Raw genomic sequence first — 144,179 nt, 5'->3', positions numbered from 1 at the left:
AAGGTGAAATTAATGGAACTTATTCTCAAGCAAATGAGGTTAGAATTCAAGTGCATCGGTGAATTTGCTTTCTCTGGAAGTATGGGAGTATATTTATTCAATTCACACCCCAATTTGGATAAGCATGGACATGTCAAATCAAATCAGGCAACCATGTAAAACAGTAGAAAACACTGGATTTCCAAAGCTATGATTAAAAAACTATAATACTATTAAAAGAGTCTCATTTGACAAAAAGAATCATAAAAACAGAAGACCACAAAATATTACATTCCTGTTTAAATAGGTAGGCGTAGATTTTCATCAGAGGAGCGGGGAGCCAATAGACCTTATTGCAAAGGACATCCTGGAGTTCTGATGCCACAGGCCAATGGGCTTCTTTCATTTTTTCCAGTCCTCCCAGTGGAGGTTGGTCCATTAGGGCATATAGGGCAGCACCCTGCCAAGTGCAGTCTGCCCTCAGCTGTATGTTTTCTAACTTACACCCAGTCCAAGGGGAAACACTGAAAGTCAGCTTTCCTTCTCCTTAGTTTCTGTGTAGTAGGGATGCGGGTGGTGCTGTGGTCTAAACCACTGAACCTCTTGGGCTTGACAATCAGAAGGTTGGTGGTTTGAATCCCCATGATGGGGTGAGCTCCCATTGTGCTATCCCAGCTCCTGCCAACCTAGCAGTTTGAAAGCATGCCAATGCAAGTAAATAAATGGGTACTGCTGCAGCGGGAAAGTAAATGGCGTTTCCGTGTGCTCTGGTTTCTGTCATGGTGTCCCAGTGCACCAGAAGCTGTTTAGTCATGCTGGCCACATGACCCAGAAAGCTGTCTGTGGACAAACATTGGCTTCCTCAGCCTGAAAGTGAGATGAGCACCACAACCCCAAAGTTGTCTTTGATGGGACTTAACCATCCAGGGGTCCCTTACCCTTTTTTACCTAGTTTCTGTGTTGTATTTGTAGAACTCAATGGGGGGGGGGGAGGATGAAGGTCAAAACTAGAATTAGTTGGCTGTGTCTGCCATTGACTCTGGCTCCATCTGCTGTTGGTGTTTCTGCCAATCTCAATGGGCATCAGCCCCTGGTGAGTCCATTGTACTTCCAGTGGTGATTGGCTAGAAAGTAGACTATCTGATGCCAATCTTAAGGCTCAGCTGGGTTCATACGGGCAAAGTAATCCTCATGGTAACCTGGTCCTGGAATGCTGAGGGCTTTAAAAGTAAAGATCACTACTTTTAATTAAGCCTGAAAACAAACTGGTGACCAGCACATTTGATAAAGGATCGCTATTATATATGTCCAATTAGCAGGAACCAATCAACATCCCAGCAGCAGTGTTTTAGACCAACTAAGAAGTCCAAACTCTCTATAGAGACAGCCCCAGGTATAGAGAATCACTGTAATGGTGTTTACAAAGGGCCACCTTTAAAAGATTATGTTTCAGTTTCCTTCGATCCACTCCTGAGCTGACAAACCTCTACCAGCTTTCTGGGATCAGAAGTTGGAAAATGATGAATGGGAATGGAGGAGTTGGAGCTGTGTATCGCTAGCGTATTGATGACATCTCAAGATCTTCAAATGACTTCATTCAGTGGTTTTAAGTAGATGTAAAAGGGCCTGGGAGAGATGGTAGATACTTGGGGAATTACTGAGAAATGGGTCCTAACCTGTCAACCTTTGCCATGTAATTCATAGAATCATAGAATTGTATAGTTGGAAGGGACCCTGAGGGCCATCTACTTCAACCCCTTGCAGTACAGGAATCCTGACCTGGGTGGTCTCGAACCACGAACCTTCTGCTTAACAGCCAGACACACTGACCCATTGCACCATCTGCTATTCGGTAGGTCTCAAATTTCACCCAATGGGAAATCAACTTTTTTTTGTGTGCCACCTCAGTGCTATGGTGCTACCTGGGCACTCTCCACTAATAAATAGCTGAGGCATTTCTAGATAAACCTCACTGGCATGCAGACAGCAATTGTAAAGAGCGGAGTAATTTGGCACCAGATCAAGACAATCTAATATCTAAAATTACTGTTTTATCCCATTTGATTTCAAATGCAGTTTTCATATTGCTCACGCCACACTACAGCACAGCATGTAGTCCCCACACTTCAGTTGTTCAGAATGTGATACAGAGATAAAAACAATTATTTATAGGTAATGTGAGACCAAATGTATCTAGGCAACTTGTATTGTGTCAGAATCATAATATCTAGACCTGAGGGCAGGGGAGGGACTTTTTACATATTTTATAGAGAACTTCAACTTGTATCATAAACCAATATGCTAAAATCCCAATAATTATTTTGTCCCTAAATAGGCATGTTGTGCTTTTCCGACTAATGAAATAAGGGGAAAGCCTTGCTAGCTTGAAGCAAAGGGAACCTCACTAATTCAGCTCACTTGGGTAAAACCTTACTGTATATCTTTGCTATGGGGTTTATCTCAAACAAGGACTGATCTTACCATACCCTCCAATTGCCCCTATTTTCCAGGGACAGTCTGTCCTGGATTTACAGGAACCATCCCAGTTTTTTATTTGATCCCAGAATGTCACACTTTTCTTTAGGATGTCCCTATTTTCATCAGAGAAATGTTGAAGGGTATGGAGTCGCCCCCCCCCCCAGGCATCTGAAGGCAGCCCTGTAATACGGAAGGTAAAACATTAAACACATTAATGTTTTTATTTATGTTGGAAGCTGCCCAGAGTGGCTGGGGCAACCCAGTCAGATGAGTGTGGTAATAATAATAATAATAATAATAATAATAATAATAATAATAATAATAGAATAGGGTGTCCCTATTTTCATCAGAGGAATGTTGGAGGGTATGCATCACCAAAGCAATTTTTAAAATCACACATCTAATCAGCAGCTATTTTCATGGATTGGCTATTTTCACTTCATGTTAAGAAGTGTATGGAAGGTAGTTGTGGCATTTGCCCATTCTTTGGGGATATGTTTGTACTGGGGGAGAGAAAGGGTTAATAGGCTGACCAATAAGAAAGCCCAGAGGCAGAGCCTACCTGATTTTGAGGCTCAGCCCAGAGGTTTTGACAGTTAGTTTGGTTGGTTCTTTTGGGGCAGGGGAAGATAGAGGAAGGGTGAGTTAGAGATGGACAAGACTGAGAGGGAATAGAGTGACAGCATTTCGAATATATTTTATAACTTGTTTGTGTTTGAAATAAACTTTAATCTTCAATGTCAGCTCTATCTGACTGAGACTCAATACTTCACCGGGGAAACCTGGGTCTTTTCCACAAAATTGGTGGCAGCGGAAGAATAAAGTAGTGGTGTACAGGTCAATAGTCTGTGAAACGACCGGGGGCTCTGTACAAACGGCACAGTAGTGTATTCAGTCTACCTCTCCACATTCTCTGTCTTCACCATAGCTCTTCTCCTGAATCTGGGGTGGTAAGTGAGCCAGGAGAGTAGCTAGGTCAGATTTGGCTCTTCAATGGCTGATCTGCATCACACAATACAGTCATACCTCGGGTTGAATACGCTTCGAGTTGAGCGCGTTTGAGTTCGCTCCTTGGCAATCCGGAAGTAACGGAGCATGTTACTCAAAATGACGTCACGCGCATGCGCAGAAGCGGTGAAAAGCGACGTGCGCGTGCGCAGACATGCCATCGCTACTTACATTTACTTCTAAATGCGAACGGGGCTCCGGAACGGATCCCGTTCGTATCTAGAGGTACCACTGTATAACTAAAACATGTAACTTTCTTCATTTCTGTCTCCCATGGACTTTCTGGCAACAGCTAATTTTGCCCAACTAATAACAGTCCTGCAATGGTCCTCGCATTTCAAATTCTGCATCCTCGTAAATTCTTGGATGTGCTTCTCGCATTAATGACTCACAACTGACAAGTTACTGTGTTCTTCGACCAAGAGATGCCATATGGTGATGCTGAGAAAATAAGAGTTTTGTTGCAGTTCCCTCACTGGAAGCCAGATGGTGATAAATGAGATAATGTCCCCACCTTCTATGGTGCCTCCAACTTTCCATCCCATTACCCTGACCCTTCATTCATTCATTCATTTGCTGTCCTGGTAGAAAACCCTGGATGTGGAAACAAAGTGAACCAAGAGAGAATTTCTGATCATTCCCGTTCCACCCATGATTCCTTTACAAGAAAGCTACGTTGGACTTAGAGCTGGAATGTGCAGGGACTGCTGAGAATAGACTCTGTGTTGAGTTTAAGCTTGGCGGTATCCCATTTCCCATCACTGTTTTTCGGTTATGATGTGGGCAACACATGGTCCTCCAGATGTTGTTGAACTACTAATCCCACCAGCTGCAACCAGCTTGGTCAATGGTCAAGGATGATGGGAGTTGTAGTTCACCATGGAACCAGCCAACACAACATTCTGGTGCATGGCATGGAGAAATTCTAAATGCGCATAACCTTGTCTTGATCATGTGCTCATTATTTTTACTATTACTGTTACAGTATTAACAGTATTATTTAATTTCTGCACCACTCAGTGGTGAAGTTATTGAAGTTCAGGAAACTAAAACCAAACCAAACACAACCTTATAAATATAGATAGTGCTGACATTTTCCCCAGTTTCAATCAGCCAAAAGCTGAAAGCAGTGGATTTTGTTAGATAAGTGTGGCATTTTTAAAAAAGGTTTATTTATGTGGTCCCTTTCCACATCTGTTTCCCAACCCCAAATCATTTAGAACATGATTCCTTCTGATTTTCTACCAGTTGGTACCACCTCCGTTTCCACCCTTGATCTGCACACTTTGAAAATTGTCCTGTCCTTGTGAGTCCAAGCATTCATTCTGATTTGATTAATTTGATTTCCATTTCCACTCCTGCTGCCTTTTTCTCAATTGCCAGCAGCTGGAACGTACAGGAGAGCAAACCTATTAACTGCCTTATAGATCTGACTTTTCATTCTGCTGGGCACTCTTATCAAAGATCACTCTACTCAAATTGAATTTCCTAATCTGTTTGTAAATGCATCACTACTGACCCAATCCACAAACTTGTTATGCCAGAATTTCAGATTCATCTCCTCAGACTTCAGTGAGACAAAAGGAGCTTAAATTTGATCATTCCAAGTTTAAATGGCTTTCAAACCAGACCTCTAGCTCCCATACGGGGATCAAACCTGAAACCTTGGCATTATCAGAACCATGTCCTAACCAACTGAGCTATCCAGGCTGAATGAGAAACAATGGGGGAATATTCCATTGTAAAAGCTGTAATATGTGAATAAGCCTCAAAGCTTAATGTGGATAGTAAACTTAAGACATAGTTTCAACTATCTTTTGCCAACAATGTGTTTGACAAGCATCACATAGCACATGCTGTTGCTTCTAAAATGGTTCTTAAAAAAACAACATTGTTGCTTGCTACATAGGCCAATTACTGCTATGAGCCAGGTGGAGTAATCTTTTTAAGGTAGGGGTAAAATACGGTACTTGTGTTCACCCTACAAAGAGTCACTTGTAAGTCGCAAATGATTAATGTTAGTGACATTGACTAATGTTGTCTAATGAGTCTGATACTGATAAACTCATGGGAAGATAATGAGGCTCCCTTACCCGCAAACCATATGATAGTCAGCATGAATGCCTGTGTGGCGTCTGATTCATGTTTGACACTATTGGCACTTGTAGCACTGACACACACAGAGAGAAACACAGACACAATCTCCAGTATAAAGTTCCATTGTGAATGGGATGCATAGTCAAGCGAGACATCATTTCATTCAGTTTATGTATCTGATGCACTTTTTGTGTGAAAGACATTGCAGTCCTATTGCTGTCTCAAGCCTTAGGGTCTTGCTATCACTCAACAAGTTTTAAGGGAATAATAATAATAATAATAATAATAATAATAATAATAATAATAATTTATTTATACCCCACCCATCTGGCTGGGTTTCCCCAGCCACTCTGGGCAGCTCCCAACAGAATATTAAAAACACGATAAAACATCAAACATTAAAAACTTCCTTAAACAGGGCTGCCTTCAGATGTCTTCTAAAAGTCAGATAGTTGTTTATTTCCTTGACATCTGATGGGAGGGCGTTGACTGATTGGAAGCCAAACGGTCCCAAATTTAGCATGGCATTGTGGGTTGCGGTAGACTGGGTTGCAAGATTCCCAGTCACCATCAAAAGGGGTTTGGAGGACTGGGGAATAGAAGTAGCAAGGGAGAGGGATTCTGGATAGACCTGCCTTTGGGAACAGAATTAGATCAGAGCATTTGTTCCTTCCAACCCTACAACTACAATCTACCTCAAAATTCTCATACACGAGCCTCACCCCCTCCAAAAAAATATGCACAGGATCCAAACAAAAGAGCAGAACAATGTTTTTGTTCTAGATTTTAGTGCTAGGAATCCTACTGGGCTTTTATGTTTACATAAATTTGGTCATTCATATGCCAGCTTTCCCTCTTCTCCAAATAGCAGTTTCATATTATTTAGATACTTGGGGGGGGGGGGATACTGTTTGTCAAGTACATATGGAATCATTTGGACATGATAATTCAACACTCCCCTCCATATGAATTATAGCCTCTTTCCTCCGTGATCTAATTATCATGCAACAATGCAACGAAGCACTAAAAATTAAAACTCAAAAAATGTGCACCTCTGATGAATCACTTCCCATTAATCTTATGTAGAACAGGTGATAATAGACAAGAAGGGAAGATGTGCATTTAGTGAGCATGTAGAACTAATGGGAGGAAATGTTATCAATTGGAGAAAAAGAAACGCTTCATTATGCACATTCACTCCCCAGATTAAATCCTGTTAGGAAAAGTGACTGGAAATCCATTTGACTGTGTGTGGAATGAGCTAAGAATGGATAGGTAGCTTTCCATTTACTTCATATCAGATTTATAAGACAACTTTTTAAAAACTTCAGATTTGAAACATGCATTGCATTGTTTACATAATGAAACATGCTCTGAACCACGACCATTTCTTCTAACATGTTTAAGTTCCTTTAATTGCACTTTGAGGTTTCTGCTTTCTCTCTTTCACATTCAAATATTAGGATATATATTTTTAATCCACTGTCGGAGATAATCTTGTAGCATGGTGTCACCTTAAATGCCTATCAGACAAAAAACAGAAGGAAGACCAGCACAAGGGGTGGGGGAATGGCTGCCATTATTATAATCTGTTACGTTAATGCTGATCAGGAACTATGTGTGAAAAATAATGCAAATAAACAAATACAGTTACCCAGAGACTCAATATACAAGCTTGAGTGGCTAGGAGTTTGTCTCCTCCTAATAATATACTTGCATTTCCCAGTTAAATATAATCTGTGGGTCATCCAGATGGAGGATAGCTACTTATCTGGGTGATCTGGAGAAAAGTATTTTCCAAGACACCCATAAAATTAAAATTTAGACTGAGAAAAGAGACAGACCAATCACACTGACATGTCCTTACAAACTGATTTTTGTAGGTGAGAGAACAACACCAGACTCCAGATGTCTTACCTTTGCCCAGAGTTCAAATGATCGCTGAGTTCAGATGTCTCACCTCCTTTTCTATAACTTTCTAGTTGTCAAGGCGCTGCCAGGCAAGTACAAATCATCAACAAGGCAGGAAAGAACACGAGGCATGAAATGCAATTAGTTTTTATTCACAGAAAGTAACAACACAACAGAGTTCCTCTGGTTAGATGTTGCTGAAACTGACCAGTGTCCCCACCTTTCCCCTCTAGCCTCTTACTCTGGATTCCTCCCAAGCAGATCAAGGGGGTGGGCTCCTCCTCTGGGCCTGTCTGGCCCATTGCTCAGCAACATGCAGGACTCTCTTCAATTGGGGTGTCGGGGGGGCGGGAGAGTCAGTAGAACTGGGACTGTCCTGCTGTTGGGTAGCAAATCCTTGTCTTAAGTTCTTTCATCTGATACCTGCATACAGCAACTATATTTTGCAAAGGCATATGTGGAATATGACAAAGAACAAGTTAATTTTCTGCAAGTACTGCTTCTTAAAGTTGTCGCGTCTGACACTTGCATTCGTAAAGACATACGTGGAACACAAAAAAGCTTCTATTTGGACATTACTTATATAAGAACTGATCTATTTGCATTTCCTGCTCAAAATGTTGGTCTTTTATTGCTTCTACTTAACTTGATAACGTGAAAAGAGGTATGTTTATGTGATGTATAAAGAATTCATATACAGTCGTATCTCTGGTTGCGAAAGGGATCCGTTCCGGGGGCCCGTTTGCAACCTGAAAAGAACGCAACCCGCGTCTGTGCATGTGCAGGTTGCGATTCACCACATCTGCACATGCGCATGATGTCATTTTGCACGTCTGCGCATGCGTGAGCAGCGAAACACGGAAGTAACCCTTTTCGGTACTTCCAGCTCGCTGCGGGACGCAACCTGAAAACGCGCAACCTGAAGCAAACGTAACATGAGGTATGACTGTAGTTAAACACAGTCAGTTATGTTGTGGGTGTTATTGTTAGTTGGATTTATGTAACTATAGGTTTGATAGTGTTGTGTAAGTTGGGTAGCAAGGGCAACCTCTGCATCCTTGCTGTCTGAGTCTGTGCTCACAATGCTACTCTCAGCCTCTAGCCCAGTCCTTGAAGGACCTTCTTCTTCTGACCTCCTTTGATTGCTCAAAACCTCCTGCTTCAAGCACCTCCCAACTCATCCCTTTCCCAGAATGCTCCCCAGTATCCCACCACCATGATCTGGGGTCTAAGTCTTCTTCTTCCATATGCTCCCTGCGGGGGCTCTTAGACAGTCGGCGCCCACCACTTTCCCCCATCCAGCCAGTCCCTGACACTAGTTATACAAACATAGCTATAATGAAAATCATATGATCGATTGGTTTAGGGATAATCAAGTATTATGCTATGAAGAAACCTTTAGATTTTGACTCTTCAGCAAAAATTCCTATTGACGCAAATCTAAAAAGTACCTGTGTAATCACAGAACCGACCCAATATATCATTTGATATGAACAAATATGCTAAGGAAACCCAGAAGAGATTTTGGGAGACAGCCAATCTTTGGCTTGAAGTACGCGGCTGAAAGAAAGTCATTTAAATACTTTATTCAAATGGTAATTTAGTCAATGAAACTTTGGGAATACAAGCTGAAAAGCAGAACATACATTCCACAAATAAATAAAAAGAAGCAATATAATTCACACATGAGCTAGAGAGACTGGGCGTTTAACGTGGAACCGCAACAGACTATTTTTAGAACAGGAATCAACAGCACAAAATGTATCATTGCCTTATTAAGCAGTTTATGTGCATATCATAGTAAAGTTGCAGCTTGGCAAATGGTTATCTGGATTCACCTTCTACCTGTTGAAGAAGGCAATGCCCAATTTAGGGTGGTACAGCTGTACTCCCACAAAGGGTGCCAAACTGAGGGGGTGCAAAATTGAGAAGATTAATAACTGAGAAGATCCTTTTGGGGATGCCAAATTTTGGCTTCTCACGGGGCACCATATTACAAAAGATTACCAAAACCAACCACAGAAGAAAGGGTTTGGAGTCAAGTATATAGAAGATTTATAACAGGGATGAGGAACTCCTGGTCTTCAGGGCTCCTCAGGCAGCATACCGTCCTCAGCCACACCCCTCCCCACCTTTTGTGAGTGTTTTTGTTTAACTGGTGACCACAGCATTTGCTGAACGCTGTATAGTGAATAAGACAGGCAGACCTCTGTAGGGAGGAAATTCCATGACTTGGAATCCCCCTCTCCTAGGCCGCTGCCACCCCAAACTTCTGAGGGATGTGGGACGCCAGAACCTGTCCCCCTGTCAGGGACTGGACCATAGCTGTCAACCTTTCCCTTTTTTAAAAAGGGAAATTCCCTTATTCTGAATAGGATTCCTCACAAGAAAAGGGAAAAGTTGATAGCTATGGACTGGACTGAGGAGGATTGGTGGGAACCGCCCCCCCCTTCCTGCATCTTCCCGAGAAGCGGCAGACAGTATAGATTTAGAACAGTGGTTTGCAGAAGGCCACAGTTCAGAGGCTGCAGAGGGGAGAAGCTGGGAAATATTGGGAGAGCAGCAGGAAGAAGAAGCACCAGGGGAGAGACAGCATCTCTGACTCTCCCTCTCCTAGGACTGGGCATGCATTGAGAGTAGCAGAACAGGCGACATCTGTCACCCCATTGAGTGACATCTGTCACCCCACTGATCGCCAGGGTTGATTCGGCTGATCTGGCTGTCTAGGCGGGTGTCCACTTCCTCCCTCACTGCTCCATGTGCATCCCTCCCGAAGCTGCGTGCTTGGTGGAAGAGGACGACCATCCCAGACAGAAGGAGTGTACCGTTCTTCGGTCAAGGGTATACGATAGCTGCGCTCCCCTGCTAGAACCTCCAAACAAGCTCGAGAGTAGCAGAACAGAATGCTCAGAGGCAGAAAGCACAGATCAGCTGGCACAGGGGTGATGTAGTATAGGAGAGACTGAGGGGGATGGGACTTTACATGAAGCAACGTCATTACCTAGAGAGAGACCTTATTCCTTTGTCTCTTGCTGTGGTTATTGAATAAACTAATTGGTAGTTTCTTCTTCTTTTCTTTTTTCTTCCCTCCCCACTATGGGAGGGAAAGGATTTCTTGAAGTCTGGCAACACCTGGGGACATAGCTGTCAACTTTTCCCTTTTCTTGCGAGGAATCCTATTCGGAATAAGGGAATTTCCCTTTAAAAAAGGGAAACGTTGACAGCTATGCCTGGGGAAGGGTCTATAGGGTATGAGGCAGTCTTTCAGATATTTGGGGCTTAGTCCACTTGCCTATGGCCCCACCCACATGGCATGTGGCCCCTGGAAAGGTCCCCAGGCAAGTAATATGACCCTCAGCCTGATAAAGATCTCCCATCCCTACTTTACAGTGATGAAGGCAGTCCTGCTGGCACCCTTGGCCTAACTGTAAATCTCTTCTAACTAGAGTCAGCTTTCGCATCAGTAGCCTATAGCAGCATCAAGAACATCACAAAGTTTCATAGCTTACAAACATATATATGGGTGCCTCTCCACAATATGCGCCGGGAGTAGATGTTACATATTGCTATTGAGCTTGTTAAGTCTGCCGTGTCTTACAGCCATAGGAAATAGCAAACTCAGATATTTATGAACATTACTCATTCTAGACAGTTTGAATTGCAGCTGCTTGAGGCATAACACATTAAGTTTTCCTCCCTGCTTCCCCCTGATTATTGCCAATGTGTGGATAATTAAAGGCAATTGTACTCCCCCCCCTTATCCCGACGATTCCAAAAGCCTTTCCTACTTCGTAAACCTTTGTAGATTTGACAACAGTCCAGAAACAAAATCTGCCAGATTAAAGCTGATTGATGTCATTTGCTCTATTTGTTGTCGCTTTTTCTTCTTCCTCATGCACAGTTTTGAACACCCTAGCTCTGTGAAAGGTACAACTCTAATTATAAACTCATGGCAAACTTAACATTTAAAATCCATGTCGGGATCATGCGGCCGTTTCAGTCCATTTGCCCAGTGCTTTATTTACTTATGCCAAGCATGCCTCTCTGGCAATGTTGGTTGGGATTCTCATGAAAATATGTTGCCCAAAAAAGGAGCCCTGTTTGCCGTTAGTCCCAAACAGTTATGCCAGGGGCGGCAAAGCCATTAGGTGTCATCAGCACTGGTTTCAGGTAAGATCTCATCAATTTCCAGCAAGATCTCACTGAAATTGCATGAGATTTTGCATGTTATGTGAGAACTCATGTCGGAGGCAAGGTGAAACAGAATGTACCACCCCTGAGTTATGAACTAAGGTTCTGGGGAATTCATTTTTGTGAGAAATGTTGGCTTCCGATGGAAGGACAACAAGGAGGGAGCCAGTCTAGCTTCTCTAGGAAGTGAATTCCAAAATCAGGGAGCAGCTACTGAGAAAGTCCTCTCCTGCGTCCTCACCAAATGTACCTGTGAGAGCAACAGGACTGAGAGAAGGGCCTCCTTCAAAGATCTGCTCAGATAGGTTTGTATGGGACAATATGATCCCTTAGATAGCCTGGGCTATACAGAGGGCTCATACCCTCCAACATTTCTCCAATGAAAATAGGGACATCCTATTCAATAATAATGTGTTCCCCAGCAACTGGTGTTCAGAGGCAAACCACCTCCAATGCTGGAGATAGCACACTGCCACCATGACTGGTAGCCACTCACATTTCATAGATGATGCATCAATTCTAGGGAACATTATTTCACCCCCTCCCCAATACTGTACAATGTGAGAAGAAGTATGTTGAAAGGCAACCGGGAACAAGAAAATGTATTATCTTCCGTGACTTTACAGGAAAGGCAAGCATGTTTAGGATAGCTGAGTAGACATATGTATGGAAAAAGCCTACCGTTCTTTCATGAACACCAAAACCACACAATTAACCTTAAAAAATAAATAAATCACATACACACAATTCAGCATGAGGATAATATTATATCATCTACAATATCACTCACACAAAATCACCAGGTTGGAGGAAAGAAGTACTGTCAAGTAGTTCAATACTTAATGATTGAAAATGATGGTGAATAACAGGACAGTCTATTATAGCTCATTCAGAATGGAGACTTGTACATCTGTGAAATGAAAACAGTTTAATGACATAAAAGACCTCACTAGCCCACCCAGAAATCACTCCATCCAATTTTCTCATTGTGCGCCTCTTAAAAAAGGTACCATCACGGGGCTGTAGGAAAAAAACTTTCTTTGCCCTGAGCGAGGGCAAGAAGACACAGAAAGAGCTTGGAAAGCTGCCAGTATTCATCTTCTGATAGTCCAGTAAGGTGGTCAATGAGGCCCTCCCTTAACTACCACTACAGTAAGAAACAAGAAACTGGTTTAAGGATACAGCATGAAAGAATCCAGCTTTCAAAAGGGCAAGCAGGTGGGGAAGGTTGGTGTGGTGCAAACACATTGGTGGATCCAATCCAGCTCTACTGCTCACGTGTTTGTATCATGCTGACCTCCCCACTGCCTTTCTGAGAACTTCACGAGCTTTTCAGGAAGTATGGACATTATAGCTACAGAGTGTGCATCACCAGAGATACGATTTGCATCTTGAGGCCCCAAGTCAGCCCCCCATGAAATAACTACACACGGACATAGAATCAAGGTTGATGAGTAACATTAAGGCCACAACTTTACTGACTGCAAATAAAATGTGAGTGGTATTGGCATAGGCATTGGCTGAAGACTATACCAGACCACTGCCCCATCAGGGCAGCAACATCGGGGTTTTGCCCAACAGAAGCTTACCGCGAGGTTCCTGTGATCCCAGCATGGCCCTAGCACATCAAGCGGACTTTGGACAAGATCTGGGGGCCCCAGATTCTTTTAACGGAATACCTTTTGATCATTGAGGAACAGGTGATAGCCACACCTCCCTTCCACACACAAAATTAAGCCAATGCCTAACCGCCCAACCTGGAAAGTTATGACTATTGCTCAGGGGGTAGGCAAAAAACCAAGTGGCCAGTGCCAATTTGCCAAATGGATAAAGATTCCTACTCAGCCCCTGTCCCAAGACAGGTGACTCACACAAAATCCAAAGCAAGGCCAAGAACCTACACTAAGGGTGGGAGTTCATCAGTGCCAATCAAGTGCCTAGGGCACTCTTACGCTGATGCTTATATAATTCCTTAACCACGCCCACCCCTTTCCTGATTGGCTGTGACCCGTGATGCCTATTTAGAGAAATGAAACTTAGACCTAGAAATGAAACCTACTTAGTCAGGGGTGTGTCCACAGGCCCAGTCACAAGAAGGACCGTCTTCTGAGGATGATCCCATTTATAGAAAGAAAAAATATCCCTCAGCTACATAGAAACTAAGTTAGGCATCATAAAAGACTTCCTATACAATAAAATTCAGGTTCAGAGAGTTGGAGGGGCCTCTGAAGCCTTTAACTATCACCTAACATTCTTAAAGTTGCCCATTATGCGAGTATAACCAGCGGCCAGCTCATTCTTGAAGCCAGCAAATGTTAACATTGGGCTCTGTTGTTTTTGACCTCCTAAATCCATCACCTTGCCACTAAAATGGAGGGCGCATGAAAGGTACAATATATATTACCAAATATCCAAATAATAGCATTTGCACAGCGTGACGCCAATTTGGATAACTGTGTGGCTGTTATTAAGCTTCAGCAAATACCAGCATGATAATCACCTTGCAAAGTGAACAATTTCTTTCCGTAGCAGTTCCAAAGTAGCATTCCCCTCCATGTCTCAAAAATGGCCTCCAATGCCTCTCACCCAGCTCTGACATTCAATAAGTTGTCAACATTCAATAACTACTTGCTCTATCCTTAATTATCCTTTAAGCGGTAGAAGAGAAATAGCAACTACAGTGTGAAGGTTAGTCTATAAATGACAAGGAGATGGCCTCTTTAGTGCTGAATTCTCCCTCTTTTTTCTTTTTCTTTTTTTGACAAAGTGCAAGTTTGCAGTTATCCTGTCTTTTGACCTTTCGATAGAGGTTTTTTCACCTCAATAGAGAAATGTTATAATTTATGTATGGTCACAATGTTCACTATGCACTTAGCATATATTGTGAAGTGGGAATTCCATGTAGAAGATGCAGCACCTGTTTTCTCTTGCTTCACCTGATCAGAGAATCTGTGCTATTTTCTCCCTTTGCCTTTGGAGTCCCGCATCACGAGGAGATCAGTCTTCCCACACCCCTCATTTCCAGATCATCTCACTTTTGCACAGGGCTCCAAAGTAAGGCTTGAAGGAATAGAGTGAATCTGTCGATTTCAGTTTCTCAGTTTTCCAAGTTCCCTTCTCCATATTTCCACATCAGTTTGCAATTAAAAGAAAAAGATATAATGAAAATTGATTAGCATTTTAGTGTGGAATTCTCCAGATATACACATTTTTCTATGTGGTCTTTCCTAATTACACATTTTTGCAAATATTTATCCATACACCGTATTTTTCGCTCCATAAAACGCACCAGACCATAAGACGCACCTAGTTTTTGGAGAAAGAAAACAAGAAAAAAAATATTTTGAATCCCAGAAGCCAGAACAGCAAGAGGAATCGCTGCACAGCGATCCCTCTTGCTGTTATGGCTTCTGGGATAGCCGCGCAAAGCCTCTTCAGGGCAGGGGGAGCGTTCTTCCCACTGCTCTGAAGAGGCTCTGCATTGCTATCCCAGAAGCCAAAACAGCAAGAGGGATCACTGTGCAGCAAAAGCAGCAATCCCTCTTGCTGTTGTGGCTTCTGGGATAGCTGCACAGCCTGCATTCGCTTCATAAGACGCACACACATTTCCCCTTACTTTTTAGGAGGGAAAAAGTGCGAAAAATACGGGGTGTGTATGTATACACACACACACACACACACACAATCACTTTTGTAAGTTATTTTCACTAATTTAGCACACTTTATCTCAGTATATAGGGACACGGGTGGCACTGTGGGTTAAACCACAGAGCCTAGGACTTGCCGATCATTAGGTTGGCGGTTCGAATCCCTGCGACGGAGTGAGCTCACGTTGCCCGGTCCCTGCTCCTGCCAACCTAGCAGTTCGAAAGCCCATCAAAGTGCAAGTAGATAAATAGGTACCGCTCCGGCGGGAAGGTAAACGGCGTTTCCGTGCACTGCTCTGGTTTGCCAGAAGTGGCTTAGTCATGCTGGCCACATAACCTGGAAGCTGTATGCCAGCTCCCTCGGCCAATAAAGCGAGATGAGCTCCGCAACCCCAGAGTCGGCCACGACTGGACCTAATGTTCAGGGGTCCCTTTACCTTTACCTTATCTCAGTATATGCATTTTAGCACAAATTGCTTGGGAGAAGAATTACATTGCAAAATTCAGAGTACACATTTCAAACAATGGCTGTGTTCTGGAAAGGGCAAATGTGACTGAATTCCCTTTAAATACGAACTGAACCAACTTTCTCCCACCCACCCCTACTGCAGCTTCTTTTCATCTCAGTCACTCAGCTGTAGGGCACTTTTTATTAAATTTCCCAAGGAGGAGGTGGCAGCAATGGCAGCAGGTGAGTAGGTGCAGGGAGGCAAGACTGATGGCCCAACCAGCATCCAATTCACTTGTCGGCACAGCTGTCTTTTCAATTGGAAAGCTGGGAGGAATCCAGGCTCACACAGTGTGGCTAAAGAATGCAATGTCCTATTTTTTAATACTATACCTATCATCTCCCCAAGTGGCTACGAATTCTGTGCTATTTGAAATTGCGTTTCAGGTGGCTATGCAACTGTTAACTCTATGCTGCAATGCTTCTAAAAGCTGGTTTCTCCTTTTTGCTGCTGTTTCAACTAATGTTGGTGAAAATCTAAATCGGAAAGAGGTGGCTAAGAGATTTATGCTCATTACTGGGAATCTAACTGTTCTCTGAGTGTACAGGACTAGCTGAAAAAAATAAATAAATGAGGGCTTTAGCTGCTTGTACAATAGTGCTTAAAGTGAAATATTTCAGAAAGCATTCCTTTTTGTGTGTTTGGAGGGTATGTTTTACCTTGTAGATTACCTGTTCCTCCTCTGTTGATTGAACCTGAACTGAATTGTGTGATTACTGTTCCTAGATCAATTCCTTATCTGTGGTGGAGAGTAGAAGCTTGCCTTGCCAACTTTATCCCTGGCCCACTTTTCCCATCTCCAATGCCCCCAGACACTCATCCTGATGTATAACATTTGAAGTAGGGCATACATGTATAAAACCCAAGATCTGTAGGCCCAGATTGTGTAATCACTATTTGAAGAAAAGAAAAAATAAATTCAGGATTTTTTTTAAAAATAAAAATAATCATTATTGAAGGTAGTCAAATCAATACAAAAAAGTATATATACTAAAGAAAAAGAAAAGCAGCACAGTTTATTTGGAAGAGACTTAAATCAGGCAAGCAGAGACTGGACAAACATTACTGCCTTGTATGGGCATCTAGTGACAATGGAAAAGAGGCAGGTTTTCTGGGTTACATGTCCCTTATCTTTTACATGAGATACATCTTGGGACAGGTCACTATCCAATTTGTCCCTCTCTTCCTAAGGTACGTGGGCGGCGCTGTGGTCTAAACTACTGAGCCTCCTGGGCTTGCCAGTCAGAAGGTCGGCAGTTCGAATCCCCGTGACAGAGTGAGCTCCTTTTGCTCTGTCCCAGCTCCTGCCAACCTAGCAGTTTGAAAGCATGCCAGTGCAAGTAGATAAATAGGTACCGCTGTGACGGGAAGGTAAATGGGGTTTTGTGCGCACTGGTTTCTGTCACAGTGTCCCATTGCACCAGAAGTAGTTTAGAGTCATGCTTGCCACATGACCCGGAAAGCTGTCTGTGGACATACGCTGGCTCCCTCAGCCTGAAAGCGAGATGAGCGCCGCAACCCCATAGTTGCTTTTGACTGGACTTAACCATCCAGGGGTCCTTGACCTTACTTTTACTTTTCTCTTCCTAAATGTTGGGGGGGGGGATTTTGGCTGGCTGACTGGCTAGATATAGATATATAAAACTGAAGAACATTTAAATTAGAATTAATTTAGTTAAGTTAGCTGTGAGGAGTCAGGTTACCATCCAATTTGTTCCTTTCTTCCTAAATGTTATATTTCTTTTTTTAAAAAAAAATATTGAAGAAAGTTAGATAAAATAGGGCAAGACCTATATAAAAACTGAGTTGGCTGTGAGCATTATTTGCTAATGGTGTTAAAGTTTAGCTTTATGTCACACTATTGTATAATGCAATATTGCATGAATGGGAGCAGGTGGCAGCCATCCTCTGAATTCAATACATCTGAGCCGCCGCTATGTCAGTGCAAAAGGACACAGTGAGGGAAAGACGCAGCTAGCGAGGAGATCAAGAAACCTGCTAAATGTCATAAGCAGAGACGCTGTTTCACTTTGTGTATCATGTTGCTCAATGAGATTAATCCAACTGTTACTTGATTTGAAACCCTCCAAATGTCAGAAATAATAATAATAAGAAGAACCACCTCATAGGTTCGTGCTAATACTGGCTTAACAGATGGAATTAGAACAAAATCTTAGCTAATGCTTTAATTGGCCTGAGATGCTTTGTCTGTTGAAAAAAGGAAGCAATCCACACACTTGATTGCTTATTTTGAGGCATATGTCAACGTCAGGTTCCTATGCAATGTTTGTTCCACTAAAGGAAAAAGATAAAATATAAAAATATATTTATGTATTAAAAAATACTGTGTAAAAATAAATAAATCCTGCAGTGGCTTCCAACACTGCAAAATGAATTATTTCACCTTATTTGCACATGACAAATAACATGTTCTCCTTCCTTCTCCCCTATTTTTTAAGTGATGTGTCTTCAAGGTCTAACTCAGGGATGACTGAATCTGCCTCTGTTGGCTCTCAGCCCCTTTCCCCCATTTTAACTTCAGTAGGACACATTTCCACATACATTTGTGATGATGATGATGATGATGATTTAAACAATGAAAATGATTAAAATGAAAATGCACTAGCATTTTGGTACACATTTCTCTCAATATACACATGGTTGTGAGCAATTTCGCCTAATTTTTGTATTTTCAGTAAGGTATGCATTTTCATGTACCCTACATGTACCCATGCATTTACCCTAGCGCATGCATTTTTTGTGCATCATTCAATGGCAAATTCAGTGACACCTAACCCTATTTTTAATAACCAATTGAGTACCTAGACAGAACTTTTAAGGGGCTTGATCCAGTTCTCCCCTCCCCTCTGATTTAGCAGAAGGATACAAATTTAACCCAATAGTACTGCTGTTCCATCTATCCACAGTCAAGTAAAATAGAATGTCCAGGGATGTATTCTGCAACACACACCCTCTAAGATATAGTTGCACTGAAGCTGTAAATATAACCTTCAGGATGTATTGGAATGGTATAGTGCATTGTAAATCGTTTCCACAAATTACAGCCATAAATATGCTAAAGGGCCATTTTTCTTTCTTTTACTGGCAGAACAATCTTATTTCTTTCTGTGCAAAGGTAGTTCTTTAGATGTGCTTCAGTTGGTTATTTTGAGCACTTGCCCCTGTCTCTGATGCAATGCTAGTGCTTTAATATTGCCAAAAAGACTTAAAATAACATTTGAATAGGACATTCACTCTAGTAACAGTCAGGTAGCAAGTTCTCTCTGTGATGTCAAAGAGAAGTGATGGGTGAACTCCCCTTGATTCACCTTGATTTCCATTCACTTTTTGCAGTCTCTTCTTGCCCAAGTGAGTGTTTTTCACTAGAGTATTTTCCAGAAACTCCAAAGAACTTAAAGGCAGGAGGATGGCATCATGGTAGCAGGCTCAGCATTAGGCAGGAGAAGTAAAAAGAGGACAGGGCTTTTGTACCTTTAATACTTGTACCTTTAATACTTGAAGAGGAAATTCACTCTACAAAGCTATTAAAGGAATAGAAGCCCTGCCCTTGACTCTATTTAGCTCTAAACTATTCATGCAAGTTATAATGTACACAAAGGCTGACCATGTTTACAACTGTAACTGTGGAATTATCTAAATATATTTTAAAAGGATTGCTGGTCAGGTCAGAGCCGCTAACCATAATGCTATCCCTTATCTACTTATGGTTTCCTACACAGAAAGTTCATTTAGAAAGGGCTAAAGGCAAATAACAAAAAGTAAAGGGATCCATTCTGGTTTTGTACCATTTTTCTTCCAGAACTCATGGACTGTGTGACATAGGAAGGGAGAGAAATTCAATTCAGTTCACGTTAAGAGGTGAACCAACCAAATTTGCTCTTTCCCAAACACAATGATCCTTGGAAATTCACACTTCTCTGAACTTTGCAACCCAGTTCTCCAGTCAAGTAATATGCGCAGATGTATATACACATAAAATGCCTGTACTGGGGAAAAGAAAATGCAAAATGCATTACATCAGGGGGAATTGCTTTGCAAAAATATGTGCATTAGACAAAATTGCATACAAAGCTGTGTACATTCCCTAAAAGCTGCAACAACAACATGGGAATACTTGAACCTATGCAGGCTGTAAGCCTCCTTATTTCAAAGCAACAAACTTTCCCCTAATCTTTCTCTCATCCTTGTTCATAGGTCTGGGATTTTTTGAGAGATAATGTCTTAGGCTTTGATGGCTGTAAACCTCCTTCCATTTACCCAGTTGCTCCTCACAGCAGTAACGATCAACTTGCCTGCCCCATTTTCCGCATCCTCTGTGACCAATCTAGAGAGAGCCTTCCAAACAAAGGAGGAGATGAGTGGCTCTCAGACAAAGGGGTGGGGTGAGGGAACGATTCAGATGATTTGCTGCTATGTGGATGCACAGGCTCATTCAAAACCCTTTAGCTGTGCTTGATTGAAAATTGCCAAAAATGGGGAAAACCCATCATTGAAAAATATTTGCCGCCACTAAAGCTACATAATAGCCATAATTTGTTTTAAAGTGCTCCCTTGCACACCTGCCAAGTCACTTGGAAAACTTCACAGGGTAGTAAAATATAAAAAATAAACAGAACAGCACTTGGACTTATCTTGGGAGACTTACAGCTTTTGCAAGTCTCCCCTGCACTTCTACCAGCATGAGTTGTGAATTGTGTCCTATAGATAAACTCAATTAACTTAATGCTATCAATGCAGTGTTGTCAACTAGACTTATTAAAGGTGAGACCTCTGCCTCTCTGTCAACTGAGTAATGGGGCCAACTGGCTCCAGTGCTTTTATCAATCCTGTAGCTGTATATTTAAGTTTGCCACCAAATAGTAGGCTGTGTGTGTGTGTGTGTTTGTGTGTTTATATGAATCCCTTCTTGCCCCGGTAGTTGAATGGCTGCTTTGCACATGAGCTGGCTGTTATGTACTGAAGTTCTCACCCCGGGCCAGCAGGAGGACACTGTAGATATTTTTCACTCAGGTCCACATATGCAAATAAGGAATTGAAAGTGACGTTCAGTGATTGGATAGTTACAGAAAGTTGTTACAGTTGCGTTGTAGTGGAGCTCTATATAAGCAGGCTGGCTGAACCCTTCAGTTCTGTTCTGGCCTTTGAATAAACAAGAGCTGTTTGAAGAATTGCTGTGTCGTCTGATATGTTCACCCACAACTTAACGCTGACCTCCATGAAACGGACAGGAGAGTCTTTGGAACATAAGCTGGGTTTAAGGCATGATGAGCTGATGTGAAGACATAGTTTGTGTTAATTGTGCTTCTTTGTGGATAATGCCTATCACTGGATTCTCCATGCACAGCGCACTGCAAGTCCCAGTGATCAGCTGATCATTAGGATTTGTGGAGCACAGCACAAGGCAGTTTCCAGGCCTTGATCACTGGGCTTCTGTGCAGTGCTACACAAGTCTTGATCAGATACTGTTGGGGCTTACAGACAACTACGCAAAAATGAGTCACCAGACATTATTGTGGCATATAGTGATTGACAGGTGGATGGCTCCGCCCATCTGTCAAACTTAGCCCATCAGGGTGAGAAATTCAGTTTCCCATACCACCTTATGGTAAGGGCTGCTCTGTTCTTCCCTCATATGCTGGAATAAATGCCTCTGCTCAAATGGTGCCTGCTGTAAGATGTGCATCTATCATTCAAAATTATTATGATTATAATTATTATTTATTAAATTTCTATATCGCCCTTCATTTGGGGACCACAGGGCAGTTTACAAAATAAAAACAAATACTGCAAATTTGATTAGCCACTTTAAACTCATCAATCAACTAGTCATTCTCCAATCAAGTGACAGCTGTAGTATGTTTCTATTTTCAAATGTCTATCATTCCCCATTTGAAAGATGCATGGTATGCTTGCTATTTTTACATTAATGGAAAGGAATAATCCTATCAGATACAATACTTACTTACATAAGTTCCAGGGGGCCTTTCTGCTTGCTTATCTGCAACAACTGCTCACTTTTTGGGGGAAAAGGAACAATTTCAAGGGCCGTTTGTGACACAAAATGTGGGAGGGGCCATCTATGGTTCAACAGCAACTAAGAATCAAAATCCACAATCATCTGTGCTATCTTGAGCATCCCTATAAGCTCTTTGAATTTCTGCATCCACACCCAGGGGCATAGTGTGTGTGTGGGGGGGGGGGGGTGCCAGGCGGACTGTGGCCCCGGGTGCACAATTTTTGAGTGGGCTTGAGTCAGGTGCCCCCAAGCTAGTACCTCCAGCTTGGTGCTCCTCTCTGCTCTCCAAGGGCTATGTTGACCAGCCGGGCTCCCCCCTGTACAGGCAGGCATGTGGCTTAGCATGGGCCTCCTTTGTTCTGGTGGGGGTGGGGTTAGATACATTAGTGATTTTGGAGGTCAGATAAAAGACTTCCCCCCAAAGGCATGGAACACAATACACTTCTACCAAAAGCTGAAAATAGGAACCTCCACAGCCTTTGCAACATAATGGTGGTGTCATGAATGAGCCAGCCCCCAGGGAAGGTTTCAGCCAGCTGAAGGAAGCAGCCAGGGACAGAGAGAGTTAACTGCCAGGCAGGATGAGCATTTGTTGTTGTTGTTTAGTCGTTTAGTCATGTCCGACTCTTCATGACCCCATGGACCAGAGCACGCCAGGCACTCCTGTCTTCCACTGCCTCCCGCAGTTTGGTCAGGCTCATGTTTGTAGCTTCGAGAACACGGTCCAACCATCTCGTCCTCTGTCGTCCCCTTCTCCTTGTGCCCTCCATCTTTCCCAACATCAGGGTCTTTTCCAGGGAGTCTTCTCTTCTCATGAGGTGGCCAAAGTATTGGAGCCTCAGCTTCAGGATCTGTCCTTCCAGTGAGCACTCAGGGCTGATTTCCTGAAGAATGGATAGGTTTGATCTTCTTGCAGTCCATGGGACTCTCAAGAGTCTCCTCCAGCACCATAATTCAAAAGCATCAATTCTTCGGCGATCAGCCTTCTTGATGGTCCAGCTCTCACTTCCATACATCACTACTGGGAAAACCATGGCTTTAACTATACGGACCAACTAGTTGGTCCAACTAGTGCCAACTCCCCCGTCCCTAGGAATGCTGGTTGATAAGGGCTTGAATGAGAGCGAGTCAGAACCCTGCCAATGCTCTCCAGATGTGCAAAATGGCGCAAACAGAGAAGGAAGCAGTTTAGCAGGCGGGAAAGAGCTAAGAGACAGCCTCTCAGAGAATGGGGAAGAGGCAGGAGCTGACCTTCTTTCCCCAAAGTCACAGAAAATGGGAGGGCTACAAGACAAGAAGCAAAACAAGAGGTGTCAGAAGAGAAAGTTGTTGCTTCTGGTCTCGCGGGAAGTACTCTTCTGAAGGGTCATCTTGATTGCTGAAGCCGGAGGCTAGGTTACAGCTGTCCGGAGCTATCTGTTTGTTTTGCAATAAAACCTCTTTTTAATTAACGACGCTTGCTGTGTTATCAATACAGGAACTGGGACGCATGACAGGTGAGCTTGTAGTATCTATTTTTGCAAGGCATCCATTGCCACCAAAAGATAATTGTCAGGCATCAGAGGATCTAACCCTTCCCCCGATAGGCTGCCAGGAACGGATAAGACAAGGAAAGTTCTTACCAATGCTTTTTATTCAATATTCACAGAGAGAGGCATAGAAATGCAGCCGCTTGGAGTAATGGCATTGCTCCGGGTGAGGCTCCACCCTCCTTCCTCTCTCCCTTCATGCTTCATCACTATGGGTGCTGAGGTGTGCCCTCTGTCTCTGAGTCCTCTGCTCTCCTACTTTCAAGGCCCACTGTGTTCTGGGAAGGGGGGTCTGGAATGCTTTCTAAAGATACTGAGTCCATCAACTGTCACTCCCCTGGTGCTTCCTCCTCCTCTTCCATTATTTCCCAGCTTTCCCCCTCATCTGCTTCTGAGCTGTGACCTCCCTCAAACTCCTGTTGTGATTCTGAACTGTCTCCTTCTTCTCTATAAGGGTAATGTTGGGGAGACAGTCTCCACCCTTCCTCCTCTGCCCAATCTCTGACACTAATTTTAAGGGAAATTTCCTGGAGGCAAGCTGAAATTGTTTTTAAAGATGGATTGCACCATATAGATTATTATGCCTTTTTACTTATCAAAATCCTTATGTCAGTTTCCCACCTCATTTGAATATATTCTGTGTTGCCCACAAAGCTGTCTAATATCATACCATATATCTTTGAGGCGGCCCCTTTTGCGTCATGGCTAGGTCTGCTACTTGGTGATTCAAAAGGTGTCAATTGTCTCAAGCCCTCTCCCATGCGTTCCAGATACTTTGCAAAAGTGCATAGTTGATACAGTTGCAAGCGGGAACATTTTGTACCTTTCGTCTTTGCCACCAGGTAAGCTTTTGAGATTGCTTTACCTCCTACAAGCAGATATCTAATTATATAGAAACCATTTGTTTCGAAATCTATGAATTGGTTGTATTTATCTGCATGTTTAAATAAGGAGTGATCTAGCAGAGGCATCAGTGATGAAGGCCTAGGAGTCAATACTGAGTTCCAAATCCACCATGCCATCAATGTTAAAGGTAAAGGTAAAGGACCCCGGACAGTTAAATCCAGTCGCGAACGACTCTGGGGTTGTGGCGTTCATCTCGCTTTACTGGCTGAGGGAGCCGACGTTTGTCTGCAGACAGTTTTTCCAGGTCATGTGGCCAGCATGACTAAGCCGTTTCTGGCGAAACCAGAGCAGCGCACAGAAATGCCGTTTACCTTCCCACCGGAGTGGTACCTATTTAACTACTTGCACTTTGACATACTTTCAACCTGCTAGGTTGGCAGAAGCTGGGAATGAGAAACGGGAGCTCATCCCATTGCAGGGATTCGAACCGCCGACCTTTCGATCGGCAAGCTCTAGGCTCAGTGGTTTAGACCACAGCGCCATCCACGTCCATGCCATCAATGTAGAACTGCCATCAATGTTACTTTCCATTAATACCAGTTCTAGATGATGGGATTCTCATTTGCACCTAATAACATCCTCCAGTGAGAAAGTGCTTGAACGAAAGTCAAGAAGAATGGGAAATGTAAAGTACTGTAATTTTGCTCTTCCTTATGCAATGCAACATATATGCAAAGAGACTTCCTGCAGTCAACACCCCCACTCTGAAAATGGGGGCTCTGACCATAAGTGCTCACTGTCTGATTGTGTATGCATGGAATACAGTCTTGTCCATGTTGGATCTCCTATATGAAGTGAAGCTTTTAAAAACTTTTAAGAAGCTATTCCCAGCTGCCCTTTGGTCTGCTTTGCTGGAATGATATGTCCTACAGTGTATGTTAAGGCAATTTGTAATAAACCCCCGCAAGCAAATACCCATCTATAGATTTAGAAGTGTTATTCCAGTGGGATTGTGAAAGTCATTTTCGTTTTGGGAACCTGGCAATATATATCCCAGGTAATGCATTTTAGCAGGTGGGGTGTATGTGTGTGTGTTGCTGTTACTGACATGTGATCTTCAGAAGTTTTAGTAGTTTGCTTCAGTTCACAGAAACATCTAAAAGTTCAGCAGGTAATCAGAACCTCTTGAGTCTGCAAAATTGGAATAGCAATCCCATGAAAATAGCTTCCTTCATGAGATTTTTGTTAGCTAGGCTGGAAATAAAGTTCAACCCAGGTTATCCTTTGCTGGAGAGAAAAATTGTCTGAAATTGTGTTGCAAGGGCATCAGAACATACTACATTTGAAACTGGCGCAGAAAAGATAAAGGAGGCTGCAGAGACAAACCCAGTTCGATGAATGCAGAGCCAGGGGGGAATCTCTGACACTGAGATTCCTTTCATTGATCCCTCATGCTGAGTTACAGCTGATCAGTGCCCTCGCCATTAAAGGCACTCAGCTTGGATTCTTGACTAGTGCTCAACAGCTTTTAGAGGCATTTAGCACTTAAGAAATATTCAAAGAATGATGAAACTACAGAGGAATCTGTCCTAGACCATTGCTCCACCTAGCTCAGTAGCATCTGCACTGCTTGGCACCAGCTCTCCTGGGTTTCAGACAGAGGTCTCTCCCACCCCTTTCTGGAGACACCAGGGATTGGAACTGGGAGCTTTTGCTCGCAAAGCAGATGCCATCCTACTAAGTTGTTGCACCTCTCCTGCATATATTTCTATGCTATTTTTAGGGCTCACCCACACGTCTTCTTTCCCCTGGGTAAAAATTGCTATTTAGCACACAATAGGAGCATATAACAATTTGGGTATTATCCAGGTTGACAGTTACTCGGATTTAGCATGTTTTTTTGCTTTGAGAAGGGACATGGGTGACGCTGTGGGTTAAACCACAGAGCCTAGGACTTGCCAATCAGAAGGTCGGCGGTTCGAATCCCTGCGACAGGGTGAGCTCCCGTTGTTCAGTCCCTGCTCCTGCCAACCTAGCAGTTCGAAAGCACGTCAAAGTGCAAGTAGATAAATAGGTACCGCTCCAGTGGGAAGGTAAACGGCATTTCCGTGCGCTGCTCTGGTTCGTCAGAAGTGGCTTAGTCATGCTGGCCACATGACCTGGAAGCTGTACTCCGGCTCCCTCAGCCAATAAAGCGAGATGAGCGCCGCAACCCCAGAGTCGGTCACGACTGGACCTTTACCTTTACCTTTACTTTTCTTCAAGAAAGGAGTGGGGCAAGGGGGAAACTGCTTGGACTTATACCTAGAAAGGGTGGGGGTCAAGCCAAAGACAACCCATAGCCATGCTTTCTAGGCCTGGGACAAGTGAGACCCCTTAGATTGGCAAAGATATTGTGTTCTAGCTCTGGGTCACTAGCGCCTATGTTATAAACCACCCTGTGATCTTTAGATGAAGGGTAGTACAGAAAGTTACTTAATAAATAATAATAATACTTCATTTGCAGATTGCCTGTGTGTGGAGCATACATTCACAAGCTTGTATTTTCAGACACTCCCCCCCAAACCCCCCCTGTAATAATGGCCAGTGCCCCTTAAAAGTTTGTTTTATATATATATATATATATATGAATTCTTAATGTACAATACAGAAGCATAGACAAGCAGAGTTGGAAGGGACCCTGAGGGTCCTCTAGTCCAACCCCCTGCAATGGAGGAATCTCAGCTAAAGCATCCATGACAGATGGCCACCCAAACTCTGCTTAAAAACCTTCAGTGAAGCAGAGCTTAGTTTTTATATTTATTTTAGATGTTTATCCCTCCCTTCAAACCTTTAACAAGGCTGCCAGAACAGCTTCCATATAAGTGATTAAAATCAGGAAATGCAGCATTCAGGCAAGAAAACCAAGCCAATAACCAGCATCAACAAGCCAGCATGGAAACCAAGATCTAGGAGGCTATTAGGTTTTTAAAGGGTCTTTAGGCTTTTACTAAAAAGGTTGGTGCAAGGCAAACTTGTTCCAAAGTTAGGGGGCCACAGCAAACAAACAAACAAACAAACAAAAAAACCTTAGCTCCAATCACTCACAGTGCAGGAAGATGGAAAAGGGGCATTTTAGAAAGATTGCACTATCCAGGCATATAACAACAACAGCAACAGCAACAACAACATTCATTTGCTCATAGAAGGGAGGAAAATGCATTTTGCCAATTCCTCCTTTTCTCTTGTATTTCCTTGCACCATTAAGGAGACTGCTCCAGAAAGTTCGAGGACCCTTTGGAACAATGTAGGAGGTGACACAGACAGACAAAAGTAGAATCAGCAAAAGTCTATTTGCTTCCCTCTGTTCCACCAGCAGGATCCCTGCACTGGATCAAAAGCATTCCATGGGCTATGGGGAGATGAAGTCTGGAAATCAAAATAATCTTGATTTGGACCATTTAGTTATATCATTCTTAAATATGGTTTGGTGGTTTCTTTGTTTTCTGCTGTGTGTGTGTGTGTGTGAAATCTTTCTCTCTCTTCTGTAAAAGATCTCATTTCCCCTCACCCTTCCTTACTACACGTTTCAGCTGGCGGATGGCTTTTGGCTTAATGCCTCAAAATTCGGAAGACTCTCAAGGCATAATCCAGCAGAAATGCATTGCCTTCTGTGTTGTGGTGCTTAATTCACTGCCTCGTACCTGACTCAGAGCCATTGATTTCCTAAATTTCCAGCCTTGCATCTGCCAATGGATACTATGGAAAAGAAAGGAAATCGCTTCCGTATTGGCCTCAGAATCAATCGGCTTTAAGCCCAAGCAATTAACTTCCTGAAACACTGTTGCATCTGCTTGGGGTCTCACCATGTGAGATGAAGAGAATTCTACCACCTCGGTATGAAATGGATGACACTGATTTGAAATTCATTGAGAGAGGATGTGAAGGGGCAAGTCTGGGAGTGACAGGAGGAGAAGGTCTGTCAAGTGCTTTTAGCGTTTGGTGTCCTCATTATATGCAATCACAAAGCCATCATGGTCTGCTCTCCTTGGTGACAAAATCGGCAGTGCAGAAAGTATGGGTATACTTCTTGGAATTCCTGTCCTACAAAGTCTCATGTTTAGACTCTTCTGCTTTTCAGTGCCCACTTGTCTCCATTTTTAGCCACAGCTCCTTCAGGCAGGATCACATCAATCTATATTATACCATGTGGCCAGTGGTAATGAACTGGCATCATGAAGGGTCTACATAGCCAAACAGATACAATGTTGGCACCTCCCCATTGAGGAGCATTAGCAGTGGAATCTTGTCCACCCAGACTGTAAACACAGCCTATGTGCAAAGATGCTGTATGTGTGATTGACGACCCTGAATATTGCAGAGTACAGTGGACACTCGGGTTGCGAACGTGATCCATGCGGGATGCACGTTTGCAACCCGCAGTGTTCGCAACCTGCAGCGGTGCGTCTGCGCATGCATGGGTTGCGATTTGGCACTTCTGTGCATGCGCGACCGCCGAAACCCAGAAGTAACCTGTTCCGGTACTTCTGGGTTTCGGCGGATCCATAACCCAAAAAACACAACCTGAAGCATTTGTAACCCAAGGTATGACTGTATGAGATCAGAGGCGCCAACTTGTGCCAAAGATTGAGGGGGCTGGGGACATCATGCACGACACACACAATGTCACACGTGGATGTCACACATACGACATCACATGGCTTTTGGGAGGAGCCAGGGGACAGAACTGAATTCATTGGCCAGTGGCCAGTGGCTTCTCTCTTGAGCTTGTCAGCCTTCCATGGCAGAAGCAGCAGGATCTGGCCACTGAAGCCATGCTTGGCCTCCACTGTCCCCTGATGGTAAGGAACATGGGTGGGGGAGCTCAAAAATTGATTGGGGGACCAAAAACGCTCAGACCCCTGAAGTTGGCACCCCTGTACTCAATTGTGTGTAGAACTTGTGCACTCTTGTTGGCTAGGACATACTTCAGCCATGCTGAGGTGTCTAGAAATCAGGTCTAGAAACCAGAACTGGAATGCCCCAAAGGTGGGTTTACCTGCTTTGGTCTTCATTTCCCTCCCCGATGGCACAAAATAAACTACAACTCCAGCAAAATCTCATCCATTGCTGAGGCAAGAAAGATGGCGGAGAAGGAGCTGCTCTTTGCTTTTAGACTCCAAAGAAACCTTTGACTATTTGTGTGGCTGGAATAAAGTTCGCTGTACAAAGGTGACGAGTCACTTCCGTTGCTCCCCCACTTTGACATTTGACCTCAGCCACCAGAAACATGACCACGAGAGAATGTGGCCTTTTAAAAATATATATATATATTTTATTAAGGCTTTTCTTGTTTTACAGTGTAAGTGTAATGCCTCGTATTTTTTTCTTCCATGTAACATTTTTACAAATCCGTTTCATTTGATGAGGCATTAGGGAGAGAAGAAAAAAGAAAAAAAAAGAAAAGAAAGGGGGGTGGAGGGAGGGGAGATGGATGGGGGTGGGGTCGGGTAGCGGTGTTTCTATTATGCTTAATGTATGTAGAGTTTGGTGTCAGCGTGCTTGTGTTGTTCACTTATGTTCCTTTGGTGGTGAGAGAGGTTGGGGTTGGCCTAGGGTGTGATTGTTTGTTTGTGATTGGCTGTGGTGATCTTTGTTTTCGTGTGTGAGTGAGGTGGGTGGGTGTTTTGGATCAGGTTAGCCATATTGATTTGTATGCTGTTGGTGGATTATTGTCGTTGTCCTGTTGGGCTGTGTAAGTAAAATCAGCAGCAACTAGGCCCCTGACAACATTTGAAAACCTCCTCCTAACAACAAAGGGAAACAGTAAAGGGGTGGTATCCGCAATATACAAAATACTACTCCAAAACCCCGCAAATCCCCTAGACGCAATAAAAAAACAATGGGAGAATGACATAGGCTATGAGATTAACCCCACTCAATGGACCAGAATGTGGTCTAAACCCCCCTTTAAATCCATATCAACGAAAAGAAAAGAACTCACACTGAAACTCACCTACAGGTGGTACCTAACACCAAGGAAACTAGCGCTAATACACCCAGGAACCTCACCAAAATGCTGGAGAGGGTGCACCTCCACAGGCATATACCTCCACACGTGGTGGGAGTGTCCCAAAATCCAACTATTCTGGACAACAGCCATACAAGAAATATGTAAAATAACTAAACAATTATTAGACTTCACCCCAGAATTGGCCCTACTAAACATCTTCCAAGACAACAATGCCCATTTACACCACAGAGAATGTGGCCTTTGAGCTTAAAAAGGTTCAACATCCCTACCTTGGAGAGACAAAAGACTTCTGGATTGCCCAGGCGGTGAGGCTGCCACAGTGCCTTCAAATGTCTCTCAGAGATGAAATGAGGTGCATACTTGGTCTGCTGCTCTTGGCAGAAAGGCCAAGGTGAAACTGAAGAGGATGTTCACCAATAAGACCTACACATGCCTCCTCTGCCCCCTTTGATCTGGGCCTGGCAGTACCCCAAATAAAGAACAAAAGGCAGGATGCTGAAAGACTGACAGAAAAGAAAGGTATTTTTCAAAGTAAGCTGCAACGATTAATAACAGCAACAATGTACAAATAATTTTGACTGAGCTACAGCAATTAATCTGCAATAGCCTTAGTCAGTTCTTTACCTTCTATTTTCAGAGTAAAATAATTCCAGGAAACCAAATGGTTATAATTTCCCCTACTGCTGCTGGGCCATTTGAAAGCTAGATTCAATTGTGAAAGAAAGACTGGAGAGGGGAGGAAATAGGTTTATTTTTTTAACTCTTGCTAGTGTGAGTAAGAATCTCTGGTACAACAGAGTGACCCCTTTTGTTAATATTCTGTCTGTATCTGTCAGATCCAGCAGGCAAACAACTTATATTGCTGTCTTGCGAATCAGCTTGGATACTTGAAGAAAGTCTGAGTGGCACTAGTTATTAACTAACTCTCTCTCTCTGTCTGTCAGTGAGCTGAGGGCCAATTGTGTATCTCCCATCTTTTCTGTAAATACATTTGGCTTTGGCTGCACACTGGGATTCTAAGCCAAAATCTTTTGATCAAGACAAGAAGAGCAAGAATCTAGCACAAATTTCTAGGCTATGTTAATCTGAGCATCTCATAACAGTCATCTCCCAGTAAATAAAACAGATCATCTGTTGGGATAAGTCAGGTGTACATACAGGCTGGGGGTGGAAAACTGGATCCAGGCGGTGCAATAGATCTTTATCTCCTCCACCGAAAGTTTGGCAGGTGTATAGAGCTACCAATGTATCAATCACCTAATGTCACGATGACACCAGGTGATCCACTTTTACTAATAATAATAATAATAATAATAATAATAATAATAATAATATTGTGTGACTTTGACCCCGATCTCCTAGGTCCTAGTCCAACACTCTAACCTATGGGTAGGCAAACTAAGGCCTGGGGGCTGGATCCGGCCCAATCACCTTTTAAATCTGGCCTGCGGACAGTCTGGGAATCAGCATATTTTTACATGAGTAGAATGTGTCCTTTCATTTAAAATGCATCTCTGGGTTATTTGTGGGGCATAGGAATTTGTTCATTATTTTTTTTCAAATATACTCTGCCCCCCCCCCACAACGTCTGAGGGACAGTGGACTGGCCCCCTGCTGAAAAAGTTTGCTGATCCCTGTTCTAACCACTACCCCACAATGGCTCTTCATTCTGTAGAAAAGGTTCACACCACTCAATATTTTACCTCCAGTCATGGTAATCTATAATGTCCTGTAGGAAGCAGGGAAGCCACATAAACTTTAGCAAAGGGGGGTGGAAATCATTCTAATGTTGATGGAGTTGATACTCTTAGATTAAAACCAGAACACTATTTTTCTACTAGTTTACAACATAGCAAATAAATCATGCTTTCCTAGCAGGAATGTAAAAAATTAAGGAGGGAAATGGGAGCACCTTTTTCTGTACCTTTCTGTTACAGAACAACACTCAAAAGGAAGGGCGGGGAAAGATTCTGTTGACTTTTTCACACAGTCCTATTGAATTACTGAAGTGGTGAGAACAAAGACTATTTCTGTGTGCGCTATGCTTCGCACATTTGCTGTGGAGAACTGTAGTATGACCTCACATTACAAAAAAAGACAGGATATGAGGTCATCAACTGACCACCCACAGCTAACAATAGAATTTCCCTAATGTGTCATAGGGAAGGAGGCCGTGATATTTGCATGCTGTCTATCGATTGGCTGCTCTCAGGGCTGCCAGCACAATCACCCCCAAATATAATTTGCCAGAATATTTGATGGTGTGCCTGGGCAGAATTTGCAAGAGAATTTCAGCTGGGCCATTGCCATTGGCCGTCATGCCAGATATCATGAAGTCTGACCAAAGACCTCTGGATCCAAAAGGCATGCTCAAACACGGTGTGTGTGTGTGTGTGTGTGTGTGTGTGTGTGTGTGTAAAGGCTTCTGTACCGAGTGAGACTTCACTGGTGTTGCTCAGATGCTATCTGCTGCCCTGGAGAAGTCTGGACACTGAGGTCCAGCTCTGAGGGCCTTCTGGTAGTTCCCTTGCTACGAGAAGTCACAGGGAACCAGGCAGAGGGCCTTCTCAGCAATGGCACCCACCCTGTGGAACATCCTCCCATCAGATGTCAAGGAGATAAAAAAACTATACAGCTTTTAGAAGGCATCTGAAGGCAGCCCTGTATAGAAAAGTTTTTAATGTTTGATGTTTTATTTTGTTTTTATATATCCTGGAAGCTGCCCAGAGTGGCTGGGGCAACACAGCCAGATGTGTGGGGTATAAATAATAAAAATGATGATGATGATGATGATTACCTATGACTACTACTGTGATGGCTATGTTCCACCTCCACTGTTAGAGGTAGTGTGCCTTTCTATCAGTGTACGGGAACAGATTGCTGGACTAGATGATCTAGCAAGGCTTTTCTATGTGGCATTGCCAGGCTTTGCTTCAAAAGCAACATCAGGACCTGCACATGCGCTGTTGGTGTATTGCCAAAATAAACTTGCAATGAGCCTTGAAACACGCCCTTGAAGCACACCCTTGAGGCACGTCTAAAACTTCTGTTTAGCAACAAGTGCCTTTATCAGGGCATGTCTGGAGAAGGAGAGATGCGGTGGAGGGTTAGGCAGTTGGCATTGGTCAGTGTGTCTGCCAGAATATGTGAAAGTCTGTGAGCCCGTCTCTCTGGCCGAATGGCTGAAAGGAGCAGAGATCTGTATACAGTTCTGCATCAGAGAGACGTGGATGGCACTGTGGTCTAAACCACTGAGCCTCTTGGGCTTGCTGATCAGAAGGTCGGCAGTTTGAATTCCCATGACGGGGTGAGCTCCTGTTCCTCTGTCCCACCTCCTGCCAACCTAGCAGTTTGAAAGCATGCCAATGCAAGTAGATAAATAGGTACTGATGTGGTGGGAAGGTAAATGGTGTTTCCGTGCACTCTGGTTTCTGTCACGGTGTCCTGTTGCACCAGAAGCGGTTTAGTCATGCTGGCCACATGACCCGGAAAGCTGTCTGTGGACAAATGCCATCTCCCTTGGCCTGAAAGCAAGATGAGCAGCGCACCCCTTGGTCGCCAATGACTGGACTTAAGTGCCAAGGGTCATTTACCTTTTACCTTTTCATAGTTCTGCATCTTATTTTATACGTAGACCAGTAGTGTTATTCAACTTCTAATGTAAATAATAAAGACTTTAGAGAAGAACTGGATGGGTGAGGTGGTTATTCCTGTCATGGGAATTCACCAAGAGAAGGTTGAACTGCTGCTGCTGCTGCGAAGACGCAGAAAGACTTTCTGAATAATTCTGTTGAGGTGGAGAAAGGAACCCCAAGCTCACACACTATCATGTACCTCAGGCTTCAGAATACCTTTTTGCCTTTCCTCCTGCTTGTCCTCTCAGACTACACCTCCCAGCACTCAGTGCTTCCAGCCCTGCCTAACAGGCAATCCTGTTGCTGTATCTTAGACCACCATCCCCCTTCAGCTTGGCTTCATCCTATTAAGGCTGCATTTAATATGACACCGAAAACCCCGTGAGGGTCTGGTAAGTTTTTACACTAATAGGTTTGAATCAGAGTTTCCCCTCGCCCTCTGAAATGGATTCCTCCTTTAAAAATAATAAAAAGGACCCAGGTGGTCCAATAGATATTCTAATTTCCCCCTTCCTTCGCCTGAGATGTGCATAGCTTGGGAATGCAGCCAAGACAGCTTCCGTCATCCCAAGTAACTGCTTTTTCCTTAACCACCCGGCAAGAATAGCTCAGGGCAATGAAAGTTCTTGGAGTCAAGTTGTAGGGCATCTCAAGATTCCAGTTTTAAATATTCAATGCACTTTGCTACATGACCTCTGTTTAACACATTATAATCACAAAATTATTCCATGGCAGAGCTATTCAGGTGACTGCACTTTTTAACTGTAGCGTTCAGAAAGGCACTTGCCACTGATTCAAATAGGAGTAAAATTTTATCTCGGACAAATGACTGTGCTTGAAATAATTGTGCTGAGAAAGGAGCGGGGGGGGGGGGGAGAAGAGAAAGGATTCCAGATTTTAATGGATTTCACTAAGTATGAAATTAATGCTCTCCATTTCTTTTAGAAATATATTGTGGGTTTCCCCCTCCCATGAAGCAGACAACTGGAGTTATGCTTGCCTGCTCTTTCCTGTATGCATCCTCCGACAGTTTCTGTTATGAACAATAACCTTTAACAAAATGCCACATACTTTACATAAACTTAAACTTGGTATCAAATAGCTCACTTAAAATTAACCCCGTGACTTGACTGGTGCTTATCTGACCCCTGACACCAGATTAGTACAGTACAGTACTTTTCTGCATTCATTATGACCCAACACTGCAGTGAATGTGGGTGGCCTTTTTTTCACTGTATACACAAGAGGCACAAACAGCTCTAGGGCATTTTTAGACCTGCACCTGCACTGTGGAAACGTCCCACCAGAGGCCTATCTGACCTCATCACTGGCCGCCTTTTGGCAAGCAATTGAAGATGTGGCTCTTTCAGCAGACATTTGTTTTCCATGTTCATTGGCACATAGGAAGGTGCCTCATACAAAGCCAAGAGCAATGGTTAATTTACCTTAGTGACATCTACACTGGCTAGAAATGGTTCTCCAGGGTTCTCCAAGTCCCACCTGGAGATGCCAGTGCCGAAATAAGAGAACTTCTGCGTTGACAGCATGTAATTCACTTACTGAACTATGGCCTTTCCTTGAATGAGAAGATGCTCAAATCCAAGGAAGGAAAGAGTGACTCTTGGTTATATGGCCACTTGGTGCTACAAAGATGTTTTGAAGCAAAAACCTGACATTAAGTTGAAGAGGTGTAATTATTGACTGTATGTTACTGAATTTGGGATTTAGTAGCTTTTAAGTTAAGTGGGTGGCACTGTGGCCTAAACCACAGAGCCTAGGGCTTGCTGATCAGAAGGTTGGCAGTTCGAATCGCTGCGACGGGGTGAGCTCCCATTGCTTGGTGCCTGGTCCTGCCAACCTAGCAGTTCAAAAGCACGTCAAAATGCAAGTAGATAAATAGGTACTGCTATGGCGGGAAGGTAAACACCATTTCCGTGCACTGCTCTGGTTCGCCAGAAGTGGCTTAGTCATGCTGGCCACATGACCTGGAAGCTGTACTCTGGCTCCCTTGGCCAGTAAAGTGAGATGAGCACCGCAACCCCAGAGTCGTCTGCGACTGGACCTAAAGGTCAGGGGTCCCTTTACCTTTACCTTTAAGTTTGTTGAAGTTGTTCATTTGTTTTTATTTGCTGTTGTAATCATTGTTCATCTATTTTGCTTTTAGTCTCATAGGGGTGAGTGAGGGGGTGTTTTTGATGAATAATATGTGATAAAGAACATTTGAAATAAATAAATGAACTTTTTAATGATTCTTTTTAAACTTAAAAAAAAGGTGAAAGAATGTATTGAGGAGAAACATGACCTGCGGCTTGTGAGATATATAAACGAAATGAGTTGTTTAATGCACAATTGCTAATTGAAAAAAAATAACAACAGAATCTCATTGACACTGAAGAACAAATTAGTACAGAAGCTATCTAGGCAGACTTCCTTTACACAAAGTGTAATTAAATTAGAATGAAGAGTACATTTTTATAGTTTTTCTTTTCTTTTCTTAAGGCATAAGTCCAAATCAGCAAAACAATGAGTCCATGCACAAGGTTCATTTTGCCACTTGCTGCTACAAAGATGCTTTCAAGCAAGCAGATGATACTGGAATGGAATTAAACAGAACAAATGCAATTATATGCTGCATCTGCCCTCCCCATCAGAAGGAGAATTGCTTTGGGAGGAAAAACAGTGTGCAGCTACAATCAAAGGATAGGAAGCAGGATGTGGGATTTGTGATTTGGGTGAGTGTTACATAAATATCACTGATGTGTATCCACCTCAATCCCTCACACATTGCTACAGGGAAGTGGCAAGGTGTTGGGGATAGATTCTGTTTTCTGAAATAAATTGCAAATATGGTTGGGGAGAAATTTAAATCACATTTATAGGTGCATCTACCTAATTCGCACTTTTCAAAGCAAGACACAAATCGAAACATAGCCATTCCTCAAAATGCACACTTCTCTGAATTTTGCAGTGCACTTTGCCAGCCAAGTTACATGTGAGAAAATACATATACTAGGTAGGATAAAGCATTCCTGAAATGCCTAAATTAAGAGAAACATTATATTAGGGGAAATTGTTTGGAAAGGAAAAATGTGTTTATTATGAGAAATTCACACTAAAATGCTGGTGAATTTTCAGGAGCATTAAAATAAATAAACACAACCCACAAAATGATGTGGAAGTGGCAAACTGAACTTATGATTTTAAAAAAATGACAAAATTAAAGAAATCAAGTAGACGTATTTGTCCATTTCTACCTTGCACCTTTCTGACCAATTATATTTCCCTCCCTAAAGCAAATAAAATGAAAACAAATTGCCCCCAGGTTGACCCTTGCCTTGTGGGGTCCCATCTATAATTGTGAATGAGCATTTAGGGGAGAGGATTTCCTATCTTAACTCCTTCCTCCATTCAAATGTTTCAGCATTTGCTTAATAACTGGAGTGCCTTTTTAAGAGACAGATAATTCAATGGCATGCACCCTTCTTTACCATTAAGAAGACTGGGCTGGCATTCAGGGGCCAGGCCTCTCAGAAAGAAGCAGCATCTCATTGTGAAAAAGCCAAGGCATATGAACTGTGGGGCAAAGCAAAACAAACATCAAAGCTGAGGCTGGTTCCAAAAAGCCTCCCCAGAGAAGTTTCGGTGTTTTGAGGGTAAATAGGGGCTGGGTGTACAAAGAAAGTGTTATGTACTGAAGTTCTCACCCTGGGCCAGCAGGGGGATACTGTAGATAGTTATGCAAATAAGGGATGGAAAGTGACGTTCCGTGATTGGATAGTTTTAGAAAATTGTTACAGTTACATTGTACTGGAGCTCTAAATAAGCAGGCTGACTGAACTCTTCAGTTCAGTTCTGTCCTGGCCTGAGAATAAACAAGAGCTGTTTGAAGAATCGCTGTGTCATCTGATATGTTCACCCACAACTTAACATAAAGTATGGCAGGGCTCTGGGGAATGAGTGCAGGATCGGGAACAATGACAGAAGCCCCTTTCTACTCTCAGGTGAAGGGCACAGCTTGGAGCAAAAGTGAGGATGCAGTTCTCACCCAAGCCTTGATGTGTTCCAATGCTAGACCATCCATTGATGTATGTGCACTGACTGCAGTTAGATGCAAAAGAATTACCAAAGGTAAAGAGTGATACCATTTGCCATGACATGTTTAGCAAAAGCATGGCATATGATGTGGATCTGATTCCAGGAACAGTGCTGCAAGGTTCAGCTTTTGAGGAGATGAGGGAGCACAGTGGACTTGGCATCCTTACCTACAAGGAATACCTGCAAGGCAGTAGATATCAGATCCCCAGATCTCTGTGGAGTATTAGCTTCAGCCAACTTGGAGCGTCCACCCCTCCCATTTCTTTGTCTTCGAAACTGCCTCACACGCAATCCAACTGGCAGTCATCTTAGGTCCTGTCCTTGCATGTGAATTCCCCATGCCATTAAAGGACATTAAATGTTATTTCATCAAATCTTGGAATCTAATCAGGCATCACTTGAAGGTGAAGCCATAGTGACAGGCCCGTTTACTGCAATCAGTCAACAAACTCACAACAGCAGGGGGTCGCACATTCAGACCAAATCTAACTATGTTGTGGCAGATTAACATTCATCCAAGTGACGCTTGTAGTCATTTTAAGCACTGACAATTTATTCTAAGCCATGACTGAATAAATGACTTTCAAAATGGATGGGCAGAGCAGCCCAAATTCCTTAACTGCCGTGCAGGAGAAGTTTTGGATGAATCAATGAAGCCCCTCTCTCCTCAGGTCTTCCTGGCTGTGATACGGAAGTTCCACAGCCGTGGAGATCCCCATTCCATCTGCTGGAATCATGGATGGGTAGAAACTGCTGCCAGCAGCATCTCCCCTGATAACAGGAAGTATTAATATCCAAAATGGGGGCTTTAGGAAGCAGGGAATGGAATGGGAGGTCTTGTGGTGGTCAAGGAGCCACAGGTTCTTTAAATGGCCAAATTAGCTGTGAATTACACCATGGGGCCTGATGTTGGTCTGTTTGCTGCACCAGCTTCATAGCTGTCAACTCCCCCCCCCCCCTTTTTAAGGGAAATTCCCTTATTCCGAATAGGATTTCTCGCAAGAAAAGGGAAAAGTTGACAGCTATGACCAGCTTGGACCTAACATAGCAAAACAGTCTGTTTTTCCTGGTCGACGTGAGCAGCAGGGCTGCAGATGCAGAAGTGACCCCACTGCTCTGTTAAACACCATTGCTGCCTAGCTGGGGTTAGGATTACACCCTAAACCAATCATTTAAAGCCACAGGGTGTTGACACATTTCTTTACAGCTGAGGGCAAGCATGCCAACTCTATATTGTAAAACTCCTGCAGTTTATTTGTTTTAATCAGGGATTTAGGGTTGCTCAATTTGAAATCGATTTAGCATCAAAAGGACACCTGACTGTCTCCTGAATGGTGTAGACCGGTGTTTCCCAACCTGTTGTCTCCAGCTGTTTTCAGACTACAATTCCCACCATCCCTGGCTACTGGTCTTGCTAGCTAGGGATGATGGGAGTTGTAGTCCAAAAACAGCTGGAGACCCAAAGTTGGGAAACACTGGTGTAGACCTTGAAGTTGTCTACCAACAGTCTCGGTGCTAACTGAGCCAGCAAAAGTTACTTGGTCACCATCTTCCCCTTTATGGTGAAATATATTACAATTCTATTTAAATGATATTCTCTTCCCCCTAAATTTACCTGCATATATTGCATATTTTAGGTAACTCTATGCTCTGTTAAAGGATAATTTTTGTATTGACCTTTTCCAGAAAAGGAAAGGAAAGACTTCCTGTGCAAAAAGGGAGAAAAAAAGGTGTGTATTCAACAACACCTGAATATTTAGATATTTGCAATTTGACAAGCCTTTGGAGGATTTTAATACCAGTGGAACAATGAATGGCAAGCAAATCTGATTTGCAAAACTTTGGAACTCAAGGGAATCCAAAAGATAATTACACCTTTCACCAGCCAAGTATCTTATTCATAAAAATTAACTGTACCATGGGCTGGCATCTGTGTTTAGATGGGTATTAGAAAAGACACATATTCCCTTTGCAATGTTTTCAGTAGTAGAATGGGCTCCCTTGGTTAAAGAAAAGTCCTTTATTTTATCTTTCTAAGTGAGAATAAGAAAACAATTTTGTACCAGCTTTATCAGCCTTAAGTAATCAAAATGGAATGATTTTCCCCTGGCTTTTCCATGGCCTTAATTTCTGACAGATTGGCTGCAGGTTGGTCGCAATGCACGATAAGCCTGAATACTCTCTCCCAACATCTATCTGATGTTCTGGTTGAGACACAGATTATTAAATCATGGAACTGTCTGCCTGTTCGGGGTGAACATGCTGCATCTCCACAGACTGCACAACATTTAAGAGCACAATTGGGAGCACGAATCTGCCTGCCCCTTTCCCAGGTGTCGTTTTTACAGTCTGCATTCTCTATTCACAGAGGGATTCTGATATGCTAATAGGGTGTATGACCAAAATTAGGCAGGCACTACATTTTAAGAGCTACAATGCACACTGGGCTGTTGGGAGGCCATGTGTGTTACTTTACAGAAGGCAATCCTTTATTTGAAAGCTCCTAGCATGAGAAAGGCAACCTTGTTTAAAGAAGTATAATTAGGGAGAGCTGCAACCCTTAAGCTGTCCATCAACAGTTAGCAACAGAACAATGCACTGAGCAGGCACACAGGTGACCTAGTCACAGACATCCCCACCCAGGTGTGAAGTACTGTATTTCTGTTTAAATTACAGGAATTCTTTCTAAATATGCATCTATGCATATGCAAGTGTTCTACAAATCTATACCTCTTCTTTGGCTATGCATTTTTTTGGGGGATGCAGCAGTGGTCACCTGTACTGGTTGGTGATGAGTCTCATATCCGTTACACACAGTGCTGGAATTACGTATAAGCTAAACAAGCTATAGGTTAGGGCCCCATTCTTTTGGAGGCCCCCCAAAAAAATTAAAGGGAAAAAACCTGGATGTAGATTTCCAAAATATAAGATAAAAAACAAATAAAATAAAACTTACATACAGCAACAGTGTTTTGTGTTGTGTAGGCTCCTATGCTGTAAATAATGGGCCCCGTCTGCTAGCCTGCTCCCTAAAATATCATTGGTTTGTTCATTTTGATATATAGGGTGCCTATATTCTGCATGGACTGGTCCATAAATTACTATTAAGCATAAATTCAAGACAAAAAACAGTGATAATTTGTTGTTGACAAAGGACAGCTGGACACATGAAGGGCCCCATTACCTTTAGTACCTTAGGGCCTCATCAAACCTAAATCTGGTCCTGGTTACACAGGTCTGTTGGGAGCTCTTTGTCAACAATAGGGGTCCAGCGACATGCCTTTTAAATAACATAGGACACTGGGAAGTTAAACATCAACATTCCAGTTCAACAGTTCCAATTCAAGCAGCCCAGTTTATGTATGTGTCATGGATTGGTTGGACACAGAAGGATGGTGGCAGAAAGCAGATGGGGAACCACCAAGCGAAGAAGACTCAGAGCCCGGAAGTGGTGTTCACTTTCCTTCTTTTGCAGAAGCTATATCTCTTGGGACATCGAATCAGTCTTTTCCAGTACTGGTGCCTACAATGTACAACTTCTGGCCTTAGGATGCCTGCCTTCTCCCCATTCTAACAATGACAGTTGCCATTAGGATGACTATAAGTACCACTGTGGGACGCGGGTGGTGCTGTGGTCTAAACCACAGAGCCTAGGGCTTGCCGATCAGAAGGTTGGCAGTTCGAATCTCTGTGACGGGGTGAGCCCCCTTTGTTCGGTCCCTGCTCCTGCCAACCTAGCAGTTCGAAAGCACATGCAAGTAGATAAATAGATACCGCTACGGCGGGAAGGTAAACGGCGTTTCCGTGCGCTGCTCTGGTTTGCCAGAAGTGGCTTAGTCATGCTGGCCACATGACCCGGAAGCTGTACGCCTGCTCCCTTGGCCAGTAAAGTGAGATGAGTGCCACAACCCCAGAGTCGTCCGTGACTGAACCTAATGGTCAGGGGTCCCTTTACCTTTACCTCTATAAGTACCATTACACAAACTATAAGTACAGTGGTACCCCGGGTTACAGACGCTTCAGGTTACAGACTCTGCTAACCCAGAAATAGTACCTTGGGTTAAGAACTTTGCTTCAGGATGAGAACAGAAATCGTGCAGCAGCGGCGCGATGGCAAAGGGAGGCCCTGTTAGCTAAAGTGGTACCTCCAGAATAGACCTCCAGAATGAATTAAGTTCTTAAACCGAGGTACCACTGTGCTATTACAATAATTTTACATAGGAAAACAAAGGGAAAAATAAAATAAATAAAATAAAATAATTTTGTATGTAAAATCCAATAGAGATACAGACAGGGGTGAAAATATTTCTTTTTCTTTGGCGATCACTCGTAGCCGAATCAGATTGTCTTCCATAAACACGGTTTTAACAATGAGTCCATAAGTGACTGTGGTGGCCAATTATGGATCCACACGTCCTTCCACAGTGGGGACATTGGTTTCCGGGCGGGAGTTGATCACAGTGTGGATTTGCCAAGCGTGCCTTCCTCTTAGCACGTTTCTCCCTTGCGTCTTGAGTTTGAGCGTCTTCAAAGCCCATGGCACCTTTGGTAAAGACTATTCTCCAACTGGAGAGCTCGCAGGCCAGTGTTTCCCAGTTGTCAGTGTTTATACTACATTTTTAAAGATTTGCTTTGAGACAGTCTATAAACCTCTTTTGCTGACCACCGGCATTATACTTAAAGGTAAAGGTAAAGGGACCCCTGACCATTAGGTCCAGTCGTGACCGACTCGGGGGTTGCAGCACTCATTTCACTTTATTGGCCGAGGAACCACCCAAAGCAGAGTTTGGGCCCTTAAAATGGAAGCCAGAAGGTAAAGGAAGCTAATATCAATTACAATGGCCAATATAAGTTAATCACATAGCTATAGCGATTAACCCACTGTGTTGCATGTTGTTCCACTCCTTGCATTCCCTTCTATAATAACAGCCAAACTATGACACCCATCCATGCCCCCCCCCCCAATTTCACTGCCTACTTTGGGCAACTCTAAGCACCTCCAGTGAACACTCCTCTCTTCATCTATTCAGTTAGTATCTTATCTGGCAATCCCTATGCTGTAACAGGATTTTCTGAGGAAGGATTAGGCAAAAGCAGTAGCTGCTCTCAATCTATCCATCGTCTCAAAACGACAGCTCATTTTCCTGTCTCTCTGGTCAAATTGCTCCAGTATCTAACTGTTTTTCCTCCCAGGTCCAGCCACTTTCCCCAAGGTACAATATCTAAATCTGTAGTGTTTAAGCCTCACATTTTAAGTAGGTCATATTTCATTTGATATTTAAAAAAAAAACACAAAAAAAACAGCCAAATAAAATACATACCTCATTTGGCCTTTCAATTTTCTTTTCATGTTCTTTTCAGGAATATACATGACTTGTTGATTGTTAAGACGCCAACTACTTTTCTTTTCTTTTGCCTTTTGCCTTCATTAACACATGTTCAGGAAGAAAACCTGAAAAACATGAGCCCCAGGCTCCTACTCTTGTTAATCTGGCCCTCTGCAACCAGTCTAATGCACTCAGCCTAACAGCTTTCATTAGCTCTGGAAATGACCTTAGAAAATCTAATCAGGTTTTAGCTGTCACAGACAGTTACAGAGGAAATTTGACTTTCTTTTGTATAGAGTTTTCGCATTTATAGGAAAGTATTGTTCATGGAAATATTTTAATCTGCTGCTCTGGGATCTGATCTTCTACAATAGGCCCAATTTCAAAAGCCCTCTGCATTTGATCTGTTCGGACTTCAAGAAAGGGTGATCTCTCCCTTACTTAGCAGACTACTTGGATGAAAGAGATAGTAAAAGTGTGTGTGCATGTGCGAGTGAGAGAAGCAGGAAACAGGGGTGGCAGAGAGAGCTGCTAGCGGATGCCCAAGGGAGGAGGACAGCAGAGGCTATGGAGAGGCCATGAAGAGGCAACTGGATACTCCTATATGGAGCTGTTGACTGCGATAGAGAAGAAACAGGAAGGGAGGGGAGGGCAAAAAGGATAAAAGGTTTATGTGGTGGCAATGTAAAATTATTAAAAAGGCCTGGGAAAAGACATACAGTCATACCTCATGTTACGTCCGCTTCATACTACGTTCTTTCAGGTTATGTCCTGCTGCGACCCAGAAGTACCAGAAAGGGTTACTTCCGGGTTTCGCCACTCGCGCATGTGCAGACGCACAAAATGACATCACACGCATGCGCAGAAATGCAAATCGCAACCCGCGTGTGCGCAGACGTGCCGCTGCGGGTTGCATTCCTTTCATGTTGCGAACGGGCCTCTGGAACGGATCCCGTTCGCAGCCAGAGGTACCACTGTGTAAAGACTGGAAAGGAATGTGGGGGGGGGGGGATTAAGTTATGATGCACAGGTCTTGATGGACTTATTGAATGAAAGACTTTGTTCCTGTACTTAAAAGTGGATGCCAGGACCAGCCAGCTCCGACTGAAGGAAGAAGTCTCTGCCAAAGAAGATATAGAAGATTGGCAAGATAAATTATTGAACTATGCAAGACAAATTAGTTAATCTGAAACCCAATAAAGAAAGAGGACTTTTTTGGGGGGAAAGGTGGGGCAAATGTTTAATGAATATCTTTTGAGCTTTGTGTATAGTTTTTGTACATTAGTATAACTTTTAAAAGTCACTTGTAACAAGATGAAGAAGGTTTAAAATTGAATTAGAGTGGTACCTCGGGTTACGCTGGTACCTTTAAGTTTCAAACTCTGCTAATCCAGAAATAGTACCTAGGGTTAAGAACTTTGCTTCAGGATGAGAACATAAATCATGCTCTGGTGGCACGGTGGCAGCAGGAGGCCCCATTAGCTAAAGTGGTGCTTCAGGTAAAGAACAGTTTCAGGTTAAGAAGAGACCTCCGGAACGAATTAAGTACTTAACCCGAGGTACCACTATATTAAGAATATACGGCTTTAAGGACGTGCGTGAACGAGTATTAAACAATGGAACCGAGAGGGGGAGTGGTGGGAAGTCAAACAAAAATTATGGTTAAAAATGTTGTTCATGATGCTTTTGTTGTTATATTTGGAAAATTAATAAATAGTTATCAAAATGACACTGGCTCACCCTCCTGCCCAAGCTCAAGCACTGGCAGTGCTAGCAGGGGCAATAGCAACATTCCGGGATCAAATCAGAAGCCAGGATGGCTATGGGCACTGTAGAGAAAAGGCCTGCATGCAGAGAATATGACATTTAAATTCAGGATTTTTTTGCCCCTGAGCTATAGCCATGCTGTCAGCTGTTGGAGAACTAGGTTGCTTGACTGACCCCCTCCTTCAACTGGCAAGTGAACGAGGTAATCATAAACCTTCCCAGTTTGTCTGCAAGAGATTATCACCGAAGTCAGGAGTATGAGGGCAATAATTTTGTTTTCCTTTAGTTTCACAGGGTTCTGGTTTCAGGCTAGCCATTTAAATGGCAACATGTCTTTGCGAGATGATTTAAATTTCTAATGGAAAGCTAAAAGGTTGCAGTTAGATTAGCTGAAGGGATCTTGTTAAACCTCAGTGTGTTTTTGCCAGTTGAACTTGTGCAGCCAAGAGCAGCAGCACTACTGATTTCAATGGAGTTATCTTCCAGGAAACTATGTTTATGATTACAGTCATGCTGATCCTAATAAACTGGACATTATACAGTACTGTGTACTGCTGCTCTTTGGTGTGTGCATATAAAGGACAGGTGCAGATACTTGGGTTTTTGGACTCTTGTTGGACATAAGGCTATGGACTCTCATTGAGCTATGGGTAGAGATGGAAGGGAAATTAACGCAACTCTAGTTAATTCCCACTTCTCAAACCAATACATGGATCAAAATGAAGGTGTATTTTAAAATTAGCATGTTTATGAATTTTGCAATGCAGTTCTCCAACAAAAAATGTATACAGAAAAGTCTGTATTTGGGGAATGTGTGCATGAAAATAACACTAAAAACACTACATGAGAGAAAATTGCTTGCAGAAAAATGGTATCTTAGGGGAAATGCTGACTAAAATGTTGGCAAATTCACTCAAGGAAGGTGTGGAGCAGGGCTAGTGTAGGAATAAAGGGGATGACAGGAGATTGAATGCAGGTGAGCTGTGCAGAAGCACACTGGCAAGCATGCTCCAAGCAAGCTGCCAGCTAGCTCTGCTGAGGCTCCTTTTATTAGCAAAAGTCAACAATTGGAAACAGTAGTGAAACCACCCTGAACTTTATGTATTTCCATCTAAGCACATTTCCAGCATTAGCAAATACATGTATCAACAGGTGCTTCCCTCAGATGTTCCCCCCGATACTTGATTATGTCTGCGTCCCCCATCATGCTCCAGCTGAGCGATATGTCTAACAAACAAATTGTGAGAGGACAAAAGGTCAGGGGGAAAACCCTGTTTTCTAGCCAAGAAGGCAAAAGGTCAGGGAAAGCAGGCGTAACGCTCCTTGACATACTGTTGCATGTCTGGTACGAGGTTTGCCTTCGCAAAGCAGAGCATTACCTCCACAGGCTAGTGTTGGATATGGCTTGGGGAGAATTCTGAGGATGTGATAGAAAGGACTGGAGAACTATGTTTGGCCTCCAGGACTGAGGTTCCTCGCCCCTGCTATTGACTCAACATCCTTGACTTGAATCATAAAGATATGCTAGGAGCTTCAATTCTTAAATTGTGTTTGCCTTCATTGCATGTCTGACAAAAAAGATAGCATGTTCGGCTCTTAGAATCAGAACTGTAGAGTTGGAAGGGACACCAAGAGTAATCTAATCTAACCCCCTGCAATGCAGGAATCCCAGTTCTTCTTCTTCTTTGGCCATCACTCGTAGTAGAGTAACATTGTCTTCTATAAACATGGTTTCAACAATGAGTCCATAAGTGACTGAGGAGGCCAATTATGGATCCACACATCCTTCCACAGTGGGGACATTGGTTTCCGGGTGGGAGTTGATCACGGTGTGGATTTGCCAAGCGTGCCTTCCTCTTAGCACATTTCTCCCTTGCGTCCTGAGTTTGAGTGACACCTTTGGGAAAGGCTGTTCTCCAACTGGAGCTCTTGCAGGCCATTGTTTCCCAATTGAAGCATCCATGACAGATGGCCATTCAACCTCTGCTTAAAAACCTCCAAGGAAGGAGAGTCCACAACTTCCCAAGGGAGACTGTTCCACTGTCTCACAGTTCTTACTGTCAGAATGTTTTTCCTGATGTTTAGCTGGAATCTTCTTGTAACTTGAAGCCATTGGTTCGAGTCCTGCCCTCCAGAGCAGGAGAAAACAAACATGTTCCCTCTTCCGTGTGACAGCCCTTGAGATACTTGAAGATGGCCATCATATCTCCTCTCAGTCTCCTCTTTTTCAAGCTAAACATCCCCAGCTCCTTCAACCATTCCTCATAAGGCTTGGTTTTCAGAGCCTTGATCATCTTGGTTGCTCTCCTCTGCACATGCCCCAGCTTGCCAATTTCCTTCTTAAATTGTGGTGCCCAGATAGAGGAGGTAGCCATGAAACTTGCTGGATGACTTTGGGCCATCTGGTGAACATCTAAGTCCAAATACTTTTCTTCCCTTGTCTGGAAATGTCACCCCACCCACATCTATTTTTCATTTTTAATTGCTTGTTTGTATTTTGATATCACGGCAGCTTATGGCCAGGAAAATAAAACCCAACTGCCTGACTGATAAGTCCAATTTCAATCATAATAATTGACAAGGTGTGTGGGTGGTAATTAAACCCAAATTACACTGAATGAAAAAGTTTGAAATAATTCATCATCAAGAGCAAACAAATAAATATGCATATTAATATGTAGATTGAATTATGATTAGTGAAGTTGCATGAAAGAGTGATTTATTTCAGTTGCAACATTGATTTGACAGTTCTTTAACATATAGATTGCAATTCATATTAGTTTCAAATGACTACATTTTGGTCTTAATGTATTGAATTTGTTATGACCATCGAGTGTTTCCCACATTTCTTAAAGTAGATATGTACTTTGCTTCTGAACTGAAATAGAACACACACTTTATTTTTACTTCCCAAGAAATGTATCTTTTTATAGAAAATTTATCTCACACACCCTTTCTAAGCCTGAATTTCTACATCAGTCTAAATTCCAAGCATGCCAATATGGGTGTGTTGTATAGTTTTAGGAGATTTATATTCCAGTTTTTGACTGCAGCCCTCAAAGATGCTCACAACATTGATACAAATGCAGCAGGTACACCAAGAACTAGGGAGGAGAAATTTGATCAGCTTGCATTTTAATGGGAGCCGACCTAATTGGTGTTTCCCAAGTAGCATATTGAATACAAAAACTAAAACAGAACTATCCTTAGACATTTTCAGTTTGCGCAAAATCTAGAGGCCTGTAAAACAAATTCACTAGGGGGCTGGCAGTGGCGAGTTCTGCTTCTCTTCTGACAGCTGGCTTAGTTTCTATGCTGATAACAAAAGAGGAGGGACCATAAAGTCCATGTCTCTTCTGCCAACTCCCTCCCTTGTCTACATGAAATTTACAGAGCTACAGTTTCCATAGGTCCCTGGGAAAAGGAACTGACAGAATTGTGGCTCTGGGAGGGGAATAGGTGTAGAGGCAGATTTAGGGGAGAGTGACTGGTTTAGTTGCACCGGGCGCCACAACTATGATGTAGAATGGAAGGCGAGAGGCTGGGGGTGGGCGCCAAATTTTGGCATCACACAAGAAGCCGCTGACATTTGAGACTCCAAGGTCCATTACTGATAGGAGTCTCCTAACAATTCTCAGCCCCCTTAACAGACCACAGCCTCCAGGATTCTTTGAAGGAAGCCTAGTTGAAGTGGTATTATATTGCTTTACATGTATAGTGCAGCTGGGATCATAATGTTTTATTCTACATGCAGTTTTTGCTTCTGTTGATTGCAATTATTATTCTTTTGCTAACCTGATCTCGGTTTTTTAAGGGAAGATCATTATTGCTTATTCAGTGGTACCTCCGGTTGCGAACGGGATCTGTTCCGGAGGTCTGTCCGCATCCCGAGGAATTCACAATCGGAGGTGCCGTTTCTGTGCATGGTGTGGTTTAGCGCTTCTGCACATTTGTGCATGGTGAAAACCAGAAAAATACTTCTGGGTTTGCTGCCTTCACATCCTGAAAGATACGCAACCAGAGGTGTGCGTATCTAGAGGTACCACTGTAAAGTTGCTTTCTCTTCACCTCAGCACATTTAAGTCTCTCTTGAAAGTATAACCTAAACTTCTGTGCCATTCATTAATTACGACCTTACAGACCCTGCTAGCATTTTTATTGTGGCACTCAATGACCACTTCCAATTTGTGCTTCAAGGCTCAGCGTGTTTGCATTATTGGATGTCAGGCTGGAGCCCCTGCTTGTCGAAAATGAATATGGAATCAACTCTTATTATGATAGATTTTTAAACCAGGCAGTTGAGAAGCCATTGAACCAATGCTTCTGACATTGTAATACAGTATATTTCAAGCAAGACCTTGAATGTTTGAAAGCAACTTACCGTACATCGAACAGAGACTTCACTGTGACTTTACAAAATAATAGGTATTCATCTGTGGCTAAGGTACTCGTTGTTAGCTATGGCCTCTTCATCAAACAGCAGGCTGATATCCATGGTGATGGATAAAATGCTAAGAGGAAACTCCAAGCCATGTTTTAGCTGGCACTCTTTCCAGAAAGATTATTTTGGAAGTTGAGGGAAAGTTCTAACTTTATTTACTTTATTTATATACTGCATAGAAAATTGCTTTTCTGCCTATCAAGCTCCAAAAAGTGTTTTATGAGCAATACATTTTTAAATAGGTGAAAGGCAATTAATCAACAACAAAAGTATAAGCCAGAACATCAGCCCAAAGCAGAAACGACAATAAAGAAGAATCATCAAGGCAAATTGCTAATGATTGGATATCACAAATGGCCTTGAAAACCACATTTTGAAAACTGGTCAGGAGGAAATAAGGTAGTGGTTGCTGCTGTCTCCATGATTGTCTCCACACCAGTCCATAACTTTACAAGCCACATAAAATTTTCTCACAAAATTTTCACAAGGCCCTTTCGGAATTTTGGTGTTGTGTGTTTTGTAAAAACTCCAGGAGCAAAGGAGATCTTTACACTTATTACTTGTTCATGCTGAACCCTTGTATAATTAGAATGGGCAGTGATGAGAACATACTTAAGGTGGATCTCCACACAGGAAAAATGCTATAAATAAGTCAGAAATTAAATCATTATAACAAAAGGGAGGGGACTGCTATGGAAAATCTCTTAAAATACTTTTTTGCTCTCCACTCTCTGATGGTACATTTTTATAACACATTCAAAACACTGTTTTTTGACTAATGTAGCAGATACCTTAATTTTCTACCTGGATAAGTTTCCTTTGTTTTGGTTTTATTATTTTCAAGTATTAAGATTTCTAGCCGCTAACTATGTGAGATGTAGGGCTGATGAGGGTACTCTTCAATCTCTAACTTGGAAAGGCTTTCTTCTTGACCTCCTATGTTCTGATTTTTCTGCCTTATATTATTTTTGATTGATGTTTGATTTCTGGCAGTTTATTGTATATTTTGTTGCAATTATAAGCTGTTCACTGCTTTGGGACACCTTTGGGGCCAAAAGATTGTATATAAACTATCTGTAAATTACAACACACATACACATAGTCCTGGTCAGGCCATTGGACCATCTAGTTCAGCACTATTTATACCAAATGGCAGTTTCCCTAAGTTTTCCGCAGCCTCACCTAGAGAGGCAAGAGACTGAACCTACAAAACATATGCACAACCACCAATATATCGCTCTTTACAATTTAAGCTGTACTAAACGGATGGAAATATTCATTTATACCCAGGTCAGTGGTGCAGTAACCAGACCTTCCAAGTCACTGTCCCTATTTTCCAGGGACAGTCCTGGATTTACAGAAGCTGTCCTGGTGTCTGATTTGATCCTGGAATGTCCTGCTTTTCATTAGGATGCGCCTATTTTTATCAGAGAAATATTGGAGGGTATGGAGTTATTTGATCCCCCCCCCAAGCAGATTATAAGGGACGCGGGTGGTGCTGTGGGTTAAACCATAGAGCCTAGGACTTGCCGATCAGAAGGTTGGCGGTTCGAATCCCCGCGACGGGGTGAGCTCCTGTTGCTCAGTCCCTGCTCCTGCCCACCTAGCAGTTCGAAAGCATGCCAAGTGCAAGTAGATAAATAGGTACCATTGTGGCGGGAAGGTAAACGGCATAGTCATGCTGGCCACATGACCCGGAAGCTGTATGCCAGCTCCCTCGGCCAATAAAGCGAGATGAGCGCCGCAACCCCAGAGTCGGCCACGACTGGACCTAATGGTCAGGGGTCCCTTTACCTACCTAAGCAGATTATATAGCTTATACAGTGGACGCTTGGGTTGCGAATGTGATCCGTGCGGGATGTATGTTCGCTACGCGCAGCGTTTGCAACCCATTGTGATTTGGTGCTTCTGCGCATGTGGGACCGCCAAATCCCAGAAGCAACCCATTCCGGTACTTCCGGGTTTCGGCGGTCCATAACCCAAAAAAACCACAACCTGAAGCATCTGTAACCGGAGGTATGACTCTAAAGATTATATAGAAGACATCTGAAGGCAGCCCTGTATAGGGAAGGTTTTTTAAAAAAAAAAATATGTGTGGAAGCCATCCAGAGTGGCTGGGGCAACCCAGTTAGATGGGTGGGGTATTATTATTATTATTATTATTATTATTATTATTATTATTATTGAATAGGACATCCCTATTTTCATTGGATAAATGTTGCAATAACTGCTGAGATGGTGGCAACCACCTTGAGTAAGGTACATGTAAATTGCAGTCTTCTGTTACTAAGAACAGTAGGAGATAGAGTGAAGAGGAGGAATGAAATGTGACTATAACCCAAGAATCAGGCAAAAGGAAAATTCGTCACAGCAGCAAATACCCAGCAGGTGATTTGAAGCAGAGTAGCAAACAGACACTCAATTCGCAATACCAAAACAAAAACCCTTCTCAAAGATACAATGCCTCAGTTAATAATCAAAGAATAAAATCTCTAGTTTTGCAGAGATAATCCTAGCCAGGTGAAGGAATAAAGCTTTTCCCTGAAGCCTCTGCAGATAATTCTCCTCAGCAGAGCTTTAGAAGGCCCAATTGAACTCTGAAACATTCTTACTTGAATGCCGCTAATTCTCTCCTAGTGCCTAATTGCAGACCAGTGTGAAAATGGCAAGGTCTCCTGAAAGGAGGGTGCTTGTAGCAGGAGTGGATGGGATTTTGACAGCATGACATGCTAAGCATTTCACTTTCTTAAGCCTTTGTGAGCAAGGATCAGAGGATCTCAAGCACCTTCTCCTTGTTGAGTATTAATTTGATTAAGCTTTCTGGAGTGCACAATTAAATTGCAATCAACGGCAAATTATTAAAATGGAGCTCTATCCCTCTCTGCTATTTGTTTTAGCGGAATTCTGCACAACATGGATGCCAGCCTTGCAGACATTTCAACTACAACAAGTAAACCTCTTGACTTAAATGAAACACATTTCCTTTAGTTACAATTCTGTTAAGATTAGTAATTTAATTGACTGAAATTGTAAATACTTGCATGCATTACTGTGTGCTTAAATCTGATTGGTTGGTAACTGAATTCTGGAGAGTTCTAATGCGATTGGCTAACATTGGTCACACCTTACTTGCAGAAACTTAGTTGTTGTTGTTTAGTTGTGTCCGATTTCGTGACCCCATGGACCAGAGCACGCCAGGCACTCCTGTCTTCCACTGCCTCCCGCAGTTTGGTCAAACTCATGCTGGTAGCTTCGAGAACACTATCCAACCATCTCATCCTCTGTCGTCCCCTTCTCCTTGTGCCATCTTTCCCAACATCAGGGTCTTTTCCAGGGAGTCTTCTCTTCTCACAAGGTGGCCAAAGTATTGGAGTCTCAGCTTCAGGATCTCTCCTTCCAGTGAGTACTCAGGGCTGATTTCCTTAAGAATGGATAGGTTTGATCTTCTTGCAGTCCATGGGACTCTATAGATGAATTAAAACTTAATATTTACAGTCACATGCTTCTCCAACCATGGGCCTACAGTCTCTTCCAACTTCCAAACAACCGTATTTTCCTTTCTTTTCAGAGCTCAGCACTCAGCCTTCTGTATCTCAGTTAGGCTACGTCTTGCAGCTCCTTTGAGAGATTTCTACTATTACCTTCTCCTGCAGCTTTGCTCTCTTTCTTTCAAGCAGAGAAGAAGCACTTCAACACTCTATTCAACTTAGCAGTGTTCACAGTGGATTTGAAAACATCATCTTGCTTCACATAAAATCAAGTCGCTCCAACATTAGCCAATCACATAAGAACTACTAGAGAACTCTCTAGAATTCAGTTACCAACCCATCAAATTTAAACACATAGTAATGCATACAAACATTCACAATTTCAATGAATTAAAGTACTATACTTAACAGGCATGACCCGTTAATCAAGATCCAATGAAGCAGCTGTACACAGGGTCAATAACAATTTCTATACTTTTCAATATGCTTGTTGCCTTTTAGAGATATTTAATTACTAGAAAGCATCAGTTGTGGGCTGCAGTCTATGGTAGACAAATCAAAAATAAAGATGAGCCATATTTTCACACTCAGCCAGGCTTGTTTTCAAAGCTTACAATTTCTATACTTTCATGTTGAGCTGCCATTCCAAAACCAACAAGCCCTTTGGCTATCCAAAAGCTGCCTGTCGCAAAGAAACTTAGTTCAGACATTAAAATATCTATGAGAATGGGGCTCACATACTACTTCTCCCCTTTTCCTTTTCCATGTGCACTCCACTCAACCTTCCTTTGTGGTTTTCAGAAAGCCGCAGTTTACAATTTTATGCCAACTAAGCAAACCAGAAATCATGGTTTGATAGTGGTCCTCAATTGGAACGCACATTCCTGTTCTTAGTATATGCATCTATCAAGTTTAGTGTACCATGGGAACCACATGATTATTATTATAGTCATCAGCATCAACAATGCATATGGGTCTCTAGTTCCAAACAGATTGGTCAATGCATTTCTGCAATGAACATGATCACCACTAGCTCCCATACACTGTGGCTATAGTGTTACCACTAGCTCCTTAAATAAAACTCAGATCAGCAAACTGGGTTTTGTCAACGCTTTAATGCCCCACTGCAGATTTTACAAGTAATTCATTCTTTTTTGTCAGTTTGTGAATTATTTCACCATCAGCTTAGCCATACATAAAGCAGAGCTCTAGCCATCTTGAAGCTATATTTGATAGCCTAACTCAAAATGTTTGCTTACTGCAATAAGTCAAAATTCATTATCTTTCAACTCCATTTGCAAATGTTTGAGGGGAAAGTATATAAAATAGATTTCTGCACATAATTGTTGCTTTCTTGTATATTTATATTAAACACTAAAGCTTCTGATCCATTAAACGCAGAAAGAAGTGCTGACATTTTAGTTTGAGGTAATACTGTAATTTGTTCCTGTAAGAAAAGTTATGCCCTTCTATTCTCCCCCCGCCGTTATGGAGGCATAAAAGTCCTTTGATCAGCTTTAGCTGAAATGTATTACTGGGTATCATATGAAGAGAGAAGGCTGGAGAGAGGTAACACAATTTTTAGGGAAGGCAGTGCTGTCAGGAAGTGTTTTCTCCATGCCCCCTCCATTTGTTCAAATGCTGAACACCTTGTTTAACAAGGCTCACAATATTGAAGCAGGGCTCTTATGCTGCGTCATTCTCCTGCCTCACAGAATGACTTGACATCAGACGTCCCACCTCTTATATATCCCAGAGGGCATGACTAGGAACATTCTAGGAGCTTTGAGGAAAATGAGTACGTTCAGACCCTCCAAATGTTCCCATTTCCCAGGGATAGTCCTGGATTTACAGAAGCTGTCCCAGTTTCTGATTTGATCTCAGAATGTCTCACTTTTCCTTAGTAAGTCCCTATTATCGTTGGAGAAATGTTGGAGGGTATGGTAGGAAGCCCCTATTTTCATCAGAGAAATGAGTATGCAGTTATCCGACCCCCGAGCCATCTGAAGGCTGCCCTGTATAGTGAAGTTCTTTATGTTTAATGTTTTTATATATGTTGGAAGTCACCCAGAGTAGCTGGGGCAACCAGTCAGATGGGTGGTGTATAAATATTATTATTATTATTATTATTATTATTATTATTATTATGACATCCCTTTTTTCATTAGAGAAATGTTGGAGGATGTGGTACATGTTAAATGTATTTATTCATTTTTAAAAAAAACTCATATAGAAAAGATCTAAGCAGCATATAAAAACTACAAAATCACAGAAAATGAAAGAAAAAATATATAAAATCAGAGGAACTGGCCAGCCACATAGCAACCTGTGATGTTTTGCCAGCTGTATGAGCAAACACAAAACCATTGGACAGTCAGCTGATGTGTGGAAGGTTGAATGGATAGTTGAACAGATAGACCATGACAGACACACCCTAAGTGCCCCAGGGCACTGACCTGGGCTGCCTGCCCTTGAATCTGGCCTGAAGGAAGAACACTGCCCATCAGACACTCCACAAGCTCAGTGCCCTAGGCAGTGACCTGCGTCACCTCTCACTACATTCAGTCTGCAGGGAAGGCATTGCCCCCAATTTTGTAGCTATATGAAGAGAAGAGCTATATTCCTGGCCAGGGCACTGTGCTGACTACAGTTGTAAATGATTAAATAGGCCTTTGTAATGGCTAAGTGTGTTCAAGTCACAAATCCCTTTGGTTAGGGTCAAAAAGAGGGTACCGCTTGAGCTGTGTTCCTAGGGTTGCCAAGCAGCCAGGAAAATGATCGGGTCTGTTCCTGTGGTTTTAAACAGCAGGTGAAACTTTCAAAGCCTGTTGGTAAACATGACCAGCTGCAAATGTGTGCATGGGGCATCACTGTTGATACATAGCTAGAGAGAATGGTTAAAAGGCTCACAACCCAATATGCTAACAATTTGCTACATTGTAAGATATAAAAAGGAATCCAAGCAAACGTACTGGGGGGGGGGGACCCTCTGTTTTTGTGCCTTAACCTTGAGCCTATGCAAAGTAGGCCTTCAAAATGTAGCAGAGAATTACTGAATTCTTTCTGCATATATTTTTCATAAACGAAGCTGGATATGCATGTTCAGGAACAAGGTCTGAAACAAAAGAGATTAGTGCCTGCACATTTTGCCTCATATCGCAGGTTCTAAGAATGCTATAAACTTATTCTCTATTTGAAACAAAAGTTGCAGTTGGTATACATGCCTCGGCAGAGCAAGAGTGTTCCTGGATAGATTATGATCGGGCTTGAAATGAGAGGGCAATGCCAAAATAAATTCAGGGTGCACAGCAAGTTCAGCCTTCATTACACTGGTCATCTAATTGTTTCATTGCAAGGCAGTTTGGGTATTCAGGATACAAGGAGAGCATATGTCACTGTTTCAGCTTTCTGCATGCAGAAAATTAATGTGGTTGCATGGCAGAGTAATTAGATGAGAACTTCACCACACGGCCAAGAATAATGCTCACTGAATAGTCCCAAGTATAGTTTTGCCTTTATCAGATATATAACCAAATTCAACTTCCTTCAAATCCAACCCCCCCCCCCCATCCAGAAAGCTCAGATGAGGTCTGGGTGAGCATCCCAATATACATGGGGGTATGTATACAGATGGACATCTTCACCAATGTTGGCTACCTGTGTAGATGGCTGTTGAGCACCACAGTTCCTTCAGGAGATGAATAACTGCACAGGATAAGAGCATATTCTGCCTGGACACTGAGGTCCAGCTCCGAGGGCCTTCTGGCAGTTCCCTCACTGCGAGAAGTGAAGTTACAGGGAACCAGGCAGAGGGCCTTCTCAGCAATGGCGCCTTCCCTGTGGAACGCCCTCTCATCAGATGTCAGGGGGATAAAGAATTACTCAACTTTTAGAAAATATCTGTAGGGTTCCCTGCTCAGGGCAGTTTTTAATGTCTGACATTTTATTATTTTTTATAAGGAAGCCGCCAGCACCAGGGGGCTGGGGAAAGCCAGCCAGAGTATAAACAATAAAATTATTTATTTATTTATTTGGCTTGAATATGGCCACAACTTTTTTGGTTACAGTAGAGAATGGTTTGGCATAGGCACTGGGTAGAGCTGTGAAGTCTGCTAGGCAGGCCGCAATTTAACGACCCCTGGGAGAGGGCCCAAGTGACCTCATTGGCAGGTAGTGGGCCCGTCGCCAGGGGAACGTCATCCAAGGTCTGACAGCATTGGCCAATAGCCGGCAGCCAGGCAATCTGGCTGGGCAATCCCCTGGCCATTCGCCGGTTCACTTACGAGGTCTGAGGCCTGGCCACAACACTGCCCAGTGTGGAAAGTGAGCGGATATCCTATTTGCAGATATCTGTCACTAGATCAAATGCACCTTTGCTTTCTCCAGCATTGTTACTGTGTGTGCTGGTCCCGAGGGCTAACCGTGCGGCGAGGTCCGAGTTCAGTCCGAGGTCAAGGGTGCAGTATAGAGGCTGTCCATCAAAGCTGAGGCAGGGTCCAAGGCAGGGAGTTGGGTGAGGTCAGGAACTCTGGCAGAGGAGCAGGACAGGGTGCAGGCAGGAACAGGCTACCAACAACGTTGCTCCCGCAACCTGGGACTGGGGCTGCCCTGAGGCATAGGGCGGCCCCGGTCCACAGGTGACTCGCCTCTCCTGGCCTGGAGGCGAGCGCTCCTCCTGCAGGAACTTAGTTCTCTCCGCCTCTCTGCCCTGAGCCTCTGCAGCTCAGGAGAGGCTGGAGGGTTAACCTCCTCTTCCCCTGACAGGCCTGAGAGTGGAGCACCTGCAGGCAATGGGTCCTCCATCATTTCAGGGGCCAGAGCAGACTCAGCTGGTGCCTGCACCTGAGGATCCAGCATAGGTGAGGACCCTTCAGGCTCAGGCCCCAGCTCCGGTTCAGATGGTTCTGGAGGCAGGGACTCCTGTGCAGGCTGGGATTCCTCAGGTTCAGCCTCTGAGTCCGAATCCCAGGCCATCACACTGTGTGTGCAAGCAAAGCCTATTTTCCTTTTTCAAACAGAAAAATATGGAGGGGGGGGGGAATGTCCAAATGAATGTACATCTTTAAATATAGACAAGAAGTGCAGAAAAGAATTGCCACCTGCTCCCTTTTATTTGTTCTAGCAAGCATCTTACATAGCACCTTTCATCCCAATTTAGCAACCTCATATAGTATACAGGAGGCATTCAACCCAACTGCTGCAATGCAACAGCTGTTTAATGGTGCAGATCAGCACTCAACAATACCTATGGGTATACCGAAATAAAAAGTTATGGGCTGCCCGGCTGTGAGAAAGTTGAACAAAACATTTGGTAAAATATTATATCTATCATTAAACACAAATGTTTTCCCCAAAGGCTGTGCTATTTTCTTTTAACTATGTGAGTTACTGAAAGAGTTCTGGACATCAAGGACACATGGGCTATGGATATTTACTCAGAAGTAAATAATATTGGGTTTAGTAGGATTTATTTCCAGGTAAATATAATCTTCATTCAGCCTAGTCCTGATGACCCAGAATTTGGTACTTTCCAGATGCTGTTGGACTCCAAATGTCGTTGGACAGGTGGATAGCCATCTGTCATGGATGCGTTAGCTGAGATTCCTGCATCACAGGGGCTTGGACTAGATGACCCTTGAAGTCCCTTCCAGCTCTACAATTATATGATTCTAACACAAGTCAGCTTCAGCCTGGCCAGCAAACTTCAGTTCAACCATATCTGAAGGCGTGTATGGAGTTCAGCGTAGTTTCCCTTATGGAAAATTTCAGAAAGGTGACTAGGACTATGCCCTATACTTTCAGATTATGCAACAGGCCTATTTCCCCATGTGGAGAAATGCCAGCCATTCATGGTCAGGGATGATGGGAGTAGTGGTCAAAAGACATCTGGAGAGCATCAAGTTAGGGAAGCCTAAGGCAAGTTAGGCATCTGGTTGGCCACTATGAGAACAGAATGCTGGACTAAATGGGCCCTTGGCCTCATCCAGCAGGCTCTTCCTAAATTCTTAAGCCTGGGGTTGCTTCCAATGGTAGCCATACTCAGGCTAAAAGGTAAAGGGAACCTTCACTGCTAGGTCCCGTTGCAGACGACTCTGGGGTTGCGGCGCTCATCTTGCTTTATTGACCAAGGGAGCTGGTGTACAGCTTCCGGGTCATGTGGCCAGCATGTCTAAGCCGCTTCTGGCGAACCAGAGCAGTGCACGGAAACACCGTTTACCTTCCTGCCGGAGCAGCACCTATTTATCTACTTGTACTTTGATGTGCTTTTGAACTGCTAGGTGGGCAGGAGCTGGGACGGAGCAACAGGAGCTCAGCCCGTCATGGGGATTCGAACCGCCGACCTTCCAATCAGCAAGCCCTACGCTCTGTGGTTTAGACCACAGCGCCACCCGCGTCCCTCATACTCAGGCTAGTCCCACTAAAATTAATAGGCATGACTAACTTAAGTCCATTAATTCCAAAGAAACTTCTCTGAGTAAAACTTAGTTGGATACAACCCCTGACCTAGAAAGTCAGAGAATATTGTTTTATTATTTTATTTTATTTTATTTTATTTTATTTTATTTTATTTTATTTTATTTTATTTTATACCACCTTTCATCCATAGATCTTAGGGCGATTCACAACCTAAAATTACAGTATAAAAAACTATCCTAACTCTAACCCCCAAAGCAATCATCTCCATTGGCTGAGGCAGCAGTGAGCCTACTACTGCCAGTTTTCAGGTACCCCTCCAGGTAAGGGTGTCCAATCCCATTATGGTCCTCAGAAAGGATAAGAAGACACTAATATAGCTTCCTGGGTAGGATGGCAGCAGGGAGCATCCTTCGTGAGAAAAGGGTGGAAGACCCACTCTGGGAGGGAAATACTATTATTCCAAGGAAGCAACAAGCATTGAAGCCAGATCATACTTGGTGTGTAAAAGGGAATCCTATCTACCACTCCCTGTTATCGAAGAATGATGCCCAATCCTGAAAGATCCTGCAAGGGAAAGACACGTGTGTTGGGTTGACAGCCAATCACCCTGGCAGGGGTCCTGCGCCTTGGACTGCATGGTAGAAAACACAGTGTCCCTTACATAACCAATTCCCTGATGCAAACATCTTCACCTGTTGCATAGCTGCATGCAAGAATGAAGGAGTCTACCTGGAAAAAGCAGGTCAACAACCTTACAGAGGAACAGCCAGGGACATCTTGGTAACTGCCACTGGTCATTGGGAGGGAGCTCCTTCCTGGCCTCTAATCCATCTGTGTTCCATCACAGATTAAGCCACCAGAAACATAACGTTCATCTCACCAGGCATCATCTCAAAGATTACACTTTCCCAAAGAGACAGTTCATACATTCAGCTGCAAGGCATTTAGTGCTAAATAAGCAGAATGAAGTCAGATCAGTCAAGTGATGCTCATACATGTGTGAACTGGTCCTCAACTATTTTTGGTTCTAATGATGAGTGTCACATTTGATTCCCACCCCACCCCCGGCCTCCAGGTTATTTGAATAACAGGAAATCATCAATATGTGTTGAATAAGTCAAGGGGAGAGACTCCACACACAGCAGCCATCCAGACTTGGCTTGGAAAGAACCCTCCATCTCCTATCTTTTTCCTCTGTTTGTTTTTTTCTGTTCAATTCACTTGGCTTCTGGTTCACTTCGCTCTGACATATGACTGAACAAAATTGCCAAGGGCACAAATTTTGATGGATGACACAGATGATGACAGACTTATTTTCATTCCCATTCTAAATTCTTGTAAATAGGACATTTTTCTTTCTAAGTTTTGGGTATGGTTTGCATTCATTTCAACAAAGAAAAGAATTAGCTTTGAAGGTCTTTGGAGCAGGAAGTGTGTGGGCTCTTAAGAATTTGTATTCATTAGATTTGAATGTAACACAAAGACCGACAGCCAAAAACAGTGACACGTGTGCATTTGCCACATCTGCAGGCTGGTCTCAGGCATATTTACTCTGAAGTAAGCTACACCATGTTCTCTATAGGTTTCCCCCCAGTTAAAATCCCAACAGCGCAATCCTTTGCATGTTAATAATAATAATAATAATAATAATAATAATAATAATAATTTATTATTTATACTCCACCCATCTGTCTGGGTTTCCCCAGCCACTCTGGGCGGCTTCCAACAAAATATTAAAATACAATAGTCTATTAAACCTTAAAAGCTTCCCTAAACAGGGCTGCCTTCAGATGTCTTCTAAAAGTCTGGTAGTTGTTTTTCTCTTTCACATCTGGTGGGAGGGCGTTCCACAGGGCGGGTGCCACTACCGAGAAGGCCCTCTGCCTTGTTCCCTGTAACTTGGCTTCTTGCAGCAAGGGAACCGCCAGAAGGCCCTCGGCACTGGACCTAAGTGTCCGGGCAGATGGATGGGAGTGGAGATGGTCCTTCAGGTGTACTGGACCAAGGCCGTTTAGGGCTTTAAAGGTCAGCGCCAACACTTTGAATTGTGCTCGGAAGTGTACTGGGAGCCAATGTAGGTATTTCAAGAGTTAAGTCTCATTAAGTTCTGTGAGACCTACAGAAACGTGTATAGGATTGCAGCCTTATACGAAGGATCAGTGCCAGGAAGCTTAGGAATGTTTGATAACCTCATAAGATCTGGTACTACTTCTAGAACTGATGAAAAACAAAACACATGTGGCAACATTGACTATCAAGACAGGCAAGGTGGTTTCAGTTGAACCCCCACCTGCACTGAATGAACTGATGAATTCCCACCATCCCTGACCCACTGGTCCTACTAGCTAGGGATGATGGGAGTTGTAGTCCAAAAGCAGCTGGAGACCCAAGTTTGGGGAACACTGGTTTAACCAGTATGAGCAGGGGTTGTATGCATGTACATCACAAAGAGCTTAAAAGCTCCTTCACATGAAGGGGACCTAGATTGGGATTCACGTAGAAGAGCTCTACACGCAAACTGATGTAGACCTCTTTTGAATGCAGGTTGAGGACATGACCACCAGGTATGTCAGCAGTGGGAGAGGAGATAACCTTTGCGGTCTCCTCACCCCCTCCTGCTTTCCTTCATTGCATGGCCAAAGGAAGAGGAAAAGGTGTTTGGAAAATTCATGTCTCTCTGTGTGCATTTCTTTACATGCATGGGTGCTAGAGGAATGATGAATCTACTTTTCAGTTTTAGTTCTTTAGAGCAGGAGTGGGAACCTTTTCTGAACTATAATTCCCATCAGCCCTAGCAAGTTCAAGTTCAAGTTTTATTGCGGCAAAAGCCAGTAACACTAAACACCACAAGATCAAACAAAAAGAAATCAACAACAACATCAGAAAAAAAAGGATTACACAAGGGGACTTCGCAGTGTGCCATTCAACAGAAGAGATTTACGCTTCCTGATTACTAAAGTGCAAAATTTGGCCACCTCATATGATATTGAGCTTGAGGAATCTTCCAGAAGGTATTTTCGTAGAATTTCGAAGGAGGATTCCAAATAATGTTGTAGGGGTATAAATTTTGATAAAAGCGGCAAAATAAGTTGAACTCGTTCTTCACTATAAAATTCGCAAAATAGAAGGATGTGTGTGACAGATTCTACCTTATTAGACATACAGGGGCAGAGACGCGCATGCATTGGTACCCGCGTGAATTTGCCGTACAGCACTGCTGAGGGCATTGTCTCAAAGCGGGCTCTAGAGAAAGCCCATCTATAAGCTTCGTTAGTGATGTTAGTTAAGTAAGGGGCAGCTGCAAAATTAGGCCAAGCTTTTAAGCATCTATACGTCTCCGGGAGTAGGGCGACTTCTTGTTGTAATTCGACATCGTAAAGTCTCTGAGTGATAATTGCTTTTGCCTTGTTCGGAGTTTCAATAAAAAGATTTTCAGGGTTTAGGCCAATTTGTTTGATCTTATTAGTTATTTGCATAAGCCAAGGAGGATAGGGAGCTGCGGCCAGGAAGCAAGGTAACAGTCCCTTAGGATTGTAATGGATTTTCAGCCAGAGGGATATTGCTTGCTCCCAGACTTTTAATTCCACTCTGGGCAGTCCTGCCTCTTGCCTTAAGACCTCATTAGGTGTACACTTTGGGGTAGCAAATAATGATCTTAAGAATTTTGATTGTACTGTTTCAAGGGTCTTAAGGTTGGCAAAGGGGCTAATTTGAGAGCCATACAGGAGTTGGGCTAGAGATTTTGCCTGAAAAACTTTTAGGGCCATCGGGAGGAAGCCAGCTCCTTTCCTTCTGAATAATCTAAGGATGGCATTTGCACTTCTTCCTGCTGATATAGCTGATGTGGTCAGCCCTAGCAAGCATGGCCAATGGCCATAAATGATGGGAATTGCAGTTCAACAAGGTTTGGAGTGTCAAATGTTTCCCACTCGTGCTTTAGAGGAAAAACCCTAGCATGCCGATTGGAGGAAAAAATGTTATCACTGACATCACTCCAAAAGGCAAAAAGGAGACTGGCCTTGATAAATAGGAACAGCTGGAACATATGTGGCACAATTTTCTGAATGAGACTGCTCCACCTTATGCACATTAAAGATTAGAGCTTTGGTTGATTAATTGTTGAGGAAACAAATTTAATTAGTGGATCTGGGAATTGAGGTCACACTTGTTTATTTCTAGAGCCAATTTTGATGTTGATGCTGTGACAGGAAGTAAAAAAGGAAATATTCAAGATGGCGTCTAAAAGCAATAGAATTATTAAATAGTTTTCTCTAAACATCATTATATATTGTAGTTGGGGCAATAAGCTAGTTTAATTAAATGTAATTTACTTTAATAATAATAATAATAATAATAATAATAATAATAATAATAATAATAAATTATTTAAATCCCACCCGCCCCAGCCGAAGCCGGGCTCAGAGTGTCTAACAACAATAAAAGTAACACAGCATTCTAAAATCAATTCATTCTAAAACCAATTCATTTTTTATATATATATAATATTTATTGAGGTTTTACAAAAAACAAAGGTTTACAGAATAAAGAAAAAGCATAAAGAAAGAAAAAAAATCAATTCAGAATCAATTCAGAATCAAATTAATGGCAACCATTGGGCTAGAGTTCTATGAGGATTACCAAAGGAGGGGGTTAGACGGTGCCTCGGCCAAAGGCCTGGTGGAACAGCTCTGTCTTGAAGGCCCTGCGGAAAGATGTTAAGTCCCGCAGGGCCCTAGTCTCTTTTGACAGAGCGTTCCACCAGATCGGGGCCATGGCCGAAAAAGCCCTGGCTCTGGTTGAGGCCCGCCTAACCTCCCTGTGGCCTGGGATCTCCAAGATGTTTTTGTTTGAAGACCATAAGGTCCTCCATGGGACATACCAGGAGAGGCTGTCCTGTAGGTACATTAATCCATCAATTGGTTTAATCATGTCCAGTGGATGGGTGTTCTAAAAAGAGGGGCAACTTTCGAAGTATAGACACAGTAGCCAAGGACCACAGCTGAGATTAATGACAACTGAAATTGGGATATACGAAGTTGCCCATTTCACACAGACAAACCCATATGTGACATTGTCCAACCCTTGATAAAGTCCTGAAGCCAATGATGGCACCTTGAAAAATGTATACCTATAAACACATGCTTGCAAATGTGGTCGTTTCCCCCCTATATTTTTAGGAGTGCATTTAAAATGCCTGAGATACATATCAAAACAACCTTAATATGTAACATGATATTCTATAATTATAATATGTAGTTTAGAACGTAAAAGAAGCTTTATTACACAGAGAGATAAGAAGCATCTAGATGCTTTTTGCTGCATTATACCCTCTGTGTGTCTGAATTTACCTATAATTCAGAGTAAGCATTTAGGGTTGCCCTATTTTGAAAAGCAAAAAAGAGGACACATTTACCAACTTCTACTTTTAACTATGGCTCGCTACCCATGAAAAAGAGGGTGTGTCCTGGAAAAAGACCCATTTCAACACATACTGTTTACAACTCTATCAAACACTGCCGGCCTTTATCTAATGAAGGAGGATAAACAACTTGTCACCTTGATAACTGATGGCAACAGAAGTGCTCTGGGATAAAGTATCACTGCAATATTGGCCCCTGAAAATATTGCACGCATATAATGTGATTCACATTATCAGGCAAATTAATTTTGCAAAAATTGAATTCACGTTTTCCACAGGACAGGACTGTTTGCATTTAAAGACAAAGAAGTAGAAAGTTGATTCAGTTTGCATTTAAAGGTGAACCTACCAAATTTGCACGTTCCAATGCAATACACAAAGTGAAACTCAGCTGTCCTTCAAAATGTGAACTTCTCTGAATTTTGCAATGCAATTCTCCTACCAAGTAATGTCTATGAAAATGCATATAATTAGGCTAAAGTGTGCACATAAATGCATTTTTTTGGTGAAGATAATGTACAAAAATGCATTATATTATAGAATATTGCATTGCAATACTGTGCATATAAAAAGTTGCCTAAAAAATGAATGTGTGTATTTGGAGAAATTCACACTAGAACACGAATACTTTTTACGCATTGCAAACAGATGTGGAAATGTGAAGACGTGAGCTTAAGATTCCAAAAAAAAAAAAAAAAAGAAATGCAGAGAAATGTAAATTAACAGATTTCCCCAGCCCTACAAAGAATAAGAAGCACAGTGACTTGTACTTGGCAGTGGGTGGCATAATCTGTGGAATAAGATCAAAAGAGGGGAAATTAATCTTTCTCTGGGCAACCTTCTGTAGTGGTAAGGATGTGTAGCAATGGAGTTCTAAAGAGCTCTTCATGAGGCAGAATGGTAAGCCCTGACAATTCTAATTGCAGATCTGAACTTCCATACCAAGTGTATTCATTATCAGTGTTGACAATCCCTGCATTTCATTCTCTTTAACCAGGCAACGATCTCACAAGTAGCACCTAAGACACCAAAGTCATATCTAGAGTGGCTCACTATACAGGAAACTTGCATATAGGGATAACAGCTCAAAATAGCACAGTTTGCAAATCAGGCTATCCAGCTTTTAGGAATACTACTTCAAGCACACCTATGCTAAAATAATAATAATAAAAAATGACTGATTCATTCAAAAATCCTGGTGGCTGGGAAGCTTTGTAAAGGTCTGGGGTGGGGGAACACAATATGAAAATGTCCTTTCCATTTTGACATGGTATAGATGGACAGAAAGCTTCTTAGTTTTACCTCTTGACAATCTCTGAAGCTGAGTCACTTACAACTTGGCAGCCTCCAGAAAAGAAAAGCCGATGGGAGAGCTTTTAATTATGATTTTGAAGTCAGAGAAATCGTTAATCCTCCCACTCAGTCAACATCATATACTTCAAACAAACAAACAAACAAACAAACAAACAAACAAACAAACAAGCAATCCGCATCTACCACCTCGGAACAGATTATCCTGAGTGGAAAACTATTTGCCCCAGAATCAATAATATTAAAAATAACCTTTTCATCATCCTGCATATGGCAATAGAGGCACTTTGATCTGAGGCAGGCCTTCATCTTTCAAAGAACAGCTTTCAAAAAGGGCCGGAATGCCAAGGAGGGGTTCAACTCTGAAGGCAGATGTGGATATATGCAAGGTGAAAAGGCCATACTACCCACACCTCTTCTCAAAGGTATATTCTGTACTTTCATCCGAAGATGAGACCTGTTGGAAATAATGTCCCAGCTGCATCGATCAACTCATCCCAAAAAGAACAGTTTCCAAGGTTTTTGAATCAACAGAACCTTTAGATTTAAGATAAGGTACACAATAAAAAGGTTAGTATCTGGTTGGATGGTAGCAGAGAACTCACAGTGCTTTTGGGCTTATGCCTAATTCTCACAGAGGTAGGGCTATATTACTACAGACTGCAGGTTGGGATTCTCATGATGAAATGCTACTCCATATTCAAAAATAATCTGCATTTAGGAAAAGAGCATGTTGAAAAGATGGTGTTGTTGGACACCAAACAGAGGAAGTATTTCTTTTTATTTTGTATGGAGGAAGAGCCCATCATGTAAGCCTCCACTTGCCTCAAGGCCTGGTAAAATGCTTGTTACACAAATGGGAGATAGATGCAGCAGTCATAGACAGTGCTGGATTTACGTATAAGCGAAACAAGCTATAGTTTAGGGTCCCACTCTCTTGGGGGCCCCAAAAACTTTTAAAGGAAAAAACAACAACTAGATGTGCATTTCCAAAATATAAGATAAAAAACAAATAAAATAAAATCTACATTCAGCAACAGTGTTTTGTGTTGTGTAGGCTTCTATGTTGTAAGTACTGGGCCCCGCCTGCTAGACTGCTCCCTAAAATATCACTGGTTTGCTCATTTCTGTATATAGGGTGCCTACATTCTGCATGTACAAATGACTTTAGATACCTATTACATCCATAAATTACCATATAGCATATATTCAGCTCAAAAAACAGTGACAATTTGTTGTTGACCAAGGATAGCTTGGTCAACATATAGACATATAAGACATATAAAGGGCCCTATTGCCTTCAGTAGCTTAGGGCCTCATCAAACCTAAATCCGGCCCTGGTCAGAGATGCTCCCAGGGCCCCAGAAAGCCACTTCTCCCTGCAAAGGATAGGACTAGGTGGAACAGACCTAGTTGGGGTCGTGGTGGTTAAATGATGCCGTTCACCTTCTCCTGAGCAAAAACGATGTGAACAGTATAATTTTCTAGTTTTGGAGTACAAGTCTAGTAGGCCTAGTTTGATGAGTGAATCTATCGGTTCCAGGCTCTCTCCATTTCTCACTTTTCCAGCCTTAGTTTTCCACATTCCCACATCATTTTGACACCCACACACATTCCCATGAAATGTAAAAGCATTTTAGTTCTATTTTCTCCTAATATGCAATTACATGCAATTTTGCCCAGCACCTGCATTGCTGCAAAGCAATTTCCCCTAATATGATGCATCTTGGTATGTTACTTTCACTGCTGAATGCATTAGTATGCACATATGCATTTTTGTAGGCACTATGTAGCTAGAGAATGACACTACAAAATATTCCTCCTTCCCCATCTCCCAAATGACAAGCTCTTGTGCTTTTGGAACAAGGGAAAGGGAAGGCAACAATGGTCATTTTGCAAGGGCCATTGAGCTTTGCATGCTCTTAGACAACACGTTGGTTTTGGAATAAACCATGGGATGCTCATGCATTCCTGGATTTAAACCTAATCCTAATTAGTGTACATCTCAAGATTGTCATATGCAGTTACATGCATAAAGAAAACAAATTTGGGGAATGATTCTCATAAGGGAGCTGGTCCTGGAGGAAGAACTGTGAGGGGAGAGACTTCGTCAGGAAGACCTCCTTCCACCTGTCTTGCTCCACCCTCTAGTCTCTGCTTCTCAATTTGTTTTTTATTATTTTATGTCCTGTGGCTTGACATTGTTTTATTGATTATAGTTTAGAAACTGTTGTGTGAATTTCTTTTTAACTTTTATATGCTATTATTATTATTTAATTCTATTCTAATGATTGTTGAATGTTACTTTTTTGATGTAGGTTGCTATTTTAAAGTTATGTTTTATTATCACATTTTTTATTGCATTAGATTGTTATAAGATGTACATTTTTTGTTTCTTCAGCTTGTAAACCAGCTTAAGTATTGTAAGATAGAAAGACGGTATACAAATTAAAAATGATGATGCTGATCTAACCTACATCAAGCTTTATGATTTCAATGGAAGAATTAATGAATGCTCTGAGATCTCTCTCTTTGAAATCAACTGGATTTTGTAAAAAAAAAATGTCTGAATTGTCATCTTGAACTTTTGAAACAAAAGTTTCTGGGAAGCTTACAACAAATAATCATGGAAACAAGATAAAGCAAGACATAAAACCATAAAATTAAGGCCACATGAAATACAACAAATTCTTAATATGCGGCAGCCTCAGAAATCAAAACACTGATTTTAAAATGGAGAGGTCCAGTTAAATATGCAACAAAGGTGCTGAAGAGACATAAGTCAGTTATAAAACGGGACACTATTGGGTTTAAACACACTTCCCCTGCATTCAGAATCTCTACTCAGGTGTTTGCGACTGCTAGGTGGATTCCAAGCACACTTTAGACCATCCCTCTCAGCATAGGAAAATGTGTAATGCAACTGAGATGTGTGAGGATTTTGGAATGAATTTTGTGTTCACATAAAGTCTTGGTTCTTGAGGTTTGGTTGGGGCACTTCCATACAACAATGTCAACTGCAGACCTGGGATCCAAAGTACAACTGCACAGGTCAGGAATGATGGGACTCTGAAAAGCAGAATCTAGATCCAAACACAATCAAGCAGTTCAGAATCAAGTGCAATCCAAGGGCAAATGCCACTTAAGAAATGGGCCCAAACACATGCACCAGGTAACTTAAAAGCATCTATAGACCTCAAATGTTGGCTTACATAGTCTGTTGTTTCAGACCCCACCCAGCACCAGCTGCAAGCACTTAATTCTGCTCTTGAGGAGTTCTTTTCTCCCAATAAACCTCTTATCCCCCAAGTTGTTCTGTTCTCTTGGGTTTAGAATAGCATCCTCCTTCAAAATGGCCACCTGACCCTGAACTTTATGGTATCTATACTCTCTGGGGCTGGGAGATGGTCTGACATTCCCCTCTGACATGAAAAAGGGTATTTCCGCCACAGGTAACTTGTGGACTCACCGTGAGAGTTCTAAGGCAGAGTACAGTGGCAGGCCTAATCCTATCTAAGTCGCTTCCTAGACACAAATGTCTTCTGGTTCACTTCAGGAGTTGGGGGACGTCATCTGGCTGCTTCCTCAGGCTCCCCTAATATTTTGTCAAATGACAGGTTGTCTGAAGTTGGGTGAAGACCCAGAATGATGCCCACCTTCTTTTTAATCCCACAAAATTTCACTTTGAATGCCTGAAGAGGACTTTCCTGGAAATAGAATGTCTTTTGAAACCACTTCTACAAGACTTAAAACGTCTTTCTTCACCATTATAACTTGAATCAAGAAAGCGAAAATCAAGCAAAAGCAAAACTTTGCCTAAATCAAGTGATACCTACTCTACGGCAGGCCAAACAGCAAACCCATGATAGGTTAATCACTTCCCAGCTTGGCTCCCATTACTGGGTAATTGCTGGAAATGATAGGAGACATTACTCATCACATGATAACTGATGACAGCAGTTTTACAAAATCAGGCCATCAAATTGCAGCAGTTATCAAGTGAACAACATGGTGTGCGAACTCATTAAATGTGTCTCATTCAATTTTACTCAAAGCGAATTTAAAAACAAAGGTATTCAAAACTCTGAACTTTCAGATTCTGTAGTCATCAGGGAAACAAAACATCGGTATTTGACACACAAGGATTATATGGTTATAGGTCTTATGACATACTATCATTCATGGATTTGCCCCCCCCTCTAAATAATGCACCTGCCACCACACAGGCAGCACATACAAAAATACCATTTTACTCTTACATATTCACATGTCAATATGGCTACTAATTATAATAGCTATATACTATCTTCACTAGGGATGCGGGTGGCCTAAACCACTGAGCCTCTTGGGCTTGCCGATAAGAAGGTTGGCGGTTCAAATCCCCGCAACAGGGCGAGCTCCAGTTGCTCAGTCCCAGCGCCTGCCAACCTAGCAGTTCAAAAACACGGCCCAAAGTGCAAGTAGATAAATAGGTACCGCTCCGGCGGGAAGGTAAATGGCGTTTCCGTGCGCTGCTCTGGTTTCAATGTTCCATTGCCCCAGGAGCAGCTTAGTCATGCTGGCCACATAACCCAGAAAAACTGTCTGCGGACAAACACTGGCTCCCTCGGCTTGTAAAGCAAGATGAGCGCCGCAACCCCAGAGTCATCTGCGACTGGACTTAACTGTAAAGGGGTCCTTTACCTTTACCCTTTTATCTTCACTATCATAAACACTAGCTATAAATTCAGTTCATCAGTCAAACACTACATTTGGCAACCATGCTGTCATGAGAATAAAAAACATATCTGGCACTATAAGGATCCTCATCTCTGGAAGGCAAGGACTGTATTGGAGATAGAAAATCTGTCCTAAGCACGTGCTAGCTGTCTCTGCTATGGTGCTTACCCAGCTCATCAACTTTGCAAAATCAGCACAGTAGTTTTCAGTGCCCTACCACCTTTAAGCCTATTTTCATCTGCCTATATATTGCCAGTTCTTGTCCTCCGACTCCTAAGTAGTCCTGCCCTTCTCTAGAAAAATGAACAATCTTCCAACCCAGGCTGGATATGAAGCTTCTTAATGACAACTTGGAACTTCCAGAGTATCTCTTTAGTCAGTCCCTCTCATCATTTTCACAGCAGCAGTTGCCATTCTTCCGAACTTCAAAGCCAAAAGCTTCAGCCTTTGGGGAAATCTCTTATATTGTTTCAGGGAGTAAAAAAAAACCCAACGCAGAGCCCAAGCAATCACTTCCTGCAGTTTGGCACACTGTTATCTTGATTAACCCCTTGAAGAATTCACTGATCATGCTGTACAGAGTGAAGTTGATACCCAAGTGAACAGACATCCAAAACAGAGCAAGGATGAAACTATAATTCATCATAATCCTTGGGGGGAATGTTACTGCTATTAATTCCTTAAGATTTGCTACTAATGCAAATGATCAGAAGCCTGCAGTCAAACTGGCTTGTTAGTTCAAATAAACTCAGTCCCACTCCAGCCCTTCAAATCTGCTTTGTCTGTCTATTCTTTTTCTGCCAGGCATACAAAGCTCCTCTTCTCCCTAATGCTGTTTCCCCCCCTCCATCTGACATTTCCCTTGGGATCTTATCTTATCATCTTATCATATCTTATATTATCATCTTATTTATCTTATCTTATCTCTTTCAGAATTTATAAGCTGCTTCACATTCTGGATTAGTTGTAGTCAGTGCTATTTTTCTAGAAAATGCAGTGCCAGAACTCACCATGAACGCCTCCCTTGTTCTCTCAGAATGGCAATGGCGTCCACATGAGAGGTGCCAGAACTGAGTTCCGGCGAGTTCCTGCTGAAAAAAGCCCTGGTTGTAGTTTCTGAGTCATCTTCAAAGGCAGCTCCATGTAGAGTGCTATGGCCCCTCCTCAACACCCTCCTCTGGGTAATGGTGTAGGTCAGAGTGCCCTTAACCTTGCTTTGGCAGTTGCGGGACAACTGGGAATTGATCAGAATTCTTTCTAGCAGGAAGAGAGAAGACAGGTTCCCTACAAAAAAGTTCATTTGCTGACAGTCTTCAACCTGAATAAAATATTGTGGGGGCCCAGGTAAGCCCCGCCCCACATAATTGATCACACGATGCAGTGCACACACACCATTTGAATGGGAATGCCCATCAACTTTGTGGGGCCCCCTCCCCCTCAAATATTTTATTGTGGGGGTCGAAGCTCCTATGGCCCCTGGGAGTTGGCTCCTATGGTCTTCAAGCAGAGACTGGATAGTAATCTGTTCGGAATGGTCAAACCCTGGATTTCCTGCATGGAGGAAAAGGGTTGGCTTAGAAAGCCCTTCTAGTTCTGCGACAGCTAACCCTGGCATGCAGAGTTACTCATTTTAACAGCTTTAAGTGGTGCAAGTTAGTGCACGCTACAATTCACAGGGATATCAACTCTTTTAAATAAGGTAGGCATGTTTTTAGTGTGTATGTTCTTGTGACGTGGGTGGTGCTGTGGTCTAAACCACTGAGCCTATTGGGCTTGCCAATCAGAAGGTTGGTGGTTCAAATCCCCATGACGGGGTGAGACTGTGTTCCAGCTTCTGCCAACTTAGCAGTTTGAAAGCATACCAGTGCAAGTAGATAAATAGGTACCACTGCAGCGGGAAGGTAAATGGTGTTCCTGTGCACTCTGGTTTCCATCACAGTGTTCTGTTGCACCAGAAGCGGTTTAGTCATGCTGGCCACATGACCTGGAAAGCTGTCTGTGGACAAACGCCAGCTCCCTCAGCCTAAAGTGAGATGAGCGCCACAACCCCATGGTCGCTTTGACTGGACTTAACTGTCCAGGGGTCCTTTACCTTTTTACCTTTATTGTTTACCTTCATTCTATGTAATGTATCCGTGTCCTTGTGTAACTTATTTTCTTCATAAAAAGCCTTGAATTCTTCCAGCTGAGCTCTCAAGTACAACTTTATATCTTTCTCTTTATAAGATGCCTTTATCTTTATGCAATATTGTGTGCCATTAGTTTCTCTATTCCCCTCAATGCAATAAGAATCAATCATAAATTGTGTGAGGGATGAATGTTTAGCTTAGAAAAGAACACTCTGTTACCACACGCAAGAGGCAACATTAGCTCCGTCACAAAGCTTGACGTTTCAACATTACATAATGATAACTGCCCCAAAATGCACTTCAAGGCTGAGATGTCTAATCTCCTTGGAACAAAAAAGGAACAGCATCCAGCCAGGCCGCTATGAGTGTGATCTCAGTCCAGATGAACACCTCAAGGTTAGCATGCACCCAGTCATCAACATTACAGGACTAATGCCCCTCTCACTATGCCAGACAGCCTGTGGTCAAGATAACAAAGAGGATGAAAGGAGGAGGGTTGAGCAATTGATCCCCCAATAGCTGATGAAAAGAATATGAGCATGGGCAGAAGATAGCATCTTTTGGCAAGGTAGGGGATAAGACTTTGGCATCCACCTACAGCTGTGTGACACATCTGATGCCACAGTTCCACTCCCTCCTCCTCCTATTATTCCGAACTCAGAGGCTAGTGAACTAGCAGTCAGATAACCTATCCTGGTAATTAAACCTCTATAGAGTATGTGTACATGTGATGCATAATTTGGCTTTCTGATCTGTATTCAATACGTGGAATGTTCCTATCTTTTTTGCATATATCAGAGTCTTGCATAAAGGTTGGCCTTTATGCTCAATAGGTGGTGGAATGTGTATCTATAAGGCAAAGACTTGTTCTATAATTAGAGTTGCTTGAGGCTTCTGAAAACCCTGTGCCACACTTAGGAATAGAGGAGGAATCAATATATACGGTGTGTGTGTGTGTGTGTGTGTGTGTGTGTGTATGAGATGGAACCTGTTGGTTTCATACCAGCTGAACTTTAAGCACCTCTCGCATCAAGCACTTGCTTATATCCAAACTGCTAATACTTTATTTTTTAAAATGCCTAATTATCTGCAAAAAAAAGTCTATAAGAATCAAGTCAGGAATTAGAGGTGGAGGTGAGAAAGCATGCATAAGCTTTCATTTCCGGGCAGAATTCAAAGTGTTGGTGCTGACCTTTCAAGCCCTAAATGGCTTCGGTCCTGTATACCTGAAGGAATGTCTCCACCTCCATCTTCCAGCCCAGACACAGGTCCTGCTCTGTTGGCCCTCTGGTGGTTCCCTCACTGCGAGATGTGAAGCTACAGGGAACCAGGCAGAGGGCCTTCTTGGTAGTGGCACCCGCCCTGTGGAACACCCAGCCACATTCTCAACCTCTTACATTCATTATTGCTATTTTACATGTAATAACAATAATTTAAAACAAAAAAAAGCAGAGACATCACCTTGCCAACGAAGGTCCGTATAGTTAAAGCTATAGTTTTCCTAGTAGTGATGTATGGAAGTGAGAGCTGGACCATAAAGAAGGCTGATCGCCAAAGGATTGATGCTTTTGAATTATGGTGCTGGAGGAGACTCTTGAGAGTCCCATGGGCTGCAAGAAGATCAAACCTATCCATTCTTCAGGAAATCAGCCCTGAGTGCTCACTGGAAGGACAGATCCTGGAGCTGAGGCTCCAATACTTTGGCCACCTCATGAGAAGAGAAGACTCCCTGGAAAAGACCCTGATGTTGGGAAAGATGGAGGGCACAAGGAGAAGGGGATGACAGAGGACGAGATGGTTGGACAGTGTTCTCAAAGCTACCAACATGATTTTGACCAAACTGCGGGAGGCAGTGGAAGACAGGAGTGCCTGACGTGCTCTGGTCCATGGGATCACGAAGAGTCGGACACGACTAAACAAAACAAAACAAAAAAACAAAAACAAAAACAACAGTAGCAGCTTTTGGAGACAAGAGTCAGGACCAAAGGTCTGTGGAAGATTTCAGTCCTTTCCTCTCCAGAAGATTACCAAGGCAAGGGGAAAACCATCATTCCATTATATGGCAGAATCCCACTTTCCCTACTAATGTCCAGACCTTCAATATGAAGGAGCAGTGACCCCATCTGACCCCAGAAGGTTGCATCCACAACATATGAAACAGACCCAAGTTACAATAGCTTATAAGCGGAGTTTATTTGGGGGGTACTCAAGGGTACCAGTACTGACACCTTTCCCCCCACCCAAATGTTAAAAGTGTGGCAGTTACTTCATGGTGAGTACTAACACCTTTTTTAAAAAGAGAAAAAGGGGGGAAAGCACTGCATAAGCTTTTTTTCTGCTATGCACTGCAGCTGTTTAGCTAGCTAAGAAACAATTAGAATCTCTATACTTGGCATTGTTATTAGTTAAATGGCATTGCAAAAGTTCCACCTGGCATTCTTAGATTTAGGCAATGAACTTCCACTTGGAAAATTTGAGAAGTATTCTTTGACAAAACTTCATGAACATATGCTATATTCTCTCAGGGGCCTATTTTATCTCTCCCTCTCCATTGGCTGAGCATTTTAATTGGATTTGCATACTCAAGAGACAGACTGTTAAATTTGGCAAGCATTTGCTTAGTATTTGGGAAGAAATTGATTTTGCAATGGAGAGAAGGTGCTAGAAGAAGCCAGGAAGATACTCCCACTTCAATACGTTTTTCACCTATTTTAATTTTACTTAACCCACTGCTAATCGTTCTTGAAATGTGGGGTAGGTCTTCATAGGGATGGATGGAGGGTTGCCAAGGTAGACCTGAGCTGATTAAGCACCTCACATTGGCTCAGAGAGAGCTAAACTTCATAGCAAGTTCCAGTGTGCAACAGGTCCATTGTTTTGGGAAGGTATTCCCAAATTGCTTGATTATGTGAAAAGCGGGTAGGGGAGAGAAGCTGGTCTATGCAACCTAAAAGGTTTCTTCATTTTGGAGCCATGGAACAGGAGTGGAGAACCTTTTCCAGCCCGAGAGCCCCTTCTGGGGACCACATGACAGTGACAGCTATGGCCAGAGGCATAACTGGATTGAGCAACGGATGCACCCCTTACTGTTGTACAGTAGGCAACATTCCAGGCACATACATGCACATCTCAGCATCCTGGCAAGCAAGAGGCATTATCACAGTTCAAGGCTACATTCCACACACTCAGAAACACCAAAGGAGGACACAGAGCAGGGACAGTGAGAGGGGTGGAATGGGGAACTCCCTGAGGGTTCAATATGGAGCAGAATCACAACAAACCCAACCCCTGCCCTACCTTTTAAAACTCTTGCTTATTTGCCCTTTATTTCTGTCATTTCACTGGTTATGTATTGGGTATGCCAAGTTCTAATTCACTGAAATTCAAATGAAAGACTCAGTCAGCATTGATCTGAGTCCTACTTGAGATGCTGTAGTAACACAGGCCTCCACAAGGGGCAGAGGCCAGCAGTTCTCGACAATCTCATTCAAATTTACATGGATGATTTTAAAGCATGGGTAGGCAAACTAAGACACAGGACCCGGATCTGGCCCAATTGCCTTCTAAATCCGGCCCATGGATTTTCTTTTTTTACCTGAGTAGAATGTTTTTACCTGAGTAGAATGTGTCCTTTTATTTAAAATGCATCTCTGGGTTATTTGTGGGGCATAGGAATTCATTATCCCCCCTCCCCTAAAAAAGATAGTCCGGCTCCCCACAAGGTCTCAGGGACAGTGGACCGGCCCCCTGCTGAAAAAGTTTGCTGACCCCTGAAAGCGTTCCTGTTTAGAAATACTATACCAAAACTCAGTATTTTTATTTTTTATTTTTTTTAAAAAAGGCTAGCCAGAGACAAGGTGAAGAAGGGAAGGTGATAAATGGATCAACTGCCATCTGCTTGTGAATGAAAAGGCAACATGCATCTAGAAAATAGGCATTGCCTTCAAGTGCCCTTGTAGAAAGATGGGGGGGAAACCGCAGAATGATCTCAGAGCAAACTCATCCTTTGGGAGCAAGGAGTCGCCTTCAATGAAATATTGGAGAGGAAATGCAAGGAGTACCTATGGCACAGGTTGCATTTACAGTTCAAATCATTTATTGGGAAAGACAGTAGCCACCTGTCCCAAGAAGCAAAACCCCTAATGCAGGGATAGGGAACCAGTGGCCTTCCAGTTGTTGTTGGACTACAACTCCCATCATTCCTAGATGCTGGCTATGCTGGCTGGGACTGATGGGAGATGGAGTCCCACAGTATCTGGAGGGATACTGGTTTTCTATCTTGGCATTGTCCCAATTGGTAACTATTATTTAAAGATACAGCAATCTCAAACCCTCCAAGTGTCCCTATTTTCTGATTTAGAGAAGCCATCCCGGTTTCTGATTTGATCCCAGAATGTCCTGCTTTTCCTTAGAATGTCCCTATTTGCATTGGAAAAATGTTGGAGGGTATAGAGTTATCTGACCCCCCAAGCCATCTGAAGGCAATCCGGTATACAGAAGTTGTTGTTGTTGTTGTTTTAAAAAAGTTTAATGTTTTATTATGTTTTTATATATGATGAAAGCTGCCCAGGGTGGCTGGGACAACCCAGTAAGATGTGTGAGCTATAAATAGTAAAATTATCATTACAGAATAGGATGTTCCTATTTCCATCGGAGAAATGTTGGCGGGTATGAAATCTTATTGCAGCAAAAGAAGTAAGTAAGTCTTAAAGAAACAGTAACCAATTGGAGTATAGTATTCATAGATTTGTAGTGCTGGAAGAGACCTTATCATGTCTTTAGAATTAATAATAAATAAAAACATTGCTTTTATTTAATTATAAAAGTATGTCTGGTAGGTTCTCTACCACATCTAGATTTGCACAGTTACTGAGATATTGTTAATGGCATTGGTAAACTGTATAGTACAGACATTTTGTGGCAGAAGTCAAAAGGTGAATCTGCAGTGGTGAAAAAAGAGAGAAGTTGATTTTTCACCTTTAAAGTAATAGGTGGTCTTTTCTGCAGTGGCTCCCCATTTGTTGAATGCTCTCCCCAGTGAGGTTCGCCTGGCGCCTTCATTATACCCCTTTAGGCGCCAGGCAAAAGTGTTCCTCTTTAACCAGGCCTTGGGTTGCCTGACATTCAGTGTCCTGTCAAAATGTACTCCCCATGATTGGTTGCTGTGGACATAGTTGCAGAGACCCATAAAATAGTCAAGAAAGCTGCCAGTGTTATTTTTCTAGGAAAAAGAGGTGCCAGAACTCACAGTGAACTCCTCCCTCATTCTATTAGAATGATAATGTCACCCATCTGAGAGGTGAACTGAGTTCCCCCAAGTTCCAGCTGGGGAGGGAGCCCTGAAAGCTGGATAAAATATCTTGGAGGTGTGCTCTTGGGAACATACTAGGGTTTCCATATTTTAAAGAGCAAAAAAGAGGACACATTTGCCAACTTCTGCTTTTAACTATAGGGACACAGGTGGCGCTATGGTCTAAACTACAGAGACTAGAGGTCACTTCCGGGTTGGCGCCTCCGGCAATGGCGGAGCTCCTCTGATTGGGAGGAACTTGCTCCGTGAAAAGCAGGGTCTGACCGCCACGGCGAAGGCGGAGACCCTCTGAAATCACAAGCGGAAGAAGCTTGTGAACTTGGGATTCGGCTGGCACCTTTTGCGCCTCCCCTACTCGTGGGGAAACCCGGTTTCGGGGATCCGGAGCGACGTGGGGTGAGTGGCACGGTGCTTCGAATTGACTGCTTCTTTCATGGAGTGAAGCTGCATTGCTGTTGCCAGAGAGCGCTGACTTTTTCCTGTGGACAATTGGATTTTAAACAACTACCCGTGAGTAGAACGGAAAATTGGATCTTTAAATACCTTAATTTGGCACCGAAACGGGGAAGGTCTTAAACAGGAAGTCCGCCTTCCCCTTTTGTAAATAGATTGAAGCAAAGACGTTATAAGCTAAAGTCTTTGAAAGTTTTTGGCAAAGGATTAAATTTTCATTGGTTAAAACTACAAACCCCCCCTTGGAAGCAGGAGAAGAGGGGGGAAATTTTGGACTTAGCGAGCCTGCAGGAGAGAGTGAAAAACCAAATTACCACTGCTCCGAACCTGGAAAGGGCTGCCAGAAAGAGTGACGTTTTGGGAGAGTTCATTGACTGTGAACAAAACATTTTTGACAGCTAGTTAAATAAGAGAAAGATACTGTTTCCATTGTCCTCTTCTGCGTTTAAAAAGGAGGAAAAGTAACTGGAAATTGAAACTATTTTTATGGCTTGAATTGTGTCTGAAAGGATTGATACAAGTGGAGACTGTTTCCCTCTAGAGGGAGTTTTTGAAACTATCACAGGAGTGCAACTGGGGAATCATCAGCTGCAAGATAAGTAATTGTGAGAACCAGAGATTGACCTTGGACCACTCAAAATGTTGAGAGGAGAAGCCATTGTGACGGTATTATGCAAGATAAGCTACTTGCTGGAACAGCTTCATAAGAAGACGGATGACATGTCCTTTAAAATTGACAACTTGGATCAAAAAGTGACTAATTGGAGTCAAAAAGTGAGCACCAACACAGAAATAAATCAGGACTTGGTACAAGAATCTACTTTGGCAGGACAAATTGTGGAGAAAGAGAAAGCTGTGGTTGTTGAGCCTAAAGTAATACAAGCGGGATCCTTAGTCTTACAGAAGCAAATTGAGGATTATAAGTTGAGGCCTTCTATGATTGAATCTAGAAAAAGCCAGATTTTGAGGATTGGATCCCGGCTTGGACGGAAGAAGGAAAGTTGGAAAGATCCCTCTATGCAGGGATTAACTGACTTTTGGGACATGGACTTGGGTCTGGAGGAGATTGGAGTTCTGGGGGCCTTTGGATTTGGAGGAATTTTGAAACATGTCATGAAACATCTTAAAGACCTCAGCTTCAACCATGGAAATTTGGCTGACCTGCCTGGAAGGAATAAAAGCATTGTTAGGTTGGAGTCTTCCTGAGATCTGCTCTTTGGCATTAAAGAATATGAAGAAGACCTGCAGAAGGGACCTGGAAAAGAGTTAAGAGCCTCGGACATAAGATCTCCAGATTGATGGACTATATGGAATTGACGGAAAGGACTGGCAGAATCCGAAACCAGGGAGAGGAGATGGTGGAAGAAGATTAGAGAGTTTAAAGTTTATATATAGAAATACTGTAAAATTAATGAATGATAGAAAAATGGTGGAAAGAAATTTTATGGCCTTAGCAGAAATGTTATAAGGAGTTAAGCATATATAAGTATTTTAGTTTTAATGATAAAAAATATGTCAAGATATCTATAATATGACAGAAAATAGAGAAAAATGGAAGGGATTTCCTGAAACAATTAATAGAAGTGGAATACAAAAAGGTAGGTGAGAGGAAGTCGAGGAAACAAGGGAATGAAAGATAGAGTATGGAAAAGGTGTGATGTATGTTTTTAAATGGTTATTGTTTTGTTTTGTTTAGGGTTAAGGTGGGCTAGGGTTTTGTTTAGTTTAGTTTAATGTGTTTAGGTTGTGTTTTGTATTGTTTATATATTGTATTGTATTGTTTTTTTACTCTTTCTTTGTTTTTTTCTTTTTTCTTTTTTCTTTTTCTTTTCTGTAATCTTTAAAAGTAATAAATATTATTTTTTTAAAAAATAAACTACAGAGACTAGAGCTTGCCAATCAGAAAGTCGGCAGTTCGAATCCCTGCGATGGGGTGAGCTCCCGTTGTTCGCTCCCTACTCCTGCCAACCTAGCAGTTCAAAAGCACGTCAAAGTGCAAGTAGATAAATAGGTACCACTCTGGCGGGAAGGTAAATGGCGTTTCCGTGCACTGCCCTGGTTCCCCAGAAGCGGCTTAGTCATGCTGGCCACATGACCTGGAAGCTTTGTGCGGACGAACACCAGCTCCCTTGGCCTATAGAGCGAGATGAGTGTGCAACCCTAGAGTGATCCGCGACTGGACCTAACGGTCAGGGGTACCTTTACCTTTACTTTTAACTATGGACCACTATATACCCATGAAAAAGAGGACATGTCCTGAAAAAAGAGGATATATGGCAACCAACATACCCATGTGGAATGTAACATGCAGCCCTCATGGGGAGGATGAGCAAGTTAACCAAGAAACCCATTTCAAAAAAATTCTGAATTGAACCAATCTATTCCAGAGGAAAGCTGCTTTTATTTCATTGGGAAAGGTAATCTGCCACCATTTTTTTCATTAGAACTGACACGTATGGATTGATCTCAGCAGATGGGCAGCACTTTTATTAAAGACTGACTATTGCTGCTCAGTTTTTTATGGGAGGTACTGGGACTATAACACTTTACCTATTGCCTTCACCTTGTTTCTCAAAACTGTGCAACAATTCATTTCTGACCTGTCCCTCTTCTGCACTGGTACAGGTAAGAACTCTCTTTGTAGAGTGACACTGCAGATCTACGCAGTCAAACAGTGACTTCAAAGAAATTGTCTCAATCCCCTGTGGCTACTTGGCAAAAAAGGGAGAAAAGTACTGTATCTGCAGTGCATGGTATTTTGCCTGTATTTGCTGATATTGCAAAAGCTTTCCATAGAGAAGCTCAGGCTTTGGGCTTAGCTGTTGCGTACATTCACTGCCTGCACCTGTCTAGAAAGAAATTCTTCTCAGGCCCCACCTCCGACTACGCAACATTTATCACAATCATATATATTTCTACCTTATTAAAAAGAGAGGAGGAGAGAGAATTTCACCTAGAATTCAAACACCAAGGGCTTTCAGATGACTCCCAGTGGAAAACTGACAGAGGCAACATTGGGAAAGGTAGAGAACAGAGGGGAGTCATAGCTTTATATCCTTTATTTCCATCTGACAATTTCAGTTTCTGTTCCTTTTTTTACCAGTTTTCAGTCCTCCAAATTTTCACATCAGTTTGTGAATTGCTTTTTAAAAAAAGTTGTCATGGAAATTTATCAGCAATTCCGTGCAGATTTTTCTTATTATAAACATGTTTGCATGCAAATTTTTCCGATATGCACACTTTTGCAAGCAATTTCCCCATATATAATGCATTTTTTGTATGTGATTTTCACTAATATATGCATTTTATGCATACCCTTCCCAGGTATATGCATTTTTGACACATTATTTGGCTGGACAACTGCCTTGCAAAATTCAGAGAAGTGCAAATTTCAAAGGATTTGGCCTTTGTCCACCTATTGCTTATCTCCCCTTCTTAGGGGCTAATTTCCCCTGTTCTTTTCCCTCCCACCTTGTATGGAAAAATAGTTGATGAGAGCAGGAGATGGATGGATGGAGTCTTTCGGTAGTTTATCCTTTCTACCCCTTCCAGTTTCTTTGCCTCTTATTGGGAAACTTTCAGAATCCTTCACAGGGAGACAGACCTTACTTGGTAAGCAAAGTCTTGGATAGAGGCACAATCCCTGCAATCTACAATTGCCTGCTTACTGGAGAACCACAGTGCGAAGTAACTAATTATCAATTAATCCTTTTTAATCATATTCCATGCAACTTACTATAGCTTTTTTTTCATGGGTGGTAGCTGATTGAAAAGCATAACCACCACGCACATCAGGGAACATTTTGCAGGTTGCTTCTGGCAAAAATGATACACTTGGCAGGATGTGACGAACAACATTGTTTATTATCTACTTCTGTACAGCTCCTGCCCTTCCTTCTCTTTGCAGCATCTTTTGCAGCTGCTGTAACAAACAGCTGTGCAAGCCTTTGGGAGGAAGAGGTGCAAGAGGATATCAGAGGAAGGAGGGAAACAAAGAAAGAGGGATAGAGGCCATTCTTGCCCGTGGCACCCCTGACCATCATTTCAAGGCATCCCAGAGTGCCACGGCACACTGGTTGAAAACCACTGCACTCTATCTACATCTATCTATCTATCTATCTATCTATCTATCATCTATCTATCTATCTATCTATCTATCTATCTATCTATCTATCTATCATCTATCTATCTATCAATCATCTATCATCTATCATCTATCTATCTATCATCTATCTGTCTATCATCTATATCTATCTATCTATCTATCATCTATCTATCATCTATCTATCTATCATCTATCTATCATATGTCGATCTATCTAGATATGGAGGAAGTATTTATGTGTGAACAATATTAAAGAAGTCCCAATATTTGATCCTGGAGACCAATGGCCAAGCCTTGATCTTATCATGGTATTCATAAACACACTCAATTTGACTGTCTTTCACTCTTTTCCTTCTAACCCTGGGAAGGGGCTGGATACAGTCCTTATGACTTTTTTTCATTATATAACTATTGTGGATGAGACATGGGCTAGAAATCATTATTTGGAGACAGCACAGAGAAATCTACATTTATGTCTGAAGCCCCAAAGGTCTTGTCAGTGCAAACTCCAGGGATTCCGAAGTTTGACTAGTGCTTGCCAGTGCAAATAGCATTCTCTAGAAAGCAAAGCCATACAACAGATCTAAAAATAAACAAAGCACATCTCCAGGTTTGTCCTTCTCCCCTACCTGCCACCAACTGAGACTATCAGCTTATTCTCTGAAACTTTTTCAAATGTCATAAAAATACAGAGGTTCTTAGTTTCTACTCCTTTCACCTGATCTTGGTTAATTGTTAGATTAAATTTGCATACATTTGCTTATGCATCAAACAGCACAAGAGGCATTCGCTTCCTGTGTGTGAGGAAAAACAATTCCTTTAAATTTTATAAGTACTCAAGTAGGAATTCGTCATCCAACAAATGATTAGAAAAGAAGAAATGGAGAGAACTGAAACTGTCAGATCAATCCATCGCTACCCTCATTGCCTATTGACAAACAATAAAATGAACAAAACCAATTTCCACTTTCATCACTTGCAAACCCAGCAACATCTCTGTTACACCAGCTATTGATGCAAAGCAAAAACAATATTAATAAAAATGCAAAAGGACTTACGTTGGCCCACCATGTTTTAGAAGCAGGGACAACAGATGCCTGTTAAACTCTTTTGTGCAGTGGAATTCTCAAGTATGAATTGTATCTATGTGTCTTTATTTTATTTTTAAAGTACCTGGGGATGCTTTGGAAAACAGAGGAAGTGTAATATTACTACAGCCCTTGGGTGCTATCTGAAAATAGAGGCATTTTATGTGCCTTTTTATAGACCAAATATATTAACTCTGATAGCCAATAATATATATACACATTTGCCATAGCATCTGCCAAATGGCACATGGAACCCTTTTCAAGGGGGAAAAACGCTCTCTAAATTCAGTTTCAAACTAGCAGCCAAAATTCTTTTCTAAGCTATTGAAACTCAGCCATTTAAGATATTGGTTCTGCTCTCCCAAAGCCCCAGATGTTTGCTGTTTTATGTTCATTTCACAAGTCATTCTACACCATTACAAATAACCAGTAAGATTACATGCCCCCCCCCAACAATGCTGCTTAGTTAAAGTAACGGTGAAACTTTCTTGTAATGGCTTTAGGGGTTGCTTGTGCGTAAGTTGCCGCCGCTCTGGGCTAGGTTGGCTGGTTAAACCATTTCTCGCTGAACAGCCATCCACTCCGTGGCTGTTCAGTCGCTGGCAGAATCCGTCAGTGGGCGTTTCTTAAACCTTTTCCAACATAAAAGTTGTTTGACGCCCAGTCTCCTCCTACTCTCCCTGCGCGGAAGTCTTCTGCGCAGGGAGGGCGTGGGTAGCGGAGGACCTGTGCTCTCCCCGCTGGTGTCCAGTGAAGAGTCCCGGAGCCTGCTCTCTGCTTCCCCCATTGGCCCCCCTCTATCCCTGGTGTTGCGCTGATTTTCTTCCCCAACCAGAGACCTGCCTCTCTCCCTGCTTGGCCCCTCTCCAGCATCGCTGTGGAGCCTCGCCTCCTCCTCTAGTTCCGATGGCAGTTCCCTGACATTTCTGCTATATGTCAAAGCAGGGTCCTGAAGCTCTTGAATTTACTGGACTGCACTGAACACAAACTGCAGTTGAATTCAAATGAATGTATATATTATATATCCTTAAATATCCTATTATATCCTCATAGATTAGGCTGGTGGCATATCTGCACTCCATCTTGAGTTGGTTCAAAAGCAACTTGTTGGGGAAGAATCTTTTAACAGATTTATCAGCATTCTTACCATATCCACGTTGCTTTCTGCAGTAAAAAGGTAAAGGGTAAAGGGACGCCTGATCGTTAGGTCCAGTTGTGGACAACTTTGGGGTTGTGGTGCTCATCTCGCTTTACTGGCTGAGGGAGCCGGTGTACAGCTTCTGGGTCATGTGGCCAGCATGACTAAGCCGCTTCTGGCAAACCAGAGCAGTGCACGGAAACACCGTTTACCTTCCTGCTGGAGCGGTACCTATTTATCTACTTGCACTTTGACGTGCTTTTGAACTGCTAGGTTGGCAGGAGCAGGGACCAAGCAACGGGAGCTCACCCTGTTACGGGGATTCAAACCACCGACCTTCTGATTGGCAAGCCCTAGGCTCTGTGGTTTAACCCACAGTGCCACCCGCATCCCTTCTGCAGTAAGGCATGATATAAATTGTAGCCTAGTTAGTTTAGGAATGAGGAACCTGTGACCCTCCAAATGTTGTGGGGCTGCAATCATAGGACATTTTGCCTGGGATTGGCAGCACAAGAATAAGATGATTTTATTTATTTATTTATTATTATTATTATTATTATTATTATTATTATTATTATTATTATTATTATTTTGCTGGCACAGAGGGGGGAAAGTATATTTCTAAGTGGATGAGTTGTGTCGCACGTGCTAATATGTCTGAAAGAAAAGCAACAGTATATGTCAAAGGCAAGAATCTGATAATGGGGAGGGAAGTGAGGTTGAGCACTTTGTAGTGCCCCCAATGTATGTTGAGAATGGGCTTGTTCTAAAGTCACTTAGGTAAATAATAATAATAATAATAATAATAATAATAATAATAATAATAATAATAATTTATTATTTATACCTCGCCCATCTGGCTGGGCTTCCCCAGCCACTCTGGGCGGCTTCCAACATAATATTAAAATACAGTAATCCATCAAACATTAAAAGCTTCCCTAAACAGGGCTGCCTTCAGATGTCTTCTAAAAGTCTGGTAGTTGTTCTCTTTGACATCTGGTGGGAGGGCGTTCCACAGGGCAGGCGCCACTACCGAGAAGGCCCTCTGCCTGGTTCCCTGTAACTTGGCTTCTCACAGTGAGGGAACCACCAGAAGACCCTCAGCTCTGGACCTCAGCTAAAAAGCTAAGCAGGAATTTCAGATACCCAATTCAAGCCTGGCGTTCTGCTCACTACACCACATTAGCTTCCATTGTTATTTATTTAATGAACATCAAAATTCAAGTGAAGCGGAATGGATTTGATCTGGGATAATCCCAGAAGAGGCATCTCTCTAAGAGAACAAACAACCCCACCAGCTCATCCAAAATCAAAAGAACAGCCCTCTACTGGGCATATGGCTGCTGTACTCCATTGAAGTCTGATAGTGAATGAAAAAGATGGTTACTACAGTTATGTATCAGAAATTAAGATCTTAGCCATGCCAGCTGGTTACCATTGGCTTCCTAGCTTGCCATTTTCTAAGAAGCGTTAAGCAGCAACCAAATTTTGTAAAGTTTGGTAGAGACACAGTACCTGTTAGAACCCAGTATCCCTGTACAGAAAGCTCAAAGCTTATCTTTATTTCTGAAATATTGAAGGGGAAAGCTCGAATGCAGGCCAGGTATACAAAGAAAAATGATAAATTACCATAGACAAAGAGGCTCCGCTATGGGAAGTGTGCTGCATAACATTTCCCTCCCCTCTCATACTTCTAAGAAGAAAGTAAGTAATCCAAAATGCCAATATGTGTACGGAACTATCCAGCTGCTCCGAGACTCAGTCTGCCCCCAGCTCATTTAGAGAAGTGTTCCTGGCAAGGATTCCTTGGCATTTTGGCACTTAGATATATTCCCTTGGAAGTGGCTGCAAGATGTGCTGCGAGGCTCTAATGGTTTACAATAATGTAAACTCATTGTCTGCGAGGGAGTAAATCCTGACAGGAATCTGGATTGAGGGGGAAACCACACCCACCGGCCAATGAGGAGAATGGTTCAATCCACCCCCTGTTAAAAATCAATGGTAATTCTCCCATAAGACTTTAATGGAGATGGATTGCGCCCAATATTTGCTTTCATGTTCCTCAGGCACATTTCCCAACTTTCCAGAGGAAACCCAAGCAGTGTATGCAAGAGAATTGCTACATACCATATATTTCTGCAATTTATTTTAAAGGTATGCTGAGCCACATATAATGACATCAATACATTCTCAACGGGATGTGTGTGTTTGTGTGTGTATAGATTCTCACTGTGCTTTAGATCAGCACTAGGAATCATCACGTACAAATATATTGAGTAAATAAATTTATTATTTCTTCCCGTACACTTTTCATGTATCCTATTAAAATCATTCACACAGAGGAGAAAACAAAGTTAATGGACAAGATGAATGTAGAAGGTTTTTGTTTTGCTTTTGTTTGTTTTTACTCCAAGGATTTCAATAGAGCTAACCAAATGAGGCTTTGAAATTACTGTCTCACAATGCAGGTAGGTCATACATGCATTACAGATAGTGATACTAACAGCCAAATCTGATGGGCATGTTCATTACTTGATGCAAGTGATAACTTGCAGCTGTGAGTGTGTCATCACAGATCTAACACCACAGACAACATGTTATGCATGTGTGAATCAGCCCTAAGAAGTCATCTTTATAAAAAAAAAAAATCATCGTTATACAGGTGCAGTAGTTTGTTTTCTGTCAGTTATTCTATTGATTTTACTAGTTATTTGTATGCTCTTTCAATCTGTTTCTTGACAATTTGGCAATATGTGTTTACTCATAAAAATTGCAAAGCACCTATTAACACCAGGCCAATGGTCAGACCACCACAAAACAGATGGACATAGCTCATTCATTTTCCTTCTTCCAAGTAGCTATGCCACATGATCTAACCTAAGCTAGATATTGTGGTAAATGTGTTTCCATCTCTGGAATGTGGCTATGGGCGACCTCTAGATATCCCCAGCGAGCATGCCCAGTAGTTGTGGGTAACTGAAGTTGTGTGGGCAGGGCTGGATTTAGGTTTGATGAGGCCCTAAGCTACTGAAGGTAATGGGGCCCTTCATATGTCCAGCTGTCCTTTGTCAAAAACAAATGGTCGCTGTTTTTTGTGTTGAATATATGATATATGGTGATTTATGGACCTAATAGGTATCTAAAGCCATTTGCACATAAAAAATATGTATTTTATCAAAGTAATTGAAATACAATTAAGAAGAGGTACAAACCTCTTCTTACGTCCACCCCCGTTTTGCCCAACGTTCAAGGCAAACCCAGAAGTAACCGGCAGGTTTGCTTCCAGTTGTGCATGCACAGAAGGAGCAATCACCGTTTGCACATGCGCAGAAGCAGAGATCGCCGCCTGCACCTGCGCACAACAGCGCCTCTCCCAGCGACCCGTTTTGACCTCTGGACGGACCTCCGGAACGGATTATGGTCGTAGGTAGAGGTTCCACTGTATATTAATAGTGAACTACAATTAAAAAGAAGTATATTGGGGGGGGAGCAAGAGAGTGGGCCCCTAAGCTATAGCTTGTTTAGGTTATACGTAAATCTGGCACAAGCTCCCTATAGGGACTCAAATGACTAGGAAATGTATCTCATGTTGTAATGTCAGACCTTTCTCCACTTTTCATTCACATCATTGTTTGCTAATTAGGGAAACAAAGAAGATCAGCGCATTTCAATACAAGAAACATGAGGTATTGTATGGCTGAGCTTTCCAAACTTTTCACGTTGGTGACACACTTTTTAAGAGGTGCATCATTTCGTGACACAGTTTTACTAGCAAACTGGTAGTTAAACTAACCTCTTTCCAAACCCAGGAGGAGCACAGGGGGCATTTGCATCACACAGCTACGCACTGCAACCAACACACTAATGTGTCACAACGCACAGTTTGGAAAGCTCTGCAGTATGGCATAGTGGGTAGAGTGTCGGATTATAACCTGGGAAACCAGGGTTCAAATTCCCAGTCAGCCATGGAGCTCACTAGGTGACCTTGGGCCAGTCACAATTTCTCAGACTGTTCTACTTCATAGCTATCTTGTGAGGATAAAATGAAAAGGGAGAGACCCACGTATGCCATCCCTGAGCTCCTTTGAGGAAAAGTGGGATATAAATGTAATGATTAGTAAATAAATAAAAGCAGACAAGAAACACCAGGAGGCAAGTTCTTCAAGAAGTTACAGACAGGAAGGAGGGGGGAGATAGATGCTTACTGTAATGTAGACTACTGAGAAGTATGTAGCAGCCAAGAAATTTGATCACATCTGTTCAGTGCTATTATTATCATCCCTTTTCTGTATGCAAAAAGCAATGTCACCCTGACCTCTAAAGGTTTTGTGGAAAATCCAAAAATATCACCATCAACTTTGTGAAACATATCCCCTCTGGAAGAAAATAATGCGCATTAATCTCATTCTTTTGTACATACAACAGATGGTGTAGAATGATGCACCCAGGGGAAAGAAACCCTAACTGTAGGAATTTTCTACAGAAATATTTTCATCCATATTTTTTTTTGCTGCATCCCTCATTTATTTATTTATTTATTTATTTATTTGCTTGCTTGCTTGCTTGCTTGCTTCACTCATCTCTGAATCATGCCATTTTCTCCAATCTTCATAGCAAGCACTTACTGTAGTTAACTCACTATTAATTCACAATGGAAAATGGTGGGTCTGAGGGCTTATTCCTGCCTTCTTTCCTACCCATGGAGACCACAACCAATGACTGTGAACACACACTAATGAACAACAACACATCCCCTGCTTAAAAGGGATCTTGAAATTATGATAATTGCACCAATCACTTTAACAACATTCTTCATTGGAAATATATGCTTGGTGTAATGATTTGCATCTCATATAAACCTTGCTACCACCCAGTTACAGACATTAAGTTAAGAGGTTGGGATTTCCCTAAATGAAGATGACTCATTTCCTCAGTGCGTTCCATTCAGAGAAGAATATTTTATACTCTACATGAATCCAAATCTGAATTTGTCAGTGAGTGTATATTCATGAGGGAGCTGCAGCCAATCATGGCTCCCTGACTGTGGTATTTGTGTGATGCATATGTTTGGGGCATTCACAGTCCAAGTCAATGTACCCAAGGGTCTTGGGAATAAGGCATGTGTTCACGATCCTGCCACCGCCCACAATTTGAGCATTCCTGTGTTCAGGGAAATGCTTAGAGTTTCTTTGAATTCTATTCTTATTCAATTATGAATTGCCTTTCATATACATTTCAAGGTTAATAATAATAATAATGTTTAAAACAATACAAATAAACATGCAAGACAGAAATCTGTCTTTTTTTTCCAGCTGGAAAAGCTTGTAAAAGAAGAATGTCCTGAACTGGACCCAGAAATTACAAGCAGTAGGCACTTGTCATATATAAACAGGGATGCTACTCCTCAGAACTAGGACAGCTACACTAAAAGTTCTGCTTCACATTGTTGTGGAGTGGGTTTCTGATACTGTGAGAACTTCAATGAGAGATTCTCGCACAAAATGTAGTGAACTACTAGAGATATATGGTGAAAGTTGGCCTTTCAAGTAACCTGGCCCTGAGCTGTGCAGGGCCTTATATCTCAGTATCAAAAATTTAGCCCAGTTACAGATTGGCAGCCAGTACAGATCCCACAGTAGTTGCCCTCGTAAGCCACATAGAGTGTGTTGCCATAATCCAACCTAGTTTATGGACAGCTGTGGTCAAGCTATTCTGACTCACGAATGGCTGTAGCTGTCTTACCAGCCAAATCTGGGAAAAGGCACTCTTAGTGACAGAGCTAGATCTAGAAGCACCTCCACACACACTCCTTCACTTCAGGGAGAGCGCAACCCCATTCGGGGCAGGCAGTTGACCAGCTTCCCAGATACTAGGAATAGTCATCCATAGGACCTCCATCATGCCAGGATGCAGACTCGGTTTATTAGCCTTCAACTGGTCCACCTTTGCATCGAGACACTGATTCAGGGCCTGCACAACAACTTCCAATTCAGAAGTACATTTGGGTATCATCAGCGTACTGATGGCACCTTGCTCCAGATGGCTTTAAATAGATGTTAAATAACACTGAGAACAATGTAGTATCCTGCTGAACCCCAAAGCTCAAGAGCTGGAGTTCCAAGAAATACTCACCCAACCTACATAAACGGTCTCTTGAAACGGGACAGAATCATTATAGAACAGTGGCCCTGATGCACCTCTACCAGAGATGGTCCGTGAGAATACTATTGTCAATGTGCATCAAAAGCAGATGAGAGATTGAGAGGAAGGAGGACAGTTGCACTCTCTATGTCGCCCTCCTGATAAAGAAATGGAGACCAAGGTGATTTCAGTTCCAAAGCCAGGTCTAAGCCCAGATGTTGAACTCTAGATTTTGTTAGTGTTGATCTTACCTGAGGCTTCTTTAGTACAAAAGTTGTTGGAGTTTTGTTATAAAGGATATAAAAATAAAATGAAAACTCATAATGATCATCAGTGTCAACCTTAAGATTGTCTGAAACAGATGTTTGGAAATTGACACTAGGAACCAATGTACTTCATTCGGTCTTTGTGGCTTAAGCATTTCCTTTAAAATTAATTTATTACATCCTAAAAGTGGAATGTCCTCCCTAAACAATCATATTGCTGGATTTTATGAAATGGTTTACTTGATCTTGTAAGTAAATTGCACCATTCTATATTCTCAGCGGACTGTGCCTTTGAAGTTTACTTTTATTATATTTAATGTGAAGTGATAACATATTAGTGCGGCTGTTTATGTGCCAATTGGTTTTTATTTAATTCTCCTACACTTGTAATCGGTTATCTGGGCCTGATAATTTTCAGTATCAATTTAATGTAAAATTAGGAAATCACATTAGTTAGTATTATATCTGAAAGCTCCTTTCTGAGGGTGTTGACACAGAAGATGAGAAATTATAATCTTTTGTCACCTGAGAAAGTTAGTTCAGGCAAAGGGATCTGCCTAACAACTTCTACTGGGAAAACAGATGCAAATAATTCATTCAGCCTCTCTGCAATCTCCTTTTCCTTCTTTAACATATTTTTGTCAATAGAATAGAACAGAATATTGGAGCTGGAAGGGACCCAAGGGATGCAGGAATTTCAGCTAAAGTATCCATGACAGATGGCTATCATTGTTGTCCAAAATTTCAACCAGTGCTTTTTTTCAGCCAGAGTACACCGGAGAGCAGTTCTGGCACCTCTTAAGTGGGTGCCATTTTGGGCCGGCACCCCCCCCTTCTGCAAAGAAACAAAAAGAAATATTTGAGGGTACCCCAAATGGCTTTAATATATATATTAATGAAAATTACCTTTGATCTTAGTTATAGAGCTCTGATGAGTCCCATTAAAAGAGTGAGTCTTTCTTCTCTTCCATTAGTGCCAATGAGACTTTTTGTTTTTTTGATAGAACATCTAAGAAAAGGAACAGTTAAGTCTACAAAAGAAAGGAAATGATGTAATAGAGGGCTCTTTGTTACAGCAGTGGCCCAGAACAAAACTGGAAATGCTTAATGGACTGAAAAACATACCCTGAGGGATGCTGAAATGTGAGCTTCTGTACTGCATGAAATGCTAAATGTTCTCTTTTCTTGCAAGCAGAGAACTTGCTGTGGTATTTTGACAATGACGTTCTGCTAACCGTATTTACACACTTTCCAGGCAAGCACTTATTGATACGCATAAAGGTGGAAAAGAAATATTTCCCTGCTCAAAGTCCCAAACCCTTTGTTCTCCCTTTCTCTCTTTCTTTCAAAGGAAAAGAACAACACCTGGAGCAGGAATTTTGAACTGGAAATAATGTGACCCTGAGATGTCAAAGGAACATTTTTTTATTATTATTTTTAAGAGAGAAAGAGAAGAAGAAGAAGAGTTTGGATTTGATATCCCACTTTATCACTACCCAAAGGAGTCTCAAAGCGGCTAACATTCTCCTTTCCCTTCCTCCCCCACAACAAACACTCTGTGAGGTGAGTGGGGCTGAGAGACTTCAAAGAAGTGTGACTGGCCCAAGGTCACCCAGCAGCTGCATGTGGAGGAGTGGAGACGCGAACCCGGTTCCCCAGATTACGAGTCTATCACTCTTAACCACTACACCACAGAGAATGTCAAAACAGCCTCCTATAACTTGAGGATCTGAAGCAGTAGCCAAGCTAATCCAGTGTGGGCAAACGGAAGCTGTGCAGACAGCAAGGGAATGCCATTCTGCTTACCACCCTTAGCACAGCTCTGGCTCCGACCCATCACCATTAAGTGAGTTATGAAAGCATATGAATTCCAGCTCCCTGTATAAGTGGATCTGCAGGATCTGACATGTGCATGCTACCCCCATTGTCTAGCATTCAGTGGGGCACATATACCAGCCCCCCTAAGCATCGAACCAGGCAGCTTCCCAAGCTAATTGGCAGCAGGGGGTGGTTGATGAAATGTCATTTACCTAAGAGTGTCTCGGGATAGGCAAAAAGAAATCTGCCAGTTTCTCAATTTCTCATTTTTCCAATCTTATGCTCAGTTCTCTACATTAGTATGCTTTAAAAAAGGTAAAGGACCCCTGACAGTTAAGTCCAGTCGCAGACAACTCTGGGGTTGTGGCACTCATCTCGCTTTACAGGCCGAGGGAGCCGGCGTTTGTTCACAGACAGTTTTTCTAGGTCATGTAGCCAGCATGACTAAGCCGCTTCTGGTGCAATGGAACACCGAAACCAGAGCAGTGCAGGGAAATGCCATTTACCTTCCCGCCGGAGTGGTACCTATTTATCTACTTGAACTTTTGGGCGTGCTTCGAACTGCTAGGTTGACAGGAGCTGGGACCGAGCAACGGGAGCTCACCCCATCGCAGGGATTCAAACCGCTGACCTTCTGATCAGCAAGCCCAAGAGGCTCAGTGGTTTAGACCACAGCACCACATGCATCCCTAGTTTGCTTTAACCCCCCCCCCAAAAAAAAAAAACTGACCTCATGCAAATTCATCAGCTTTGTAGGGTGCATTCATCTGGAGAGAGGAGAAATGCTTGAACTGATGGGATGTGATAGCTGAATACCACCCTATGTTTTAGTAGATCCATGTTTTCTCCACAACTGCCTTCTGACTTGTCAGCCCAAACTCTGCGAGTAATATTCATCACTACATAATCTATAGTTAGTATATTTTCCTAAAGAGTATAAGGGAAGCAACTGCTATTATTACTTATATTATTTAGAGCGTAATCTGTCAAGAAGTTTGCTTCTGCAATGAAATGAGCAGGAGGTAGGAATGGAGCTCAGGATAGAATTTCAGTTTCCGTGAGTTCAGATGCAAACTGACTTGATCTGTAGCTCCTGGATTAATATGTAGATCATAGTTATCCTCTGAATTTTTGTCAAAAACATGTCCTCCAAAAGCATTAAAAATGCATGTTTTAGGATTAAATATATTTAGAAACAAGCTCATTGAGATAAAATACATATTTAAGTAGGCATTTTATGGTTAAATATGTATTTAAATAAAAATTTCATGCGCATTTTGCAGATTAATGGGGGAAAGGGACGGAACAGACCTCTCATTTCAGACAAAATTGACAGACAGGGAATATACTGATCCATCCATCTCTAGGTGGAACTAGATGTTATGAGAAAACACTGGGATGTTTTTCCCTCTTGAGGCAAATGGCGGTAATAGAGGTGCTGGCAGGAGAGAATCAGGGAGATAGTGGTGGAGCTTCATGCTCCGGCCCCGGGGGTGGAGAGCAGGCAGGGGTCTGGTGCGCGTCCCGGGGGCATGGCACGGTGCCTGCAGGGCGTGGTGCCCAGCGCAGGGGGAGCAGCCACAATGGCACCCCACTGGGATCGTGGTGCGAGGGGCGATGCAGTCCCCCCACCCCCTCTTCCTCCACCAGCACAGGGAGAGAGGTCTTAAGCCTTCCATTTCCCAGCCCCACTGATTCTCCATGGCAAACTCCTTCCCAGGACTGCTTTGTATATGCTCACCATGCTTCAACCATGTTAGAAAGACAGAAATACATCCCCACCCCAATCAATAATTCCTTGCATGTACATCTCTCCACTGTATTCACATTACAGTGGTATCTCGGTTTACAAACTTGATCCGTTCAGGAAGTCCCTTCTTAAACCAAAACCTTTATTAAACCGAGGCATGTTTTCCATAATGAGGCCTCCCACCACCGGTGCCCTTCCACCATTCGGATTCTGTTCTTAGACCAAGGTAAAGTTTGCAAACCAGGACACTACTTCCGGTTTTGCAGAGTTCATAAACCGAATCATTCGTAAACAGGACTGTTCTTAAACCGAGGTACCACTGTACATTGCCAAATTGGGAACACCCATGCACTGAGATCACACATCTTTTCCTCCAGTGGCAAGATATGAAATACTGTATTCCTCACTCAGAGCTCCTTCTCTCATCCATAGACAAAACTTTATGCTTAGACAGTTAGGAACAAAGATCAAATCCAAGATGCAGCCTTCTGCTCCTAATGCAACAGGTCTATGTGATTCAGCCCCATGATTTCTGTGTTATGATAGGGCAAGTTTTGCCTTTCTATGGGCGGCCGAGGTCAGATTGTAGCCTTAGCTTAAATAAACGGTCTTGGCGGAAATGTCTTCAATAAATACAGTTGCTGTTGGCAAGGGTAATCTTTTGTGCACGCCTTTACCCATTAGCCTGCCAGTGACCTGGTGGTATTCAAAGCTTTGCAGATAATTAGGCTCAGAGAGAGACCTAAATTGTTCTAATTGGATAGCTCAAATGCTCTTCAGTGCACATTCAGGATCTCTATTATTGGCACATAGTACTTTTCTTCGGAGAAGAATAAAGTGGCTGCAATGCCCAAAGGAAGTCATCAAAGGGGAGGCTAATCCTACATAAGTCCTGAGGTGCAATCCTACCATTATGGTAAGGTGCCCGTAGACCCAAGGAGGATGGGGCTCCTGCGCCTTTAATAGGGTGGGGATTTCAGCATCTGTCAACACATGCCTTATCTGCTGAAGCCGCCTCTCCTGTGCACCTATTAAAGGTGTGAGAAGCCTGTCCATTTTGGCATATGGCCATCCTACACTGTGTGCTCAGAGAGAGCAGAAGCATGGTTCCCAGAGAGCACTACTGTAGGCCCTTTCTTTGTGCAATGTGCTCCTTTTCCATCGCAACTCATTTTTATGCCATTGCAGCAGGAGCTGCCTTATACAGTAACATAATTGGTTCTCTGTGCTCAGTGTTGTCTACAGCAGGAGTGCCCAACATAAGACGGTTAAGTCCAGTCAAAGGTGACTATGGGGTTGTAGCGCTCACCTCGCTTTCAGGCCGAGGGAGCTGGCGTTTGTCCACAGACAGCTTTCTGTGTCATGTGGCCAGCATGACTAAACTGCTTCTGGTGCAACCGGACACTGTGACGGAAACCAGAGCGCACAGAAATGCTGTTTACCTTCCCGCCACAATGGTACCTATTTATCTACTTGCATTGGTGTGCTTTTGAACTGTTAGGTTGGCAGGAGCTGGGACAGAGCAATGGGAGCTCACCCCGTCATGGGGATTCGAACTGCCCACCTTCTGATCAGCAGGCCCAAGAGGCTCAGTGGTTTAGACCACAGCACCATCCACATCCCTCTAGTGTCCAACATACCCCTCCCCTCAGATGATGCTGGAAGACAACTCCCATTCTCTTTGACATGATGGTTGAAGCTGATGGGAGTTGCATCCCCAAAACATCTGGAGGACCTACAATTAACCTCTGATCTACACGGACCGGCAGTGGCTCTCTAGGAATACAGATATAGGTCTTTCCCACTCTTACACTCCCCTCACAGAGCTACAATTCACAGAGTGGTTTAACAGTCAAACTCTCTTCAGTGGGAACTGTGGGAACTGTAGCTCTAGGAGGGAAATGGGAGTCTTCTAACAACTATCAGCACTTTTAACCAAATTATGGCTCCCATAATTCTTGGGAGAAGAATTTACTTTAGCATGAATGTTTAAAGTAGTATCATAGTGCTTCACATATATGGTGTGATTGTGGCCACACACCAGTTCTTCAGAGCTGCTGTTTGCATTTCAGGGAATGCCTCTGTTGGCACCTTGAGAGAGAGAGTTTTGGGCTAAAGGTAGAGCAATACAATAGTTTTTCAATGAGTTAAAGGTGGGCTTGGCTTTGAAAGAGGCATTGCTGTTTACCTATTATAGGCACTCATTCTTGCTTTCAGCTGTGGCAAACAGGTTCTGTTGGTTATTGTATGTTTGGAGATGCGAGCGGAAACCTACAGAACCTGTTGAGGCCAGAAAGTGTGGAGACACTTGGGGAAATGAAGGTCCTCTAAATAGTCTTTAAAGTGCCTTCTTATTCTCCAGCCTAGGATGCAAATATATGCCCTGAGGTTGTATGCCCCATTCAGAAAGACAAACTGCCAATTAAAGCAGCTTGTCAAAGGTTGGGAATGCCTCATTTGTGGCAGTAACTTTTGCCATAATCTCAGTTAAAAGAATAAGAATAAAAAACAGAAGCTGTGTTTGAAAGTTACATAACCTTCTCTAAAATGAAGCTTTCATAGTTGCTAAAGAATGAAAGATTAGTTGTGCTAATAAGCCTGTAAAATGCTACCAAGCAGCAGAAAACCTACTAAAAAACCACCCCCATAAAGAAAACCTGCAATCTATTAAGGGCAAGATAAAGAGTGAGAGAGAGAAGGAAAAAACCCACTCCAGACAATTTCTCTTGGCAGAAGAATTTAGGAGACAGAAGCAATACTAGTAGCCTTCTAAATTGGTTTTCCTGAGGAAGAAATTATTACTAGAAAACGGCTGAACAACCCTTGCAAGTTCTTGCTCCAGTCCAAATTAAATAGCATCAGGCAGGAATGGTCTTATATCCTTATAGAGTCTCATTGCTCAGGCTATTGGCAAAGTACAGACCCTTAAACAACAAAAGATTCTTCTGTGTTTTTAATTTGAGGGCTTGAAATATGCAGGATATCAAATGGAAGATGGCAGGACATGAATTCATGGGAGGAGGTGAACAAACACATACATTGCTCCTTCAGCTAAAGGAATGCTGGATAACAGAGCGGTTTCTCCTAGTTTATACACATTTGCCTCTTCTAAGGATACTCTCTGTACTTTCAGTTTGGTTGGCCCCTTTTACATATACCCAAACAAGATGAAGGACATCACCAGGGAAGATTGAGGGGTGAGGAGAAGGGGACAAAATTTGCATAAATTTTGCATATTCAAATTTAGAAATAATTACTACAATTTAAATAAAATGTATCTCACCATAGAAAGAACCTGGGCAAAAGACTGAGCAGCCACACCAGGTCACAGATTCCCCTATGTCAGTAACCCCCTACCTCTTAAACCAGGCAAAGGCAAATTCAGCCCTCCAGATATTTTTTGAGACTACAATTCCCATCATCCCTGACCACTGGTCCTGTTAGCTAGGGGTGATGGGAGTTGTAGTCCCAAAGCATCTGGAGGGCCGAGTTTGCCTATGCCTGTCTTAACCTCAATCAGACCATTGGGTCAACCTGTCTGCAGAGACTAGCATCAACTTTCTCAGATTTCAGACCGGGAGCTGTCACAGTCCTTCCTAGAAAATAATATAAGGGACCCCATGGATCATCTAGTTCAACACCCTGCAATGCAGGAATATGCACCCCAAAGGGGATCAAACCTTGGTGTTATCAGCACCACACTTTAACCAACTGTGCCAGGGATAGAGTCTAGGATCTTCTGCATCCAAAAGTACATGGTCTATATTTGATTGCCTGTCTGTGCCCTACATAGTGAGATGTTCTGTATTTCTATATCAATATGCACCTAAGCATACACTGCCACAGTGTCTTTTCTCCTGGCAGATCAAGAGGAGCAGATGACAGCAAAGGTCGCAAGGTTTCTAGCTGGGGCAATCAGAATAAGCTCCACAATTTGACTGCTGATTCAGGACTGTAAACTGTGTTTTATATAATCAACTTTGTATTTTGTTCTGTGTTTACCGCAGTGTTCTTTTGTTGCTATGGTCGATGGCTGACGCAAATAAAGTTTCATTCATTCATTCATTCAAGGATACAAATCAAGATAGGGAAATTATGTGTGTGTGTGTGTGTGTGTGTGTGTTTTTTTGTCTTATTTTTTGGGTGATGCCTTTCCTCTTGTCTGGCCATGGCTAAAGTGGCCACCCAGAATGCAGGCCAACCCAGGAAAAAGCCTTGGAAGAGGCAGTAGCCTTGAATCTTGGGGTACTGGGTGACAACCCCAAGAAGCTGGCTGTTGAAAGTGCCAGCCAAGGAAACAGAAAGTGACCCATGTCACTGCGGCCTCATGTGGAGTATATCAGATACCCCACCCCCTAAATAAGGCAAGTTCATGTGTGTAGGGAAGACATGCCGCCATTGCCTAACTCTGGCCTTGGTAGCAAGTTGAAGGGAAATTATAACCACCTAAGTCCTCCTAATTGCAGAGCCAGCTGTAATCTGGTTACCAAAAAAAAGAGAGTTAATTTGGATTGTCCAGGTGTGCACATATGGCACCGTTATAGTAAAGAGACATTGACTACCGCTCTGAAAGGGATGCAGTCTAAATGTCCCATTGACCTGGGTCTTAGCAGCAACTGATGCTCTGCTGGATGCTATTTTATTAGTAAAGAAAAAGCTTGCTAGCATTTTTTTTATTCCTTAAAAAAGGGTGGGAAATCTGCTAGCAATGCAGAATTTTCTTTCCTTGACCACATATATGATTTATAGCTCTAATAAAATCAATGCCATTGAGGTACGCATGCTTCCAAAGAGATGAATGCCAAGATGTAGCTCGGGTCAGCTTGAAATCTAACCCCCAGCAGAAATAAAGTGATTAGGGTATGATTAATCCTCTTGGTTAACAAGACAGCATCTAACCTACATGCAGATATTTAAAGATCATCTTGTTTGCAGACTCCCATGCTTGCTCTTTATCATGTTAGTGTTTTGTTGGTGATAGAAAGTACAAATGCCCAGTGAATTCCGATGCGCTAGTAACATAGTATAGAGAGGCCTCACTCTAGGTGGTACATCATGGATAATTTTGCATCCTCCTTTTTGGGAAGATGTACAGGTTTCTAACCCTGACCACTGTCAGAAGCAGTTGTTGGGAGTCTCTGGTGGTGGTGGGGTTTGCTGTTGTGCTCAGGTCCTGCTTGCAGCCTTCCCATGGGCATGTAGTTGGTCACTGTGTGAACAGGATGCTAGACTAGATGGGCCACTGGCATGTTCCTGCAGGGCTATTCTTGTGCGCATTGAGAAACCTTAAGTTCTCCAGGTCTCTCAATCAGACTGGCTACACCCTTCACTGGCCCTGCATAGGTATCTTCCATAGCTACATGGGGACACCCATTCTTTTTGTCTGCACAATTCCCCAGAAGGGGGCTGCATGTTATCCCGTGTTAGGAATGAGCCAGCTCCAAGTCAAGGTTTGCAGCCAACTGCAGAAAGCAGCCAGGAACAGGAAGGCTTTGATATTAGTCAGACAGGGGGGAGCTGGCAACTGCAGACTTTGGCTCTTCCTGACCTTGATGGGCAGGCTGATAAGGCAGTAGCTGAGAGCAGGCTAGAACACAGCCAAAGCTCTCTGGAAGCTGAAATAGGCATGAACAGACACAGAGAGAGTCTCTCAGAAACGGAAGGGGCTGGAGATGTTCCAATAAGTCTGAGGAGTTGGCAAATGGGAGGGTTGCTAGACAGGAAGCAAAACAAGAGGCGTAAGGTGTGAAAGTACAATATATTCTGTAGACACCGGAAGCAGTCTTCAGAAGGGTCATCTTGAGTGATAATGCTGGCGGCTGCATTAGAGCTGTTCGGAGCTATCTCTATCCTCCTTTTTAATTACCTACACTTACTGTGTTATCAAGCTGGTAACCAGGACTCCTGACATCATGTATTGTTATTTCCTGGGAGCATTTTGAAACAGCAATTTTTTAAAAAGCACACAAACACAAAACAAATAAAAAAACTATCTCATTGGGAAGAAGGCATTAGCTGCTCTAAGCAGCTAGAAAGGAAGGAAGGAAGGAAGGAAGGAAGGAAGGAAGGAAGGAAGGGTAAGGAAAAAAATGAAAGATGGACCTTGCCTGACCACTTCATAAGTACAGTTCTATGAATGAAAGAGTTAATTGATTACAATGCTTCATCTGCTGATCTATAGTCCGGTCTATGTTAATGTCTGAAGCTGGGTGGAGGAAGGATGAGTAAGTTTGCTCCAAAATTTGAAGTAAACCAAAACCAGAATATCTATCATCTATCTATCTATCATCTATCTATCTATCTATCTATCTATCTATCTAAACAGTTTTTTGATATATAAGTGTTGATGGCAACCTTCTGTGATTGGTTTAAGGAATTTTATAAAAGCCACCTTAAAATATTGGTTATAAGCAACCTTGCATTCCTCCAGCTGGTAGAGGACAATAACAGTTAAGTGGTAGTGGTAGGAAATTCAGGACCAACAAATGGAAGTACTTCACATGATGCATAGTTAAACTATGAAATTAGCTAGCACAATACGGAGGGAGAACCAGCAATTTGGACAGCTTTGAAAAACATTATTTTTAGAGCACACCAATGGCTACTGGTCATGATGGCTATGTGAACATTAGTGTCAAAGAAGCAGGAGCAACTGTTGCACTCAAGTCATGCTTGTGGGCTTCCCATAGGCATCTGGTTCACCACTGTGAGAACACAATTCTGCATTAGATGGAGCATTGGTCTGATCCAGCAGAGCTCATCATGTGTTCTTATGTCTTTCAGGTGTTCTGATCCAAGCACAACCCTCCAAATTCACCTTGGATTTTGCTCTAGATCTGAGTTGATGAGAACTTTAGTAGGACAGACAAAAAAATTAGATCGTTATTTCAGGCCAACATATGTAGATGTCCACAGTCAACAAGCTTTGGCCAGTGCTGTACAACTGTTCACACTTGTCATAAAATTGGGAGCTTTCTTGAGCTGGTAATTACTTTGTGTGATTTCTTGTAGAAGATGCTTCCACTAAATAATGATGCACTTCAAAACACATTTTATGTATTTAAATCGTATTTATATTCTGCTTTTGCATTGAAGCAGGAAGATCAAAAGCATATTACACTCTAATCAAGCAAATTACACTCTACGAATCAGACACATAGAATGGAAACAGAACCAACGACACAACATAATTTGCCAGCGTTAAGACTTATCTTCTTCAATATTTGTTGAGTCAGACAGTTACATGATTATTTCAGAATGGCTTTAACAATGCATAAGCGTCAGTTGGCACAATTCTTTTGCTCCTCCCACTTGCTATAGACAAGGGGTGGGCAATCTTTTTTCAGCCTAAGGACCTAATTCCCTTGGGAGTAATCAGTCAGGGCTGCATGCTGGTGACGGGTGGAGCCAGAGGCAAACAATGCTCTGGATTAACTGAACTATCCACACTGCTTCAATTTTTGCCATTGCTATTTCAAATTAGGATTGCCATTCCTATGCATGTCTGCTCAGAAAGAAGGGGAGGAGCCACAGAGCTAAGTATGGGGGGCCATGGGGACCAAGCCCCCCCACAAAGTTCCAAAACAGGGGGTCAGTATCTCCAAAAAGTTCCTCTCTGAAACCCTGGAGAACATTACCAGGCAATGTAGACTATAGTCACCTAGGTGGACCAATGGTCTGACTCAATGCAAGGCAGCTTTCTGTGCTTCTGTCTTTTAAAAAAAAGACAGTTCTGACTTCTATAACCTTTCTGTTCTGCTGCCTTAGTCATATGTAACCCAACCTGAATTCACATTGCTCAAGGCATAATTTAGGGTGACATGCAGCAACAGTGGCACCTCCACCAGTGTAGCTGAGGCTAATAAGAGACCTTTGCTGGACTTGCTTTTTTCCTTCCTGAGATCACTTTTTAAAAATTTGGGTGGGTTTGTTCTGGTCTCTCAGGCCATTCCTGCTTCCCTTATGTCCAGATGACTTTGCAAGAGAGAGAGAGAGAGAGATGCTAAGTGCATACAGTTGACAGTTCCTTTTATGAGCTTTGATCGAGCATCATCTCTCACTATCAAAGGGGATATTTTTTTTCCCCTCATCCATTGTTGATTTAATCTCTGCGCTTCAAAAAGGTGAGACTGTTTTGCTTCTGCCAGGAATGTGAAATGCAAGCTTTGCTTCTTGGATTTCCCCCAAATGATGAAAACCCATCCTTTCTCCCTCTTTGCCCCAGCATTTCTTAATACCTTCCTGCGCAGTGAGCACTTTGCCATCTGCTGCCTTGATGACATGGCAGTAGGGAGCGAGCGGTCGGAGTGATGTTTTCTGAACCATGATGAAAACGTGTGTCTGCATTCCCCTGCCTTGCTGTGCCATTTTAATGCTGCATTCTTCCTGCTGATGTTTTATGGTCTGTCTTCAATCACCAGCCGTGGTATCTTTCGGTCTAGACACTTGCATTTTAAACGCTGCTCCTCTTATTGCCCTTTATCCACATCTTCTAGGCATCACTAGGTCTGCCTTTTTCATCAGCAAGAAGAAGCCATTTTCCCTCATTGACATTGCTACTATTTGTTGGCTTGTGTCATCTACAAAGGAGGAGTCCTTTAAAAATTTCATTTAACATCTATTCATTGTTCTGCTGTTTACCACATTTTTAAGCATTCACTTGTGTTTGTAACTTCCACATCCTTCAAGGTGCTTTGATACTTGTGCACGTAACTATTCCATTTTATCATTACTGTTGAAATTAGCAACAGCCTTTAATTAACACCCCTTGTATCAAAGGGAAATGGCTAATGTATCTAGGCAGTGATTTTTTCTTAAATCTTTAGGGGTACTCTCATTTTCCTACTCATATTGAAACACTGCCCCTCAATGAGGCCAAACTTAGATTCACAAAATATTTAGGGGTATACGTCCTCCTGTGTCCCCCAAGAAAAAAGCACCGTATCTAGGAATAGAAAGCCAAGTGGCTTGTCCCGAGTTGTCTGTTTCTAGTTTCTCTTTCAGCTTCGTGTTTCCTTCTGTTGTATCCACAAATACCTGATGATGTTAAGGAAAATTATCCAGTTTAAAGTTTACAGCTGTGTCTGTCTTCAGTGTGAGGAGATTACTCTGTGACACCTAGGACAGTTCTATGAGGCTGGTTAGCTAGAGAAAGAGAATTTCATGGAAGCTTTATGCTACCTGGGAATTACAGAAAATAAAAACAATAACAACAACAACAACAATAACAACAACAACAATAATAGAATCATAGAGTTGGAAGGTAGAGTTGGTCATCTAGACCAGACATCTCCAAACTCGGCCCTCCAGATGTTTTGGGACCACAACTCCCATCATCCCTAGCTGACAGGACCAGTGGTCAGGGATGATGGGAATTGTAGTCCCAAAACTTCTGGAGGGCCGAGTTTGGGGATGCCTGATCTAGACCAACACTCTGCCAATGCAGGAAAGGCACCTTCCCTGACAGGTGTACATCTAGCCTCTGCTTAGAAACCTCTACCAAATAAGAGCCTGCCATCTTTTGAGATGGTCTGTATCTCTGATGAACAACTAGCACTGTCAGGTCATCCTTCCTACTGTGTAGTCTACACCTGTCCTCTTGTAGTATGAACCCATTGGTTCAGACACCACCCTCTGGAGCACCAGAAAGCAACTTTGTTCCATCACCTATGTGTCCAACATCTTCACATATTTGAAATTGGTTATCATATTGCTTTGAGGGATGCGGGTGGCACTGTGGGTTAAACCTCAGTGCCTAGGACTTGCTGATCGTAAGGTCAGTGGTTCGAATCCCCGCGGCGGGATGAGCTCCCGTCATTCGGTCCCAGCTCCTGCCCACCTAGCAGTTCGAAAGCACCCCTAAGTGCAAGTAGATAAATAGGTACCGCTTTATAGTGGGAAGGTAAACGGCGTTTCCGTGTGCGGCACTGGTGCTGGCTCACCAGTTGCAGCTTCGTCACGCTGGCCACGTGACCCAGAAGTGTCTTTGGACGGTGCCGGCTCCCGGCCTCTTGAGCGAGATGAGCACGCAACCCTAGAGTCAGTCACGACTGGCCCGTACGGGCAGGGGTACCTTTACCTTTACCTTTATCATATTGCTTCTTTAATAAACACATTTTCACATTGTTAGGCAAGTTGGTCCATGGATGTGTTATAGTTGTTTGCCACTCACCAACACTTGAAGTCCAGTTGGAAGTTCTGGGCTGGTGAATAAAGTCTTTACTCACTGAGCAAGGTTTATGAAACTTAAGACTTCTTTTGTTACTGGGTTTTATTTTAAGCCAAATTTGAAGATATGCAAAAGGAAACTCTGAATAATTTCATAGGATTGGTTTTTTTAAAAAACAACAACAACAACAACAACATAAAATAGAGAAAACATCTTACAGAACTTCTGCACATTCCTAGTTCTCCTTTCACACATTGCCAGGAATGATAGAAATTGGAGTTGTGAGTATGTTTGTATCTCTGCTTCTCAGTTCTTTTAAATCTCATCACTTTATCATCACCAGCAACCAGATGGTTCGTGCCACCTGTATGAGATATCACAGGTTCATGTATGTGGGTAAATCACTATTGGATTTTCACTTTATATCTCATATAATATTTTTCAGTAAGTTAGTTCACCCATTCAGTTGCATCACATGATGCTATCCTGTTTCAAGCCCAGGAAAGAAGTTCAAAGAGCAAGGCAGAAAAGCAGGCTAGCTGTTTCAGCACCATGGAGAGTTCTAAGTGCTCAACTGACGTCAACAAAAGCTAGAGGTGGACTGAAGCTTTTTGAGCTTCTGCTTCCAGTCTACCTCTCTTAGACTCTAACTCCTTTCGGAGAACTACACAGACAGGCACTTTTGCACTGCCTGGCCTCCCTCCTGTTGCCCTCCCTGCATTGTTGTACCAAGCGGCACTCCATTCCTCAGGTCCAGGGGAAGGCACCTATGAGGGTCCTAGATCTTCCTCTATGGACCTGGTGTTCTGGAGGCTGGTTCAGGAGGATTCTGCCCACTAGCCTTGGAATTAGTGGCATACTCATTCAGAGTCAATACCTCGTCTGTCTCGTAAAGTGATGATTGCTGCTACACTCTGAGGTCATGACAGCTACATCATCAATTGATAAAAAAAATCAGCTGATATACCTGCTTGCGTGAATTGATTCTAAATGTGCCAGTGGACCACAAAACAATTAATACCATTTGGTTTCATGAGTAACTTCGGGAAAGTTTGGTTTTTCATTGGCATGATTCTCAGTGGAATTACATTAGTGGAGAAGCATATCCAATAACTTGAAGTATTTGGCTCTCTGGGTGAACAAAGACATACAAACATATGTGCACGCAAGCATGCACGCACACACACACAAATATTTGACAGTACTATTGGAAGCTAAGAGAGTTAAGGCTGATGACAGTTTCTATTAACTAGCTATGGCACCTGCCCAGTTCCTCACAGAAGCTCATTCCATCCTGCTGAAATACATCTTGCTTAGATTGAAGATTTCTTTGAATAGTGAGTACATCTCACACTCTACATTACTGTGGTCTCACTTTTCAGAAGATGATCTCACCAATTCTTTCCCATTCAGAAGCGGAGTGGTCTTGTGGATGAACTTCTGAAAAGATTTCTCTCCTTTTTTCTATTTTTTCCCCTTTTTTGTCACTGATCAGTCATTGTGCTTTGCAATGGTGATAAGAAGGAATGAAAAAGCACTCAAGACCTGGGAAAATTTGAACAGTGTCACAAGGAAAGGAAAGTAGCGACCTTGGCAATATCCCGACTGAAGACGTGGGCTAGATCCAACCTTGTACATCGATTAAAGTGGTTCCTTTTTCAAATGAATGAATGAATATTTTTTAATCATTCATTTTGTGTGTGGATCAGGAAATCCCTAATCTTCCAAGTATCTCTGGGCTATTCAAAGAAGGCACACTTGCTCTACTCCCCCCCCCCCGAAAAATGAAACCATGCTGACTGTAGAAATACCCAGGGCTCAAGAGAGGTGTGGGTGTGATCTTTTGTTTTGATGGATGGGTCTAACTTTTAATTGCAGTGAATTATTTAACCTTAGCACTCCAATCATGAGAAGGATTAAAACTGTTTGTTTTCCATGTATAGCTATGCTTCCCTTATGCAAGTCAATGGAGAAATTTCTATTGTATCCCAAAATAATCCATGGGGGTGATAGAAGCCAACTCACATCTGTGACTGTTGGGGTAACAGAGTCTTTGCTGCTGGACATTGACATTTTCCCCACCCCAGTCTCTCTCTCTCCCTCTCTCTCTCTCTCTCTCTCTCTCTCTCTGTGTGTGTGTCAGACTTGAGGGATTCTCTCCTCCCCCAGCAGCTTCAAGGATCAAAGAAAAAGCAAGAAAGTTCGTATTCAGCAAATGTGGAGCCCAGCAAACAGCTCCATCTAAATGCCATTGTGACAATGCTCACCCCTTCCTTCCCCAGCAACAGCCTGTTGTTGGGCTTTTTTCTCTTGAATTCTGAGTGAGCGTCAAGTGCGAGGAGAAGGAGGGTCTTCTATACTCTCCAATGAACTTTATGTTGGCAGCTCTCCAACTCCCCCTCTCTCCCCCACAATCCCTCCCCCACAGCTTCCTGCTGTAGAACCATCCTGTCTCCCTCCTCTCTGGTGTCCATAGGGGAAGTGGGGCTGACTCCCCCTCCCCTCCCCCTCTTCCTCTGATTGAAGCAGAGGAGAAGCGTGGGCTGATCCCCAAGCCACTTCTGCAGTCCATTCCCTGACACTCTGTAATAAGGAGCAGTTTCCACAACAATCCATGGGGAGGCAGCTTCTCGAAGTAACAGGACCCTTGCTAGGGGTTTGAAATTTCCCATTCACCACCTCCCTACCCATCCTATAGTACCCCCTCCAAAAGAGTAAAATCTTCCCTTGCTGGGGAGCCACTAGAGCTATCATTCTGTATTTTAGCAAGCTTCAGAAATGGTAGCCATGCCAGCAGATTGCATCAAATTCTGGCCAAAAAATGGAAAGAAGGGGTGGGGGAGCATTTCTCTCTTTTTTAAAAAAAACAAATGAACTTTAAAGATGTGTTGCATGGAAACTTCTGGATGTATTCACCTACAATTTTGTAGGCTTAACCCACTCTGGTGGGCTGCTTTACCTACAAAATTTCATCCATTTCTGTGTGTGTGTGGGGGGGGGAATGTTGTCATTGTTAGATGCCCCATGATAACGAAGAAGGGGAAAACAGATCTTCATTTTAAACAGGGTGGTGCTGTGGGTTAAACCACAGAGCCTAGGACTTGCCGATCAGAAGGTTGGCGGTTCGAATCCCCGTGATGGGGTGAGCTCCTGTTGCTCGGACCCTGCTCCTGCCAACCTAGCAGTTCGAAAGCACGTCAAAGTGCAAGTAGATAAATAGGTACCGCTCCGGCGGGAAGGTAAATGGCGTTTCCGTGCGCTGCTCTGATTCGCCAGAAGCAGCTCAGTCATGCTGGCCACATGACCCAGAAGCTGTACGCCGACTCCCTTGGCCAATAAACCGAGATGAGCGCCGCAACCCCAGATTCGGTCACGACTGGACCTAATGGTCAGGGGTCCCTTCACCTTTAATTTGGTCCAGAATAATGAGCTGAACTGGAAAGACAAAAAAGAAAAAGAAGAAAAAGTTCAGGCTGCTTCCCAAAGCTACACATTGAAGTTGTACACTAGTACACACCCCTAGAAAAAGCTAGAGCCTGCAGTGTACACGAGCTTCTGCACTGTGTACAAAGGCCAGGACAGAAGGTCAGACTTCAAATATATATTGGTTGCCAACCTGGCCAACCTAGAGGTATCATGCTGCTTGCCAATCAGAGACATCCATGTTACACATCTCATTCCTTTGGGCTTGTAGAAGACATTGGAGGGCATACTGTGTCAGAACAGCATGGACAGATCTGTAAACAAAAGAAACTGATATTGAGGAACTTGCAGTAACAAGGTAGCAGGGGATGAATGTGCAGAAATGTTGTAATGTATGTTTAGGCTTTCTTTCATTGTGGATGAGAGAGAGAAAAGAGCATTCAATTCCCATTCAATCCTCTATCCTCAGTTTAGTATCATTCAGATTGCAAACAGGGCATACTTGTGGGGAGATTAATCCTATCCAATATCAAACACTTTTTTACACAAGGAAATTTAACACATTAGAAAGGACTTTTTTGTCACTGGCAATGATGCTGTTATTGTTTTTTTTAAAAAATAAATAAATATCACACATTGTTGTTGTTTAGTCGTTTAGTCGTGTCCGACTCTTCGTGACCCCATGGTCCAGAGCACGCCAGGCACTTCTGTCTTCCACTGCCTCCCGCAGTTTGGTCAAACTCATGCTGGTAGCTTCGAGAACACTGTCCAACCATCTTATCCTCTGTCATCCCCTTCTCCTTGTGCCCTCCATCTTTCCCAACATCAGGGTCTTTTCCAGGGAGTCTTCTCTTCTCATGAGGTGGCCAAAGTATTGGAGCCTCGGCTTCATGATCTGTCCTTCCAGTGAGTACTCAGGGCTGATTTCCTTCAGAATGGATAGGTTTGATCTTCTTGCAGTCCATGGGACTCTCAAGAGTCTCCTCCAGCACTATAATTAAAAAGCATCAATTCTTCGGCGACCAGCCTTCTTTATGGTCCAGTTCTCACTTCCATACATCACTACTGGGAAAACCATAGCTTTTACTATACGGACCTAGCACATTAGCACATTAGAAAGGACTTTTTTTTTGTCACTGGCAATGATGCAGTAATTGCTGTTTTTTTAAAAAAAAAATCACAAATTACATCCTGACAAAAACGAAATAATCCATTTGGACTGGGGTGGTGTCAGAAACATGTGCATGCGTACTGCAGGGTTTTGTTGTTTTCAATTGCTGCTCTACTGTTCCACATAGAGAATTATTCCGCCTTGATTCCATTGGCCTGCAGAATGAATGAAATGTTTTGGCTGAACACACTCATCAATATTTCAGATATTTTAAAAGTTTCTTAATGGGCTGTCCCCCGCAGTGTTAGGATGAAGTTAGGCACTGTAATTTATCATGATAAATTAATTATTGAAACGCCATGGCATCCTTACTAATGTTATGAATTCTTATGAGGAATGGGTGATGATCTTTCTAAATGTCCCTGGAACATTCTTGGTATTTGTAAGCAATGACAGACATCGTCCTCAGGCCCCCAATGAACAATATAAATGTCAATGGCAGTGTATCTAAATTTGGTTGCCATAGAAATAAGCACTCCCCATTGTTAAATGCTAGAGATAGTATTCTAAACTTTGCTAGGCCCATTCCTCTTGGAGAAAAATGTGTAGATAAATAGGGTGCATATTCACACATAGCCTCAAATATAATTTGGACACAGAGGGATGCAAGCAGTTAAGCCTAGCAGAGGGGACAGAGAGGGAGACCATGATGAGCTGCAACGGCCGCCCACCTCCAAGAAGGGTAAGTGGCTGTTGAACTCATTATTATGGCTTGTATAGCGACTGCTTCGTTGCTGATTACTTCAGTTGGGGTAGAGTGAGTCCAGATAAAGAAGTGAATTGGAAATAAATCTGCTCTGCATTTGCTGGAAGCTTGGAGAGAAGAGAATGTTCAGACTTCTGCTTTATAATTTAAGAATGGGACTTTTATAGCCGGAGATCCCTGTCCATAGCTAGTTTGATTTAATTAATTATACAGCCTGATTCTCTTTCCCATAATCTGCTTGGCAAGCGATTGCCCTCTAGCTCTCTCTAGTGGATCATTAGACTGCACAATAACTTACCACTAAGGTTGCTTAAGTGAGATCGCCTTTGGTGTATTACCTGAGATGGAATACATGAGAATAGAAAGTCTGCTCTGTGTCTTAGCAAACGCAGCCACTATAAAGGTATTTTAATTTTAAAGGAGCAGCATAGTATGGAAGTTGCCAATGTTTTAGGATAGAAAACCCAATGGCATTCTGTCAAATATCTGTCAAGAGCATGTGATAGACTTCTGGAAGCTGAGGATGGAAGGGCAGATCCTCTTCCAATGTTATGTTTGGAGAGATAAAGAAGATGATATCATACCTGCACATACGGGTAACTCTACTGCCGAAATTGGAAACTTATGGGTCTGACACACAGTGCTAGTTCAAAAATATTCTTTTTTCTATTTCTGACCTTCCATTCACCACAAGGTCCCAAGACAGGTTTTGGCACTTAAAAAATGCAATATTAAAATCAATCCAAAACAAATTACAGTCAAAAGAATAGAGTGGGTCCATATATCTACATCTATAGGTATGGGTGTGCGAAAGGTCAGGGTAAAGAGGTTTATCTCCAGCATATGATGGAAACTATATAATGAAGGTGCTAGATGAACCTCTGTGAGGATGGAATTTCAAAACTTAATGGCTGCCACAAAGAATGTCCTCTCCCAAGCCACCAATCCCTGAACTTCTGAGGGCGATGGACCCAGCAAGAGGTCCCCTCTGTCAATCTTAATACCTAAGTGGGTCTGTAGAGAAGGAAGCAGTCTTTCAGATATTTGGGGCCTAAGTTGTTTAAGGCTTTAAACTTTAGTGTGAGCACCTTGAACAGGGTCATAAAATATATTGGCAATCGCTTGATGACTGCAAGTGGTGTGCCTCATGTATATATGAGCCATTCAATTCACAGAACTTTCATGTGCCTCAGACACAAATTCCCAGGTGCAACAATTCACATATTCTGCTCCTTTTTTATATTTATATCCCACCTTTGTTCCAATGAGCTCAATGTGGAATACATAGTTTCCTCCTCCCAATTACTAGCTTCACTGTGAGTCCTGGAAGACCTGTTGACAGCATTGAAGGCCTTTTCCCACCTGGCCTGGGAGGGAGGGGCCCTGACTGACCCAAGCTATGAAAGTTGAGACTGCTGAACATACTCTTAGGCTTGGGTGTTTGTGGGGTTCCATTGGGGTGTTGTTGCTTTTGTTCTTTTGTATCTTTATTTTAGATGTTATTGTGATTTATGTGGAGATTATTCAGCTTGGCTGTGCATTTTTTAAAGTTTTATTTATTGCTTATGACAGATTTTGTTGATCACCGAAGAATTGATGCTTTTGAATTATGGTGCTGGAGGAGACTCTTGAGAGTCCCAGGGACTGCAAGAAGATCAAACCTATCCATTCTTAAGGAAATCAGCCCTGAGTGCTCACTGGAAGGACAGATCCTGAAGCTGAGGCTACAATACTTTGGCCACCTCGTGAGAAGAGAAGACTCCCTGGAAAAGATCCTGATATTGGGAAAGATGGAGGGAACAAGGAGAAGGGGACGACAGAGGACGAGATGGCTGGACAGTGTTCTCGAAGCTACCAGCATGAGTTTGACTTAACTGCGGGAGGCAGTGGAAGACAGGAGTGCCTGGCGTGCTCTGGTCCATGGGGTCACAAAGAGTCGGACACAACTAAATGACTAAACAACAAACAACAGTCATACATTCTTTCCATGTTGCAAGCTGCCTTGAGCATGGTTTGAATTGTGGAAAGGCAGCATGCAAATCAAACCATACCCTCCAACATATATAAAAACAAAATGCAACATTAAGCATTAAAAAAACCTTGCCTATACAGGGCTGCCTTCAGATGTCTTCTAAAGGTTATCTTTTTGGCTCGGGGTTGCATAACTCCAACATTTATCTGATGAAAATAGGGACATCCTAAGGAAAAGTGGGACATTCCAGGATCAAATAAGAAACCCGGGTGGCTTCTGAAAATCTAGGACTGTCCCTGGAAAATAGGGACACTTGGAGGGTCTGATGCCACTATAGTATCTCATATATCTTAGTTTGGACTGTCAATGTAAATACAATGAATTGTGCCAGTACAGACATCTAAAACCTTTACAATTTGCAGGATGTAGTATTATTACCACCTAGTTGATCTGCAGTCCTGGACAAAAGATATGCCCGGTCTGTCAATCAGATGCAGAGTTCATGAGCAGCAAAACATTTGGCTCCAGCTCCCTCTTCAGACAGACTCTCAAGTGCCAATTTTCTGAACTGCGAAAGAATTTGGCTGGCATTAAGCACATCCAGCTCTAAGGAATCTTGCCCTCCAGCTGCTGTACTTCTGGGCTTTGGGTTTCTAGAAGCTCAGTATTAGTGAAGGAGGTGGCTCAACTGACAACGGGTCTGGCTTATTTTGGCCCAGGAAGCCGCAGCAGAGGCTCAAGGAAGCAGTGATTAAAAACACCCTTCTAAACAAACCTAAAAGGAAGCAATTCTCATTGAAAAGAATGGAACTGCCCTTTTGAGTAAGTACATCTCTGTGCTGCTAAATCACTAAGCTCAATGGACTGCCATGGACAAACCCCAATGTTAGTGATACACATTTAGTCATTCTCCATTTCAGCGCCAATTAAACAATTATACTTAACAGGCTTTCCCCCTTCTGCTCTCCCTATGTGGTCCCATGCCCCCATGCCCCTCTGTGGGGGTCAGAAGAGCATGTAGAGAAGGGGGAGTACTTGCACAGATGGAACATTTGGCATAGTGTGATGCTAAATCCCAGCTATTGCCTGTAGTAAATTCTGATTACGCCTGACAGCCCTAAATGCTAGTGACAATAACACCCATGGGAAAGATTGTACATGTAGTGCCTGATGTCCCTATTTGGTCCATGTGAACTATATTCCCTCTGCTTCTTGACACCTTGGATACCATTGCTGAGAACCACTGCCCCCCACTCCAAATCGGTTTTAAGGAAACAGCAGCATAGGAGCCAACTCCTGGGGGCAGTGGGGTTTTTAGCCCCCCAATAAAATATTTAAGGAGGGACGCAGGTGGCGCTGTGGGTTAAACCACAGAGCCTAGGACTTGCCGATCAGAAGGTTGGCGGTTCGAATCCCTGCGATGGGGTGAGCTCCCGTTGCTTGGTCCCTGCTCCTGCCAACCTAGCAGTTCGAAAGCATGTCAAAGTGCAAGTAGATAAATAGGTACCGCTCCGGCGGGAAGGTAAACGGCGTTTCCGTGCGCTGCTCTGGTTCACCAGAAGCGGCTTAGTCATGCTCGGCCAATAAAGCGAGATGAGCTCCGCAACCCCAGAGTCGGCCACGACTTGACCTAATGGTCAGGGGTCCCTTTACCTTTACCTAAAATATTTGAGTGGGTCCACACACACCCAAGTTGATGGACATTGCCATTCAAATGGTGTGCATGCACTATGTCATGTGATCAGTTATGTGGGATGGGGCTTACCTGCCCCCCGACATATTTTATTCAAGTTGGCAGCCCTGAAAAGCAAGAAGGCTTGGGATTGGGAAGATCATAGAATTGTTGAGTTGGAAGAAACCTCAAAGGTCCCTTTAGTCCAATCCAATTGACCTCATCAATGGATCACTTTGAGGGCAAAACTTCAAAACAGGCTCAGATTTTGTATCAACATTGGGGTGAAGGCATCTCCCCCATCACTATAATGTACACATTTTAGGTGACAAATTGATAATAATATAATATAATATAATATAATAATATAATATAATATAATATAATATAATATAATATAATATAATATAATATAATAATATTTGGCTTGGTCATCTAATTGTCTATTTAATATTCTGCACATATTTTATATGACAAAAGATGTGTAGAATGTTAAATAGACAATTGGATGCACAAACCAAATGGATTATACTGTGACTGTATCCAGCTCTTGCCGTTATTAAAGGCAGAAAAAGGATAAGAAAATTTAAAATTAAACAATGAACTTTGTCTGCTCAAAGACATGAGTTTTAATAAAGCTTGGCGTATAAAATATTAAGACCCATTTTTAATGTCATGCTTTAGTATGTTATTAGCATTAACCAAAGACAGGGTTGTGCAACAAAAAATGTCATTAGAAAGAAAATACAAAGTGAATGTCACAACAACTGTCAAATCTTTCAAAGGTTGCCAAAGTAAAATTGGGAGCCAATGTTACGTTACAAATGTTGGTGTATTTATATTAAACCAAAAATAAAATAAGATACTACGGCATGACCGAGTCCCTGGTAGCAGAACCCCCATCTGTGGATTCAAGAGGCACTTTTGTGCATACACAGGCAATGTGCGCAGGGAATGATAGATCTATGTGCAACACTCTCCAAACTGGAATCGTACTCCTTGGGTTGTTTTCCTTGACTCAGCCTTTGCCCCCTAGGTTGTCTCCAACAGAAGGTCACTACAGACCATCTAACAGGGTCCCACCATTCTGGCCTTGACAACTGACCAGAGAACTCCTTGTTATGTGTTAGAGAGTTATGTGTGCACTCTAAAAAGCTGGTGGAAGCCTTCATTGGTGTCTATTACCGGGAAAAAATGGGAAATCTGTTTTGTATTGTCCCAATGGTAACATTCAAAATGTTGCAAAATTGCCACATTTTCAGAAAAATGACTAAATGTCAATCTTTCAAAATAATCATACCCAAATTATAACAAAATGCCCAGTTTCCAAGATTGTTTGTTTTTGCAAAATTGGACTACACTTTTTTCTTTTTCCAAATAAATAAAAAAAATTAAGTAGCACCTTAGAGACCAACTAAGTTTGTTCTGGGTATAAGCTTTCGTGTACATGCACACTTCTTCAGATACACTGAAACAGAAGTCATCTTATATATAGTGAGAGGGTGGGGTCAGGTTTTTCTCAGAAGGGTAGTAGGAGATGGGTGATTGATTCAATGGGTATGGTAAACCTGTTGATGACTAAACAAAAAAATTTGTTTCCTTCCAGTAGCACCTTAAAGACCAACTAAGTTAGTTCTTGGTATGAGCTTTCGTGTGCATGCACACTTCTTCAGATACACTGAAACAGAAGTTGCCAGATCCTTCTATATAGTGAGAAGGTGGGGAGGGGTATTACTCAGAAGGGTGGTGGGAATGGGTGATTGGCAGATAGCTGTGATGAGCCTGTTGATGACTCTTAACGACTGCAATAGGTCTTACAGGAAAAAGCAAGGGGTGAGAAGGTGAAAAATGGCTTTGACATGTATAATGAGATAAGAATCCAATGTCTTTGTTCAGACCAGGTCTCTCCATGGTTTTAAGTATCTGTAACTGTTGATGACTGTCAAGGACTGTAATTAGTCCTACAGGAAAAAGCAAGGGATAGTATGCAGATGACCAAATAAACTTTTTTAAAAATCCCCATTGGCTGGCTATCTGCTTGGTCAATCAAAAGCAGGTAAGGGGGCGGCCCATCAGGAGGTGGTCTAGTGCTTCTTCTCACCACATGCATTTTCTTGGAGCACTCCTGGTTTGCTTCCAGCAGGAGAGGGTGATTGCTGAGGCTCCCATTTTGACCACTGCTTGTACCTGCCTCTAGTGCTGGGCCAGGTGGCAGCCTGGGTCTGACTCTGCAAGGCGCGGGGTGCAATCCACCCCAGCGCCCAGCTGAGCAGGGTCATCTGGTGCTGCTAACTTGCATCTAGTAAATAGTTGTCTACTCAGAAGAAAGCCACACTGAGTTCAATGGCCTTACTCTGAGGTAAAGGTGTGTGGGACTTTAGTGCTTTATCTAGGTGGCCAGGGCTCCTCCGGATGACAATATCTTTTTGCACCAGGTCAGTGAGAACCACTTGCTTTTAAAAATTATCCCATATATACAGAACTTCCTGTGTGCCTTTTGCAGACCCTCCAAGCGTCCCTATTTTCCAGGGACAGTCCTGCATTTACAGAAGCCATCCAAATTTCTGATTTGATCCTGAAATGTCCATTTTTTCCTTAGAATGTCCCTATTTTCACCAGAGAAATGTTGGAGGGTATGGAATTATCCAACCCCTGAGCCATCGGAAGGCAGCCCTGTATATGGAAGGGTTTTTTTAATGTTTAATGTTTTATTATGCTTTTATATATATATTGGAAGCTGCCCAGGTGGGTGGGGCACCCCGTCAGATGGGTGGGGTATAAATAGTAAAATTATTATTATGGAATAGGAGGTCCCTTTTTTCATCAGATAAATGTTGGAGGGTATGCTTTTGGACTGTTGTCTGTAGATTTCCCCCTCTGTGTCAAATAACTGGGGTCAAATAAGTGTTGCTTACTTTTTATAATGCATGGAAGATGGATCTCCCTCGGGAGGTTCTGGACTCTCCTTCCTTGGAGGTTTCTAAGCAGAAGCTGGATGGCCATCTGTCATGGATGCTTTAGTTAGGTTTCCTATGTAGCAGGGGGATGCACTATAAAGATGAGCCTTGAGGTCCCTTCTAGCTCTATGATCCTATGTTTTTCTGCTTCAAAAATATTTCATTATGTTCCTAACATTTTATGTAACTGTATTTTGTATAAATTACATATTAAAAATATGTTCTCTTTACAAACAAAACATTTTTATAGCTACCTTTCTACTGTAAGGACAGGGTGGGGGGCCACAGGAAAGAAACAAGGTGGGAAGGGGGCCACGGTTGGGGAAAGGTTGGGAAACTGTTCTAGGGCATCCTCTGGAGGTAGGCCTGATGAAGGCTCTCCCTGGATACTGACATCTTCTGGATCAGTGCTAGAGTTGGGAAGTGTGGTCTGCTCCCAAAAGTCTAACTAGCTCTGGGATGTGGGAGTTGGAAGCCAAGTCAACCAGGGTCATAAAGCCCAGGGTAACATCTGTTCATGAAGTTCCCACATATATCATGTAGAGATCTGCACAAATGACACTCTGTATGAAGGCAGACAAATAGTGGGGAACCATTTCAGCAAATTGTCCCAGAGGCTGAAGAAATGCAACAGCAATAATAATGATAATAATTTATACCCCTCCCATCTTGGGGATGGGCCATACCATTAGCAGTGGTAGCAGCAGCAACAAAGCTCCCCCCTTTTTTTTGTTTTTGGGCTGCCACTGTGAGACCATTTTGCAGCTGCTACAATGTGCCAGACCTAGCATCATTCTGAGTCATTGTGGGGAAAAGAATCGTAACTCACACAAAACATGGTGAAGAATATTGGGAGGGGAAAAATTGCAAAGTGGTCTTCTTTTTTCTCAATGGATGAGAAAAAGAAACAAATTCAGCTGTTTTCTTGTGGGGGGGGGGAAGGAATGTCTCTGAGGCTCTTAATTCATTTTAAAATTTTGCTGTGGGTGAAGTCAGCAGCAAATAATTTGAACGGACTTTTGTTAAATTTACCCATTGTCCAATATTTCCCAAGGAATACTAGATATGCTCACAACATTGCCAGTTCGCAGTGGCTCTCATTTAATGTTATGATCTGTACATCTACAGCCTATTATATTTTAGTGTTTTTGTTCTGAATGAATGATGTGCTAGCTGTTTCTAGGGGGGAAATTCAGCAAACACTTCTTGATACTTCTAATGAATAGGAGAGGACATATGAATACAAGTGAACTGATACAAGCAATGAGGCTAGCAACAATCACTGTATTCTGTTCTGTATTATATCAAAAGGGTACTGCTTGTATGTTCCAAATGTTTTATATTGCTTGTCTCAGTTTTTTTTCCTGGATTGTCGTTGTAATAAAACCAGGCAAGAGACCTTGTGAGGTAAGTCTAACATTTTTTTGGCCTTGATGCTTGGATATCAGATCAGCTGTGATGTGCTCCTTATTAAACTTAGACTTCTTAAGGCACTACCTGTTTTGTAAGGCAGTTGTGAGGAGCTTTTTTGGAGTGGCAGAAAGCCATTGTACAAACACAGCCTGCTACTTTCTTGAAGTCTCTCCAATTGCTTCACATGCATTTGCTGTTCCATGATGCGCCGGAAGCAAAGGATAGCTTTTAATACTACTGCTGGACCTGTACAGATTTTAGTATAAGCTGCAAGCAGAAATGGCAATGGGTTTGCAAACAAGGCAAGCAGAGACCCAATCCAGATACAGTATACAGCTGTGTATACCTTCCCCTTCCCCCCAGCTCCCCCCCAAAAAAGAGCCTTGGGAAGCGAAGAGCTACAATCCGTTTTTATGTATCTGCAAAGAATTGATGGTATTTTCTCCTGAGGATGGAAAAGAAGCTCAAGGTAATTTTGAGCAGCCTAAGAAGGAAAAAATTAAACAACCCTTCCTTCTCCTTATATTTCTATCCTTCCCAGGGTACTTTAAAACAAATGTGCTGAAGGTACATGGAACTATAGATCAAGCCTCGTCTCCCACATTTACTACAGGTCATTCCATCTAAAGAAGTAGGGATGCTACAATAGCTCCACACCATTGGTAGGTCTGAGAGAGCTGCTTCATTCGACCACTCTCCTCCCTGTGTCACTCCCCCTCAAAATGATCTTCAGAATAACCCTATAACTGTAAAAAGTGGTGCATGAGTTTGCATGTTTTGCCTTTCAGTCGTACCTTGGTTTTCGAACAGCTTAGTTCTCAAACGTTTTGGCTTCCGAACGCCGCAAACCCACAAGTGGCTGTTCTGGTTTGCGAACTATTTTTGGAAGCTGAATGTCCGATGGGGCTTTCGTGGCTTCCGATTAGCTTCAGAAGCTTCCTGCAGCCAATCAGAAGCCATGCTTTGGTTTCCGAACGTTTTGGAAGTCGAACAGACTTTCGGAATGGATTCCGGTCAGCTTCCAAGGTACGACTGTCCTTACTTATTTGCTACATATAAACCCCAACTTTCTTTCATGAAATCTAAGGTAGCATGCACAGTTCCGCACTGTTTTATCCTCACAGCAATCTGTTGAGGTAAGGTAGACTGAGAGATAGTAACTGGTCCAAGGTCACTCAGTGAAGTTCAAGGCCAAGTAGGGATTTCAGCCCTGGTTGCCCCCGCCAGTCCATGTTCACATCCAGTACTCTAAACTATGCTTTGTTTGCCCTTTTCCTTTGGTGTCATGATGTCTTTTATATTGTGAGTCTTGTTTTTAAATCTGTGCATGATGCTCAGTACATTTTATACATGATCAGTTATGGTGATATTGAGAGCAGTCTAGCTCAGGAGAGAAGATAAGTTAGAAATAATCAATTTTCAGACCCCACTCCCTCATCTCACTGATCTCAAGGAGCGGGAAGGGGATCACACCAGCTGGCTACATCACCAGTGTACTCACTGGTCCTTCCCTGACACTTGAAAAAGATGCTGTGAATAGGGCCTGTGTGAGTGAAGACTACTCAATGGGATTGGGAATACCAAATACCTATTGCAATGCAGGTGTGCGTGTTACGAAAAAGGAGCAATGCTGCTGAGTGCTCCAGATGGCTGGAAAGCCAAACAGGATGTTGATGTTATGGGACTGTACCGTGGGAACAAGGGACAGTCTATTCTGTGCACTGAGCACCGGATGTTAGCTCAGAGTGGCACATGACCCTGTACTGGAAGTACATGGGAGGAGTTATTACCTCTCTGCTGTGGCTGTAAAGAGGGTGCAGACATGTTGTTCTCTGCATTGAGGAAAGACAGAAATAAAGGCATGTAAATACATTTCTGTCTGTCTCTCTCCCCTCCCTGGGGATGGCAGGGGGGAGTGGTTGTGTTCTTCTCACGTTGAGGAGGATCGGCCGATAGAGACCTCGCCTTGTCTTGCCGGGAGTCGCTGATGGGGGAGGCCAACATGGAACCAAGCCGGGCACCTGGAGAGTGGCCAAATTCCTCTGACAAGGCTTGATCCCAACAGTGCGCGCACCAAGAGGACTATTACACACACCTTCTGCTGAACATTCAGGGGTGTGTGTTGAGCAAATGGGGGCAAGCCTGCTCCCCCTCCACACATACAGTGACTACACAGGGAGGAAATGTGTGAAAAGGGATTCTGTGGTGTGCCAGATGTGTTCCCATCATCCCTGACCACTGAACCTTCCTCAACATCTGGAGGGCCACAGATTTCCTCTCTACTGCTACAGACCATCTCAGAAAGGTTGTCACATCACCATCTGCGTCTATGTGGAGGAGATGGAAACATCTGCTGCAGCCACTTTCCATTGGTTACCCATGAGAAGCCCTTGCAAGTGTGATAGTCAAGGGTGAGGATGCCACATTGTTGCAACAAGAAATACCAACACAAGAAGAGTGGCAGATGAATATGATGGACTTTGTGGAACTGGCAAAGTTGACCAGGAAGATCCGAAACCAATGTGATCAAGCATTCCAAAAAGACTGGACTAAATTTATACAACATCTGAAGGACCACTGCAAAGAATCAACAGCACTAGCAGGGTTGTAAGAAGACTTGCAATGATAACTGTTTTTACCTTTTTATATCTGTTTAAAAGTTGTGATATTTTGAATTGGAAAATGTACAAATGCTATGAGATAAAAATCAACTTTGAAAACCAGGAGGTGGGAAGGAAGGAAGTCAATGGGCTCTTATGAGCAAAAGAAGCAAAGTGGATTATGCGGATGTGATTAAATATTATAAAATGGAATCTTAATAAAATATTATTTTTTAAAAAGAGGATGCTACATTGATCCCCAGTTGTAGGACAAAGGAACAGCATCAGCTTCTAGCATACTGGAACAGTTGTTATAGCCCACAAACTCTGAATCCTACTAGGGCTGATGTCTACTCTGCCCTCATTGGGGGCCTGGACCAGAGTTGCTAATAGCAGCTGCCAGTTACTTACTTCCTCATCCTGATATGGCTCCCCAGCCGGAAGTAGCTTCAGATGGAAGCTGAGCCACAGGTGAGCAAAACCTTCAATCCCCCAGAATGTAGTGCACAATGGGTGGGAAATCCAAGATGGTGGCCACCTACTGTACATCTGTGCTGGTCTGATTCCCATACAGAATTGCCCCTGCCACCCATCAGATAAGCATTGGGGTGGAGACTGGGGATAGTAGCGCCAGTGCTAGATATGGGGGTTAAGAGGACAGTGGGTATGCAGTGGATGTGGGCTCAGGCCAGTCTTGGAGGGGAAGTGAGGGAACTGGAAGGACAATGCAGATGATTTGCTAAAGGTGATGGGTGAGGAGAGATAATTTTTTCCCCAGCTTCCTCAGTCAGCAGGGTGTGTGTGAGTTGATGGTGAGAGCTGGCCTGGAGGTGAATAGGGCTGGCAGCCACAGAAGTTTTAAGCTTACAAAAACTCCCCTTGTTTCCACAGTTGCTTGGTTACACCTTATTTTAACTAACTGTCTCGATACCTCTTTTATTTTTGTTCTGTTCCATTGTTAGCAATATTGCCTGCTATATTATTTATGTGTACTGTAATTTTATAAGACAGGTGACCTTGTTGCTAAGTTGATATTTGTGTGTGTGGCTGTGGCATTTTATGTTTGCTGTTATTGTTTTAGCTTTTTAAGGAATTGTGATATTATGTATCGTAATTATTGGAAGTGTTTTTAATCAAACTGTTGCTGATACTTAATTAGTGCTTTGTTATATTATACATGAAATAGATTACTTATGACTTTTATGTAACCTGGTTTTAAATTGGCATGTTTTTACTTACCCATTTTGTTATGACTGATTTTCATCAAATCGAATTGTTGTGGGATGCGATTTTTGCTGTATGTTGTCAGTTCCCTCAGTACACTGAGTTCAGTAGCTTAGAAAGGCAGTAGACAGATTCAAAAATGAGGAGAAAAGGGATTGGGAGATGCCCATTGAACTGAGGTTGTAAGCTAAAACCACAGAACCTCCACATCGACCAATTAAAGCACCTCATTTGAGAGGAGGCACATTTTGTTAACTTTTGCTGTTTCTCTGACTTCAGCACCAGAAATTATGCTAGTAGCCATTTTGTACTTGGACTATAAAACTTTCTTCTTCTTTTAAATCACCACAAGGGAAATACCATATCAAACTCCACCCCCACCCCCGATTTATTCATTCAGAGGAGTCTCCCTTGGGAATGTGTGCAGTGATTTCTGTAGAACTTTTGAGGGTTGGTTGCAGGTGGCCAACTGAATTAATTTAGAAGAAGCCCACAGGTGGAGGAATTAAATAGACTCCTCAAGAGCCCTTCAGACAACAGCTGGTGGCTCTTTCGTCACATGCAGAACATATGTGGGGTTTCAGAGCCTGTCCATTGCTTAGTAATACTTGCTGCTGCTTGAAAGCGTGACAAATGTAGTGGGGTGTGTGTTTGCTTGTTTTTCTGAAGTCAAGTTCTATTAAGGCCTGAGTTCTGAGGTGAATTCTCCCCCCCCCCCCCGAAATCAGGAGCTTTGGAAAATGCAGTTTAACCCACACACCACTCGTTTACGAAGAGGCTAGGTTTGTGCTTGTGGTGGTGGTAAAGACACCTTTAATAGTTTGTAGAAGGAGGAATTGCAGTGGGGGCTTTGGCATCTCTCCCATGTGCCTCAAACCACCATGCAAAATTGGGTTATTGTATCTCAGAAGGTGCGCAAATGCATATGAAATCAACAGAGTAAGAGACAAAGAACTTTCTGAAGTACAGTGGTACCTCAGGTTACAAACACCTTGGGTTACAAACACTTCAGGTTACAAACACCACTAACTCAGAAGTAGTATCTCAGGTTGAGAACTTTACCTCAGGATGAGAACGGAAATCACACGCCGGTGGCTCAGTGGCAGCAGGAGGCCCCATTAGCTTAAGTGGTACCTCAGGTTAAGAACAGTTTCAGTTTAATAAAGGAACTCCGGAACGAATTAAGTTCTTAAGCCGAGGTACCACTGTATATAGTAGATGACACTGCACACTCGCAGTGCAAAATGAAACAATTAGCCCCCTCGGGACTCAAGCATCTCATCTGCTGCATATGTTGGTGATGCTTGAAGGTCTGCCTATTTGAAAGATCGGTCAGCACAACTGTCTATAAATGCGATGGACATTTGGGTTCCACCCTTGACCAATAGTTGCCTCTATTAAGTTATTCTGAAAGCAAAGATGTGTCCCAAGAGACAAAGAAATTGACTGAAGCGGTGAGCCGAGATATGGGATCTATCAAGCTGCATCAAAAAGGGTGCCATGGGGTCATGAGGGAAATGGGTTTTATAGAGCTGAGACACTATATTGAAGAATAGATGGCTGAGTTTAGAAAGCCCAGTGGGGAGAGAAAAAGTATACACTGCTTGGTCATTTGCAAGAAAGCTGGGTTTAGCTAGTTATTCTTTTGGCTACCGTTTTCAATTGTCCTGAATGGCAGCTAGGCCCATTGTGGCCTCAGGAAAATAATATTGAAACATGTTTTCATTCACAAATATGCTTCAGCTGAATGCAGAACAAATTACCACTGCAAATGACAATTCCGCTTATTTTCCTGTCACTCACTCACTTCCCTCCCCCACTTCCCTCTTCCCACCAACTCTCCTCATCCCCACTTTTCCTTCTTCTCAGCTTTCCTGGGCTTGAGCCACACTTTAGCCTTCTGCTCACTTCTGAAGTCCCAAATGCTTTGTACTTTTCTAGGCTACAATACAGTCATATAAAAGTGCATATAAAAGGTAATAGGCTCACTTCCAAATTGAAAACGCACAGAAAAGCTCAAGATACACATTGATCTACCCACACATAGTAGTTATCCCTGAGAAACGTAGAAAATAACAGGATATATTTATCCGAAAGTCTTCAAACTTACACAACCCTTTAAAAATTAGCTGATGAAGGTGAATACATTAAAACAGGGCCCTGTCCTGGTTTCTGATCCATAATTGACTTCTGACTTCTGCTCAGTGATTGAAACTAAGACCTCCACGTTGAATCTGACTATGGACTAACATGAACTTATCTCTACTCATAAACTCTTATCTCTAATTCTGTTACGAATTATTGTGTTACACATATCTTTATGAGTTTGAGTTTGTAATCTCTGTTAGAGTTTGTGATCTCTATTTGAGTTTGTAATCCTTGTCAGAATATTTTTGAATGGATTAATTTTTGTTACAATTGATTATTGATTTGCGTGTAGGGACTACTCCCACTATAGAAACTTACATTGGCCTGAGTTCTTGGTGTGCTTTTTTCTTACTATACAGTCACACCTCGGAAGTCAAATGGAATCCGTTCCGGAAGTCTGTTCAATTTCCAAAATGTCTGGAAGCTGAGGAAGCTGCATCAGATGTTCGGGTTCCAAAGAACGTTCACAAACTAGAACACTCACTTCCGGGTTTGCGGCGTTCGGGAGCCCAAATGTTTGACTCGCAAGGCGTTTGGGATCCAAGGTACAACTGTACTTCCTTTGGACCTTGTAATTTGGAAAAGATGCAGAGAGAGATTTACTGTGCTTCCTTATACTTGGTACAAATCCCTGGGCATAGCAAAGAACTCGTAGGGTATGGTGAGCCCAATGACCACTACTTGTATTTTCTGTTGTATAGAGAGGTTTGGAAGAGAGATCTCTTCCTCTCAGAAAAAAGACACATGCACACAATGGCAGTCGCTCCAAGTATATTAAAACTTGGTTACATTTACATCTACCCTCATACCACCTTTCAAATTCCTCATGAAAATACTTAGAGTAGAATAATTCACAGACAGATTTGCAAAAAAGTGAAGATTTATTCTCAGAATTTACAGCAAAGTTACAGCAAACAAGTCTCCATCTGTTGGCAGTAAAACAAAGAAGAAAAAATGGTTCCAAATGACTTAAAAGAAAGAACTTGGTTTCCTTACAAAAAAAGGAATCACTCAGTCTTACCAAAGATGCAGGCTGGAAATATCTCTTTTTACATATATATAAACAACTTTTCATTCACATGCAGCATTCGCTGAGCTAGAAGCCAAGCCACATGGCTCCTTTCTTTGAGGAAGGCAGGAGAGAGGGGGGGGAGGGAGAAAACATTGGCCTTTCCCAAAGTCCTCTCTGTAAAAAAAAAAAAAAAAACATTCTACAGTCGTACATTCGATCTCAAACTCCCTGGAACTCGATTGTTTTGGCTCCTGAACGCCGCAAACCTAGAAGTGATTGTTCCAGTTTGTGAATGTTCTTTTGGAACCCAAACATCTGACAAGGCTTCTGCAGGTTCTGATTGGCTGCAGGAGCTTCCTGCAGTCCAACTGAACTTTTGACAGAGTCTGCCCACAATAAATAGAATGTTTTTTATGTAGACAGCTGGTCCATATTTCTAGAAAGAGAATTGTGCTCAGAACCAACCTAGCCTTCTTACACCTACACAAACAGATGTTTCCAAAAAAGGAGCACTGGGTGCTTAAAGAAAGAACTCAACACAGCAAGAACACAGGAAGTTGCCTGATACTGAGACAGGGCATTGCTCCATCTTACTCAGTATTGTTTACACTGACTGAGCGTGACTCTCCGGTGTTTAAGACAAAGAACACCCCCAGTTATACCTGCAGTGGTAGAGATTGAGCTTGGTACCTTCTGCATGCAAAACAGAAGTTCTACCACTAAGCCACTGTAGAAAAATAACACGTACTGTCTTTCCACTATTGAAACTGAAATTGCTGTGTAGGGAAACCAGAGTGTATATTGGTCATTAGGTATTAAGTGAGCAGACTGCCCTCACTCCATATGTAACCATTACAAATGATATGGCTAGATTTTCATTATTGGATTGTGGTTGCTATTAGCCATCGTGTTATACTAATCTTGTCTTCACTTTACTGTACGTTTGTGAAACATGAGCCACTTATAAATGCCACCTCCAACTCCTCGAAAGATTCCATCAATAGCGTCTCTGAAAAAAAAATACATATCACTTGGGAAGACAGGCAAATTAATGTCAGTGTACTGGAAGAAGCAAAGATCACCATTGTCAAAGCAATGTAGTTTCTATGTAGTAGAAACACCAACAACTGGGAAACACTGGCCTGCTGGTGCTCCAATTGGAGAATAGCCTCTACCAAAGGCATCATGGACTTTGAAGAAGCACAAACTCAGGACAAAGGGGAGAAACAAGCTAAGAGGAAGGCATGTTTAGCAAATCCTCACTGTGATAACTCCCTCCTGGAAAGCTATGTCCCCACTGTGGAAGGATGTGGTCACAGTCACCTATGGACACAATGTTAAGATCATATTCATAGAAGACAATCTTACTTGAAGACAATCTTACTCGACTACGAATGATTACTGAAGAAGAGGACATTTGTCATGTTAAAAGGTAGCAATCCTTTATCATTTGTGTCTGTTGCAGCCTTAGTCACTGTCTTCAGTGGTTTTGTGCTAGAGAACATTCTGCATGGTAATTTTTCACACACACACCCCCCAGGTAGCTTGGCCTTCCATTACTGAGAATGCTGCATTCTGTATTCAAATCAGGAATGAATGTCCCTCACAATAAAAACAGAACTGCATAGATCACAAGCTCCATAAAGCCGGACATCACTATAACTAGCAAATTGTCAGGAAAGATGGATCAACCTGAATTCTAGTGGCCTTGTGTTTCAGAGCATTGCGGGGAAAATGATAAAAATGAATATGAATCAGTGAAATATAATAGCAGTGGAGGCAAAAGCTCTGTCTTCAGATTTGTAACAGATGGGGAGAACTCAGAGCCTCTTGCAGTTTTAAATGTCACACAGTACCCAAGTCCAACCGGTTTAGTTTATTCATAGCACTGGACTGCTTCCAGCTTCACATCTTCAGCCAAGTTATAGATTTGAGTATTCATGGGAAGAACTTTAAGCATCAGGGAAAGAGACCTTATAAATGTGGAACTCAAGAGGACTGAATGAGAAGACTTGAACCAACTGGGGAACTTGTGCAATTTGTCACAGTATTGGCCATGGTATTTTCCCCTGAGAATGCCCTCAGTCTTGTTTTGTTGCCTTCATGCCACTTCTAAACACCAGTGGCATCTTCTAGCTTTCAATAGGCTGACTTGCACCCTAGCCTTGGTACATGGGCATCTCTATCCAACTGAAATTCAGGAACAGGAGTTTTCCACCTTTTCTTCCCCATGGTGCATAACCAATCATCCTCCACAATGGGGTTCTACTGCTGATCTGGCAGGTACAGTCCTTGGGCTACCTATCCAGATACAACAGCTTTCTGTAGTAACTGCTGGGATTCCTCCCTCCTTTGTTTGGTCTTCTGCTTCCTCTACTCTCTTGCCACGAGTTTCATCTTCCTGCCTCCTCCCAGTCTCTGGCCCTTCTCTCTCTTTCCACTTCTCTGCTCAGCTGATCTCCTGAGCAGCCCAGGCTTTCCAGTTTCCACTCCTTCCTCCTCAGCTGGCCCATCCCAGGTTGGCCTGTGGTCATCCAGTGCCTATGTCTGATGGCATCAATGGGCGCTGATGCTGGTGCCTAGTCCATGGCAGCTGAGGAAAGGTGGCCAGGCATCAGGCACCTCATCCCAGCCCCATCATACTGCCATTTAGAATTTATCATCCACAAAACTTTCTCAACACTAGAGCACAAATTGGGTGCAAGCTGGAGAACAACTGGAACAACAGCTGGAGAACAACATTTCACAATATGACACTGAACAGAAACTTGAAGCAATTGAAAGGAGGAAACAGAAGTAAGTGTTCCACATTTTCAAACATTTTTTCGGAAGCGGAACATCCAATGCAGCTGTTGGCTGTTTGTTTTTCTGACTGTGTGAAGCCCAGTTCAGCTACTGATTGATTGTGTGATTGTGGAAATAGATAAAAGCCCCCCATCCAAACAATGACTATCACCAGTGGAGGTAAGATTTTTTTAATTTTTTTTTATCATCTACAATACTGTCTTATTTATTTTATAGTACAGTACATTGATTATTGCTTTCATTTTATGGATCAATGGTCTCGTTAGATAATAAAATTCATGTTAAATTGCTGTTTTAGGGGTTGTTTTTAAAAGTATGGAATGGATTAATCCGTTTTGCATTACTTTCTATGGGAAAGCGTGCCTTGGTTTGGAACGTTTTGGTTCTGGAAGGGACTTCTGGAACAGATTAAGTTTGAGAAAGCGTGTTCTCACTAAAGGAGAGCACGTGTTGCGGATGGGGCCTAGCAAGACACCCCATAGTTGCCAGGCAGTATAAGATAGAGGGGCCTGGCAAGGATTGGCTGTTTGAGTTGCTGGGATAAAATTGATGTTGCCAATTTGGGGGTGGGAACAGGTTATTTAAACAAGGTTCACAGCAAGCTGCTTTCTCTTTCAATGTGGGAACCGGATCACCCGCCCGCCCTCCCTTTTGGGCTTGTGCTTTGACCTTGCTATGCCTATCATGGGGTCGTCCGCCTTGGTGCGGGGGCCTGGTAGGAATTTTTCCATTTGGCTGATTAGTGTGTGCCATTTGGTTTTTGCCTACTGCGTAGCAAATCGTCACAACTTGTAAGGTTGGCGGTTAGGCATTGGTTTAAATTGGTTGGTGGAGGGGTATGGATTGGCTGTGCCTGCCCCTCCAATGCTGCTGCTGCACGGGAATTCCGTTAAAGGAATTCAGGGGCTTACCATCCTCTCATCCAAACCCCTGGAATCGGGTGCGGGCCGCGTAAGCCCCTGGGAGCATGCGGGGAGAAGCTGAGGGTCTGTGCCGCAGCTCCAGTTATCCCTGATCTTGTTCCTCCACACTGGCTTTCGCTGGAATCCGGGAGTCAGTGCTGTCCCCCAAGGCGGGGGGGGGGGGGGACAGATAGTCATAACCAATGGCTAAGCAACCACTCACAATTTGTATGTTTAATAAAGTTGTGGCCAAAACTATGCCAAAAACCTTAAACAAAAATTTATGAGTGATGTGTGAGTTATTGGGGTAGGGGTGTTTTGGGGGACCTCAGCACGCAACCAAGGTACCACTGTACATGCTTTTTTTTAATAAAAAAAGATATATAAGATCTATAATCTCTATTAAATGAATACAATTCTCACTGATAATGGGAATACAATGTGAGTCTATTGATTCTGGTGTATAGATCCCATTAAAATATGGATTTAGGTAGCAAGAACTAAATCTTCCAAAAAAGAGAACAGGGTAATTGAGCATACAGGATCAGAGCAGCGAGTGCATCCATGCAAATCTAAATGTTTTCTCAACCAGCAGCAGCTCTGAACACAAAGTGCTCTCTCTGCCTTATTTGCCCAGCGATGCAAATGAGTTTAGGAGACGACCATGCATTCAGCTGTGCAAGTGCATTTTCAGATATGCTAAGGAGCAGAAACAGTCGTCCTAAGCTTATGCATTGCCACATTATCATCTTTAATGAACTCATGAATGATTGAGCAGCATTTGGTCAGGCTATGCTCTCCCTTCCTAGAAATGCCTCTCATTTGGGGAGGAATATATATATTAAGCGGTAAATATCTTTCCAAAAGTGGCTTTTCCCTTTGCACTTCAAACTTTTGCAAAATAAAAATAGAAATACTTGACATTTCAATTAGTTTCCCTCTCTTAAAAACAAAGCCTTTGTTCTTTGTTCTTTTTTTTTTTTAAAGAAACAATAGACAGGCCCAACCAAACTCAATATACACTGGTTATGCAGGTAATGTAATCATTTCCTAGCAAGAAAGAGTCTCAAAATTGATTTATATCTCAAAGTACATATCATGGAAAGGCAGTTAACATTCTCTATAAATATTACTGGTCTCATATTTTTGTCTTTAAAATATTATGACATTCTAAATCTATTCTGGTTGTTTCATTTTTTTTACTTGGTTTATAAATATTACTGGAGACTTTTACACATCTATATACCTTAAGGGTGCTTGCGGATTGAAATATTCCTGCTGGGTGCATGATAAAAAGAAGCTTCCATAAAAATGAATCACTGTATTGTACTAACAAGGTCTGCTACAAGCAGTGTCTCCTTCTGTTGTTGATGTCAGTCATAGGGTAGTATGAAAGAGATGGAGAGGGTACCTTGCTTGAGGGCCCCCTTACCTTGCAATTCAGCGATACTACCATACAGGGCAGATTTAAGTCTCTTAAAAAGCAGAGACATCACCTTGCCAACAAAGGTCTGTATAGTTAAAGCTATGGTTTTCCCAGTAGTGATGTATGGAAGTGAGAGTTGGACCATAAAGAGGCTGATTGTCGAAGAATTGATGCTTTGGAATTATGGTGCTGGAGGAGACTCTTGAGAGTCCCATGGACTGCTAGAAGATCAGACCTATCCATTCTGAAGGAAATCAGCCCCGAGTGCTTACTGGAAGGACAGATCCTGAGCTGAGGCTCCAAAACTTTGGCCACCTCATGAGAAGAGAAGACTCCCTGGAAAAGACCCTGATGTTAGGAAACATTGAGGGCACAATGAGAAGCGGACAGCAGAGGACGAGATGGTTGGACAATGTTCTCGAAGCTACCAACATGAGTTTGACCAAACTGCGGGAGGCAGTGGAAGACAGGAGTGCCTGGCATGCTCTGGTCCATGAGGTCACAAAGAGTTGGACACGACTAAACGACTAAACAACAACAACCATACAGGGTAAATTCCTGTTGTTCTCCCATGACAATTATTTTGCCAGCCATTGTGAAATGCAGCTCTAAAACCCCCCATCTTAAAGTTAGCTTTTCTGTGAGTGTGGATACATCTTACCATAAAACTGGGTTTATGAAGCTAAATTGTTTCAATAAAACATAGATATGATTGACCACAGATTAGGGTTAAAACATAACGTTGAAGTGTGGCAAACTGAAAACTTCAAATCTTCTCATGGCCATGAAAAAAGGAAAGCACCCAAGCCCAAGGCTTGCCTGGCTTGTTCCACGTAACAATAAACTGTAATGTATCGCTACCTCCCAGTCTAGCCAATGCCATCAGGACAGAGAACAATTTGAGTTTGATGAAGGGCGGGAGCAGTCAACATAGGGCTACTATTTTTGGCTACACCCTTGGCTAAAGCATATTTTATTTTATTACATTTATATCTTACCTTTCCTCCAAAGAGCTCAAGGTAGAATACACACTTCTCCCACTTCCCATTTTATTCTTAGAACAATGCTATGAGGTTGGTTGGGGACGCGGGTGGCGCTGTGGGTTAAACCACAGAACCTAGGCCTTGCCAATCAGAAGGTTGGCAGTTCGAATCCCTGCAATGGGGTGAGCTCCCATTGCTCAGTCCCTGCTCCTGCCAACCTAGCAGTTTGAAAACACACCAAAAAGTGCAAGTAGATAAATAGGTACCGCTCCGGCGGGAAGGTAAACGGTGTTTCCATGCACTGGTTCGCCAGAAGCAGCTTAGTCATGCTGGGCACATGACCCAGAAGCTGTATGCTGGCTCCCTCGGCCAATAAAGCGAGATGAGCTCCGCAACCCCAGAGTCGGTCACGACTGGACCTAATGGTCAGGGGTCCCTTTACCTTTTTATGAGGTTGGTTAGGCTTATAGAGAAAATGATTGCTCCAAGGCTACCCAGTGAGCTTTGTGGCTAAGAATCTACTAGGACAAAAACCTGAACAAACTTGTCTTGCGGTACTGTCAAGAGCTTAACATCAGAAACTTTTCTTGAATGGCTGATGGCTTATTGTTATGACTGAACACAGCTGTTATGATATGCCATGCCTGCTTATTGGATTACATATTTTTTTTTAAAAAAAGCTTTGACTCTATATGCTAGAACACAGAGGGCCAGTGGGATTCCCTCCTGATGCTGCTGGACTCCAATGTTGTGATCTGCAGTTCATTCGCAACTGGAGGCAGGGGTGTACAAAGGGGGGTGGGTAGGGGCAGACCGCCCTGGGTGCCACCCTGGGGGGGTGACAAGATGGACCGCTGCCTCCCCCCCCAGCTGTAGAGCAGCTGAGGGTTCATGTACGGCGTTTGTACGGGCTGCCACTTGAGCTCCATTTGGATGGGCGCTGTGCATGCGCAGCTTGGTGGTTCGCCCCGCCCCTCAGCGCCCCGCCCCAGGTGCCGGAGAGGCTTCCTCCGCTACTGACTGGAGGGAACCATGTTGGCTACAGTGGCACTAGAACAATACATGCTACAGAACAAATGAAAGTAAATATAGAGTAAGGCATAAAGCTCAAGAGATTTAAAGAAGAACTGAAGTTTAGGTACAGCTCAGATCTAGAATGAATGCAAGGCAAGCAGCAGCCTTGCAAAACATAACTGAGGTTAGCAAAAGGAGAGCGCAGTTTGTTTTTTGTTTTTGCCATGTTTAGGATGGCAAGAAGTAATAAATCTAAATTGATGGAACTGGTAAGGAACAAAGCAGCTAATTTTACAGGAACCCCCAGCAACATTCTTTCCAAAATGCAGATTAAGGAAGAGATGAGTGAAATGCAGATCTAGCGGATCCAGGCTTTTGGGTGCCACAGGGGGTTCCACAACTATGACATCCAATGGAATGTGAGAGGTGGGGTGGGGGCGCGGATTTTGGCGTCACACAGGGCACCACTAAAATTTGAGACATCAAGGTCTGCTGACCAACACTGGGTCAATTTCTCCACTCCAAACTGCCCTGAACCTGCTTTTCCTTCAGGATTTAAAAATACAGTTGAAACCTCTGTGGGGAGACCCATGGTGTTGCAATTTAGGGTGGGGAAACAATGAACGAGGAAAGACGAAAGCATAGGATGCTCATCCCTCCTTTACACTGAAGGCCAAAGTGGAGGTCATAGATCATAGAATCATAGAGGTGGCAGAGATCCTGGGGGTCATCTAGTCCGACCCCTTGCAAAGCAGGAATCTTTCACCCAACGAGGTGAATTGCATATTTTCTTTTCTTTTAAAAAAGGCAGATGAGGGAACTCCCCAATCCATAAGTCTGCTTCTTGTATTTTACATGAAACGAAGTGCAAACTATAAAGTAACACAAACTGGTTATTAATTATTAAAGGTGACAAGTTAGAAACTAATAATCACAGCAAGTCTGAAAGATATTGCCACCTTGTTCATATTTATTTGACCCCTCAAGGAAAATACTCAAAGGGTCTCTACGGAGATGAATTATGCATTCTCTAACATCTTGATAAAATCAACAGTAGAAAAATGCATGAGAGACTGTTCCAAGATTTGAATGGTTATAAGGACAGTTATACAGTGGAACGGTCTCCATCAGGAGGTTGTGGTATATTCTTCCCTGGAGGTTTTTAAGCAGAGGTTGGTTGGTCCTCTGTCCTGGTTGCTGTAGCTGAGATTTCTGCATTGAAGGTGGTTAGACTCTACAATTCTATGGTTCTGTGATTCTGTCCTTGAAGAGAACTATGGAGAAACTGGCATCTAGAATCTTGGAGGGTAAAATACAGACCATTTTTCAGTGATCAAATCCGGAGGTCATTAAGGCATGAATATGAATGGCTGTGTCAAGGTTTGAATTTAGGGCTGTTTGAAAATTGTGTAAATGCACAGACAGAACTGCTTCAAAATGTGTAGAACAGATTTAGTGCACCTCTGCACACTTGTTGAATGTCCCCATGTATGATTTTTTTTTTGGCAGTGTTTCCAAAATTCCAAAACTGGAAATGCTGTTCTTCTAAGAAACTGCCCTGCTAAAAAGGTAACATCGCTGTCTTATAGAGTTGTACTTCAGGTTACAGACACTTCAGGTTACAGACGCTTCAGGTTACAGACTCCGCTAACCCAGAAATAGTACCTCGGGTTAAGAACTTTGCTTCAGGATGAGAACAGAAATCATGTGGTGGTGGCGGCGTGGCGGCAACGGGAGGCCCCATTAGCTAAAGTAGTACCTCAGGTTAAGAACAGTTTCAGGTTAACAACAGACCTTCGGAACGAATTAAGTTCTTAACCCAAGGTACTACTGAAAGCATCTTGCATTTAAATTCCTAATATGGTCTTCTATATCCACCCTGGTTTTAGGAAGAAATCCATCTTACACCTTTTTGAAAGCTAGAAGATGTAGCATTTCCAAAATAACCAATGTTTTTAAAAGACGATGATATTTGGCTGATTATACTTGGGTTCCTTTGGCTGTCCAATTAGCTGTTACAAACCATGCTATTTTTTGCTTTCTGTAAAGCTCTTGCTTACATCTTTCTTGAAAATAGCAGCGGGGTGTTGTTGTTTCTTTAAAATCTCCAGGTCCAGATGATTCATTATCAGCTGAAATTTGAGAACCCACAGCCATCTGTGTTCCTGATTAAGGAGAAGAGGTGAAGTTATAATTTGTTTTTGCTTGTTTACTTGAATTTCAGTGGCAAAAGCCAGTGCTTCCCCCCCAAAAAAAAAATGTTTAGAGGTACTCTCATTTTCCTACTCATATTGAAATACTGCCCCTCAATGAGGCCAAACTTAGATTCACAAAATGTTTTGGAGGTATGCATACCCCTGCTTCTCTCCAGAAAAAAAAAAGCACAGGCAAAAGCTATTGATGTCTGCCATTGATGTGGGGCATGGAAGTACAGGATACTGGACCACAAATATGAAACAATAGTTACCCAGAGAAAATAAAACAGTTACTGGCAAGACCAAGAGTGGCTGCTGAAACTCAGCCAGATGGGTGGGGTATAAATAATAAATTATTATTATTATAATTAGGAATGGTTGACCAATGTACAAATGGTCATGGAAGTTATTTAGCTTCTTAACTCCTCCTCCTCCTCCTCCTCCTCTCTCTCTCTCACCCACCCACCCAACTTTTTATGTTCATTTCCCTCCCTCCCTTCCCTTCCCTTCCCTTAGTTTGGATATATATATATATATATATATATATATATATATATATATATATATGACACAATAATCTTTGTATTTTTCATCATAAACCCTAATAAAAATATCTGGGAAAAAAGAAATAATATAGGATGAGCATCAGATGTTGAGACCAAGTAAGACTCAAGTGAGACTATTTGAGGATAGCCTTTGCTAACAGAGAAGCCACACTGAATTTTGGAAGATTTGTGACAGGTAAATGAATGTAATTCCCCGTGCAGCACATACTGTAGTTAAACTATGAAACTCAGTTCTAGTGATGGCCACTAACTTGGGTGGCTTTGAAAGAGAATTGGACAACTTTGTGGAGAATAAGGCTTTTGATGACTACTCAACATGATGGCTATGATGAGTCATGGTCTCCTTGGTGAGATGCAATAATGCTTTTGAATATTAGTTGCTGGAAACAACAGGATGGGAGAGTGCTCTCGTGCAGATTGAGGGTTTCCTTGGGGCATCTGGGGCCCTGTGAGACTAGGGTCCCTGTGGTCCCTGCTGAACTAGATGGGTGATTGGTCTGGTCCAGCCATCTCTTCTTTAGTTCCCTGCTTTCTGCTCTCCCTAGCCTGCAAATACTCCTACATTTGCATTAAGCAGACACATGTTTAGGAAAAAACAAATTTGTCTGTATATTGACACAGGAGTCTTCAATTAGAGGTGGATATTTTAGAGGATGTGGCAATGACTAGGATGTGAGAGATGGATTATCTACAAAGCTGTGACTGGGTTTTGCGTAAGGCCAGAGCTCAAGACAAATATGGGGGCTTCTCCTTGGATGAAACATTTGATGGATTTCTAAGGAAGCCTATGAGAATTTTAATAAGACCACATTAATACACTGCCACACTTGAATGAGAGCAGCAGCTTTTAGGGCATCAAGCATTTAGGACATCTACAATATTGTTTTTTTGAAACTGATCTTTCCCCCCTGGCTAAACTGTTGTAGACTTCCAAGCAATTTTGGGGAAAGTTCATTGAAACACGCTCCTCACCCACAACTTTCCTGAACATAAATAAAGTGGTTTAGCTGTGGATCCAGCTTTAATTATTGTTAATATTATTGAAGAAAGCAACAGGTCCCAGTCCTCTTCTTTTAGCTCTTCTTTAGCCTCTTTTACACACCAGTTGGACTGTACAATTCAGTATTAATTGAGAAAGCTTACCAGAGGAGAAATTTCTTATATCCTTTCTTTTTCTGCACTTCTGAAATGGTAGCAGAATTTTACCCTTCCTACAGATGATACATGGTGAACCTCTTTTTTGCCCCTCACAAAAAGGTTGGAGAGTTTTGGAGAGACCATTTTCACATATCCCTAGCCAGATTATCCTTTTTTTCTGGCCCATTAGCAACCCTTGGGAGTTCATGGCTCAGCAAAGATTAACTACTCACTCTCCCAGGTTTCGCTGAAGTCTCTCCAATAGTCTTCCTGTTGTCCACTAACTAATCCTTCAAATTCTTCCTTCTTGCGTGAACTTCAGTTTTTAGAAAGCCCAGCAGTTTATTATTATTTTTTAAATGTTGCAGGTGATGTTTCTCTTTATTTAAACATAATTTAAACATGAAGGCAGAAATCTGCCACCTGAGCACAACAACTAAGCACCCTGGCAAATGGCACTTCAAAGAAAGGCACCAGGAATAAACTGTTCCTCCTGCAGCGGATCCTTTGAACTAAGGAGAGCAAAAGTTGAAAGCAGCATCCAGCTCACTTAGTGTAGCAAGAGGGAGCAGAAGGCAGACAGGCTACAGAAGGAGTGCCAGGGAAAAAGCGCAGCTGGGAGAGAATAAAAGCACTACAGAGATGTGTAAAGGAACAAAAGCACCTTTTATAGAGCATATCAGAAGTGGAACCTTGGTTAAAGAGACCAATATATATATATTTTCCAGAATGGTTTTTTTAAAAATAATCATTAAATGATCATTCCCCCCTTCTTCTTAAGAAGATAATTTAGAACAGAATTAAAAAGAAGAATACACTTATCGAGGTTGTTTTAGTGGAGTGCTTTAAGTCACATATTAACAGATTAGAGCTTTAACACAACACATACAAATCCGTATCTCTCCGTGTACCAGCACACTGAGTGCTTTAGTTTCTCCATTTGTTCCAAGGGCTGCTGAAGATGTTTTTTCAATGCACATTGGAACAAATATAGTCCTGACATTCTACCATCCTATCTAATATCATTAGATGCACCATCATGGGGCTTGCGACTACCAGTTTGTTTGTTAGAAGTATTTGAGAAGTCTGTTTTAAATAACATTCAGATTGAGCATATTTTGTACAAGCCGCATGAATCTGGCTGATTCTTTCTTCAGACAATAATCTATTCACGCTGTGTACAGTCAATAGTGTAATGTTGGGTGTGTGCTGGCGGCGATGAAGCCTCTGGCAGGGATTTATTTGTTTATATATGAATCATTAAGACATTCCCCGCCACCACCACTAAGAATAGTCAGAGGAATGTCTCTATTTTATTCGTGAATGCTGGACGTAGGGCTGGATCACAAGTCCGCCATCAACAGTAACTATATCATGTGTGCAGACCATCCCAAGTGGCACACCGACTTCTTCAAGGTGTGTGATGGTGGAACCCTTTGCCCAGTCATAACTATGTTAGGGATAAGCTCTTATTCATTTACTTGAACAAAATGTTTGTGGCTGTATCAGCTCTTAGCCCTGTTCTTTATTGGTGTGTGTGTGCATGCACATGCAAATTCTGCACGAGCTCACATGCAAATGATCAAGCTATGAGGAAACCTCAGAGGCCAGCCTACATCTGCTTCCCTCATTAAAAAGAGCTCCGTATGTGAAGAAGTTGTCAGATGAATAGTGTGAGAAACTCGCTGTGTTCCTCCATCCTGCCTTATTTTTAAAATCTCCACGGCAGCCCCCTCCTGACTCATTCTGCGCACCAGATATTACACCGAGTAATCCCACAGGTGTGAGTTTAAAGTCTGAATGGGCCTAATAAGACACAGGCTGTAATTTTCCTCTCTCCATGTCTCTGGCAGGCAGAGCACAAAATATTGTTTATCAGTTCCTATAACCAAACATTTATTCATTTGGCTTCGACTGAGCTAACCAGCTAAGTACACAGCTTATTTTTTCCCCATGTATACTTCAACAGTCAGACAACAAGCAAAGAGTCAGAAATAGCTCTCAGTACAGCCTCAGCCAATAAATTATGCAGTGCTACATACCATTAAGAGGCAACATTTGCCATTACAGCTACTGCGGAGAGCTAATATCCATACCATTTTTTTATCACTCTGTACAAAGACAGTGACAATGTGGAATGTGTGGATTAATGGTAGCTTTCGAATGGCACCCACTTCAGCAGAGAAGGTTTTCGTATTTTCCACAGCAAGCTTACCTCAGAGATAAATTGGACTGAATAACAAGCCACCCTTATAGTGGCTATGTGTCATACTTTACTGAGTACAGTTCTCCGTTTGAAGTGTTGTCCAGTCTAAATCTAACTTTAAGAGAAATAAGTACAGACTCTCCAAGTGTCCCTGTTTAGCAGTGACAGTCCTGGATTTTCAAAAGCCTTAGCGGTTTCTGATTTGATCCTGAAATGCCCATCTTCTCCTTAGGATGTCCCTGTTTTCACTGGAGAAATGTTGGAGGGGATGGATTTATCCAACTCCTGGGCCATCTGAAGGAGTTTTTATGTTTAATGTTTAATTATGTGTGTGTGTGTGTGTGTGTGTGTGTGTGTATATATATATATATATATATATATATATATATATATATATATATAGGAAGCTGCCTAGAGTGGCCAGGGCAATCCAGTTAGACGAGTGGGGTATAAATAGTATGATGATGGTGGTGAGGATGATGGTGGTGGTGATAATGGAATAGGATGTCTCTATTTTCATTGGAGGAATGTCAGAGGTTATGCTATGCACACAGATCTGAGAACACCAAATGGGCCATGATGTCACAGAATGGACACAGAAAAGGGTGGAAAATGGAGGATGAAATAAACTCTCTTATGTAGAGGTTGTGAGTTTTCCAGTGTCAGGGAGAATGCGGCTATTCTGTCAGCTTCATATTCGGATGTGGAGTCAGGCCTGCCTTGACTCAAGGCACAAACATGCCCTCTCAATTGCCAAAACAGTTGTGCACAGAATCTTCTCATGAAGACCACAGTACGGAGTCAATTTCATCATGTAAATCCAGCCTCTTGTGTCAGTGGATTACAATGAGCATGAAGCCTTTAGCAAGCAAAGGGCCTTTGAGCCCGTTGTTCTAATCATCTTATTTCCAGACTTGCTTTGGAAAAAGGTGGGCGAGGAATAGCATATGCAGCCATGACATTTTTTTTTTATCTTCCAAAAAACCCACATCATTGAATCATTTGTATATCACCCGCCTGGGATGAAGCATCTGTTTGTACATGGAAGCACTTCTGATTGGTGGTTCTGTAGTGTGGGCGTTTCTTTGCTGACAAAAAAAGCGAAAGGCACATCTAAATCCTGGAAGAGCAAAACAAGACCACAGAGAATGGGATAAGAAGAGAAGGGAATCGTAAGACACCTGTGCAATTATATGTGCAAGAATTTATTAGTGTTGTTCTGCAGCAGCAATTCCCCAAATCTATGCTTCTGAAGCATGTAAACCATGAAATCTGTATCCATATCTTAATTAGGCCCACCATGCAAAAATAAAAAAGCTGAAGAATGGAAGTTGTAGTACTGTTCTTATCTACTGCAGTCTAGGACCGGTAATAATGTAAGTTTAGGCAAAGACATTTCAGTATTTCATACCACAGAAGATTATTTCTCAGAGGCACCTATATTTGTGGCTCAAAGCACTGGCCCAGAAAATAGATTGCTTGAGATCCTGGGAGGAGTGAGGGGGAACTCCATTAAAATAGCTTCTGATAAAATGATCGCCAAAATGTACCTTGAAATTTTATTCATTGTGTGTCTGTGTGTGTGTGTGTGCGCGCGCGCGCGCTTGCTGGTCATTGCTTTTGCATGCATCCACTAATTGCCAATTCCTTTGGAAAGATTTCCATTGTTGACATCCATCTGTCTCAAGAGATAATGGATTGTGCCTCCAGGGGTGAAATCAAAAGCAGCATTGAAGTGGCTTCCCCAGGGTGCAAGCCTGGGAAGTGCGTCTGGAGGTTTTAGGCTCCCCTCTTGGCCATGTTGATGTGGTCCAAAGGAAAGAAGAGCAGTACATTTGGCACCAGTTTGGCTGCAGGAGTTGCTGGAAGGAAGCATCATCCAACCATCTTAGGGACTCTGTTCCAGATTTGTGTAGAGTTTACATCTTAGCCTTTTCTTCTCCCGAAGATATCTCACAAGGCAGTGGAGGTTTAGGATCAGAGTTTCCCTTCTTCTAGGTGGACTACCTTCCCAGGTTGATGAGCCCCATCTGCCTTTCACTTCCTTCTACAGCATGTGCAGAAACCAGCTTTTTGACTTTTGGACCCACTATCGGTCACATCTGCTCAATCCACCAGAGTCTGTCAACAAATGCAGTGGAAATCCCTCAGTCACCAAGGACTTGAGACCCATCGGCTACCCTCACCTGGTTTAGCCATACCCAGGGTGCAGCGATTGTGGCATGCTAAGAGCTTTTAGGGGCCACAGGTGAGAGTTGAATGTAGGGTGGGGACCAAAGGTGGATGAACTACCCCAGAAGGAGCACAACAGGTCCCCCACCTGTACTACCCCTACTCTAACATCCCATATACCTCCCACGCCTTCCATAGACATCAGAAATATGCACATCCAATGAGAAAACACCAAGAAACATGGTTGGATTTAAATGATGCAATTGTACCTACAGCCAGTGTCTGCAAGGGAGCCAATACTCCAAGTGTAGCTTCTTCCTTTACTTTGACTAAGCCTGAATTAGTGCATCATCACTACCAATTGGAGACTAGAAAATGGTCTTCACTTCCATAACTTATAAAGCTGGACATCACTTTGGCTCTGATCCAACATAACATATAACAGGTATCCATGAACAGAGCCTGTTGTGAAGAGTTTTAATTCCACTGATCAGTTGTTTCGGTAGGAAGGAGAGGAGGCCATCTAATTCCTGCTTCCTAATCAGCAGCATGGGACCGCGGGTGGCGCTGTGGGTTAAACCACAGAGTCTAGGACTTGCTGATCGAAAGGTCGGCGGTTCGAATCCCCGCGACGGGGTGAGCTCCCGTTGTTCGGTCCCAGCTCCTGCCCACCTTGCAGTTCGAAAGCACCTCAAAGTGCGAGTAGATAAATAGGGACCGCTCTCCAGCGGGAAGGTAAACGGCATTTCCGTGTGCTGTGCTGGTCCTGGCTCGCCAGCTGCGGCTTAGTCACGCTGGCCACGTGACCCAGAAGCTGTCTTCGGACAAGCGCCAGCTCCCGGCCTCTTGAGCGAGATGAGCGCGCAACCCCAGAGTCGGTCACGACTGGACCTGTTGGTCAGGGGTACCTTTACCTTTTTTAATCAGCAGCATTTGTTTGCGTGTTTTTTAAAGGGTGAGGGCCCTGGCTACACAGTCCCTGTTGCTGAATCCTTGAGATGCTGGACAGACGAACCACACATACACACCACATCAGTTTATGTGTGCCATCCACCTAGGGCTTTACGTGTGGAATACCTTTTTCCCAATGCACATTTGGCGCCTAACTGGATTAGGATGCTGGTGTTGCTATGCTTCTCCATATAATTCACCTACCACCTGAAATATGTTTTTTTCCTAGCATCTACTCAAGGCAGTTTTTTCTATATTCAGAATTAATCTTAGAACCTTTTCCTCAAATCCCTCCAACTTGATGGTGACCTTAGAGGCAAGAGAATCAAAATTCCATGGGAGCACACACAGTTGATGCAAAGGATGACATCTTCGCTTTCAGCAGGCTCGGCAATTTCTCCACATTGTGCAAGGGAAAGAAGGGGAGTACCACTGTCAGAGCATCCTTCAGGGTCATGCAGTACCACTAAGCATCCATTTTGATATGGAACACAGATAAAATATTGGATCTGTGTTCATGCCAGTGGAAAGAAAGATGGAAGAGGCTATTTATCTCAAGGTCTAAAAACAATAAACTTCCTTCTCTTAGCTCATGATATGCACACAGGGGTCATGGTAGTTTCTATGCATCTATGCAACTAACAAGGTGGTTGGAATTTAAGCAAGGTTACCCCTTATTTAATCCCTTTAGTTATATTCCAGATGTCTTTGAATAAGCAAGTCTGCTCAGCTCTTACTCGAGAACATAACTGGCATGATAGGCGTGTGCTGTGAAATGTGTGAAATGAAAAAGAAAGTCATGTGAGGACCCTTCATCATTTTGCCAGGCAGAGAGCATCCAGAATGCCTTCACCCTCTCCCTTAGAAACAGCAGTAAAGGGAAAGTTTCACTTGGGGCAAAGGAAAAGCCTGTTATGACACCAGCATCCAGTAAACCAATCTCTTCCTTTGCCCTATTGGCATGTTTGAACATTCTGAATTCACACTACAAAAGACAAGATGGGCTTTGCCGCAAATTTCAAAACACTTCTACCATTTGGTGGGTATTTAAAACATATTTTTTAATACAAAAAAATTTTTTTCCTTCCAGTAGCACCTTAAAGACCAACTAAGTTAGTTCTTGGTATGAGCTTTCGTGTGCATGCACACTTCTTCAGATACACTGAAGAGAACTTGCTGCAAGACAGACCCAAAAAAGAAAATAACAGAACACCTCTAGTCATCACATACAGCTCCCAAGTTAAAACAGTACAACGCATCATCAGAGATCTACAACCTCTCCTGGACAATGACAGTTCTCTTTCTCAAGCTCTGGGAGGAAGACCTTTCATTGCCTACAGACAGCCACCCAATCTTAAACAACTCCTAACCCACAATAATACTACAACCAGACGTAACACGGACACTGGCACCAGAGCCTGCAATAAACCCAGATGCCAACTTTGCTGCCACATACACCCGGACAACACCATTACTGGCCCCAACAACATCACACATACCATCTCGGGACTATTTAATTGCTCATCGTCTAACATTGTATATGCCATCAAATGCCAACAGTGTCCCTCAGCTCTCTATATTGGACAAACAGGCCAAACCTTACGCCAAAGAATAAACGGACATAAATCGGACATCAAGAATCACAAGACAGAGAAACCAGTAGGAGAACACTTCAATCTCCCAGGACATTCTATACAAGATCTCAAAGTAGCTGTATTACTACAAAGGAATTTCAGAAATAGACTGGAAAGAGAAGCTGCTGAATTGCAACTCATTACCAAACTTAAAACCATGGAGAGACCTGGTCTGAACAAAGACATTGGATTCTTATCTCATTATACATGACAAAGCCATTTTTCACCTTCTCACCCCTTGCTTTTTCCTGTAAGGCCTATTGCAGTCGTTAAGAGTCGTCAACAGGCTTATCACAGCTATCTGCCCACCACCCATTCCCACCACCCTTCTGAGTAATACCCCTCCCCACCTTCTCACTATATAGAAGGATCTGGCAACTTCTGTTTCAGTGTATCTGAAGAAGTGTGCATGCACACGAAAGCTCATACCAAGAACTAACTTAGTTGGTCTTTAAGGTGCTACTGGAAGGAAAAAAAAAATTTTGTTTTGACTATGGCAGACCAACATGGCTACCTATCTGTAACTGGAACTATATTTTTTAATGTACATGTAGAGTTTCAAGTTTTTGGCCAGGCGTATTTGTAAATGGGAACAGATGTGATGTTCTTTTAAAAAAAAAAGTCTTTTAAAAAGGTTATGAAGGATCATCAGAGAGAGAT

Source organism: Podarcis filfolensis, assembly GCF_964270895.1.
Source record: "Podarcis filfolensis genome assembly, chromosome: 17".
In the NCBI taxonomy this organism is placed as follows: Eukaryota; Metazoa; Chordata; class Lepidosauria; order Squamata; family Lacertidae; genus Podarcis; species Podarcis filfolensis.
Note: the sequence above shows the minus strand (reverse complement) of the source record.